Genomic DNA, 117,655 nt, shown 5'->3' on the forward strand with positions numbered 1-117,655 from the left:
TGTGTGTGTGTGTGTGTGTGTGTGTGTGTGTGTGTGTGTGTGTGTGTGTGTGTGTGTGTGTGTGTGTGTGTGTGTGTGTGTGTGCGCGTGCGCGTGCGTGTGTGTGTGTGTGTACAGTAAGTAAATTAAATGTTACGTTATTTCAGCATGCACCATTTAGTAATGTTATTTCTAAAAGCCTCAACCTACTTTCTACAGGATTCTTCTTCTTCTTTCGTCTTATGTACTTTATTTGCTTGCTTGTTAGTTCATTTATTTATTGCCTTCAGTCAGTGTCTTTTGAACCCATGTATCTTTGGATAAAACATGAACATCACATTTTAATGTATGTACCTTCATCTCTGCTATTTGAACAGACCAGGCCTTCATCATAGTATATACTATATAATATTTGTATACTATTTGGCCTGTATAGGCAGTGTATACTAATAATATCTGCTTGGTATTGATTTGGACACACATTCGCACGATGCAACTTGGGAGCTATAAAATAAGATGATACTTTATCCATTAAAATACTATTACCAGTGGTGGACAAAGTGCATCATTGCTGTCGGGCAGAAACCTCTAAACTCCATATTTTAACTTAAATTAACACCCTATACTTATTACTTGATCATACTATAGTGTCACACAAAAGCATCAAAAGACCTGTACTTGCTCCTGTGGGAGGGAATTCAGTTTCAGCTTCACCCAGCTTCTTCTTCCGTGTGTCATCATCAGATGTCCCACTCACTGGCGTACAGCCACGCCCTCGTCTCAGGTCCCACATCGAAGAGGTTGGCCTCGGAGGGTGGTTTAGGCTAGGGTACAGGCGCTGATTATGTGGTCAGCGGTTTGCTCCGGCTCCCCACACTCACATGCTGCTCCATCCGCCAGGCCCCACTTCCTCATGGATGATTTGAAACGTCGGACCCCAGTTCGCAGGCACTTCAGCATGCAGGGTCCATTGCCGGTGTGGCAGTTCCTCTCCTATAATGCCGCCTCCCGGGTCCTCCTAGATGTAACAGTGGATGTGTGTTGGCCCGGCTGACTCCCACTCCTGCTTCCAGGTTGCCGCCAGCCATGCCTCTGTAGACAGGTCCTCAGGGGGGATGGAACTGAGCAGCTCTTGTGAAGCCGTGTTGTACAGGTGGCGGGACTTTGAGTCTATTTAGAGGCAGCACTGTTGTGGTGGTGTTGTGCAGGATATATGCCAGTTATGTCTCTGCATGACTTTCCTTGCTGGGGCGACCCAGCTGAGTGCTGCCCACAGAGCACGGAGGGGGGGGGGAGCAGTTATGGGTGTAGTGCTCAGGGAGGCCTGGCCTGCCCTGCATGGCCTGGAATCAAACCTGGCATGATTGGGCCTCTAACCATTCAGTTATGTGCAGGGGTCATCAATATATCCGTACACAGACAAATGTGTCTGTGGCAAAGACCTGGCCCGGCCGTGTGGCAAAGTTTTGATTATGTTTTACACACCATTATTGATGTTCTTGTTTTGATCATAATACCCAAGTCTCTAACTCCGACACTATGGCACAGTATGCAGTCCACTATAGAGGGTATGCGCGTGACATCATCATCACATCTGGAAGTTATGCGGGAACATCTACTGAGTGCATGTAAAAAAAGGCCTTTTGGCCTTGACAGCCCATACATCCAAACAGAAAAGTCCTATTTGATTGCATTAAACAACGTTAAACAATGTTAAACTCACTTTTCCACTCAATTCAATTCAATTCAAAGGGCTTTATTGGCATGAGAAAACATACGTTTACATTGCCAAAGCAGAAAGAACAATACAACAATACAGCAATACAATCAAAACAAAAATGATGTACTTTGAAGGTCAGAATATTCAATAGATCAACTTCTATGTACCAAGATCACTCGATGCAGGTACTCACTGTGCCACTCAATTTGCCATTCACTCTACCCTCTATATGACTAGTGGCTCAAACATCGTATTTACAACGACCCCCATAACTCTAAGAGTGTACAAATGGAATCAAAATTTGGTTCCATTAACCATCTGTACACTCTCAGAGTTACCGAACTAGTTATGGTCATTCAGGGATATCTCTTGATGTGTTTCTGGTAATGCTCATTTTGTATGCCCGTGGCAAAAATGTAATTTTGAAAAAAATGTCCACCACAAGCCATGACGATTACTGCTGTTCTGCTATGGCAAGAAACAATAACACGATTATGCAATTAGACTTTATAGCTTTGTTTGTTTTGTTCTGACAGGCTAAAAAACAACACCACCAACAGTATACATTGGTTTCCAAGTGGTGTCCTCTGTAAATGTTTAGCAGGCCCATAACTACAGCCCTCTCTTGGTGCACCGATGCTTATCTCTCAGTCTCTCCAGGTCAATAATAGTGTTTCTCCCTCTTTTAACACCCTCCATATACCCTGGTAAAACGCAGCCATGTCACAAGACAAAAAAACAAAGATTATCTATGTGACATGGCTGCGTTTGACACACATACCAAAGACTCTTTGGTATGTGTGCTAATGCATATTGTCAAATCCTTTAATTGCTAATCTTTTTTATTGTACTGTACTGTTTGACTGGAACAGGTCTGAAACTCTCAGAGTTAACGAACGGCAGGTACCGGTATACATGAAATGTAATAGTTTGAGAACCACTATAGGCCTACTACTATTCACAGTGCTCCAGGCACAAATCAGAAGGGGGGCATGCATTTCCCCAATACCCCTACATTATGTATAACAAATACTTGCCTATACAATAAACACAGTGATGCATTAAAAAAGGCTAAGTATAAGCTACAATATATGCAGCAGCACCAACAACAAACACATACAATTGCGGACATATCACCTTGTATTTCTATTAACTATTTTATTCATTTATATATTATATTCATTATAATAATCATGAAGAATATTGAATAGAAATACTTGAAAAATAGCTTTCTGTCAATGTCGCTTCTGGAGTGAACTATAACTCCACAACGTAACCACGTGGACAGACATGTCCAGGACATGTCGAGAGAATGTGAGGCAGAATATCCAGGATAGATCTCTCCATCCCATACAGTTCTAATGCAGTTCTAAAACACCTTTATTGGCACAACACTGCCACCTGCTGTTGTCTTTTACAATTAACCTAAAACACATTGGATTCATGACATGCATCAATGCATGCACAAATGGTAGACAGTAAATAAGTACATTTACTCAAGTACTGTAATTACGGTAAGTACACTTTTAGGTATTTTATTTTAATACTGGAGTATTTCCAATTTTCAATAGGCTACCTTTACTTCTACACCACTACATCTCAGAGGAAAAAGGATTTAATCTGTAGCTCAATGGAGTTTCTAAACAATGGAGAACATCTGAACAGTGGAGTGGAAATCAACAGATCATAAACATATTATCCAAGTTATCCAATTCAGTCACACAAGTAACAGCTGATACAGGTACAGGAACATATTACATCAAAACTTATACATATAGATAACATATTCAATAACTGATTCATATACAAATAATACAACAGAACTGTGTAAGAGCAAACACTGTGTCCACATTAAATCATCCAGGTGGTAACACATGTCATAAAGATGCTGTCATGACAATACATCAAACTATGTTAAGGTGAGAAAAATAAGTCATACTATTACTATACTACTCTATTATTTAACAAAATATTAAAACAAACAAAAAAAGATCAATAAAAAGGCATCCAACAAAACAAAAACATCACACCAAACTCTCACTATAACATTGAAAAAGAAATAAAAAAGTGTTAGTCAGAGTCATAACTTAATAGATTATCCTCTCATTGCAGGGCAATGCAAAACATACACACACCACGAGAGGGCAGTAACAGACAGCTATAGCTTTTTGGCTTTGACTGATTGATTGATTGATTTAAATAATGTATTAAGTAACAGTTTGCAGAATTACAGTACATTTCAAGCACAAACTCAATACAAAGACTGTTAACTGTGAGTGGACGACCCAATTAAGCATTACACTTGTTTACAAGAGGGTCCACCATGTTCAATTCATCAAAACATTTAGAGACGTACAAATAGACACTTCTATATAGTCAAAGCAGGAATTCATCATAAAGGAGGTAAAAATGGAAAAGAAACATATACAGTGAGGGGGAAATGGCCTGGGGGCGGTGGGGGGGATTCAGATTTTACGGGGGCCAGTTTCGAATTGCAGCCGTCGTAGGTGCCCTTTGAGAGCGGTTTTGAAGGAGTCAAGGGATTTGCATGTCTTAATGACTGTTCCACATTTTGTTGACATAGGAAGAAATTAGTCCCTTGTTTGTGCCGAATCTGGGTTGTACATGGTTCGTTGCACTCCCTCTGTGTTGTGGGTGTGGAGTCTTTGGACGTCGTTAACATTAAGGAAGTATCTAGGTACATGGGTATCTTGGTGGTGTATCGAATCTGGTGGACCAGACCCATTGCAAGATGCTGTACTCTCTGTCGTCGACCCTAAGCCATTCCAGCCTGTCAAAGTGGGCAGGGGTGAGGTGGGTTCGGGGGGTGAGGCCAAGTAGGAGCCTGACCAGTTTGTTTTGGGAAGTCTGGAGCCTAGTTTTAAGGGCCTTTGAGCCAAGGTGCTGTGGTACCAGGAGGTGCATATAGTCAAAGAAACCTTGTACGAGGGCTCCTGTTAAGGTCTTCAAGGTGTTTTTGTTGACCATTGAGGAGATCCTGTAAACTAAAGGAATCTTGTTCTTTGGTTGACTTTTTTGATCACGTTGGTGGCCGTTTTATCACCGGAAAGAAACGCTGGCCCACTTGTCCCTAAATACAGCTGGCAGTGGGTTTTCAATGATTTTCAGGACAAGGCCCCCTAAACTGAGAGAGCAGGGACCCCAGCCACTATATTGTATAACATTGTGTTACAGATTAATCCTTTGTCATAGATTTCATATGTTTGACACTATCACTATTCATTGTGTAGAGTTGTTATAACTTGGTAAATGCTAAATGGTGCATTTATATAGCGACTTTATCCAAGGCGCTTTACATAGATTGTGCATTACATTCACCCACATTCATATACTGATGGCAGCGGAAACCATGCAAGGCATCAACCAGCACATCAGGAGCAATTAGGGGTTCAGGGTCTTGCTCAAATCAAGGACACTTTGATACTAACTCTGGGGGAGCCCGGGTTTGAACTGGCAACCTTGCGGTTACCATCCAGCCACTCTACCCCTGAGCCACTGCCGCCCCTAACTTATATGTTAATGTGAATTTCAGACAGTTACACATAGGTGCATGCACGATTATGAAATTATGGCCAATATCAGATCTCCGATTATTTGCAGGGCCAGCCCATATACCTGCTGATACCGATTCTGACCGATTCCGATATTATACAGAGGATCACAATGGGAAAAAGCCTATATAGGCCCTAGCCAATAGGGCTTGGCCCAAAGCCTGTTAATTCAATCAATCAATAAATAGCTGCTCTTTTCCAAGTGTCTGTTTTCACAACTGAATTTGACAACTGAATGAGTACACAAATTAAATGTAACATTCATTTTTTACTTAAGATTTTACATCATAGGCTATTTGGTTTGGCTTTTGTTCTAGACTAGAGGTAGGCTACTAGACATTTTTTATTTATACTGAACTCATTGATATTTACATTTTTCATTTATTTTTGCTGGTGAAAACCAATTAAACAAAAGGGGATGTGACAGTCACATTCTATTATCTTTACTGGTTTGAATAACCAGGTTATTTTAAGGATATTCTGCTTAAAGAATGAGAGGCATGCATGCCGACATCCTGTTCAACGTGGGGTCCAGACAGAGACCCTCAGGGGTCCCAAGCTAAATAAGTTAATATTCAGAAAATCGGTTTAATTACTTTTATCTTTAATCAATAAACTCACGAACATGTCGCATTGTGATGGGTCGTGAGCTTGTAGATCTGCTATTTCTGAGAAATATTTGAAAAATGTCACAACACAAATCTTCTCTTTGGTCCTGGCACCAAATATTTTCAGAAGGGGGTCAAACACATATCAATTTGAGGGACCTTGACAAAAAAAGATATAGACTGATACTGATATATAGACCTTCCCAGGCAGCAAAATGCATTTCTTGCCCAATACTTTCTGTTGAATGCCACAAGAGGGCAGCATTGTGCCATGTAACCATCCAGCTAGGCTAGCTATGATAAAACCACACTGGTGGTCATCAGCCAAGAAAGACAAGTGAGTCAACAGTTCCATTGGAGAGGGGCGTTTCCATCCAAACCCTGATAAAAACAGGAGCTATTAGAATAATTGGGCTCTATTCCTGGACCGTGGTTTAGCATAATTATGATTCTCTCATTTTTCTGACTTCAATTTGTCAGAGATTATAATTACCAGACTATGATCTGACAAAAAAGAACAGCAAAGTGCAGCAACCTAACATAACGTACAGTTACAACAGTGCAACCGTGATTTTCTTTCATCTGTGTTCATCTGTCATCTCCCTCTCTCTCTCTTATCTGATCTCTCTCTCTCGTGTGTGTGTGTGACTGTGTGTGACTGTGTGTGTGTGTGTGTGTGTGTGTGTGTGTGCGTGCGTGTGCGTGCGCGTGCGTGCGTGTGTGTGTTACTATCCCTGAGCAATATACAGGCTTCCACTTGCAATCTTGCATTGATCAAATCAAGGACAAAACTAAGTGTTCTTTGCGGGAGGGCGTATATATATTTAAGGCGTATAGGCGTGCAGCATCGATATCTATTCCCTCAATCCCTCCAGAGGACTATAGCCGTACATCGAACTGGGAATAATAAACGTTCGTCTTTGACATTCCAGAAACATGCCGCACAAAAACAGAACCCATGGTCGTCGTAAAAAAACAAAAGGGGTAAGTTTCCGAAAAACGGACATTTTAAACTGGACGTTTGAGTGCTGTGCAGCCAACTGCGTAACTGCATTGCAAACTGACATGCAGTTTGGCATGGTTGTCAATACATATTGTTGTTTTAAGACATATTGACTGTGCAGTGTGCACAGCTGTCATGTGCAGTGGTGAAAAGTAACTGAGTAGCCATAGGCCTATATTACTCAAGTAAACTATTGCCTAAATAAAGTTAGCTATTTTGAAATAGCTAGGCTATTTATTTGACTTGACTATTTCCATTTGTTATATTTATTTTCAACATAGGATATGCCTACTCCTTTAGATTTAAGAGGCAAATGTTTAAGAACACACAGTAACAATAATATGCAATATGTTTACGTTTAGCCTAGGCCGGCTGTGCTGATCATAATCTGATGTGATGTGATTGTGATGTAGCCTACCGGCTGCGCTACCCACCCATGCTCAATGTGCTGCCGCAGCTGCTACAAGTGAAGTGATGAACTATAGCCTATACATTCACATTCATGCATTGCATTCCTTATGCTATTCTGTAATCTGCCTATTTTTCTTCTTCTTTGTAAATGTTTTAATACAGGAATTTCATTTGTAACATTTCTACTTTGCTGATATATCTAGAATCTAGATGTTTTCTTTCTTTCTTTCTTTTTTTATCTTTTTTTTTTTTTTTTACATTTGCCATGCATATTGAAAGTAAAAATCAGACTCGATCAATATCTCTTGTGTGGACATGTGGTCTAATTGGACTACGCCTACGTCCCATTTTATCACAACATGGTGAGTAAACTTTAGGCTATGGTGTGTATTTATTTGGGGAAGAAGACATCATCGTACAGTTGCGCAATGTATGCTGATTTCACATTGAAAGTTATGAGGTCAACGTAGGAGGTGAATCCGTGATTCTTCATTCGTTTAGGGCGCGGAAGAAAAAGGCAAGCGTCCTCTCCTCTCCTCAAAGTGCGACTACCAGCCTGAGATCATAATCTAAGCCTCGCATAGACTGTCTACTTTACATTGAGTTGTTGTCGGGGGAGTGGCGCATGGCTGTGGGACGCATGGGAAAGGGAGAGTTTATTACATGTCAAGACAGATCTCACTTTTAAGACTGTTTTAAAAAATTCACCTTCTGCCTCCGCGAGCAATTCGTCTCATCTCCTGCTGTCGACCTGTCCCCCATGGCGTATGCTGCGTATTGGATGTGGACTGTGAGTAGTACTGTACATGTGTGGCTACAAGCCATATCTGTTTAATATTCGATAGGTTGTGGTTTCTTTTTTTACCCTCTGGGGAAATCTAATCAAGTCTATCCTGTATGCACCTTGGCAGCTTGATCGAAGGAAATGTTTCTGTGTTACTATAAAATTTACACAGGCTATTAACAGTACATTTCTTGAAGATAAGTTGTGATATAGGCTAGCCTGTCAGTACTATGCATAGTAGGAAGTTTTGTTTTTACAAGGGAGCATACAATGTGAAGGGGAATGACAAGGAACACAAGACAGGGCTTTGCCCATATCCTGGCTGGCATTGGGCGTGTGTATTAACTTTTAAATAGGAGATATGATTGTATACAGTACACCATTCCAAGTATTGCATAACCTATATACAGTTCAATTTATTTGCTGGGCCATTGGGTTGTGCCTACTCCAACTCTCATACCTGAATATGGTCAATTATTATGCCAGTGCTTAAGCATTTCCTTATTCTTAACAATTCTTGAGCATTGTGTGTGATTAAACATGATGGTGTATTGTATTTATTTAGTCTACTCTTAAAACAAAAAAATTCGGCTGTTTAACTAATAAACAGCAGACAATGGGTGAGATCAGTGCTTCCTGAAGGAATGGGAAGCTGACACAACAAATAGCCTGCTTCAGTGCCAAAACATGCTTTCAAATGGTGATTTTATCACAGAACATGTCGAAGACAACAGACCCGCACAATGCCACTTTGCTGGTTCAAGTCAGAGAGAGTTTTATTTAGACTAGAGCAACGTTTTGGTCGTGAGACCTTCCTCAGGCTCGGATTTTATCACAGGAAATTAAAGATGATTTTTACCATTTGCGTCATAGCCAGAAATACAACTTTCAATAGCTTACAGTCATGACATACTTGAGCATCTTAATAGAAGCAAAATCCTTTTGCCTAGATGATGTATTTCACAAATACATCAGTGAAATCGGTAATAAAAAATAATATATATTGATCAGTGAAACGGTACATCTTACTGTGGGGGAAATTGATCATGTGAAATATGTTCCCATATTCTATAATCAAAGTTTACAAAAAACACAGCTTTTCTCTCTTGATGCAAAGTCATGTGGTGTAATCATTTTTAAAACAAACATATTTGTATCATTGGTTTAATATAGGTTCATAATAAACCCAGCTGCTCACATGACCCCATAGCCACAATGGGAACAAAGTAATAAACGGATGAATCTCTGTGTCTAGACTACTTAATTAGAAACAAACAATGACAGACCAAATATATAACCACAAGTTGGAACAAACATAAACACTACGTGATGTCACTGTGATAGCACCTGACCTTACAATTATATACTCCCTCAGTCCTCTCAGACGTCCATTGGGAGCTCAATCAAATCACAACAAAAGTTCGTCTTTAGTTCATTCATTATGTAATGTACACTTTATATGGTCCTCTAAAGTTAAATCACATGGAAGTTGCACGCACATCAACAAATGTAATAGGTGCTGGATATCAAAGATAATCTGCATATCGTCTTTGACTCTCTCAGAAAAGCTTGGAAAAGTTGGAAGACATCAAGACACACAGATTTCTTCTTATACTAAGCCTAACCCTGTGGATCAACTTACCCAGCTCTCCCCTATATGTGTTTCTGTCTGTCTGTCTGTCTGTCTGTCTGTCTGTCTGTCTGTGTACGTGCGTGTGTGTGTGTGTGTGTGTGTGTGTGTGTGTGTGTGCGCAGCATGGAGACCCTACTACCCCAGATGGAGGCCATCACACTGGCAAGTCCGCAGTGCGGCACAATGCTAAGGTACAGAGTGAAGCATTTCCTGTCACGATAAAGACAAATATTATCATATTTGTTTTTCTCATGCTTCCCATGCTGTCTGCCCGCCAGGCTGCCATACCAGTTCAGCCATCTGCCAAAACAAACATTTATCGGCTTTGAATATTTGGAGGAAGTACACTAGCTACATGAAAGGGGGAACATGTCTATGTTCCCTCAGCACTATGTTCCCTAACCCTAACCCAACACTAGTTTAGGGTTAGTAACCCAAACCTAACCCTAGCCTAGTCCTGCTTTCAGTAGCAGGGCTGACAGCAATGAAAGCACTCAGTGACCGGGAGCTCTTTGACATTGGTTGTAAAATAGTATGAGTTTGTCTCCCTCTAGTGAGCACAGACAGACTTGCTGGCTTGAATTGGAGCCAGTTGGAACCTTAGACTGTATTGGAACCTTATACAGTCTAAAATGTGTGTGACCAGGTGTTACATGTCTGTGGATTAAACATCTCTTAAGCACCTCTCGATCCGGAACAGAGGTGTGGTTTTCACAAAGCTCTCTGAGACTTGCACCGGCTTCCAGGCTTGTTAGTAACAGCAGTTGTTGTGCTGCTTGCTTGGCTGCCAGTGGAGGGATCTTCTACTACCCTGACCTGATAACAGCCCCATTCAATGGGATGATATTTTAGAAGCGTTAATATTCCAAACGAGATGCACGACGAGATGCATGACGTCAGAAATTAGGACAGAACATCGCGGTTATGATCAAAACCACGGACAGCGTCGTAGATTTAGCACCAAAGTCTGATGTCAATATCGGTAGGGCGCAAATCCACAGGTTAATTCTACTTTTTATTTGCATTGTAATCCCCATTTTAGATCGCCTCATATAAGAACTGTGTTTGAAAAATAAACATGTCATCCCGGCCGTTTCACTCATGGATATGAAGAACCAACTGACTGAGAGAAAACGCTATTGTTACTGCTACTGAATTTGTTACATTTTCGTTAGAAACAGACTGTATCATATCATGAGTGACTGACTGTCGCAAAGGACACAGAGACACCTCCCTGACAATAACGCAGAGACAGCTTGTTTATTTTTGGACCACAATGCTTATATGAAACGATTTTAAGATGACCCCCATGTTATTCTCCATAGAGAAATTACTTCCGTGAACAAGGCAGAACCAGGGGATGAGCGAGTCAGGACTTTGGCGCTCTATAGCAAGATTTGTCGGCTCGTAAACCAGGAAGTGAATGGCTGCGTGCACAGCCAAATAGGTCCTGGAGGCCTGAGCAAGGCGTAGCCTAGCAACAGCTGTGAACAAAAAAAAGATTTTAGCAAATAGATTTTCGCGATCGCGTTTTATATCATTATATAAATGTGTCCACACGTCCTCGGCTTCCTACAGGTGTAATTATGAAGACGTGTGGACACGTCTTTAGCATCGTGAGTGTTAAGTAATTTAGGAAAATGATATAAGTCCTATATACTGTAAGAGGCCAGTATGGGGTAGAGATGGACAGTTATTGTAGGTGTCAGTTAATGTGAGCCGTTGAGTGTGTGACATGCATCTAAATATAGTGATGAACAGAACCTCAGGAGTCCAGTTGCACATGCAAGATACATAAATACACACACACACACATGTGCGCGCACACGCACTCATGCGTGCACGGATGCATGTTTACACTACGTAATTTGATTATTGATATTTTAAGACATTGACGTAAAATTAAGTCCAGGGTTTAGTTGGTTTCAAGGCCCCTGCGGTTCCCATGGTAACTGGTCAAACGAGCTTGGTCAGATGCCACTGCCAACAGGTGTGTCTGTACTCTATATCGGCTTCTGTAGAAATGAGGAAATGTACAAATTCTGTGTGTGTGTGTGTGTGTGTGTGTGTGTGTGTGTGTGTGTGTGTGTGTGTGTGTGTGTGTGTGTGTGTGTGTTGTTCGGTCAACATGGACATAAATTCATGCCAAGCCCGTGTGTTTTAATCATTTGGAGTCGAGGTGGAATTAATCTCTGTGTTGACGTGTTTATTTTGCCAACGTTTACGAGGTCTGACGCTATCTAGGTTCTGTATCGGATTGCGGGTCCCATGCATGTTCTTTCACAATCTCGGTGTCATACGGAGATTGGTTTCTTCATACGCACTCTGCGTATAGAGTTACAGAGGGTGCAGTAACATGTTAGGGTGACAGTTTGTCACCCTAACATGTGGCAGTGTTTGAGCAACAGAGCGGTACGCACATGCATTCACTGAACATTTGATCTCTAAACTAGAGCTGCAACAAGTTAGTTAAGCTGCTGCTGACGTAGGGCCTTCGTCCTACTCCTGCCCAACACTGCTGACAGGTGCCGCCCCAGCCCGTCTCACAATATCACCCTCCCCGCACGGCTTCCCTGCCCTCAACACGGGCCAATTGTGTTCGTATAGACGCTCGACAAAGCCGGATGCGCCGCGTTAGATTCAAACCTACAACCTCTGTGTGGTGGTGGGCAGGGACTTTACCATTGCACCGCCCAGCCCAGAAGAATAATCAATTACATAGATTTTTAAATGATGATCGATAATCTACTTTTTTATTTGTATTTTTTTAAATGCAGAAGAACGCATCATGAATGTGCCGTATCGTGAGCTATTTCTACTATTTTTGCACGGCTATAGTGGTTAATAAAACTAATTGATTTAGTAAATCATAATACATCTTTTCATGTTGATTCATTGATATATGAAAAAAGTAAAAAAACACATGCTTCATTAATTTAAAAAGTAATCGATACAATAATCACCTAGAAAATAATTGCTAGTTGCAGCACTATTACAGCAGCCTGTGTGAGCCTACACATTATTTACGTTGTGTTGTAGCCTGCTACTGACACAAAAGACTGTGTTTTCAGCGCTGATTCTATCACAGTGACTCAACGGCATTGTCTGCACTCCACCCAAGCACTCCCTGACGAGACGTGCAGCGCACTGAAGTCATGCTTGACGTTCAGTTGCAGAGATATGTATGACTGGAATTGTACTTTGCACTCCCATTATTTGGTCATCACTTGTGTTCTGTGATATCGGTGTAAGTAACTATGGGAGCGGCTTGCCTTGCACGACAAAACTTGTCCACCCTGTTGTTCACCGTGTATTACAGCAGCAAAAGTAGTTCACAGTTCACCAGTGCTTTTATTTCAACTTAATTGAGCGTGCGTTCAGATTAAAAGGTGCTGTATAATGTATTTTTTCCCCTTATTTACAGTCTTTAGACTATGTGGTTTGCTCAATAAATCATGCCACAAACGCAGACCAAAATAAAATTTTATTCTATTATTAATAAGACAGATTAAAGTTTAGACGGGACGACTGCTTTGCCTCAAGTTCTTTCAAAAGCATTTGCGATGACGTCTGCACACCCAAGAACCTCCCTAGATTCTGGTGTGGTCTTATGGGCTCTAGTTCATGTGGTATCACAGCTAGTTGATTTACAATGCTACGCCTTAGTCATAAACCAGCTGAAACGCATGCAGGATTACATGTGTGTGTGTGTGTGTGTGTATAAATACACAATGCCCTTTTTCAATCGCCTCTCCAAGCTTCCTGTGATTATGAACATACAGAGAACGTTTTCAGCTGAATGAACGACGAACGTGGTCTCACTTGGCACATAGTTGGACACAGCTGTAATGTAAAACAGAAGTCTGTGGCCCCTCCCATGACTGCGCAGTCATGCTGGTTCCTCAACATATCTTCTTATTGTTCTGATGGTGGAATCTCATTGTAAATGTAGGTACACGGTGGCTGTATTACAATGCAATGTTGTAAACAGAGACTGCAATTATCTGTGTCTGTCCTTCCATGCGTATGTCTGTGGCTGCACATGTGCTGCTGCGTAGTACTGTATACGTTGTGTGTATGTATGGCCGTGCTCACACACACGGCCGTATCCATTTCAAGCTGAAGTGGCTCAGTCAGTTGTGGGGTCAGGTGCGTGTCACGTCCACGCACGGTCGGTTCTCATTATAGCTCACACAGTTAAAGCTCAGGCGGTAGTGATCGCCCTGATTCCAATGGTGGAAGTAATATATTTTCTCCCAAACATGTGTAATTTAGAGTTTTAGGCTACATACGTATAGTATCCGTATCCATAAATCTCTGTAAGGGGAAAACCTCATATGTCCAAAACTCTTTCTCTGTCCAAAATGCAAAAGTAGCAAGATGGACTTTGTTTTGACACTTTTGTGCGATGCCGTAGTATGATCAAGCAGGGCACTAATTTACAGACAAAACACAAAGATTTAGAATATGGACATCACATCATAATAAGAGCCCCGACAGCAACAACAATAAACGTATCCCTCATCCTTCCCAGCCTGTCTGGAGCCCCCTTCTCTGCTCCCTGAACACACCCACTCCGCTCACCCTGACCATGACCCGTTTCTACAGTGTCCCCGCCTCCCCGTCCACTGTCCCCACCCCCCTCCTCCTCCTCTGTTAACGTTGTGTCTGTACTGAAGCATGCGTGCTGCCGCTCTGCATACTGTAGCAGCACACACACACAGGCACAGGCACACTGACAGAGACTCTCGGAGACACTTTCAGCCAACATGGGCCAGTTACTGAGCTGGATCCGAGGCCCACCACGGGACCACCCGGCACTCCAGGATGTGGCCGTGGAACAGCAGGTCTGTTTGAACGTCTCTGTCCGTCTGTCCGTCTGTGTGTCTGTATGACCGTCCGTCTGTCTGTGTGTCTGTATGTCTGTCCGTCTGTTTGTTTGTTTGTGTGTCTGTCTGTCTGTTCATGTTTTGTTTTGTGGAAAGTGTGCCTTTCGCGATGATCCCTTGTGTGAATGGGTTGTTGGTTTTGCGAAACGCGTTTTGTATGTTTAGCAAAAAAGTACTTATTGTGCAGGAAGCCTTCCTGGAAGGCATGCCTTCCCGAAAAGTTGCCCTGGCATGGATCCAAGTCAGAACTCTCCCCTGTCCCTCCTCCCCTCTCCCATCTCTCTCTCTCTCTCTCTCTCTCTCTCTCTCTCTCTCTCTCTCTCTCTCTCTCTCTCTCTCTATATCTATCTCTCTCTCCCCGGGCTGGGAGGAGAGAGAGCACTGGAATGTGAGAGTCTCTCTCTCGGTCAACCTCTGGACATTCACAGTTGAAGTGTGTTTTGTGGCGACTAGTGAGATATTAATTCAAGGCCCGGACAGGGACAAGGCCCGTGTTGTACCAGGACATTTTGTTTGCTTTCAGTGTGTGCAGGAAATCTGGGAGTCTGCTTGTCTTGACATCAGAAATGATCGTCATAAGTGAACACACATTTTTGTAGCAATAATAATAATACACTGTAGGTTTTCATAGCAGTTAAAGCAGTTTTTCTTGTGCCATTAGGATGAACATAATGATCTGTGCACGCCTGTGTAACTGTCCATTTGTCAGTGTGGTAGTCTGGTGGACAACAACAGGAGATCATTGTTTATTCACTTGTCTTTACCTTGGTTATCAGTCGAGTTAGTCGAGTGTGTGAGTCACAGTTGTGTGTAAATGGTTAGATGAATGGTGTGGCTTTTAAAGGCACCGTGCACAGAGAAACACTGTGAAACCCTGAGGGTTCATTTAACTGATTGTGTACGGGTCCATTTGGTTACATTTGTATGCTATCAAGTGTTCAGAGTTACTACTGCGATAAATCAACACTGGGGATTTGACTGTGTACATTTTAGCACAACAGAGAAATTAGATGTTTGCCCGGGACCAAAACTAGTGAAAATAGCAGATCTACAGCTCACAACACAGTCATAACTTTTTAGGCTAAAAATTTTTATAATCTCTTTTTTATTTTATTTTTTAAAGGGGATAACAATGCCCCCCCCCCCTCGACCCATAACAATTTGTTCGCGACCCGAACATGGGTGCACCCACTGTTTGGGAAACAGGGGTGTAGCCTATCTTCAGTGCACTGCTTTGGTGGGAGGCTGTGTGTTTGTGCTTCCTTTTTAGAGTTTCCTTTCCAGTGTCTGGCGTTGCATTCTACACATGCTGACAGTGACGTCTTGTCTCCCACCCTGACCCCCCCCCGTCCCCCCCGTCATCGTCATCATGATCATCATAATCTGTTAAAACTCTCATTAAGCAGACAGGAAACGGCCACTGGGGAATCGCATCGCGTGAGTGCCGAATGGCCTTTTGCGTTTGAGTAAGGACGCGCTGTGATTGGCCAGTGCACTTGTGCAAGGACGTGCTGTGATTGGCCAGTTGGCTCCCCCCACTCTATTACACAGGTAATAATAAATAATAATCACACCTATTTGATGCCATAATAACCATGGGGAGAGTTTCAGATTCACCCAGCTGATTGATTGCTGCCCAGGCAAGTGGTCATAATTCGGGTTAGGGGGTCTCCTACTGCCCAGGGACACTTCAACACAACGCTGGGTCTGGGAATTGAACTTGGGACCTTTTGCTTCCCAGGCAGGTTGCATACAGCGAGGTTGTTTCTGTATACTATGATCTCTTATTGTTATTTCTTCGGGTCCCGGAGGCCGCAACCCATGACTATACTGTCGGTGCAACCACACTTTCCCCCAAATTGAGCGTTTATATTTATTCATAGTTATTCTTCAAATAGGCAATTGTCTTCCTGATCAGTAACAGTCTGCATTGCAAATGTTTTCATACAAAAAAAAAACCCCACAAATATTATTATTTTTTACAAAGAATTATTCATAAAGGCTGCTTAGGTTAAATGAAGATTAAATGAAGAGACGAGAGACATTTCTGTGTGTAATGCATTTAAACACTGCATGTATGTTCATCACCATACAGACAGAGTAGGCAACTGTTCCTTTTATTACTCATCTGGATTGGTCAGCTGTGTGTGGAGAGGGGAGGGGAGGGGAGAGGAGGGCACAGTACTGAGCACGTGCAGACCCAAGCTGCCTGAGGCTGGGTGGGTGTGTGTTAGACTAGAGCACTGAACCATAATATGCAGAATGCACTGAACATGTGAGAGGAAGTCAACATGTTGGGTGCAGTGTGAGCATGCATTGAAATGTTATATTTTCTACCACGGCATACTGTACTGTATCGTGATATGGCTTATCACTTATTTTATGCTTTCGAAAATGTCTAAAGATAGCACAAATATCAGATCTAAATGCTCAGAACAGTCGCGAAACAATATCTATCTATCCAAAGATATCGTGGTATATGATTCTGTTCATATCGCCCAGCCCTATTTTACTACAATACACATGCATTCTGCATGTGAAGATGATGCAGTCCAGACTGTACAAATGCACCTCCCACTCCATGCTGCCTTATTCATCACACATCAGTGTTTGCGAGCTATTCCGTAGGCTGGCAGTGGGTTGTTAGGCAGCATCAGTGAAAGAGTCCCGCTTTCAGATTTGTCGCTTCACTGTCACTTTGGCTGCTGATCTAATCCTTACATGATCTCCGTTGGGCCGGTTATATAAATGAATCTTGTCTGGGACAGCTTCCAGGGCCTCGGAGAGGAGAATGCACTACGGGTGTTGCTGAACACAAACTCTTTCTGACATTCTGTTCCCTGTGTGTCTGTTTGCATCTTTGTCATGCACGCTTCAGCAAGAGCTGTCGCTCTCAACAGATGTTTGTTTGTTTGTTGTTTTTGACAGTCAGGTACGGAAAGGAACCGAATTTAGACAGCATCCAAACAGATGCAGGAAATTGTTATGACATCACAGAAATGAGAACAGGATCCGAATCAACAGAAGTTACGTCACAGGTTACGTCACAGGTTACGTCACAGGTTACGTCACAGGTTTTCAGGTGTAAACTCCATAATGAAAAGGAAGGAGGGAAAGGAGGCAGGGAGAGGGAGGGCCGGAAGAAGTCAAACAATACATTAAGAAGAGAACATAAAAATAAGTCTACATATAGCATACTGTAAGACCAGCAGATGTACATGAGGTTAAAGCATAAGGTGCAAAAGTGATAACACAATTATATGTCCACAAGGAATGTGAAGTCTGAACATAATCCACATGAAGGGGAAAAAAGAAAAATGGTGTAGTGAAATGGCTTTTTGGGCATTTTTTCTGAAGTTTCAGCCTCAGACAGGCAGGATCTTAGTTTCTGAACCAATCAGAGCGATGCATCCCTCCAGGCTATGGGGCGTATAGGTCCGTCTCATGCACGTACATGCACAGTGCCAGGGTTTTTTTTTCTAACCTGTACACAACTTGTATACATATTTTAGCATGATGATTACGTTGAAAACGAGTAATACACTGTCATCTTGAATGAGATTAAAAACAGACTATTTCTGTAATCAGTAGCAGCTGTGTTTGGACGGACGCGCAGCAATGGGAATCAAATGGGTGAGCTTCAAAATTATAGACTTTTGATATAAAAACACACAAATGAGAATTGTTTTGGCATCCATTGTTAGGTATGCATATATGATGACCACGGATATGGTCTAAAAGTATGAAAAACGTATTTTTCATTTCATATGATATGTGTGATATACTCAGTATATCACATAGGCCTACAGTATATTATACTGTATGTACCTGTTGCTACCTAACAGTAGCAAATTAACTTTTACTTTGCACCTGGCAAACATTTGAGATAATATGTTTATTTAAGCGGGTAGCTGGGGGGAAGACAGCAGCAGTCATACTAAGTCAAGTTTATGATCAAGTACAAAAATGTGTAGGACAGAGAAGGCAGGTAAACAAACCAGGCAGGAGTGCACTGCTAAATTTAGAAACCTTGTTGGGGGGGCATGGACACCCAGCTGACCCAGGAATAACCCTAGCTTACAGGACACCAGCTGCAGTGGCCTTGTGGTCAGAGTGTCCACCCTGAGATTGGGAGGTCGGAGTTCAATCCCTGCCTGTCCAAGTCATATACCATGCCTAAGACTATAAAACCAACCTAAGACTATAAAACTGGGACCCAATGCTTGGCACTCATAGGTGGGTTGTAGGTCGGACTAGCAGGATGTTGGACTTACTGTATGGGCAGTCCCTGTGGCGGCTGCCCTATGGGCCGCAAAGTAAACGGTTTCCAAGTCTACTGACTTTCTTACTGACAGGACTCATGGGAGGGAAACATCTGTGTACTGATTTAAAGTGATGATAGGTTCTTGATTTACCCTGGGCCGTGATAGATGACTATTTCCATGCATTTGATCTATTAGCTTGTGTTGTCCTTGCTTACTCTATGTCGGCTGGATTAAGAGCGTCTGCTAAATGCCTAAATTGTTATTGTAAAATGTAAAGTGAGTGTAAACTAAAAATGAGGACATAGTCATATTATTACCAGCTGCTTTTATATTTGCTGCTTTTATATTTTAGATATGAATATGATGCACTGTGCTGAGCTTCAATTTGCATTACTACAGATTCAGTTAAGTACACTGATAGTACAATCAGAATGCATCAGAAACAGTGATGTCATATTTGTGTGAGTGCATGTGTGTGTGTGAGTGCATGGGTGTATACAGGGCTGGGTCACTGTGTGTTCTTCAAATATAGAACTCGAGTCAGTGGCACTGGGATTCTCTATACTATATTTAGTAGATGTAGTGCTGACAGATACGTTGTGCTATTGGTGGTGTAGTGACTCTCAAAGTAGTGTCTGGGGACCCTTAGGGGTCCTTGAGGGGGTTCCAGGAGGTTACTGTGAAACTAATCAAAGGTTTAACCACTTTAACCCATCTACAAAATATCTTCTAAATCATGATAGGTTTTCTGAAAAACCTATGTTTCTATATCAGTGGTGCTCAAGCTATGTCAAGATGAACCCCTAGAATTATATGTAATTGGCCGCCGACCCCCATCTGAAAATATGTTGTTCCAGGGACCCCCCAGTTGGGTCCCTGGAAAGAATATATATTCAAAGATTTCTGACACTTTTTCATGATTTTTCATAAATAGCAGATCTACAAGCTCGTATACAGTATAGCGCGGCACTCAGTGCCACGCTAACAGCTAAAGTATAACATAAATTACATAATGCTTAAAAGTTACGCCAAAAGGGGTTCATGTCCAGAATGGGTTAAGCCTATATTCATACATACAAGCTTGTACATAAAATTGCAAAAGCTAAATTGCTATTTGTATTTTTTTAGACATTAACAACAGACATTTCCTAAAAGTTCTTGATGTACTGCTTGCCTGTACTGTATGTATTTTGTAGCAATCTTATTTGTCTCAGACCAGGCAAGGACCACAGTGAAAATAAGTCAAAAAAGGTTCTTGTGTTGCATCCTTGACGCTTCACGCTTCCTTGATGAACATGATGTAACTTGTTTTTCCTGTACGACGTCCAATCAAATCAAATCAAATCACACTATCTCTGTCAACCATTCCAGGCCTACTGTATGATTTCAATGCACATATTATTTTATGAGAGAATATGCATTTTTCATTTCAAGTGTAGTAGGATTTTGTGATTGGACAGTCTCAAGGGGATGGGAGGTGCCACGGTCTGCTCAAGCTCATTGGCTGTCAACATTGTGTTACCGAGCAAGGCGTTTCCAAGTGCAAGCATGCATGCTTAACGTCTCTCACACGCACGCACACATACACACACACACACACACACACACACACACACACACACACACACTATAACCCAGTTTTCAGTGTCATTCAGGCACTATAAATGTTAAATATTTATCCAGTGAGCTCCCAGGACAATACAGACATTGTCTGGTTGCAGCTACTGCAGATTCCAGGGTAACATTGCTTAGCATGTGGACGAGGTCGATGGTCGTATGACTACTTGTCCTTTTTAGGATATTTTTAGACCAATAGGATGTGGTGGGTGGAGGAATGTGGACACAAGACAGACTCTGCATCTCAAGATTAAACCACTGAGGTCCCCCATACTCTGCTGTGCCCCTGGCCCCTTATTTAGGATGACAAAGTAGTTCTACTTTATTGATGGTCTTCCATACTAGAGTTGTTCCTGCTGCCGATACTGCCTAAAATGCTGGTATTGGTATCGGCGAGTATGCTACTCTATGCCTTTACGACCACATAAGTTATCAGTATCACATGATGATTTGTCATTTACAGCGGTTTACAGAGGTTCCCAACCACTGGTACTCCGGTACCAATAGTGGTACTTGAGCCCCCCTCGCTCAAAAAAGGAGTAAAAAGACAAAAGTGGAATGAAATATGTATACTATACAGGTAGTTCTTCTGAACAAGCAATTGGTTGAGATAGGCTCTCCACCAGCCGTGCTGAAATGGGCAATGAGAGCACACCTAGCCGTTAATAGAAGATTTGAGAACGGATTAATCACATTAGAAATATCATCAGTTGTGCTGATTAGTGATTAGACTGAGTTTTGTCAGAGCATGGCAGGGATAAGCTCCTGTATTGTCCTGTAATCAGTTATTATTACGGTGGTACTTGGAGACAGACAAATATTTTCTGAGGTGGTACTTCAGTATAAAAAGGTTGGGAACCGATGATTTACAGTTATTTTGTACTTTGAACGCTTCAGTTGATGTTTGCACAACAGTTTTATACTTCTACATTATTTCACTTTACAATATGTTGTAGCTGCACTTTAACAATTATTAATTTTCATTTATTCCTTGATCAGAGGATCTCAAACTCTTTTTTTAAGGATCCCAATAACTTGCACAGACTTGTAAGGGTCAATTTGGAACCTCAAGGAACCCTAAGTCCCTGGACCCCACTTTGAGAACCACTGTCCGACCTACGTATATCTAAATTAAACTACACACTGGTATCGGATCGGTATCGCATCGACCAATACACAAGACCAATACAATACATTCTGAACATCTCTAATACTTTACCAGTTAGATTATCTGAGTCCCAGAAGTGGAGAATATTTCCTGGACTTGAATTTGCACAAATCTATTCAGTGATTCTCAAATGAATATTTTGTGATTTTTTAAAAATAGGAGAATTATGAAAACAGGGTTAAGCTGATTAAAATGATTTCACCGGACCACACTTTGAGAACTACTGCATATAGTTTAATGGTTTATGTTGAGATATGACTGTTAAGTAAGTAAGCTTAAGGCAGCTGCGTGAGGCAGCTTGATATACAAGTACACCCCCTGCACATGATGTACAAGTACACATGTACTACAACGTACCCTTGATTTAACCCTTGATGCTGAGTGTCAAGCAGGGAGGCACTGGGTCCCATTTTTCACAGTCTTTGGTATGACCCGGCCGGGGATCGAACCCCCGACCTCCTAGTCCCAGGGTGGACACTTTAACCACAATATATGACTGTTACTGTTAATCTGCACAGAGGTTGTATTAGCCAGCTAAATGCTTGTTGTGACTGGCTTCAGTCATTCTAGGAAGCATACATAGATAGAGACATTAGCCAGCAGGGATTGCTTTTTCTAAAATGTAATTAATGCCTCACAGCCACTGTACACAAGAGGCTTACTGGAAGTGCCATTATTTTATTCTGCAAAGGGTTTTAAAAAGGCAATGTGAATGGTGAGATCACTCAGCCATGAACTTCTGAAATCAAAATGTTATGATTACACAGTGATGCAAAGGATGCAATCATGTCACCCTCCGGGGGTCCTTTGATGCAATACTGTACTCAGTAGTGTACTCGTTGAATTCGGACTCATACAACAATGTCCCTGGTACCCATCTAAAAAGAAACACCTCATCTCACTTACATCTGTTATGGTGCGTGTCAAAGTAGAACCCAAAAGCAGGCAACACAGGCAGAGTACTTTGCAAGAGTTTAATAATGACAAAACTTAAGGGGAAGGCTTACATAAACTGAAGTAGGCAGGACAAAAACCATAATATCCATAGGCAGGTCAAAAGGTAAACAAAGGAGTAAAGTCGTATCAAAGTCCAAAAAACAAGCAGAAGATCAAACCTGAGGAAAGGAAAGGAAAGATCTACTGAAAAGCAGGAGTCCGGAAAACACACCAACAATAGGTTATATTCTAGCAAAGAATGAGCGGAATGAGTCCAGTCTTAGGTGGAGGCTTGATAGGGGAAGTTGGCACAGGTGAGTAGTGAGAAGGGAACAATTGGGCTGATGAGGCAATTGGAGACAGGTGTGTGTAGAAGCAATGGGAGGGGGGAGTGGCCAAAGTGGAAAGATGGACAGGCAGGGAGCCAGACCATAACAACATCCTCAGTAATACTTACAAAGACACACAACCCTACACATACACAAATCACTGACACCCAGTTATACAGCTGGACTGTACACATTTTTTATTGTTTTGTATTCTCATTTATTCGAATGCATGCGGCCTCTACAACATAACTTTCTATTACAGCCGAGCTGTGTCAAGAACTACACAGCCACAATTTGTGCCTACATGCCATACATATTCTTAGACACAAGAGGGCATCACTCTCTTGAGTCCTCTGAACCAGTTGTTCCCAAACTTCTTCATGTCAAGGACCCCCAAATTGACACTCATTAGCCCGCGGAGTGCGGACCTCCTATTTCAAAATATAATGCCAAGGAGAAGATTTACACGGTTCTAACAGTTATTTTCAACCATTTTCATTTCAAGGACCCCCAGTTTTACCTGAATTAGGCTACAATCCCCCATTTCTATCTGGGACCCCAATGTATATTGTAAAATCAAAGTTAATTTAACTCTGAGAGTGTACAAATGGACCATCATTTAGCTGGGGACCCCCTGGAACTCTCTTAAGGACCCCTAGGGGTCCCCGGACCCCACTTTGGGAACCACTGCTCTAAACATGTTCTTCTCATGTACACAAATGTTTCCTTTTGTGGTGTTGAGTACAAAAGGAAACAGAACAGTGCCCCAACAACCCCATGGTAAAGACTCGCTCAGAACAGTGCCCCATGGTAAAGACTCGCTCAGTGACTTTAACTTGGACCCACCCAAGTACTGAAGGGTCAGAGAATCAAATGAGCCGAGGTTTGTGTGTGTGTTTTTTTTTTAACATTCTTACATAACCGCTGGCTGCTGTCCACGTTTCCCGACTGTCTCTTTCCTCCGTTTTGAGGCTATACTGAAGCTACCGGTATATGAATTTCAGAGACTTGCAGAGATACAGACAGAGAGGGGTCATGTCTAAGCCTGTGATGAATGTGTTTAATCCAATGCAGACTCTCTCTCTCACTTTTTTCCCCTTTCCTAAAATCAGAATTCTGCCTGTCTATCTGCCTTCATTTTCATACTCTGTATGGAGGGCCGCCTGGGTGTGGTTTGGTCCCTCCTTTTCTCTCCCTTCCTTTATATCTCTCTCTTTCTCTCACTTCTTCTCTCCACACATCCTCTCCCTTCCTCCCCCTCTCTCTCTCTCTCTCTCTCTCTCTCTCTCTCTCTCGTTCAAGAGGCTCTGCATTCTAGATTCCTAAGTAGTGACTGGTCCAGACACACCCAGGCGCTGCCAAACAAAGCCTGTCGGTGCAAACCCCCCATGACTGTTTACCCTTTAAATGTTGTTGTGTGTACCTTGCGAAAGTTGCCACCACCATCTAGTATAATGTCACTGCAATAAGCATGTCTCTTATCTGACATCCCCTCATTCTCACCCGGGAACCAAAGTTTCCCTTACACATGCAAACTGACTGGACTCACTGCTTTATTTTCTTTCCTGGCCAGCAATGAGGAGGGGGCGGGCTCTGCGTGTCTGGCCGTCCAATCCCCGCGGAGGCTGCTCGACTACTCTGTGGGAGAGAGGGAGGGGCTTGTTGGGTTGGGTCCAATGGGAGGAGCAGCAAGTTTCTGCTGTGGTGTGTACGTGTGCAGGCTGTGTGTGTTTATGTGAGTTTTGCATGTGTGTATGTGCGACACACACAGTACTCCATAGACTTCCAGTGGTTCTACAGAGGGAATCTAAGGTTATCTGTCCTAAAGACAGTATTTTGGGAATATACATAAACTCTGAAACTTATGGTATGTATCTATCCACCCTTTTATCTTCATAACAGCTTTGTCTCTGTGCGTGTGTGTACATGTGTGTGTGTGTGTGTGTGTGTGTGTGTGTGTGTGTGTGTGTGTGTGTGTGTATGTTTTGAGTGCTTTCTCAACTGTGACATGAGTTTGATGGCTTTTAGACTGACAGGACATGTTTTTGACAGGAAACATCTGATGTAGTACATTATTGTGTACATGCTGTGTAGAGAGATGAAAGAGGAAACATTTAATTGGCATGTCCGATGCTTTAGGAAGCTGCAAGCAGCCTACTGTCGGTTTTGTGGATATTTGGCACTCCCTAAACTTCTACAAGCAGTTCTGTCAACAATACTGTATGTTGATCAACAGGACAGACAGACAGACAGACAGAGGGGTTCATGTGAGGACTCTTGTAAGTTAATTGTGACTGAGCTTCTTAGATTATTGTGTCTGTTGTTTACTGGAGCTAAAAAACAGTATTTCAGGTGGCGTAGTAGCAGCAGCACACAGTACTGTAGTGTACAACACAATGTCTACACTTGTGTAAGTGTTGCAGATGCAGACAACACAATGGGAAGCAAGTTCAGCCCTGCTGAAGTATGTCTTTGATGTTGACACAACTAGCCACCACTTGATCCATAGTAGTCCAAGTAATAGTAGTTAAAATAAGCAAGGAATAATGTAATAGTATGCAGAATGACTTGTGCAGGGTTCAGGCTTATAACTAAAACAAATTCCATGTTCTCAGACTGACACCATACCACACACCTAACCTACTGTAACTAGAAACATATGAGCTTTTAAGACCTAAAGACTTCCCATAGACAAGATATTACAGTAATGTTTCACCACCTAGCTTCAATTCACTTAAATTCTCCATTAGGAATAGGAAGGAATACGCCATTTGACTGTTTGCGTCTGCAGTCTTCACTACAGAAACAGCAGTAACCATTACATTACAGTTTACACCCACAGACTGTACAGCTTTGCAACAAAGCAGTCAGTTCACTATGTATTAAGAGACTGTCACCCTTCTAGATACTTGAGTTATGATGCTGGCTACCTTTCTCATCCGCTGAGGACAGTGGTGTTCCACTCCCAACGGTAACCATTTAGTCATGATGCCAATGTTATTTTAATACTAGGATGCCAGCCTTTTTGCACATGCGTCTGTTTGTGGTGGGTGGGGTGGGGCCCCGGCCAGCATTAGTCATCAGTTTTCATAACCAGGCCAAAGAAGCCAAGTTGCGGCTTAAGTCGCTATTGTTGGGCAAGCTGGGAAAGCCTCATTGCTGATAGACAAATTGCTGCAAGTTGATTTGCATAAGACAGTAACTTCTTGGCATGACCTGCCATGGTTTTTATTGATCTCACCTATCTATGTCTCAGTCATATAACGTGGCAACTGGCAAGCAACCTTGACAGAGCTAGCTAGCAGCAGCACAGTTTCCACTTTCCACACTGACTGAAATCGTTATGGAGGTGTTGAAATGGACACAGGTTGAAAATGGAACGCATGCGTCCAAACAATGTCCACGTATGTACCTGCTGTACTGTTGTGTGGTCTCTATACAGAGTAATAGTGCTAGAAACAAATACAGGTTACCAGAATTTGTAGCTTTACCCTACCAGAAAATGTGCTGTGTCTATTTTTGCCACTTGTGTGTTTTATATGGGGATTCAAAGGTAACATGCAACTGCCAGAATGTACATGGCCCATGGTGGTGCAATAGACATACCCAGCCATTCTAGAAACTCTGTCATGGGGATATTGGTGTCCACTCATCAACTTTGTCAGTGTGGTGTCAACTGTATTCAACTACAATAATATGATCCATCGTTTTGTTGCTGATTATTTTAGTGTGTGTGTGTGTGTGTGTGTGTGTGTGTGTGTGTGTGTGTGTGTGTGTGTGTGTGTGTGTGTGTGTGTGTGTGTGTGTGTGTGTGTGTGTGTGTGTGTGTGTGTGTGTGTGTGTGTGTGTGTGTGTGTGTGTGTGTGTGTGTGTGTGTGTGTGTGTGTCTAATCTGTCTGTCTTGGAATGGATGCTGTTGTATGTGAGTAAGCTGTGTGCATGCTGAGGGATAAGGAAAAAGGATAAAGTTCACACAGCTTTGTTCCTCAGTGTTTTGTTTATTAAAACAACACTGACATTACAGGGTTCACAAACCCTGTAATGTCAGCATCAGCAAGGTACTGGATGTGCGTAACCCACTTGTTTTGAAGTGAACATTTTAAGCTATACTGTATCACACTATTACAACCAAAATCCCAGACAATATTTAGTCTCGTATCATTAATAATCAATAAATATTGATTATTACATCGTCTCTGTCGGGTGGAAACCTCTTTATTGTGCAAAGCTGTTTTCAGTCTTTTAAGGATGCCTTTGCACCACCAGATCTACTACTTTTGATACCTTCAAAGCAGGGCATTAATTTACAAAAAAATATAAAAAGTTGGAATATGGACAGCTGTATGAAGATTGAAGACCATGTCAGTACTCCAGGACAGGTGTAAGAGAGCATTACAGATGTCTGAGACAGGTGTTGGAGGTCAAAGATAACATGTTTCATGACTCTCACACTGGAGATAAGTCCTTTAACTGCCTGTGTTCCTGACACTGTACCATACGCTTCTGTAATAGTCGTGCATCCTTTGCTAAACCCACAATGGAAATCCAATTTGAAGTGTTGTTGTTTTATGGACTAGAGTGGTGCCCGTGGCGGGACCTCTACAGCTGTGCTCGTTGGGCACTGGCCGATATGGAGTCTATGCAGACGTCAGAATGATGTCAGAACAGGCCAGCTCCATATATGGACACTGGGAGGGGGCCCTGTCCAGGGGCGGTTCTGGTCAACCGCTGGTCCGACCGACTCGACACCGGCCACTGCACCCCCTGCGGTGGTGCGGAACGCGCGTGTCGAATATGAAGTCGGTGGGGCGAACGTTTCTAAATGTTTGTTTCAACGTTTACTTTACGTCTGTCAACCCATTTGTCTGCTTGTCAGTCCTGTGTGTTTGTCCCTTATGTAAACGCCTGTCTTGACTGTAATCTTTTCCATATCTTATTAAAAACACAGACGTATGGCCGCTATCGTCCCCTCCCTGATCCCAGACCTAATTTCAACCAGGTACAACCGTATATGAACTCTGATCATGTTACGTATTGCTGCATGAGAAAAAGTGTGCTCCTGCATTTCTCAGTGGGATGAGCATGGCCCGTTGTACATTATTTTACTGAGGCTTATTGGACCATTCCAGACAAAAAGCATTGGCCATATACAGTTAGTACATGAACATAGACAATTTAGCTGTTAATTGCTTAATTTTTAGAGGTTTGTTTACCCTAACACAAATTAATAGAATACATTTTATCAATCTAGGAAAAATAAACAAAAAGCATTTGGAATTTAATTTGTAAATCAATCTTCTCTCCAGGTAAGGGACTATTTTCGGTTCATATCTTTAAAATCAATCTGCACTTTAAATATACTATCTATAACATATAACTTTGGCAAATAAAAAAGGAAATAACTGCTATTCAGTGTATAGTATATATTACCCAGCTCAAGCACGAAAATGTACAAACCACGTATTGTATTCAATAAGCTAAACATGCCAGAGCATCCAGACCACTGGTATGGTCCAAACGTGTGCAATTCATTGAACTGCAGTGCACCTTTTAGGATGAAACTGCACACCACAATTGGGCTGCATGGGTGTTTGTTTGTTTATTGATAGAATTCGAGGTTTGAGGCACGAAACTACAGTATGATGCTCATTGCACTTCAGGTCAGCCTGCCGTGGTATGCTATGCATGATAATGGAATGCTGCTGTCACAAGAGGCATGTTAGATGATGGGTGAGGCTCAGGTGAGCAGCAAGGAAACACACTTTTAGTATTTACTACTAATTAGTATTAGTACATGCCTTGTCGTGTGTTGACCCGATACAAGCTCACAATGTGTCACATCCGCGATGTGTTGTTTGAGCGTGTTGGTCTGCTATAATCTGCCATTCTCAACGCGCGGCGGGGCAACAAGTCTGTCTCGTGGAATGGATGGTATTCACAGAGGGGTGTTAGGTGTCTCATTGCTGTGTTCATTGTACGAAAAATGTACAGTATGTGATATGTTCCGACTGTATATTAAACTCAGACCATTGTCTGTGGCATCTGAAATGATGCCAACCCAAATGTGCAGTTAGTAGCAGTTGAAATGTTAGCTAGGCTGCCTATTTCATCAAAATCTGTCTGTTACCACTGAGTAAGTGCTTGGATAGGTTGGTTTCAAAATAATTTGATCAGAAACAATGAAGTGCCTGACCTGTGAGCTTGTTCATTGTCAGGAATAACGCCACAGAACTGAAAAAGGGTAGACTGTACTGTATACTGTACTGTATGACACACATTAGAGGAGCATCAGAAAGTATGTAGGTGTACAGTTCAACATGTCACCCTAAACAGGCCCTTTTCACAGCACAGCAGCCATTTTGACAGGTGTACAATAACATGAATTGTTGTAGGTGTGTTACATGTATGTATACATGTGTTTCTGTCTGTACATGACGTTCACTGTACAGGAGTCTGTCCATGCTTGTTCACAGAAACACATGAATGAATCACACCCACAATTAATTATCACCACACCCTCAGGTCTGTTTATCCCTTCAACATGCTGTAAAAAAACGGATTAATTGAAGCTAAAATGTGACTACCACGTCATACTGTAGCATAGGTGGGCGTTCCTCGACTGTAACAAAACAAAAGATGACGACAGCCTATGACACCACCCCTATCAACTTACAGTAGGGTGATTTGTGATGGTAATTTAACTTACACAGTAGGTCTTATCACAGGACATGGGTCTAATTATGCATCCGTGGACGTAACCGGTACCACTGGGATGAATGAATGGTACCTGAGCTACTGTACCTGTATATCCACCCCCCCCCCCCCCAGTGTCTGTGCTATACAATGTATTTGTTTTTGTTTTCTTCTGTGAACGCATCAGGCATTCATACAGACATGTCTGTTTCAATGGTATCTGGGTGGTTCATTATAGCTAGCCCAACCTGTCTCTCTATGTGTGTGTGTGGTGCGTGCACGCTCATATCCATTTGTGACATAAATGCACAGACGTGTGTAATAGTGCTAGGAAGGGTGTGTTTTTAATGCTGCCGACACATCGTAGCTGAACATAAACACATTTTGTTCATGTTGTGTCCGTCCGCAAATCGCATAATAATGAGCTTTAGTGTTATCGTTCATAAGCCCACACAGTGAAATCCTCAGAATATAAATGAACGGGAAATCATCTGTCATTTTTATTTGTATTTTGTATTTCAATTCAAAAGCATCAAAAGTAGCAGATCTACTGTACAAGCTTGTGTATCTGTTGATGCTTTTTTGTAGTATGATCAAGTAAGGCATTCATTTACAAAAAAAAAGTTTATAGTTATGGGACGCAATAAAACAACGACCTCTGCATCCACGGGATGCACTACTGTATTATTGTACTGTTATTTATTCTAGTTTATTTTGTTAGCTTTAGTTATAATGATTTCTTCTTCTGTTGTGACTTAAGACCAGCCCTGCATCCCGGGACTCATTACATTGAAAACCTATTTACATCACTGTATGGGGTTAAGAGGTTTGTGCCTGACAGCAACGATGCGCAAGCAACATTATTTAGAAGGCATTTGTAGAATCGGCCTCAGGTCTTAATGGGTTAAATTGACCCATGAATTAACACTTAACGATGACCGTGCAGGTCAAATCATGCAGGTCAAGTTGTAGTGAATCCAGTTCCCCTTAATTGGACAGCATTTCCTTTTAGAGTACCGGTAGCCTATTATATCTTTCTGTGGTAATCCTGTGGCTTGTAGCTATATGACCTGCAGAGGGACAGCATTCTGACCTTTTGGGTCATAGAATGTATACATGAGGGGTCGGGTCAGACGGGATATTCCTGTTGCATCGCCACTTATCCCCAGAGCTGTTCCTTTATGGGCTGCTCTGAGATGAAAGATTACTGTAGGCTTGCATTCACAAACCCTGTTTTCCAAGTTAACTTCCCTTTTATTTCAACTGACAAATCTGAGACTTATTTTTTTTAACTAAGAGTCAAATATTAAAGGCCCTGAACACTCATTCAGGTGTTTTCTGTTACGTTAGTCAGATTGAAGCTGGGTGAAGCTATGCTAAAATCTGTCCTTATATCAACCATATGGATGATATTATGGTGAATTTGTATCACTTCTCTGTAATCCATTCATCCATGGAAGATAATGACAACATTTGCTATATCACAATATTGAACCAAAATCTCAGATAATATCTAGTTATATCACAATAAAGTCAGTACTCCAGGACTGGTGTATGAAAGCCATACAGATGTCTGAGAGGCAAGTGTTAGTGTTGGAGGTCAAAGATAACATTTGTATGACTCTCACTAGAGATAAGTGAGTGCTTTCACTGTCCCACAAGCTTCTTGTAAAATGTCATCTTTTGACAAACACACAATGGAAATCCTACTGTGTGATTTGAAGTGCTGTTGTTTTATAGATGTGATGATGAGTTTCAGAATAGAATGTGCGTCTGTCTGTATGTGTTATTGTATGTACGGTATAAGGTCCACTATAAGAATGTTACTAAATGATTGTCTTGTCTCCGTTGGGGTGGAGTGGATCTACAATACATACAACTCTGGTTTATCTGTCATTATTCAGCATGTCTGCTTGTAAATTGGCCTGTCCTTGGCCTTCCACACAAACTTGTGCCTTCTTGTGCATGTGCTCAGAAAAAGCTGTCTTAGTGGCCATGTTTTTCTTTTGTTGTTTTCAACCAAGTTTGATTCCTGCATGTTTTCCCAATGAATTAATTAAAAACTTGCCATTGGACTGGACTCTTGTGTGCAAGGGCCATTAAATGTGCAACAGGAGTGTGAGGGAACTGTCAAGCAAACCTAGTGGACTGCACCCGCACAACCTTGAAATGTGTAATCAGGTGTAACGGAATACACCTGTATGAGGGAGTTCTCAGCCTTTAACTGTCCAACATGGGGAGCTTGGTGAGCGGGTGTTTGCAAAACGATGCTTGTGAGGTGAGACCACCAGTATGTGTAACATCATGTAAAGTGTAGTGTAGTATTGGTTCTTGGGGCCCGTGGGGACCCCCAGGGTTCCTTAAGCGAGTTCCAAATATGGGGGTCCTGGAAGTTTAAAAGTTGCCAAACCACTGATTTAGAGTGAACTGAAGGTCATATGATTTGGGGATTGACATTGGTCATTAACTAGGTTGTTGCAGGAAGTTTGCTTTCCTAAGAGGAAGATGTGGTTTATTTGGTTCCTATGTGAGAGCTGAGTTGACATGGTTTAATTTGGCCAGAGATGTGAAAGTGAAAGTGGAGCAAACCGTGATCTATGTTGTGATCTTGAAAACAACAGTAATCTATTTTTAAATGCATCTTCAGATTTACATGCAAGTGTTTTAGCAACTTTGCTGGGAGGAGATAAACACACTAATTTCATGTTGGTGAATTATCAGGATAATCTTGAATATCCTCACAGTCACAAGCGACTCACTTAGAGAGTTTGACAGCATACCACCCATACCAGTGTCCCTTAAGTTCCTATGGTGTTTTATTGCCAGTGGGCACATTCTTACAACATGCTGACATATTTTACACTTTCAGTCAGTGTTGAAAAGATCACAATTTTGATCATATATGTTCACATTCAGAGTGGACATTTATTTTATGCACAACAATGGTCTTTAATATATAAAACATCACAGACAAAGTGCAATTCATATCAAATAAAGAATAGCAATCGAGTGCTCTGTGCTCACATTACTATTACTGACACACATTTCTCTTTAGTCATTAGTAGAGTTATGTTGGTTGCCTAGCACCCATCAAAACACTCCAAAGAGGTGGTTCCTCTGCCAGTGCACCCCCCGCCCCCCTCCCCCAGCACTGGTTACCTCACTTCCTCCTCACCACATTTCTCTAAACAGTCTACTGTTGTCTCAGACATGCACACAGCATAGCCATAGTGTTAATTTAATTCTGGGAGTAATACAGTTAAATAAACACTAAGGAATACACAAGTACTGTTTAGAGATACACCTGTTTCCATCAGAGAGCATACTGATCAATGTACAATAATAATCTTTTCACTTTTTGTATAATTTGCCTGCATGTTGTTACCTGCTGCATTAATGTGACGATAAATTGTAATTAAATTCCTAAAGAGAAAGAAAGAATTGTAGGCTCCCATCTGATCGCACCAGGAAGACAATGTCCCACTCCCAGGCCAAGTCATCTTGGGCACCAGTAAGGCATTGAGTTTAATTTAGACTCTGCTGTGGCTTTCTAAAAAGAAAAGATCTGCAAACAATGTGAGCTAGTCCTTTTCATCAAGCAACATCATTGCACTAGTGTGTACAACTTAGGCTGAAGTAGGAAGTACAAATGCTGGCTTTGGGGAATTGAGAGAATATTTTATCCTGCCATATTGTTGGAAGCAAGACCAGTTGGCTCACGTGTTTTGTCCCTGAGCTGGGTTCGGTTGTTGTGACACCGAAATGTGTCAAATTCATCACCTGTCTGCCTGTGCGTCTGGGTATGGTTGGTAATGTACAGTGGGTATGGTTGGTAATGTACAGTGGGTATGGTTGGTAATGTACAGTGGGTATGGCGCAGTCGTTTTCTAAATAGAAGTTCCCACAGTCTGTCATCTTGTACAGAGATGGTAGGAAATGATGTCAGATTGTCAGCCCAGAAAATGCTCTCACTCTTCATCTCACACGCACACACTATCTTTCCCTTTTGCTCTTGACACCCTGATCCCACCATCTACCCACCCCAGTGACACCCCACAGCCCAATGTTGCTATGATATATAATATATTACAGTCTCAGGACCCTAGGACCTTAGTAGACACTAGACACCAATGGAGAACAAGGCAGCGGTGCCGACAGCAGCCATGTAATATCGCCTCTCTGCCAACTCAGTGCCATCAGAGTTGCATTATACCGATAGGGTGGTAATCATTTAGGCTATAATCTATTTTTGTTTTGTTTCCACATGGATTCAACATGGTCATCATTATTAACTAGGATCCTAGAATTGGTCCTAAAATGTAGGAACTAGCCACACGCATGCACACGTACCTTAATCATACCATCACCTGAGTGTTACATTTACTGTGCGTACGTCCAAGCTTGCTTGACAGGTTGTGACACCCAGAGGCTTAAGTCTAGTTTATTTAACAAGGTTAGAAGTGGTGTGCTGAAGATGGCAGCTACTTGTTTTCTTTCCACACGGACCATGAAGCCTCTGATAAAAGAACACAGTAACAGTACCATCACACTGCTACTGTTTAATACTGTGGCTGCATGGTTTGGTTTCACTGTTTCACAGCAAACCATCCATAGCTTTTACTTTCTATTGATGAACTCTTAGCATCGGCAGCAGCAGAAGTACTGGGACTCGAGCCAGCGGGCGACACAGTGCCGATTCCAAAGTCAGGCTGTAGTCATACTTGAAATAAGAGGGATCATTCCACTGCTTTTAACCACCCTAATAAAGCCCATGTCATTCTGCCATTATTACTTGTCATATCAGTGTCCCACTGTCCCTGTCAAAGCAGAGCTTCCATAAGCAGCTGAGGTGAGAATAGAGCAGCCAGTAAACGGGGTACTAAAGGCTAATTGTGCAATGAATACAGCACAAGAGAAAATAAATCCTCCACTGCATTGTCTCAGAGTCTTTTGCAGAATTATAGAATTATTAGAATTATAGAATGGCTTTAGACAAGTGGCTGTATTAGCATCCTGTCTTATTACGCTGGGAAACTACAGTAACTACAGTAACCTCTGACCCAGTGGTGAAGAGTGGGTGGAGAGACTGCACATGCTGTGAATGGATCAGGAGTGATCCACCTGACTACTGTGGCCAGCCTGCCAACAGCAAACCTAGCTTGCACGCATGCATACACACACACACACACACACACACACATATGCATGCAACATATACATACCTACCTGCCACTAGATGAATATTACACAATGCGTTTGAACTCTCTCTAGTCTTCTTACATAACTTATCTTATAAAACATTTAGATGCAGTAGGTTTTCCTCTAATGTTATGTTTGGCTGTGAGAAATGGCCACACCAAATTCCTCAGTCAAAGGCCAACTGTGCAGGCGCTCTTTGGAGACAGATGTGAAATACCCTCTGGACTACTTTAAGATTGTGTTACCGTATCTGTGGGTGTCGACTGAGGAGTGTCCCATTAAACTGCTAAGGTGACTATTAGGGCCAACATGAAACATTGTTCTCTCCACTGTTGTAAAAAATCACCCCCTTCCTGGTTAGAATTGACTAGAGTAGTGTTTAATTCTTATATTGCCTGCAAACTGCCAGTTGGAGATAAAACATTCATTGTGGATTCAGGGCCATAGTGTGTGACACAGTGAGTAAGAGGGAGATAAGTGAATTATACAGTAGAGCCAGACCGAACTTTTGACGTCATCGGCATCTGCACTCATGCAGCTGATGTTTTTTTTTTACCACTTCCCTATTTTGGGCATGTATAGGAGAAAGCCTTAAAAAATAGATGGTCTTAGAATTGCATTAGTGTGACACGTTGTGAGCTGTACTTTTTTTTTTGTCTATGGCTAAAGTTTTTCCCAATTTTATTTATTATTGTCTCCACCAGGCCGAAGGCATGGGGAGAGAGTATGTTTTGCACTTGTTGTGTGATTGTGTCCATCCGTCCGTCTGTGTACAGCTAATTTCCGGCACCGTTAACCCGGTCGATGCCAAATTTTGCACACACACTCCCTGGATGCCAATGATGAACCTCTGCCCCAAATTGTCCAGAACGGCCTGTTATAGCGCCACCAGGAGGCAGACTTTTGAAAAACACATTTGTTGATATTACTCAAAAAAATCCCGCAAATCGTTACACACTATCTCTATAGTCATGTGTTCACGCCGGATCTGTCTGATATTTCATATTCCATCCTAATTGGCTAACATTGGCTTTCAAAGTTTGCAGGATTAGATTATTATTAGAAACGTTTGAATTATTTCATCGACATCAGTGGTCGAAGACCCTCCAAAATCTGGCATCGGACCAAAATGTCTAGTCTAGTCTAGAGAGGCTAGAGTACAGTAGATACAGCAGGATGTTTCTCTATACATAGCATCTTCCTCTAATTGTCTTTTAAACAATTATATGTTGTACACCAGAAATCCAATCCAATCCACTTATATAGCACGTTTCAAAACTCAGGGTTTACAAAGTGCTGTACAGGAGAAAACAAATGCACTAAAGCTACCACACAGAAATGGGCTGCATGGAATGTTTTATTCTGCTGTGTGTGTGCCTCTTTTTAACAAGCCCAGATTGTTGCTCGTTGTGTGGCTCCAGTGGATCTTGAAATCATTATGACTGACTGACTGACTCGGTGCACTCTAATAACTCTCTCTCTCTCTCTCTCTCTGTCTGTCTGTCTGTCTTGTGCTCTGTAGTCGCAGCCCAGCCAGGCCACGCCCACAGCAGCAGCCCAGGTCTCCTCCGTGAAGCCTGCCCAGTTTGAGGTACGTGTAACGCGTTCGTCTCACATGTTTTCTCTCTCCCCATCTCTCTCACTCTCTTTCTTTAAGCACATTAACCCTGGCGTACCTAGTTTGGACACATTGTTTGTACAGTACATATACTGTACTGTACACATCGCTTAGAGATGTTGTGTGACATGACATCACGAAAATGTACTTTGCAAGCCAAAGAGTACATCATTGTGATGTCACTTATCTCATGAACCTAAGTTCTAGACCTCCAGTTCTAGGATAAATAGTAGGGGGGGGACTTTTTATTATTTCCACACAACAACTCTAAGGTATATTAATGACGAAAATGAGTGGTTTTCCCTTTTACTTTTTCCCCCAAGTGTGATAACCTTTCCAACTGACGCCCCCCTCACTCTCCGTATCTCATCTGGGTCACATTGGGTATTGTATGCTTTCCTGTTGTAGCTTAGCGTGCTAAGAGTTCTCCGTGGTTTCTCGGTTCAGTGTAGCTGCATCCTCTTAAGGTGCAACGCGGAGAAAAGAAAACCTTCCTTTTCCTTCCATTCAAGCACTTGAGGAAACACCCAACGTCTCGGCACGGGGGAGAGCAGTACTAACCCCAACAATGACCTTGAGTGAAAACACATGGCTTTGATGTTCTTATGATTGGTTTTGTGGATTTTCAAGACAGAATTGAACAGAACTATTCAAGGCATTTTGTAATGCGTTCTAGCTCCAGTTATAAGGAGAGTCATTCACAGAGATAATGTGGAAAACATTATGTTATGTCACAATTGTAAATATTGATCCTCCACAAAAAGCTTTTTTACAGACGCCTCAAGGAAGTTAATATTCACACACAGGCTCAGTAGAAACGGCTCAACTCAACACATTCTTAGTGGTAAATTGCTCAAACAGAAATAAGGCATAAATAAGGTGAATGTGTGTGGTGTGTGTCGCAATTGATTTAGGTATAATTTGAGCACAATTGCAGGTGTCTAACCCTTGTTCAATGTTGAATTGGTCTCAGATAAGACCACTGAACTGATGTATTCTTTTCAAACTTTATTGCTCGTAATTAACTTCTATTCAGTGTAGAGGCCATTCAACAGCTTCTGAGCCAAATGCGCCACACAGGGCCTGAATGTCAAATTGAATAGCGGGGGAAAGTAAATAGTTCTGTAGATCAGCAGCTCTTCCCACCTGCACAGCAAAATATCCAGCTTTAATCAAACCCTCAAAGAGTGTTCAAATGGACCCAAATGTAGGGATTATTTATTTTTTGCCTTCGCCTTTTTTATTTTTATTGATGAAAGTAGGCTGACAGGAAATGGGGAGAGAGATTGGGGGGGGGGGTGACACGCAGTAAAGGCCGCCGGGATCAGGCGTCGAACCCGCAGCACACTGCCAGACTGGATTACCAGCCAAGGTGCCCAGACAGCTACGCCAGCCGCCCGGCCCGTAATGAGGATTGAATCTTGTTCTACTCATATTATGTCTCATTCTTTTCTGAGCTTGTTCATAAACAAGCAAATCCTGTGGGACTCAATGGAAACTCCCCATGAGTTATAATTGTCTCTCATTAGAAGCTGACCTCTGTGACCCCCTCCCTCCCAGCTACTAGCTGCTAGAGAGGGACTCGGCAGTGTTGCTAACATCATTAATACGGCGGTGACGACGAATTGTACACACAACAACTAACACGATGATTACCCTGTGGCGATTATAACCCTACACTCTACCCTGTGATGATTTATTCTCTGTCAGCTACACACTTGAAGTTATAGCTTGGACCGAAGGCGATCAGGAGTGACAGAGAGAGAACACTGTATGACCAAAACAAAAAAGACTTGGATGTGTCACAGAAGTTATATCGTTAGTTAATGTATCAGAAGATCTGATATCACTACTTGATAATATGTTACAGAAGGCATCATCAGGCATGGCTGCAAAGCCTGTTGGGACGACAGGAGTCACAGGGACCACTGGGAAAGTGACACCTAAAGCCATGCCGGAGGTACACTTTTATTGTGGCTGCTAAGCGGCGTGTGGGGCTTTTCTTCTTTGGTTGTTTGGTGTTTGTACACAACAGTAACACTTCATCCTTCATTTGGGGACTCATCACTGTTGGGTGTTCATTCGCCCGGGTTACGTGGCAACTCCTCTTGACTTCACAACCCTTCTTCCATGATGCTGTGGTTTTATCTCTTTCTTTTCATCCCAAGCCTTTTTGTAAAACATTCCTCCTCTTCTCTGTGGGTTCCTCCGGGGTGCGCCGCACACATCCATCCATCCCCGCTTCTCACAATGGCCACTTGCTGAGAACCTGCTCTTTCTCAACACCAGACCGCTGTGCTTGCAGTGAATGCTGCTGTATTTGTACTGTGAGCTGGGCATAATATTCAATAACATTTTCATAACATGTGCTAAAACACTCGCTCCTTTGGTTTGTAGACGGCTCTTGTTACTCCTACAGTAGCCGGTGCTACTGTTATTGACATGGCGTCAGCAGAGGCGCGGGGCAGCACTAAAGATCTCCCCAAGGTAACCTTTTTGGCCTTCGCTTCCTTCTTATTGTGTAAGCCAGGAGTGCTGGTCTGTGATTCCAGGCCTACAGTAGATCACTGTTTCCCAAGCAGTGGGTCGGGACCCATTTGTAGGTCGCGGACACAATTTTATGGGTCCCTTAATTAATTTATTATTTGTATTATTATTATTTCAAAACATTTTCAATAAAAATTACCAAAAAAGTAAAAGATGTCATGATTTAAAAACTAAATTAAATTATAGAAAATCAGTAATTTCATGTGCAAATCAAAGAAAAGTATAAGAAATTCCATGAATTAGAAAACAAACGTTGAAGAAGTATAGTGAAACTAGCCGATCTACTGTACAAGCTCCCAACGCGGGGTGATGCGTTGTAAGCTTATAGATATGCTATTTCACTAGTTTGGGTCCCGGGGAAATGTCTTTTTGGGGTCTTGAGCTAAAACGTTTGGGAACCAGTGGCCTAGAAGATCATCTACTTCACGGTGACATGAAAGTCTGATTGTAGCTCAACTCTCCTGTTCTAACCGCTTTGATCAGTCAGTGGTTTAACTAAGTTTTAAACCCATTTCGACCTGTTGTATAGCTACACAGTACGTCTTTATACCTTTCAATCCGGGACAGCAAACTGTTAGGATTCAGAAGCCTCCTCAGATCTAAATGGGTTCCTCTCTGTTGGTTGACCGCTTGCTGATCAAGGGTCAGACTAGTCTCAGCCCGGGCCACTCAAAACACAAGGCAAACTAATTAGGTCTGTCACTGTTATTACATTTTACTTGACGATTAAAATTGTCGCTTTCTGTCAAAATTACATTTCTGTTTGACTTTTAAGGCTTCGTAAACATAAAGGGTGCACAGGGAAGATATGACAAATGACTAAAACATGAATAGTGAAAGTAGCCAATCTACAAGATGTGAAGCAATTTTTAGTATTCCAGTATTTTTGAAAATGTTTGAAAATATATAAACATTGTGATTATCTCAAATAATTGCGATTAGGCGATTATTATGTAATTATTGTGACAGGCCTACCTAAAATGAATACAAATTGCAATGATCTGACCATAGAATCAACAGATGCCTCTTTATGCTGCTTTACTGTAACCTTGAGCAAGAGTCCTACATGTATTATTTTATAATAATGTTTTGAGAGATATTTTAAATGCACTCCCTGTGCGTTGTTGTGTCAACATGTTGAGTAATCGTTGCATTGTTTGTAGACTGCGGTCAAAGCCACAGCTCCAGCAGCCCCTGCCACCGGAGCCACCACCACTCCAACCAAACCCAAAGAGTCTCCCAAAGGCACAGCCAGCAAGGTAGAGTTCTGTCACCAGAGCGCCGTTAAGAGAGCTCTTCAAACCTCTCTTCTGCTCAAAACTTCCGGTGCTTTCTTTGCTCTTCTTTGCTCCATTTCTTTCTCCTTACCCTCCATCCACGTTGTGCCACAGAGGCTGGTGTGAGACTGCATGCTGCTCTCACGCAGAATGATCCTTTGCTTCGGGAGGGTCGTCATCATCGCTCTATCGAATATGTTGACGTTGCAGGAGATCTCCTTAGAGAAGCACGTCTCTCTGCTTCACACTTTCACACCTTGTTTTTTCTGCGCTGGAGTTGACTGGTTGGGAAGGAGGGTCTTTACTGTAGCTCGTGCTGTGCCCACACTTGCTGTTGCACTGCCACTCCCACTCAAACCACAGCTGGCAGGATTCAGGTGTTGTCGGGAAGCGGGAGAGGTGTTTCCTCCGCCCACATTTCATTGCATGTCTACGTCATCGGCTGTCGTCATGCTGGTGGCTTCAGGGATTGCTTAAGGTGGATGCTCAAAGCCTTGCTCACATGGTTCCTCCATCTTAATGCCGTCTTAAGTTGTGACCAATGACAATGTTGTGGGAAACACCCCGAGTTTCTGTTTTCTACTTGATCTATAATCATCTTAAATGCATTGCCTTGTAGAGTGCCAAAGTCGCTCCTGCCAAAGGGACTCCGACGAAAGTGGATACAGCTAAAGGAACTCCGACCAAAATGGATACCGCCAAAGTGTCTCCTACCAAAGTGGCGCCCGCCAAAGTCGCCAAAGCCGCTCCTAGTCCTACCAAAGTAGATCCCATTAAAGAGACTCCTACCAAAGTCGATGCTGCCAAAGCGGCTCCTAGTCCTGCCAAAGTCGATCCCACTAACGTTGCAAAGTCTGCCTCAGCTGCTGCAACTGCGAGTGTTTCTGTAAAGGGAGAGGCAGAGGAGTCTAAACCGTCACAGAGCAAGGTAGTTATAATGTCTGTCAATGGTGATGTATATTTGTTTGGTACGGCATGATACTGTAAGTCAAACGCACCATCAGCGCTGTGTTTGCTCTCCATGTAATAATGCACAATAGGCAGTGTTATGCAATAGGCAGTGTTAAAAGAGGAGCAAAAGTGTCTAGAATGTTCTGTGGTTTTAATATGTTACGTTACATTTTGTGTTTTAGGATGCAGAGTGATTTAGGATGTAAGAAGGAAAGCACAGTGAGCGGCTCAGTTTGTTTAAGTGCCTTTTATTATTATAAATTTAAGGCACATAGGTTGGTGAACCAATAGGAAGCTGGCGTCGGTTTCCAGCGCTAGTTTGAACCTTCCTCTCTAATCCTTGAAAAGCTTGGATACTTTCAGGCATATGTCCATATGGACTGACACACACACACACACACACACACACACACACACACACACACACACTCGGCAGGCTCCAGGATGAAATGACTGAAGGGGCAGTTGAAAGTGGCGAGGGGCCCACCATTTTTATATAGTAAAACACTATGTACATAAAACTTAAACTGAGGGGGCAGAATTTGCAAATTATGGTGTCAGGCCCCCTCTGGCACGGTACCCCCGCAGCACCGGGCCTGGTTATATCGTCCATCCTAGCCTAGTATGCTGACTCTCCTGGTCTGGCTTGCAGGTGCAGGTCGAGGTTGCTCCCCCAGTGGTCAAGGCAGCCAAAGAGGTACAGTAGGATTAGACACGTACGTGTGTGCGCGTGTGTGTGTGTGTGTGTGTGTGTGTGTGTGTGTGTGTGGTTGTGTGTGGTTGTGTGTTGTGTGTGTCTAGTCTACAGCGTGGTGAGATGTGTTTCTTGTATTTTTCAGGCGCCCTCTGAGGACCCCTTTGATGCCCTGGCCAGCAGTTTAGCCCCCTCAAAACCTCTCACCCCCCCACCTGTATACACTGGGCCAGAGGTCACGGAGGTCAGTGTGTGCCTATGTGCATGCGTGCGTACGTGTGTGTGTGTTTAATATAAAGTGTGTGTGTGCTTTTGAGTCGAGTTGATGATGTTGATATGATTACATTCAAGCTGTGATCTGTATCTTATTTTAAAACGCTGTTTTAACTGTGTGGTAGAGTATATTAATCCATTAAAACTGTGAAAGCATCTGTGATTTTTCGTTTGCTACCCGTATTTAAAAATAGCAGAAATGCAAACTCACAGCACGTGACTTCCTGCCGCATGGTGTGCTCGTATACATTTTTGAAAAATCGTGATTTTTTTTAACACACACATCTTCTCTTCTGGGGGGTCCCTAACACAAAACATGTTTCAGATGGGAGGTCTGCGGCCAAATATATATAATTTTGCGGGGTCCTGCAGGGCATGAAAAAGTTTGAGATTACTGATTTAGAAGGCATTTGTAGAATCGGGGGGAATCTTAATGGGTTAATTCGGGTGTGTAATGGTGTGCATTGCATGTGTGTGTGTGTGTGTGTGTGTGTGTGTGTGTGTGTGTGTGTGTGTGTGTGTGTGACAGCATGGCATCAACAGCATGGAGGGTGTTCTCTGTGGAGAGAGGGAGGACACACTCCCTCCAGGCTACAGGTTGGAAGATATGGTCAGTCACCACTAACTATATTTATTGTTTATTGTTTATTAGGAATCCCCGTTAGCTTTTGCCATGACAAAAGCTACTCCTCCTGGGATCCGACACAGACAAACATTTTAACAAAGACATGGATTACAATTATTCACAATCAATATAATCGGGGGAAAAAAATGAAAATAAAAATCAATGAAAGTAGTTAAATTACACATTATGTGCCTCTGGGGATTATTGCAGGCTTATTTGCATATGGTGTTCTTTTAACTTGATCGTTTATGCAATTCGGCAATGAGTTCCATCCTATTATAGCTCTATACTGTAGGTAATAGAAGATTTGTTCTTGGTTTAAGTGTTACCAGAACACCTGAACTGGATAACTGGCTTGTCTAGTCATATAATGACCAGGTAGGATACGTAAGAGATTAACATGACCATAATATGGTCATGTTAATCTCTTACGTATCCTACCTGGTCAAAGAAATACTGTGTTTTTTTTAATCAATTGAAAGTAAAAGGGTGAGAATACGTGAATGTAATCTATTCTCAACAGTAAGCCATGATAGATTAGAGGTGTAAATGATAATTATGATAACTGAATTCACTCTGTGTTGCTCTGCATTTTCTAGACACCAGCTCTCCCAGATGTCAAACCAAAGGATGAGCCTGTAAGTGACGTTACACACACCCGCACACACACACACACACACACACACACACACACACACACACACTGCACACCCCCGCACATACTGTACAGCAGACATACCATTTCTATGATCTTCTGGTTCCTCTGGTGTAGGGAATGTTGCATTGCATTGTGGGGTGTTGGCTCAGCAAATAATAAAAAGAGGACCCACCTTGAACCCATTTGCTTTTGTTCTGCCCAACCCATTCGCACTAGCAACCGTACACATTCACACCTGTGGTGGTGGGATAGGTACACCAATTGAGTAAAAGTTCCATAGAAATTTGCTTAGAGTAGCAAAAGTAGTCATTATGTAGAATGCCCATTTCTGAATCATATCACGTTACCGGACTATAATTATTCATAACCACTTTAATACGGTAAGTCCTATAACTTAGTTTATATCTACAAGCTCACAATGTGCAGCTTGTATAGATCTGCTATTTCAAAGATTCTACATTAATAATTTGATTAATTATTGATCGTCTAAATCTGCAAAGTAGCTTGTAACTAAACGCTGCTAAATAAAAAATGTTGTGGAGCTGATTTTTTAGAGAGCCGGCCTGGGAAGACTAAAGGTCCCAGGTTCTATTCCAGCCCTCAGCAATGTGTCCAAAGTGTCAACCTGAGCAAGGCACTTAATCCCTTAACTGCTCCCTGAGTGCTTCACACCCACGGCTGCTCACTGCTCCTAGGATGGGTAAAACATGCAAATTATTATTATATAGTACAATATTTGCCTCTGAGATGTAATCTCAGAGGCAAATATTGTTTGAAAAATCACAATACTCAAGTGAAGTAAAAGTAACCCCAGTCCCAGACATGCACAGTGCACAGAGTAAATGTACTTAGTTACTTTCAACCACTGCTGTCCCACCCACAAACGCAAGGCAAACACACACATTTCTACATGATCCTCCCATCACACTCTCACTGTTTACTTTACACTGCACACACACACACACACACACACACACACACCCATTCTGATCTGACTGAAGGCTACGCCTACTTTGTCTTATTATCTCTATTGGTGCTTGTTGCCTATTCAGACACATGGCTCTTATGTAATCCAGATGTTATCTTGTTCAAATATCGTCTGTCGGGTGGAAACCTCATATGTCCAAAACTTCAATGATTCTTCAGGATCCAAATTTAAAATGGCAAAAGTAGCAGAGCTTCCAGATCTGCTACTTTTGATGCCTTTGTGTGACACTGTAGTATGATCAAGTAGAACGTTAATATATATATATTTTTTTTAAACACAAAAAGTTAAAATATGGAGAAAATAAGTTTCTGCCCAATATCAATAATATATTATGTATACATATTACATATGTCATTTAGATGTATGCTGTCTTTTTTGTTAACTGTACCCTACAATAGATTACCTTTCACTCCGATCTCACTCCATAGATGCAGACTGTACTTTGTAAATGTAATCTGTAAGTGTGTCTTTGCGTCTTTGCTTTCGTACAGTACAGTATGTCACGGTTCTCAAATTGGGCATAATGTGGAAACATCAAAGCGAGTATGACACGTCAAATGTTTTCATTGAGTGGAATTTAGTTGTGATTTAGGTTCTGTGGAATGCAATGGGTGGGGCAGTGTTTTTCCCCTTCCTTCACTGTTGCTTCACACAGTGCTGTCTGCTTTGAATCATTTAGGAATTCATTACTCGGCCCATTGTGCCCTCTAGTGGCATTTCGTTACATGGCATTTCTAGAGCTGGTTTGCCCTCTCTGTGCTGTTGACAAGTCATTTGAGACATTCATTTCTAGAGCTGGTTTGCCCTCTCTGTGCTGTTGACAAGTCATTTGAGACATTCATTTCTAGAGCTGGTTTGCCCTCTCTCTGTGCTGTTGACAAGTCATTTGAGACATTCATTTCTAGAGCTGGTTTGCCCTCTCTGTGCTGTTGACAAGTCATTTGAGACATTCATTTCTAGAGCTGGTTTGCCCTCTCTGTGCTGTTGACAAGTCATTTGAGACATTCATTTTGTGAATTGGGATGCACTGTATTTTACATGGTTTATACTGTGGAAGTGATGAGCTCTGTGTGTAGTGATGCACTGTTTTGTTTGTCATTCTCAGAAGCCAATGAGCACAGATGAGGCCCTGGATTCTCTGTCGTTTGGTTTCATGAGCTCCACACCTCCCGCAGCACCCCAGCAAGACAAGGTTTGGTGGAGTCTCTGAACCTTTGATTAGACGTTAAAGTTAGAATGTTACACTTAGCTCATAAGTCATGACAGCACCACTGAGGTCTTTTACACTACGTTGACAAGAGGTTCATAATTCGAATTAAAAAATGTATTTCAATTTGGAATTTGGTATTCATAGTACAATAGCTCGCTTTGTAAAAATAAATTACATTTTCAAGTGAAAAAAGTGTCGACTGACAACCAACACTATATTTAACTGATAGTACATGTCTTTGGATCAAAGTATAAATTATACTTTATTATTATTATTATCATCTCCAATGACATTTTTAGTGATTTTACATTTTATGACAAAGACAAAACAATTAACTTGTATGTCATTTTTGTGTCATTTTTGTCTGGTATGTGTAGAAAATGGAGACGGCCTCATCTGCTGGCTTCTCGAACTTTGCACCACCTCCCCCTGCCTCTGTCAAGGTACAGTAAACATCTGGATCTAACTAATGAGTTCACAGCTGTGTGTAGCCTAGCGTGCCGTAGAATGCATGGAATGCACGGTAGAACGCATGGATATAGGTGAACTCAGCCCATTTGGCTAATATGTTGCCCTTAATAGTGTCAATAATCAAATCAATTTATTTATATAGAACAACTCTCGTTTTACCAAAGTGCTGTACAGAACACTACACGGCACATCCATAATGTTGTAATAATGACTACTCATATTAATCAAATTATTAAAATCACATGACTTGTGGTAGACTTTGGGCAATCTTTAGTGTCTGATTTAATCCTGCTACTACTGATAAAACACTCAGCACAGCACAGTGGCCTTGCGGTTGGAGTGTCCGCCCAGAGATTGGGAGATTGGGGACGGGGTCATACCAAACAAAGACTATAAAAATGGGACCCAGTGCCTCCCTGCTTAGTATTCAGCACCAAGGCTTGGATTGGGGGTGAGTCCCTGGCTGCAACATACTGTACTAGCGCCATGTCCAGGGGGTGTAATTGTACATCATGGTTGTGGCATGTACTTACTTGCTACACTATGAGGAGAACACAAGGGGGGGGTATTGTAAACTGTAATCTGCGCATCTCTTTTGTACATGCAGTTTCTTGTTGATGACATGTATTTTTGTGTACATTTTGTTATGCTACCACAATGGAAACAAGTCCCCAGGACTTTTTTGTGTTATTTTTTTAACATTAATGACTTGCTGTACCACATACTGCTTAATTATTTTTTAAAGTATTCAATCAATCAATAAAAATATGCTGAGCTGCGCTTGGTCAGCTTTTATGCGGACAGAGATACTTAGGGATCAAGACAGACAAATAGACATAAAGAAAACAAATTGGTTCCCAAACTGTGGGTCGGGTCCCCAAATATGTATATATTATTTGGGGGGGGGGTCCCCAATTATGATTATTTTGGGGGTAGGCCTACTTGAGGCCTGAAACGTTTTGGAACACATGCTCTAGAGACAGCTAGGGCCCATTTTTTGCACCACGTGTAGAAAAGTCATGTGTCAACTCTTTTCTCTCCTGCATGTGCTCCAGAAACCTGAAAGCCCTGCGGAGGTGAGTCCTGGAAAGCCTCCTGCCGACAAGAAAGCCAAGGTGGAGAAAGCTGCTGCTGACGACTTCTGTCTCATGTCTGGACTGGAAGCCCCCGTGGACACCAAGCCCACGACAGACGAGGTGAGACAGGAGATACACTCAGGCCCCTTTTCCACCGGGGGGGGAACAAGTCTTTCCACTGAAAAATGAATTGGTGCGGAACCCTAAAAGTTGGTTCAGAGAATCAGAACTGGAACCAAAAAATGGCAGCCGGTTCTGTGAAAGCACCAACTGGTTCCATGAATCTAGAATGGGACCAAATGTAGAACCAAAGTTCTTTTGGTGGAAAAGGGGCCACACACAGGCAGACACAGCACCAGAAGGAGCTCTTCACCGATCAACCCAGATTCAAACACAAACATGGGGTTAAATGCGTTCTGCTGCTATGCCACCACAATGTGGACAGACATAAAAAAAGTGTCACTCCTTAACCACCACTATAAAAGAGCACCTGTCCTTGGTCCTAACAAAGTCTGAGCTTAACACCAGAAATGAACCCCCACCCCTTCCAACTGTTTACTGTACATATGTTTTATTTATACTAGTGTTAATGTCTTGTATATTATTGTATGTCTTTAAACGTCACTATGAATTGAATACACAGGACCGCAATGGAAACAAGCCCTTAGGGCTTTTTGTGTTATCCTTATTGCACCGTTGTATAATCGTATCACTGTACTATTTGCAAACCGTTAATAAAGTATCAATAGAATAGTTCATACAGCACATATTCACAATATGTATACAGTTTTACTCCTATACTTTGACACTAGTATACACTAGTAGACAACTTAACAAAAACAAAGGCTCTCCACGTAGATGATTTATTACTGTCTATTGTCTCCTTCAGGGTGCTTCCATGTCTCTGGATGCCCTCAGCGCTCTTGGGGACTCACTGGGAGCCCCAGAACCAGTACTCGAACCCCCCAAACTCAGACCCGAGGACATCATCTCGGTACGGAACACCCTTTATTGACCCTTCATTAGCTTGGCTCACAATATTTAACCTCACGTACTGTGGCATGTTTTTTCTGGGCTGAGTCTTAACACCCTGGCCTCTAAAATTAGGGTTGGACCTGTAATTTTGGGTGATCATGAATCTGTTGAAGGATTCTATATAACTGTGCATTTTTTGCATAGTGTTAAACGTTCTCTTCATCTCTTTCTCACCTTGACCTTTTCCCGGTTTTAGGAAGGCAAAGTCAAGTCGGAGAAGGGTGTTCGCGTTGGAGAGAGAGACGACACTCTCCCTCCAGAATACAGGTTTACAGAAGACGATGTCAAAGATCTGCCCGCTCCCAAACCTGAGGTGAGACACCTCGATATACAACTGTCAGTCACATTATAATGTCTCACCTGACACATGCTGCAACATGTCTACAGTATAATGTCTCACCTGACACATGCTGCAACATGTCTACAGTATAATGTCTCACCTGACACATGCTGCAACAGGTCTACAGTATAATGTCTCACCTGACACATGCTGCAACATGTCTACAGTATAATGTCTCACCTGACACATGCTGCAACATGTCTACAGTATAATGTCTCACCTGACACATGCTGCAACAGGTCTACAGTATAATGTCTCACCTGACACTGCTGCAACATGTCTACATTATAATGTCTCACCTGACACATGCTGCAACATGTCTACAGTATAATGTCTCACCTGACACATGCTGCAACATGTCTACAGTATAATGTCTCACCTGACACATGCTGCAACATGTCTACATTATAATGTCTCACCTGACACTGCTGCAACATGTCTACATTATAATGTCTCACCTGACACTGCTGCAACAGGTCTACAGTATAATGTCTCACCTGACACATGCTGCAACATGTCTACAGTATAATGTCTCACCTGACACATGCTGCAACATGTCTACAGTATAAGACACATGCTGCAACAGGTCTACAGTATAATGTCTCACCTGACACATGCTGCAACATGTCTACAGTATAATGTCTCACCTGACACATGCTGCAACATGTCTACAGTATAATGTCTCACCTGACACTGCTGCAACATGTCTACAGTATAATGTCTCACCTGACACATGCTGCAACATGTCTACAGTATAAGACACATGCTGCAACATGTCTACAGTATAATGTCTCACCTGACACATGCTGCAACATGTCTACAGTATAATGTCTCACCTGACACATGCTGCAACAGGTCTACAGTATAAGACACATGCTGCAACAGGTCTACAGTATAAGCAGAGATTGAGAGCACTTGACTTCTAATGATGCTCTACAACTGTTGGTTCTCATCAAGCTGTCTTGAGCCAAGAGTTGCTTAGCAACATAATAATGTGTGATGATGAATCTCACATATGACTGAAATGTCTTTTTTTTTTACTTCATTTGAAGCATTGTTGTACTGGGAGTGATGCTGTACCAACCCACATCAACTTTTGTTTTACTTTTAGGCAACAGCCACAAAAACTTTTAACTTTGATGGTCTTACCCATCATAACGTGCTCCATCTCATAATAAACTATTGAACTTTGATGGTCTTACCCATCATAACGTGCTCCATCTCATAATAAAATATTGAACTTTGATGGTCTTACCCATCATAACGTGCTCCATCTCATAATAAACTATAGAACTTTGATGGTCTTACCCATCATAACGTGCTCCATCTCATAATAAACTATAGAACTTTGATGGTCTTACCCATCATAACGTGCTCCATCTCATAATAAACTATTGAACTTTGATGGTCTTACCCATCATAACGTGCTCCATCTCATAATAAACTATAGAACTTTGATGGTCTTACCCATCATAACGTGCTCCATCTCATAATAAACTATAGAACTTTGATGGTCTTACCCATCATAACGTGCTCCATCTCATAATAAACTATTGAACTTTGATGGTCTTACCCATCATAACGTGCTCCATCTCATAATAAACTATTGAACTTTGATGGTCTTACCCATCATAACGTGCTCCATCTCATAATAAACTATTGAACTTTGATGGTCTTACCCATCATAACGTGCTCCATCTCATAATAAACTATTGAACTTTGATGGTCTTACCCATCATAACGTGCTCCATCTCATAATAAACGATTGAACTTTGATGGTCTTACCCATCATAACGTGCTCCATCTCATAATAAACTATAGAACTTTGATGGTCTTACCCATCATAACGTGCTCCATCTCATAATAAACTATTGAACTTTGATGGTCTTACCCATCTTAACGTGCTCCATCTCATAATAAACTATAGAACTTTGATGGTCTTACCCATCATAACGTGCTCCATCTCATAATAAACTATAGAACTTTGATGGTCTTACCCATCATAACGTGCTCCATCTCATAATAAACTATTGAACTTTGATGGTCTTACCCATCATAACGTGCTCCATCTCATAATAAACTATTGAACTTTGATGGTCTTACCCATCATAACGTGCTCCATCTCATAATAAACGATTGAACTTTGATGGTCTTACCCATCATAACGTGCTCCATCTCATAATAAACTATAGAACTTTGATGGTCTTACCCATCATAACGTGCTCCATCTCATAATAAACTATTGAACTTTGATGGTCTTACCCATCATAACGTGCTCCATCTCATAATAAACTATAGAACTTTGATGGTCTTACCCATCATAACGTGCTCCATCTCATAATAAACTATAGAACTTTGATGGTCTTACCCATCATAACGTGCTCCATCTCATAATAAACTATTGAACTTTGATGGTCTTACCCATCATAACGTGCTCCATCTCATAATAAACTATAGAACTTTGATGGTCTTACCCATCATAACGTGCTCCATCTCATAATAAACTATTGCTGACATGATGTCATATAAAGGATACTTCATGCGATAAATGAAATACTAACAGAAGCACTTCTCTGTCACATTTCTCTCTACGCAGCCCTCCATGGGAGCTGGCGAGGCCTTGGACTTCCTGTCTGGAGACTTCCTGTCCCCCTCAGTGTGTGCCCCTGCTGTCCCCCCATCAGCCCCTCCCCCCACACAGGTGATTATTATTAGCCATCACTTGAATCTGTCACTTATTATGAATGTGTCGGGATGGAATACGTTTAATGATATGATGATGTATGTAAGTAAATACACTTACAGTATGTATTAGGATTATACTTTTCTGCATTGTAACTGGGTTTTTTTGTCACCCATGTGGCTCTATTTATTGATTGATGGATTGATTGATTGATTGATTGATTGGTTGATTGATTGATTGAATACTATATTGGGTACAGTAAAACAGGGTACAGTAAAACATTTAGGCTAAAAGGATAACAGAAAAGTCCATTGTGGTCTAATATATTATTCAGTTGATCAACAGAGCATAGAATACAGTGTATACTGGCAGTGTATGACCTCATTTCAATGGGAAATTATATCTGATCTCCACGGATGCTTTTTCAAGACATTTTTGAATTAAACCAGTGATTCACATCCTTGGATGTGCATGATGTCATCAGGGCATGTGTTCTATTGCTGAGAGCAGTTTGTGTTTCCTAGGCCAAGGTAGAGGATCTGTAGGATGATGTCGGGGCATGTGTTCTATTGCTGAGAGCACTTGGTGTTTCCTAGGCCAAGATAGAGGATCTGTAGGATGATGTCAGGGCATGTGTTCTATTGCTGAGAGCAGTTTGTGTTTCCTAGGCCAAGGTAGAGGATCTGTAGGATGATGTCAGGGCATGTGTTCTATTGCTGAGAGCAGTTTGTGTTTCCTAGGCCAAGGTAGAGGATCTGTAGGATGATGTCAGGGCATGTGTTCTATTGCTGAGAGCAGTTTGTGTTTCCTAGGCCAAGGTAGACGATCTGTCGGCTCTGGATCTACTCGCTGGAGATTTCGTGGCTCCATCCAAGTCCTCTGCTGTCCAGGCTCCCATACCAGAGGTAACGATAGACTGAAGTCCTGTTTGAATGTTTGTGTAGGGCTTCTGCTGACCATTTGGTTACCCTACGCATGATACAGTATGTCCCCCCGACGAGAGTGCCGTGTTTCCTCATGCAGACCGTTCGATTTGTTCTAATAATGTTGGTGCTAAATAACACTTTTAAACTCACTGCCAGACCTGGCTGGGGAGGAGGGGCCGCTCCAGCTCTGAGCAGATCCACATGGGCACGCATGCAACTTGAGGACGCACGCACGGGGGCTCGTTATTAAGCGCCGGAGCCACAGAGAAAATTATTATGAGGATCTCCCACTTACTGTAGAGGACGTGACAAATAAATGCAACATAGACGGGTCATTTTTACTCTCTCAGCGTTAAGAAGATGACTGTGGTTGTAACTGTGCAGTGTTCTGTTCCGTACAGACTGGTCTCAGAATGTGCTTTTTGAGTGTCTGCTCTTTTCTCAAAAGACAAAAACAGTTTGTCCGCTACCGCCAACTGCCCCCGCCAAACCCATCTTTTCTGCACTTAATTAACCCATTTTGGACTGAGGTCGATTCAAAAAAGGCTTCTAAATCCTAAGAGTTTTCTGAAAAACCTATGTTTCTAAACTTTCTATATCGGTGGTGCTCAACTTTTTTTTCTTCCAGATCTACAAGCTCGTAGCGCGGCACTTGGTGCCAAGCTATGATCTTGTAGATCTGCTATTTTTCAATAGCTAAAGTATTATGCTTAAAACACCAAAAGGGGTTCCCGTCGAGAAAGGGGTTAAGGTTGAGATTTTTTTTAAGGATTTAAAATGTTATTACAAATTGTTCCTTCTCACCACAGGATGCTTCTATGTCTCTGGATGCCCTCATGTCTCTGGATGCCCTCAGCGCGCTTGGTGACACACTGGCAGCTCCAGAACCAGCACCAGAACCGCCTAAACTCAGACCTGAGGACATAGTCTCGGTATGCAACACAAACACTGTCATACTGTACTCCTGAGTGCCATTTTTACGCTCTCAGTATTAAACCAACACTCTTTACTAACACTTTACTGTGTACCTGGTAGGGCTTTAAGCAACTAGTCTAGCAAACTAGTTTATTTTCCCATAATAGGTAGGCCTAGGCAACTAGTCAACTAGTAAAAATCACCAAGTGCATTTTGTGCCCTAGTACCTGGCACAAAATGCACAATACGTCCATTTGGCTTTTTGTTTAAATAATTGTTGCGGTATGTGTGTGTGACTGCGAACAGGAGGGGAAAGTGGATTCAGAGAAGGGTGTTCTAGTTGGAGAGAGAGAAGACACCCTCCCTCCAGAATACAGGTTTACAGGAGACAAGCTTAAAGACCTGCCCGCTCCACAGCCTGAGGTGAGACTGGAAACCTGCCTGTCACAATTATTATTATTACACAATCGCCTTTTATACTTATGCATAATTGTCAGTTGAAAGGTAACGGTCCCGAACCTGACATGTCATCTCTGTCGGGTGGAAACCTGTACAAAACGGTTACTGTTCACGGTTCAAATTCGAAAACGGCAAAAGCAGCATATCGACAAGCTCAAAATGTGCTGGCAGATTCTGCTACTTTTGATACAAAAAGTGGGTATGGACTTTGGAGATAAGAGGTTTCTGCCCGACATGTACAGTATGGACTATGGAGATAAGAGGTTTCTGCCCGACAGGTATGGACTATGGAGATAAGAGGTTTCTGCCCCACAGCGAAGATATCATGAAACCTGATGTGTATTATAATACAGGGTTCCCACGGTCATGCAATTCCTGGAAATATTTTGAAATTCGAAAAACTTTTTTCAGTCAAAGGTTTTGAATCTATCAAGGGTCCTGGAAAAAATATTTGGATATGCATATATAATTATATATGTGTTTTTGGCTATTGATTTAATAAAATGTATAATATTACACATTCTATGCTTTAATTTTTCTGCACTGCCTGTCTTTGGGCATTGTACGCACTGAATGATTGTTATACAGGCCTGGAAATTTGGTTACAGTAAATATAGAAACGTTTTGTAAATTCATGGGTAATTTTCTTTTGGGTAACCCTGATAATGTGTGCCTGTCTGTCCCCATGCAGCCCTCTATGGACACTAGTGATGTCCCCATGTCTGTCCCCATGCAGCCCTCTATGGACACTAGTGATGTCCCCATGTCTGTCCCCATGCAGCCCTCTTTGGACACTAGTGATGTCCCCATGTCTGTCCCCATGCAGCCCTCTATGGACACTAGTGATGTCCCCATGTCTGTCCCCATGCAGCCCTCTATGGACACTAGTGATGCTCTGTCCCCCCTGTCTGTCCCCATGCAGCCCTCTATGGACACTAGTGATGTCCCCATGTCTGTCCCCATGCAGCCCTCTATGGACACTAGTGATGCTCTGTCCCCCCTGTCTGTCCCCATGCAGCCCTCTATGGACACTAGTGATGCTCTGTCCCCCCTGTCTGTCCCCATGCAGCCCTCTATGGACACTAGTGATGCTCTGTCCCCCCTGTCTGTCCCCATGCAGCCCTCTATGGACACTAGTGATGTCCCCCTGTCTGTCCCCATGCAGCCCTCTATGGACATTAGTGATGCTCTGTCCCCCCTGTCTGTCCCCATGCAGCCCTCTATGGACACTAGTGATGTCCCCATGTCTGTCCCCATGCAGCCCTCTATGGACACTAGTGATGCTCTGTCCGCCCTGTCTGTCCCCATGCAGCCCTCTATGGACACTAGTGATGCTCTGGACCTCCTGTCTGGAGACTTCATGATGTCCTCCTCTGCTCCAGCTGTCCAGGCTGTCACCCCCTCAGCGCCTCCAGCACAGGTACATACCTAATGTACACCAGGCTGTGTTGATCTACAAGCTCACAACGCGTCGCAGTGCGGCGCGTTGTGAGCTTGTAGATCGGCTATTTTCAGCAAATGTAAATCTGCCATTGTGACGGCACCAAGGCCTGCCGAAATACATTTTAGTCGACTAAATCAACTGTAGATTTAGTCGACTAAAATCGTATGATATATAGACGACTAAAACTAGACTCACACTGAAACATTCCGGGTGACTAAAATGTGACTAAAACTAAATGAAAACTATTCAAGAGACTATGACTATAAAACTAAAATCAAAAATGTGTGTTACCAAAGTCAACACTGCTCTACCGTGATTCTCACTCATTGCTGTTGCTCTGTCACTGTTCTCTCCAGCTCTGTGCTGACTCAGCGTTGGACGCCTTGGCGGGAGACTTTTTGGCCCCCGCTGTTGCTCCTGCACTCAGCTCTGCTGTCAGTCACCCCACAGAAACATCCCGCCAGGTTTGAGTGATTGGATACTTTTAAGTAACTGATATCAACAAAACGCCTTGAGGGTTTTGTTCAAACGCACACTGTCATTCATTCATTACAGTAAAGGTCCCTGCACACTGCTGCGCTTTTCAGGTTTTTTTGCAGCGTTTTTCCACCGGTTTTCAGAAAAACGCGTCCAATCTGCAAGAACCTTTACCATACACCAGGACTAATGTTTGTGTGTGTCGTGTGTTGTGTGTTGTGCATGTGTGCGTGTGGATGCTTGCGCTCTCAGCTGTCATCGGGAACAACAAACGCCCTAGACGCCCTGTCAGACACCCTGATGGACATCACACCCACCCCAGAGCCCGTCGCCCCCGTGCCCGCCAAAGACATAGTCAAGGTAACCGACCACTTCGGAAAAGGAGAATGTCTATAAAGATAAGAGATTTAACGCTTCTTTCTTCTTTTGCCTGTGCTAGTCATAAAAAGGCTCCGACACCCTTTCATTGCCACGTGTCTTTAATTACCCGTGTGGTTTATTGCAGGAGAAGGAGGCCATGGAAGAGAGGTTGATCAAGATGGGAGAGAGAGATGACAGTCTGCCCCCAGAGTATCGCCCCACAGAGGAAGACCTCAAGGTAGACCTCTACTGTTCCTCTTTAGATTACAGCATGTTCTACTGTACGGGTTTACAGTACCATACTGTACTGTGTACTGAGCTCAGTGGGCCGTGCACAGATAGACACACCCCCTGCCCTTTTCCCTCTGGACAAATGTGCCCTTTTGGAAAAAAAAAACATTTTTTTTCTTTTTGTACAGTACACTGTACAGTATGTGGACCATGGTGACATTGATCAATTCTTGATAAAAAAAAGCTTCTAATATATTATTTAGGCCCCAAAATATATAAATCTCACACTATTAAGACAACCGGCCAGTTCCACGCGGTGCACAAGGTGCCCTTTTTTCACTCGAGCACCTGCCCCTCTAAATGTCTGCACGCCACTGACTGAGCTATCATGGTATCTTGTCATTGGCTCATTGATAGCCTTGCCTGTATTTAAGACATGCCCAAACGCTACCACCCTATGACTCTGACGACTCTGACGTCTTTTGTATACTCGGCACCTAAATAAAAGGCTTTAAATGTCCGTGCTGCTCCAGTCTCTTCTCCTTATGCGGGTCTTTTACCACTTTGCATTTGCAGGCGGCGGCAGAGGGCAAGGCGGATGCCACTCCCAAGCAGGTGAGGACCTCCCACCGACGGAAAGGGCAGTAGACTGACATTGAAGATGTGTCAATGCTTATTAAAGGGCAGTAGACTGACATTGAAGATGTGTCAATGCTTATTAAAGGGCAGTAGACTGACATTGAAGATGTGTCAATGCTTATTTTAAATAAGTGTTAAATAGCTCTACATTCTGACCGAAAGGGCAGTAGACTGACATTGAAGATGTGTCAATGCTTATTTTAAATAAGTGTTAAATAGCTCTACATTCTGACAGAAAGGGCAGTAGACTGACATTGAAGATGTGTCAATGCTTATTTTAAATAAGTGTTAAATAGCTCTACATTCTGACAGAAATCATTGCTATATAGAGTGTGTGTTTACTAACAGGGGTGTCCTCTCCTCGTCTCTCTCAGGATACCTATGTGATCCAGTCAGGATAGAGAAACCAAACAGAATGCAGAATAAAGTGACAGAAATTACAGAAAGATGACAGAAATAAAATGAGCAGACGAAATTGGAACTGGAGAATGAGTACTCTTTTCAGCTGACATTGATAACCCACCTGAAAAGTCATTTTCACCAGTTTATGAATGGGCTGGAGAAACAGGGAGACCCCTTTTACTGAACAAACACTATCGCAACGATCACTCAATAATAAAGAGCTTTCACCTTTTTAACAAAATACGTTTTGTTTTTAACCAAGAAGAATATAACTTACACTATTTTTATTTTACTGTAAACATATAGAGGAAACAAGGCGATCAGGACGCGTTTGGGCAGTAGGCCTTTATCAGCTGTAAATGTAAGAGATGTGTTTGTCTCTCTGTGTTGAAGTCAATGAGTGATGCAGACGCCTTGGACCTGCTGTCGGGTGACTTCTCTGCTGTACCTGCAGCAACAGGACCTGCAGCCTCATGTGCTGCAGCCACGCCAGACCTGCTCCCTCCTGTACTGGACTCAGAACCCTTGAAGGTAGGAAAGTTTTGCTGTAAACGTTAAGTCCTGTTATCAGGCTTTTCGTTATATCTGAGGCCAATTCTACAAATGCTTTCTAAATCAGTAGTTCTCACGCGTTCCAGACAAAGTGACATGCTGTAAACTTGTAGATCTGCTATTTTTTTTAATGACACAGATTATTTCTCTCTGTACTCAATGTACTGTAAATAAATTGCTCTCTAAACTCTCATCGGTACCGTAATTCAGAGTTGTATATTTGGCTTTGATCTCACACTTCCCAAGGTACTGACATATAGTGTTTTAATCACCACTATGGTTTCTTCCGCTGGAGGCTTGTTAGTATGTTACAAGCTAAAGTAAATTTTGTGTTATCAGCTCGCCAGTATCCGCCAGTAATCATAGTAATGATATAGATTACAGTGTGCTGATTATAAAAAGGTTTTCAACTACTAAATCATTTGACAAGTACCTTGGGAAGCGTGTTATCAAACCCAAATACACTCCAGATATGACTGTTTACAGTACCAAAGTTGTTTACCAAAGTTGGGTCTCTTAACTCTGGTACCTACAACCGCACTTGTGAATGAATACAGCAATGAATACAGCATCAATTGAGCTGTAAATGTTACATGTTTGTAAGTCACGATTTGTCCCCTCTCTCTCTCTCTCTCTCTCTCTCTCTCTCTCTCTCTCTCTCTCTCTCTCTCTCTCTCTCTCTCAGCCAATGTCGGGTTCAGTTCTGGATTCGCTGTCAGACACCCTGGTCCCCAACGCCCCAGAGTTCAAATCTAAGGGAGACAAACCAAAGGTAGGAGGAGGAGAACAAGATGAGACCGATCATCATCCACACTGTGATTTTTATAATGTCACAGTGCCCTCTATGGTTGTAACGACGTAACTGCAAAGATCAGGCACTCACTTAAAGGGATGTTTCACTCTCAAACATGTTTGTAACTTCAAACTCAATTTTTAACCACGATAGATTCTTTGAAAACAACCTCCCTTGGTTCTGGTGACTGATAAAGTCCTTCCAATGCATATGAGGTGGCTGTGTTCTCTCATTTTTCTCTATTATATTTGAAAGTGAAATATCCCTTTAACCCTTTTTTTTATACTGAAGAGTACCGAAGTCACTCGTTCATCCTCTGGATCACAGAAGTAATTTCTCTGTTGAAGATAACATTGGCCATCTTAGTCAATCGTGTCATAATAAGAATTGTGGTCCAAAAATAATCAAATTGTCCTGGCAATATTGTGAGGAAGGTGGCTCGTTCATGATAGTCAGTCACTCATATTTTGATACTGTCTTGTTTTTGGTAACGTTTAGCGTTTTATTGCTGTCATATCCATATCCAGAGTCAAAACGCCATTTGTTTATTTTTGGAACACAGTTCTTACATGATGATCATGACTAAGGGAATTCAGAATGGTAGGAAAAAAGAACGTGACCCAGGTATAGGATCATGGGTACATTACGTCGGACTTTGGTGCTCTCTACTACTATACTAATACAGCTGATCTACAAGCTCACAGTGCGCTGCAAGCTTGTAGATGTGCTTTTTTCGGAACATTTTGAAAGGTTCCGGACCATATACCGTATTTACTTTTGCCTATAAGGCATGCCCAGGTTAAAAGCGGTTAAAACGTGTCCATCTTGTTCTTCCACTGAAGTTGTCCCACTTTGTTCCTCCAGGGAAAGAGCAAGTCAAGGTCTAAATCTAAAGTAAGCAAATGACCTGCTGCTGCATGAAAGCTTAATGTATAGTGGATATATGCAATATTATGAGCAAATTAATCTATTTGCTTATTATTTAGCATATATAATGTATAGTGGATATATGCAATATTATGAGCAAATTAATCAGTTTGCTTATTATTTAGCATATATAATGTACTGTATGTGTAATATAGAGAAAAATATAATAATAGTTGGATGGCTGTACTCGAGGTGTATGCTTGCCACTACAATTGGCTGCTTCCGCTTATCATCTGTTTTGCCCAAATCATGCTGTGTGTACGTCACTAATGTCTGGTCTATGTTAACCAAGTCATCATCATCACTACAGCTGTGCTCATTGTCTGCCATAATCCCTTCCTTGTCATTAATGATAAGTAATTAATGATCTTAACAAACAGAAGTTATTTTGTCAATCTAGCTGAGTTTGACTCAGACAAACACAACATCGGTTCTGGTATTCCACAGGGCTCAATTCCTCTATTGTTCTCCCTGTACACTGCCGTTGGGAGAACTGTTTACCAATCACGGAGTGAATTTCCATTTCAATGCTGATGATACCCAACTATATCTTTCTGTAACTCCAGATGATCCCTGTGCTTTAGACCCGTTGATGACCTGTCTGTCTAGCATCAAATGCTGAATGAGTGAGAACTTTCTCAAGCTAAATGAGGATAAGACAGAAGTTCTCATAATCGGTTCTAGTGAGCAGAAAGAATCAATAATAAGCAGACTTGGCAACCTAACTGTAGAAAGTGACAGTACAGTAAAGAACTTGGGGGTCATGATTGATTCTGAATTGAATTTTAATTCACACATTAATCATGTTACCAAATACCAAGATTGCTTTTTTTCACCTTATTGCACGAATCAGAATCGGAGCCTATTTGTCATTGGACGATGCAAAAACGCTGATCCACGCCTTTGTTTTTTCTCGGCTTGATTACGGCAATGCACTTTTTTCTGGACTGCTTCTATGGGCCGACGGCATGGAACAAACTTCCACTGTACCTTCGACAGGCAGCCTCTGTGGTCATTTTTAAAGTGCAGCTCAAGACCTACTTCTACACTCTTGCTTTTAATTGATTTTTTAAATTACTTTAATGCCCTGCTTTTCTTTTCTTTTTTTCTCCATTGCTCTGTAAAGCACTTTGAGCTGCATTTCATGTCATGAAAGGTGCTATACAAATAAAGTTTATTATTATTATTATTGTCTTGCTTGACCTTTTGCCCTGGTATTTCAGAAACAACATGCAGAGGATCCGTCTGCTCTTGACCAGCTCTCTGGTCAGCTCAGTACAGACGTGGCCACGTCTACAAAGACTGGAGGACACAGCTAGGCCACTAGGTAAGCATTAAGACTGGGATGCATCTTGTATCATATTAGATTTTAGCTATATTATAATATAATAATAACTCTAAGTTAGGTACTTTCCTTCCGTCAGCAACGTATTAAAACGTCGCTGTTGGAAGGAAACCACCAACTGGTTGGCTATACATTTTTTTCTGTGATCCCTGGAACTAATTATTTTGCGATGCGGATTCGTGGCCAAATACTTAAAAAAATGTGGGGGTCCTTGACATGAAAAAGTTTGAGACTTACTGATCACTCAGTGGACGTTCACATTAATTGAAAATAAATGCCAGGTTCATTTCCTGCATGCAGGGCATGAACCACTGCGTTCTTCTGGAGTAACATGATGTAGCCAGTTAGAATCTTCTTATTTAATGTTGCTTCTCTCATAATATCTTTAGGCTTTCTGCCACCTGTATAATAAAGTGGTAAGAAAGTAAGTTCAGATAACTGATTTCGTAACGATGAAAGTGGGTTCAGCTTTTGGGGTCAAGAACTTCTGTTGACTTCTGTTTCTTATGACACATTCCTCCATTTCAGGGTCTTGCAGTTGCAGTTCATCTCCCCAGCCACACGGAGGAGCTACTGAGGGAACAGCTCTCTGGAGGAAGAGTCTATTTTTTTAAATGGTGGAGAATGTATACTGGATGATCTCACACATACGTACACCTAAGACGTACACACAAACACACACAAGTACACACACGTCACGTACACACGCACACAACTCCGTGCTACACTTTTTGCACATGCTAGGGGATGGAAAGAAGTTTCTTTCCTTGGAGGAGTGAAATATAAGGGAGTGTGAGGACAAGGAGGTAGACGAGGAGAGATGGCAGGGAGGTGGTGTGATGGACTGTTTTACTTCTCATGTTGGGTTTTGTTTTTGGTTGTGTTCGAGTGTGTGCGTGTGTGTGTGGGCGGGGTGGGGGGGGGGTGGAGTTGTTACCAATCAGAGTTATGACTGCGCCGTAGCTCAGTGGTTCTCAACCTGTGGCCCGGGGCCCACTGGAGGTCAGTGAGGATGTAGCGAGGGCCCCCCCACCCAAATAATTGGTGAAACACTAAGATTTTAATCATAATATAACAATGTTAAAAAAAAAAAAAAAAAAAAAACAGTACAAAAATATGTCATGGTATGTTTTCTTTACAAAAATGAGTTGTGATGTGATAACATCAAAGAGGAACTTAATTGATCCAAGCCAGAATATGCTCTGAAAATGCGTGCGGCCTGCGGCCCACTCATTTGACCACTTAACAAGGGGTCCATATGGGTGGGCTGCAAACATTTTCAAGTGGGCCCCCTGATCCAGAAATGTTTGAGAACCGCTGCGGTAGCTGATACACTTTATTTTCTCCATTCATTCACCAATATGTCCACAATAATATGCCTGCTGTGGTGCCAAACCTATTGTTCTGATATTGCCTCAGTATTGGAGCAATAAAACAAATATTTAATGAATCCCTTTTACCCTTGCTTCCCTATTTTGGGTATATCAAAGGCGAAATATAGGCGAAATATTTAAAACATTTTCAAATATTCTTAACAGCTAGGTTAATGAATCAACACTCCACATTGTGACTGCGTTATCAGCTTGGTGAGGTATGGTGGGTGTGTGTGTGTGATCGTTATCAGCTTGGTGAGGTATGGTGGGTGTGTGTGTGATCGGGATGTCAAGTTTTCTATTGTCACGTGTTTCTGATGGCGTTACAACACTAGTGTACAGTTTAGACTGCTTCATAATGAACACTTAGTTTACAAATATTAAAGAAAGAAAATGTCTGAAAGGATTTACATGACGTGGTCTGGTTGATTCTGTACACATGAGATCTACTGTTGCTTTCTGTATCTATCGAGGGAAGGGTCTTTTTTGGTGTTTTCCTTGGCCTTGTAGAAATAGCATGTATTGATTTTTTCAAAGTGCACTTAATGTGGTAAACCTAGGTGATTACGAGCTCTGTAAAACTACCTTTAGTTTGTATGCTGTAAAAAAAAAAAAAAAGGATATTTGCGCTATAGAAGACAACACTGTATAATTTCATTTTCAGCCATAAAGTCAAAAGCGATATTTAATTACTTTTGTACTTTCCTAAGATCTTCTTTTTCTAAGGATATGTATAATCGTGAGTCAAAACGCAAAGATAGGTATTTTGGATATGGGAATTCTAATTAAATAAAAACAAATATGTGAATATTATGTGAGCATTCATGATGTGTAGAGTTGATTTCTATTGTTTGACTTTTTGCAATGGAGGAATTATATACTCAACCGTATGAGATACCAGCTTGTCAAACCAATAACGGGATGTGCTCCTGGTTTAGCTTTTTAGTTTTAGTTTTATTCCTTGTGTAGCGTTTTACAAAGCCCACTTCCCTCTGACTGTGGTTGGGGCTCAACAACTGTTTCACATGTTTGTGCTCAAACTGTGCGTCTAAAATGTTACATTGTCATGCCATGGCCCTGAATGACTGATGAGAATGCAAATGATTGGGTTTGATGATGTGTGTAAGAAGAAAATAAAGAATTAATAAAATGAAGAACAAAAAAAGAATCACTGTATTTACGTAAGAAATATTCTTTGGGATGCATTTTATTTACAGAGAGACATGGCTTACATATTGTAGACCCATGCACCCCACCACCAGAAACATAGTAGGATATGTAAACGTACTGAAAGCAATTTGCTTACATCATGTTCATTACATTAACATGTTCATGTTAGGGGCGGCAGTGGCTCAGGGGTAGAGTGGCTGGATGGTAACCGCAAGTTTGCCAGTTCAAACCCGGGCTCCCCCAGAGTTAGCATGAAAGTGTCCTTGATTTGAGCAAGACACTGAACCAAACTTTGTTTTGTCTCAGAGAAGTTTTGTGACAGAGAAGACGACTGTCTGGAACAGCAAAAATGGCGACTGGGGGTTCTTTGGAGGAAAAGCCTAAAGTGAGACAGAACAAGTTCCAGTGGCTGTAAATCATGTATTCTGTTGGTCATTTTAACATTAGTCTGTTTGGTGGTTGACATACAGTATATGAGCAGGTTGATTCAATTATATAGCCTACTATGACTCGTGTTTTTCTAAGGAAGCTAGTAGCCTAAAGCTACATTCAAACTATGAAATGAACTAGAAAGTGTACTAGCTGACATGATGTATAACTGCCCCCCGCTGTATCTCCATCATTTCAGGACATCCTGGACTTTGAGGACTTGAGGCCTCATTTTACTAAAACACAGTGGGAGCAGCTGAAGGACATCGAGAAAATAATCTACACGAATATGAAGAGCAACCACCTATTTAAGCTCTCTATAGGTAATGTAATATGTAACATGGTAACATAGTAATGTCATATAAAATGAGACAGCATTTGAACGCCATACATTTATGTATTTGTTTTGTTGTAGGACTATAGTAGTAATATCAGACATACATCAAATATAAGCCATTTAGTCTCAAGGCTGTATGTTTAGAATCCATACATGAGGGAGTTAGTCTTACGGCTGTATGTAATATTGTAGGCCTACTGTGATAGTAGATCAATGTGTATAATAGTCGATAAAATAAAATAAAAATCATTTTATTTCACGATATTCGTTCACTAATAAGTTCTAATAAGTTCACTGACTTGATGTCACAAGAATGGGAGATTGAACTCTATTTTATTGCAGACTAGTGAAGAGCATTTAATTAACTTGTATGATAGAATACCAGTTATTATCAGCATTGAAGAAACTAGATGATATTGACCAGTTACACACTGTAGCAGTGTAGCATATCATATCACAATGTTTATAGAAGTAGATTCATATCATATCATCACAATGTTTATAGAAGTAGATTCATATCACATCATCACAATGTTTATAGAAGTAGATTCATATCATATCATATCACAATGTTTATAGAAGTAGATTCATATCATATCATATCACAATGTTTATAGAAGTATAGATTCATATCACATCATCACAATGTTTATAGAAGTAGATTCATATCATATCATATCACAATGTTTATAGAAGTAGATTCATATCACATCATCACAATGTTTATAGAAGTAGATTCCTGAATTGATTACTTTGTCTGTCAAGTGCATCAGTCATGCTGTTGGTTCCATCATGTGTCATGACTGCTCCCTACTGGTGAAAACATGAATTTATTTAACTTCCCTATGTTTGCTATAACAAGCAAGAGTCCAATATTTAACTATGTGAATATGGTCTAACACTTGTAAATACAGATGTGTTATTAAACATCAGACAATCACTGTAGGGATAGAGTCCCAGGAATATATTGATCTGTATCTTCCTCTGTCATCACATATCCTTTCATTCCTTCTATGTGTCTCCCTACCTGTCTGCTCTCCTCCTCCATCAGGTCTGAAGTCTGACCCTCCAGAATTCATGAGGAGACGCAACAAGACCAGGCAGGAACCCTGTCTTGAACAGGCGGGACCGCCTGTTAGAATTTGTTTAAATTTTCCTTTCCATTTGTACCCACCCCCCCCCCCATCTCTCTCTCTCTCTCTCTCTCTCTCTCTCTCTCTCTCTCTCTCAGCGCCAAATACATCTTTCTTACATCATAGAAAAATAACCGACCGTACACACATGCATTTGCAGCATTTCCATTGAGAGATCAGAACTGATCGATGCTCACTCTCAGACAGTACGTCTGCTATAGCTAGAAGCTATGGCAGAGTTGCTGGGCAATAGTTGGGTGTTATTATGGCCAGACTAAATAATAACTAAATCTTTTCTCTTTGACAGATTTTTCAGCTTTCCAGGCTAGCCTATACTGCATGTTTGACGGATGTTAGGGATAAAGCCTGAATGAATGCATTGACATCTTGAGAGATGACAACAATAGAATAAGGTGTGTGAGTGATTGCTTTCAGAGACACATTCCGGTTGACCTTCTCACATTTCCGATAGCATCGCAAACCTGACCATGGCATGACAGATAGCCGGATGACACCAGATGGCATTTGTACTTCTTATGACACCAATTGCCCTTTAGACAGTATTTTTGTTACACAGTGAGCGATAATGGGGCAACAAAACATGACTGTAGAGCAAAGGGGTCTTCAATGTTTTTCGGGCCGAGGACCATTTAGCTGAGAGAAAGACAAAGCACTAAACCACCACATTGAATAACATTGTGACATTAAACTTTTATTTTATTTCATGTTTCTTATAGTATAGCTATAGCTGTAGCTCGCCAATGTCTGTTGGTTTAGGTTGTTTTGATACTTGATTCAATTTATTTGAAGCCCACCGCACGCCATATCAGTATTATATGTCAATGGACCGCACGTCATATCAGTTTAATATGTCAATAGATTTTTCAAATTCCATTATACCTTGCAATATGGCATCCATCTGAAAAAGAATGTCGTTTATGCCCCTTCGATGTAATGCCCTTTACATTACATTTTCAGAATAATATTTTTGTCAGATATTGTCAGATTTACAATTTTTTGTTAACAGACAAACATGGGGGAGGAGGGGTTGTCATGACAACCAAAAATCCTTGTTGAGCATCATGTAGGCTGCAGTAATGCACAACGAATGTTTTGTATATCGTTGCTGTCAGAAAAAAAGGAGGTGGGGTACTCTGAGGTAAAAACAAAGGAGAGAAAAAAACAAATTGATGTGATATTTTTGCTACTTTTGTGTGTGTCAGGGACCGATTTTTGAAGAGACACTGGGAGACTTCTTTGGTTTACTTTAAAATAAAAAAATATATAGTGTATTCTTTTACAAAACTGACATATTGAGCCTATGACACACAATGTGGCTTCCCCCCAGTAGGCCTCCTTCGCATCCAGTAGATCCTGTGATCTTTTGTGGCCAGATGTAATTTATTGGGGTCTAGTAGGACTATAGTAAATAATAAAATAATAAATCGCCATAACATTTTGTAAAGAAATACGTATTTAGCCCCATGTTCGAATGCCCCAAATGAGAAAAAAAATCACACTCATCTTTTAATTTCTCTAAAAAAGAAAAACATAAAACATGAACCTTTGGTTGAAAAAAACAAAAGTTGTCCTTTAAATAGCTGATCTAACCAGAATGCCACTAATTACTAAAGGGGAAAATATATAGGGGCCGATTAGACCAGTATGGACAAAAAAGGGGGTACAGACAAAGACTAAACACATTAACTACAACCTAACTAACTAATGGTATTACAATCCAATTGAAATACCAAATACACAATCCTAGGGTTAGGGTTATGCTAGGGAGCAGCTGCAGGTTCCCCATTCATTGGCCAGCCAATCATCTCCAGCAGCTTCCCACAGCTTCCCTGGAGATGATTGGCAGAGTTTGACAGATTGACAGAGTTTTCTTTGAGTTAAACTCAAAGAAGACTTATAAGAAAACAATCCACGGAACGCAGCGAATCAGGCTGGAACCCAGGCTAAAGAATACTCTGTGTTAACTAGGTTAACTGGTTAATATCTATATTTGTTTACCTGTATCTATGTATAATGTTATACTGAACATAAGTATAAACTAAATAAATAAACCGAAAAGAAAAGTCACCATACAGTATATTCTATTAGTCTCAATGTAAGGCTGCTGAGGCGGCCATCTGCAGTGTTACAGTGTGTATTAGGAAGTAGTTCGCTGATTATGGGGGAAATAATCACACCCGTGCTGAACTGAGCGGTGCAACTATACCTTTATTGTTATAGTTTACTGTGTGTTATAATACTATGTTATAGTGTGCCTTGGAGCCAAGCACAGTTGCTGACTTAAGCAGCTGCAGGGGTCAATAGGTCCTACTCGGACAGGGATCAAAGGTCCTACTCAGACATACACACAAACACACACAGAGCTGTTCATTGGAGACGTTGTGCACCGCTCCAAAACATAAAAGGTTGAAATCTGGAGATAAGAGGTTCATGCCCAATAGCAATAATATGTTTATGGTAATGATATAATGTTTACTTTCCATAAGGTTTGTTAGGCCTACGTTTCTACCAAACGTAATCCTTACTTTGCTGCAAAGGCAAATTCCATTTATTGGGTGCCTTCATTTGCACTTCATTATCATGAAACGTGGACAACTATACTGTACTAGAGTCCGAGTGCAGAGGGCACGATTTGCATAGAAATATTAATTGAATTTTGACTACAGAGTAGACAGTATAAAGCTTTTGAACGATGCACCTTCATTAGGAAGTACAGTAAACACAGGTGAATCACTGTTCCTGCTTGGATGGCTCTCAAGGTAATAAGGCCTCCTGCACGCACGTCATCTTCCATTCCATTTCAGAAGGGACTTTCCTTTTAGCATCCACCCCCCTGATGGCCTCATGGGAGCTGGAAAATAATGATTAGCTGACGCCAATGACTAGACCTATGACCTCACGTGTGCGTATGTAATCATGTTTAAGGTCTTGATTGCATTGGCACTTGATTACACTTCAGTGTCAACACTAGTCTGTTGACTTGACAGCCATCACCGGCATTCATATCAGACTTATACAATCAACAATCAATGAGAGGGAAAAAAACATTTTGTCTCAGGTTTGGGCTTTGTTACACGTACAAACCCAGCCCATCTTGCTGCAACGTTCCACAAGCATCAGCTGTAATGCAGTGTATTTTTACCGGTTGGTCATACATACTGCCCTAGCTCAAGCTGCTAATGTTGTTCCGCCGGCCCCCCTAGCTGTGCCTGAGTGAGTGAGTGCTTTGCTTAAAGCAAACACAGGTGTTGCTAGGTAGAGGTGGAATATACTGCAGATCTGGTCCAGACCTGTTTGCACACCGCTATGATTGGAAAAGGTATATATCACCAACGCTATCTCCCCCCTCTGCTGCATTGTGCGTTCCAGAATGAGCAATCCAATTTACAATTGGGAACTATAGTGAACTTACTGAACTATAGTGCCAATGTGATATTTTGACAAGGTTCACCATTCCTGTATGGGTAGTTTTGTAGAGTCAGCCATGTGACTTCTCCAGTACTGCTTAGGTCTTTTGTGGGTAGCTGCCTATAAGCTTCCATTCCTTGTCTTTCTCTAAAAGGCAGGACATTCTCTGTGTCTCTTGTTCATTTCAAATCAGAAGACATTTCCAGTGGGGTCCCACAAGGGTAAGTTAACAAACTACTGTTTTAAACTAAATGTTCCCCCAACACAAAGTATTCAACCATTACTGTAATGCTCTCTGGAAAGACTGCGACCAGAGTGTTCACTGCAGGGACAAGAAGAGCTGAACACATTAGTCCTTCAATCAATTATTAATTGGCTCGTGGTTCAATAAAGAATTGTTATTTTCCGCTTACAAATTTCTTGTTGGTTTAGCTCCTAAATCCACCTCCTCAGTGCCTATACATATACAACAATTAGACATATTTAACTCAAACCTCTCAGACCTTCTAGTCATCCTATTGTCTGTCTGTCTGTCTGTCTGTCTGTCTGTCTGTCTGTCTGTCTCTCTCTCTCTCTCTCTCTCTCTCTCTCTCTCTCTCTCTCTCTCTCTCTCTCTCTCTCTCTCTCTCTCTCTCTCTCTCTCTCATACTTTGTGCAAGAACAATGGTTTCTATTTCAGAATGCTAACAGGAAGAGAAAGGCTGTGGTTTCCATTAATCCCAATCGATGATGTCATGTTTGTAGGAAGGTTTCTGACCTGCCCACAGCCACAATAAAGTGCTCCTTTAAGAGTGTACAGATGCTTTTAGATTGTATATGGCAATTGTACATAACTATATATTTTCAGGAAGATTAAAGCACAAGTGGGGACATTTGCTGGGCAATGCTGCCTGACACACCTCCGGTGGTGCCATTGTGCTGCCTGCCTAGCTGCCTGCAGGGTCATCAGCTGGCTGGGAGCAGTGCTAGAAAAAGTACTCAAATGTTTTGCTAAGTAAGTAAGTGTCACAGCCCCCTGTAGCTTGGCCTACCAGGCTCTGTGCTACCTACTCTTATCTGTCTTTACAAGGCCTGCAGGTTGGGAAATTGGGGTGCCAATCAGTACATTGGGAGCACCTGGCCAGTATTCCCAGTGTGCTCTATATAAGGACTGTGTGTTTGCCACTCTCTCTCTTCCTGTTGGCAGCAACACTTTAGATCTAGTTTGTTTGTCCTTTGGTTTGCAGTTTGCACCATTCAACAGCCCACACTACATTTACCACACATCCACTCACCAGTCTCACCTACACTACTGATTTCACTGATTAACACACCCCACATGATTAAGTTGTTTATATTGTAAATAAATATTGGTTTGTGCACTTTTAAAAGCCGTGTGTTCCTCCTTTTTGTAATGGCCTAGAGCCAGGTCATGACATAAATACTCCGTTACAAGTAATAGTCCGGAATTCAAAATGTATAATTGAGTAAAAGCACAAAAGTATTGGCATCAAAATGTTCATAAAGTACCAAAGGTAAAAGTACTAATTTCACATTTTCAAATGTATAGAAAATAGCAGATCTACAAGCTCACAATGCGTCCCATCGCAACACATTATAAGCTTGTAGATTGGCTATTTTCAAATGGCCGAAATGTGTGTGTATGTGTGTGTGTATATATATATATATATATATATATATATATATATATAAAAAAAGAGAAAAGCCTTCCAAGGAAGGGACTGCATACTCTAGGGAACAGAGACAGACAACTTACTGCATCAAACTTATTTATTAGCACGTCAGGTGTTATGACCTCATACGGGTCTTTTTGGATGTGCAGGAGTCCCTTTTTTGCTATATATATGGGGCTGAAATGGTTAATGTATGTTTTGAAATAATCAAAATCTACAAAGTATAACTAGTAACTAAAGTTTTCAAATAAATGTAGTGGAGTAAAAGTACGGGAGCCACCCTTCACATACAGGATGTAGGCCTACTGTACAGGGCCTTGGTGTAACGGACAGACGGATCAGGCGAGTCTCTCAGCTCGAATACGAGCCTCACCTTCTCATGTTTGTAACCCAAGATGATGGATTTCAGTGGCAGCTTCAGGGCGTTTCTTCCAAACAGAGCTGGCCAGTGGACATAATGCTGTATGTTGTATGTACTCATGTGTAGCGGCTGTAGACTATGTTTACAGTAAGACTACTGTGTACTGTGTGTATGTTTTCAGAAGACTCAGGATGTAAGTTTGCTTACTGGGGATTGCAAAAAAAAGTAGATTAAAAAAATATCGATATGCTATAATCTTAATCATGTATCACACAAACTAAAAAGATGATCAATTTCTCCATTTAACCTTTTGTCTTTTTTTGTCATGTTATGCACACATGTGATATGTCACACAAATGATCTACACAATCTCACAACGTGTTGTGAGCTTTTTAAAATAAACATTCAACCAATGAAAAGCATCCCATATTAAAAAAGACCTTAGGCTACAGTCGTGATGACACTATACATAAGGAGCTGTCCACATGTCTCGGTGCTGAATCCTGCACTGGACTCCTAGTCAACTGATGACGTACATATTGCACGATGGCAGGGGCGTCACGAGTCACGGCCGCATCCTCATCATCAGCCATCATTCATTCATTCATTCCACCATGCGGGCCAAAGTCACCGAGCTGGTTATTGTGTCCTGAAACTGAAGAAGATTTCATCCGCGAAGTGGTCCATATGGTCGGCGACAAACGAATCAAAGGGATCATTGGTTTTATTATCAAAGCATAATATACAATCACTCAGAATTTTCATTATGAAATGGCTATCTTGTCAATTAAGCCTATATGTGATGTATATGCCACTGAACGGGGTTTATTTCTTTATTTTTTATTGATTCATTGATTCAATGAATAGCCTACTACTTTATTAACAGTTTTCAGGGGAAAAAAGCACAGAGGTATAGGCTACAGACTTATATAGCCTATAGGCAACAAAACTAAAGGATAACCCCAGAAAAAGCCCATGGCTTATTTCCATTGAGGTCCTATGTGTATTCAATTGAATTCATTGAGACATTTATCAAACAATATAATAATTTTGAATATTATGCAAAACCACATAAACAATTCTCACGTATTATTGTCGAATTGGGGGAGGGAAAATAAATAGCTGCAAAATGTGTCATCTTGCGTGTGAAAACGGGTTATTATGCAATAGGCATGCATGTCTTAAAATATGCAGCACACACGTGCCTCATAATAAATAAATAAAAACTCCATGAGTCAATTCCTCACACACAAGCCTATACAATTCCTTCCTTATTTTTCTTCAAATGGAAATCGTCGTTTTTCTTTTGCTTTCTCACCGTCTGTTGTTTTGAAAAACGGTGAGAAAAAAGTAAGAAAGCCCGAAGGCTAATCTAATAGTAGGAAGAAGAATAGTGGGTTATTTTTAGGTTGGATCACATGCACCCTCCCACCCTCCCATCAGTTCAGACGTATTACTCCCAAGGGACCATGGAGCTCACACACATCCGATCCTACCACAGGTGGACGACAATCTGACGTCAGAGCACCCGTAATTTGACGTGTAACAACCCCCCCTCCCCTTCCCTCCCTCCCTCCCCCTCCACCACCACCACCACAGCTTCATTTCTTCTTGGATGGAATAACACACGCATTTTCAAGTCCCCTCAGCTCCCATCCAGCTGCTTCTTGGAGGGTGAAAAAAGAAGAAGAAGTATTTCGGGAGGCGAATTAATTCATATAAGGCTTATTTATTTATTAATGAGGATTATTATCGCTCTAGACTTGAGCATTTCGGCAGTGTTATTGTAGAGGCTATTTTTGTATAATTTGTATTATTCTTTTTTTTTTCTATCTTTTTTGTTTTTGTTTGTAATCTTTGAGATGGAAGTGAGATGTCGTCGCCCAGCGGCTGTGCTGTGTTGCTGTGTTGTCGCGGCTCTCCTCTCCTCCTCTATGGACGCTGCCGCCGCTGTGTCACAGTCAGACCTAGACAGAGTGTATGTCAACCAGTGGGCAGTGGAGATCTCCGGCGGCAAGGATGCCGCCGACACGGTGGCCCGTGAACTGGGATACCAGATGCTCCGACCGGTAGGTTGATGAGGGAGGGGGAGAGGGCAGAGCAGAGCAGAGAACAACCACCAAACCAACGCGCCCCGAATCGTTTGACACTGATTAGCCTATTTCTTCCACAAAGTAGCCTGGCTGTGTCGCTTGGCGAAATGCACTATAGGCTAAAATATATCTCGTTATATATAGTTTGACTTGGCTTTGTCGCCAAGCGACGCTGTCAGTCGTAGCTATGATGCATATTGTAGCCTACACCTAAAATACTTCCGCGAGAATCGAGATGCTTTGAGCTTTTATTTTTCTTTCTGCATTATTTCAGTGTGCATATAAGAACAGAACAGGGCTTGTGTTGTGTTGAAAGTGAAACTATATAATATAGCTGCTTATGATGAATATAATATCCAGAGATGGTCATTCATTGTAGGATCCAGGGTGATAACAAGCCTAATTTTCACATGTGGTTCAACACTGTTTTGTTTAAGGGTAGGGTAGCCTTAATGGGTTAGCAATAAAATAAGATTATTCATACTGTGATGAAAAACAACAACATTTATGTGTAACTATACTGTATAATGTCCTGTTATTTGATTTAGTGGTTAATTGGTAATGTCATTTAACAGCAAACTCATGGCTTTTATGATAGCCCAAATTATTATATTCAGCGTTTGTCATCCCGTAAAAGCACACAGATTCAATCAATCTATCACTCAATTGTGTACACACAACCCTCATGATTACTCAAAACTGAGTATGTTTTTATTTATTTTCATTTCCCCAATCCTGCACCTTATCTCCTGTTCACACAGGCCTGTGTTGTGCACTGCAAACACATTAGAGTATGGATCTTTGCACGACCAGCTCATTAATTCACATGAACCTGATGCTCTTAAAGACCGTGGTCAATGATTAACTTAAGCTTTCAGTCCTGCCTTGCAGCCCTGCTGGGATTTAAACTGTACTGTATGTTCTTATACCACTGTCTTGTTCATCATCATCATCATCACCATCACCACCGCCACCATCATCACCATCATCGTTCTGCGGTTCATCATAGTATGCAGCTACAATGGTCCACATTTCACTTGAGTCTTTTAGACATTATAAAACCTGCGTTTTAAGCCTGGCTGTAAAAAATCCCTGTTCATGAAGATCATTGTATATAGACTAAACAAGTCCAACAGGTTGTTTGTCCACCTGTAGCTTCTCCGGGAAATGCTGTCCATTCCTACTGCTTTTGTCCTTGACTCTTCTCCGCGTCAATGAAGTGGCCTGGCTGTCACTGCAAATAGGCCAATGTCATTTTAATTTACAGTATAGGCTGTAACTCTGAGAGTTACAAATGGGTCAATTCACCCTGAGGAGTTTTACTGTGCAGCAGCATGAGATGAGATATGTCTGACTCTGAATGGATCTGCCCATATGACCCATCCATGTTTTGGTGCTTGGAAATAAAGTACCGGTAAGCATATTATCTGATTTAGCAGCACTTAAATGTAACTCCTGCCGCAGTGTATAGTGTCAGGCAAGAAACATTATAGATTTTATCCAAAGTGAAAATACACATTTTTGACTTATTTTGGGCTATATCTTGCGCCACCCCTTACCCCTTATAGCCGATCTACAAGCTCACAACGTGTTGATGTAGATCGGCTAGTTGAAGAATTTTAAGGGAAGTTGTATTTATACGCAGTTTCGGGTCAAGAGACCTCCTTCCGCTTGACCTTAACCACTCCTCCCTCATTATCAACAACTCCTCCCTCCTTATCAAACTCACCTGCCTTTCATTATCACCCGGCCAATCCCCGGTGCAATCACCACAGTATAAATACACCTGCGATCTCTCAACCAAGTTGTTTGTTCTGCTCCACGACAGACCAAACATGGGTTGTGAGTACTGCACTTGTAGATCGGCTATTTTCACTATTCTTCAAAATCGCCATTCTCCTCCACCCCAACCTCCTCCTTCCGCCTCGATTCTCTAGGAATCCAGGAGGGGCACTGACGGAGCAGAGACGACCAACCGCTCATTCCAAGTAGAGCAAAGATGACCGTCAGCTCCAGAGACTATGCCCCCACCCTGAGTCTCGCCCTACCGTGGGTTCCTCACTCCACTCCGCATTCATCTCATTCTGTTTCAATAAACTGTTAATCTTGAGCGAAGGTGTGGTCTCTTACTAGTGAAAAAATAGTATAACAGTAAAAAAAAAAAGAAGAGAGAGCAAATACGTTTAGGAATAACTTGATAAGCAGGGTTTAGCACTGACGAAAATAGGGCCCATAGAGTCATAGTTCTTGCGTATAATGTCTTGACAGGATGCAGGATGTTTTTTTGTGGTGAGATATCCCTTCCTATACATACAGGTATAAAATAGGTTCTTGTTTGTCTTGTCTGCAGATCGGGGCCATGGAAAACCTTTTCCTGATTAAACACACCAGCCATCCTCCCCGGATGAAGAGAAGTGCCCCACATATCACCAAAAGGCTCACAGAGGATGATCGGGTAAGGTCTAATTGGACAAAGTAAAAAGACCCGAGTCTAACTCTGACAGTACGTTTTAACAGCGGGCGACAGCCGGCGACTACCGGCGATAGCAAGTAGTAGATAGTCGAAAAGTGGGCGACTGAATGTTGCCCGAAAAGATTAAAATAATTCATATTTTTGGGCGATACCGAGCGATTAGGCGATGTGATCAGCCGATGCTCGCCCGCTGTTAAAACGCACTGTGAGGGTAGTGCTGCACGATTCCTGCTCAGATGTGAATCTCGAGAATTGAGATCCGATTCTCACACGATTCTCATTTTGACCATGAAAATACATTTCATGGAAAAATATATTCTCACACGATTCTAAATTTTTCCATAAAAGTCAGACCCGTCTGAAGTGAGTGGTACTGTACTGTACTGTACTGTACTGTACTGTACTGTACTGTACTGTACTGTACTGTACTGTACTCCTCCCTGGCCTGTGTGTGTCTGTGTCTGTGTGTTAGGCTGTGCAAAGTGACACTTGGTGGTGAACTAATACTAATCGCTCTGTTTGTGCTCGGACACAGCCAGAGACACAGGGACAGACCCAGGGACACAGCCACACACATAGCTGTCTATAGGAGTGGTTGCACCACTCAAAAACAACAAATAACAAAAACATAAGAGTATAGTTGGATCCGAGATATAGTGGAGTAGATCAGTAAATTTATTGGAAATACTCAAGTAAGGTAAAACGTAATAATAATAATGTGATATCACATACTCTGATTACTCTCTGATAGGTGCTGTGGGCGGAGCAGCAGTACGAGAGGCAGCGCAGCAAGCGAGCGTCGTTGCGGGAGTGCAGGGACTGCCCGGTGGACAAACTGTTCGACGACCCCATGTGGAACCAGCAGTGGTATCTGGTATGTTCCTGACACCCTTCAGCCTAAAGACGTACATACATGTAACCATGTGGAACCAGCAGTGGTATCTGGTATGTTCCTGACACCCTTCAGCCTAAAGACGTACATACATGTAACCATGTGGAACCAGCAGTGGTATCTGGTATGTTCCTGACACCCTTCAGCCTAAAGACGTACATACATGTAACCATGTGGAACCAGCAGTGGTATCTGGTATGTTCCTGACACCCTTCAGCCTAAAGACGTACATACATGTAACCATGTGGAACCAGCAGTGGTATCTGGTATGTTCCTGACACCCTTCAGCCTAAAGACGTACATACATGTAACCAAAAGAAGAGACTTTGCCTCTTCTTTTGATATCATTGGTTCTCAAAGTGAAAACAAACACAATTCTTCGGGCCGAACAAATAATTAGAAAGAAGAATAAAAAAGTAGGTTACAACACTTTTTTTTGTTGTTTTTCTTCTTTGTAATTATTTGTTTGGTCCAAAATATTGTATTTGTTGTCATGATTTGTCACAACTCGAGTTGGCTTTGTACGACGCTTAAAAGGTCTTTAAATAAATACTTTTTGAAATGTCTATGGGGAAAATACATTGGGAATTATTTCCTGGGCCTGGCGTCGTCATGAAAGGGAGCGGGACTGCGACACTTTATACTGATCGTATCTTATGTATGAGCGAGCAGACACATGCCATTATGGGCACACCTTACATTGGCGCTCCTTCTCTTCTTGAGAATCTATCTCCATTTTTCTGTGGAAAATTCTTGACTACCGACTTCCCAGTAACTGACAACATTGACACATGATTGCATCAGGTGAGGACTACAATACAGATTTTTGTTGCATCAGGTGAGGACTACAAGACAGATTTGTTTGTTTGCCAATAGCTGCCTTCATTCACCTTCAATCGTGCAAAAGTAACTTATTATGAACTAAATGTGAAGTCAATATGAGATATAGCTACAAGCAGCGATAACAGGGTCCGAACTATTTGCAATACGCACAATAAGCCATTGAAACATAGAACACTGAAGTTGCGAGAAAGAAGACCATACAAACATTTTAAATAGCTGACCCTAACCTAACTCAGTAAAACTATACCTAACCTAACCTTGACCCTAAACCAGTAAAACTATGTTAAACTTATACCTCTGGTGATAAACCCGCCCCACATTCGCATACTGGGCCCTGATTGGTGCCTCACAATTTAGGGGGCAGCGAAATCCAATGACAACCGATTGCAAGGCGCCATGAGATTGTAGATCTGCTATTTTCAGTTTAAACACCCTGTTTACACACCCTGTAAAAAAAAAAACCCTGTAAAGATGGCATTCATATAACCGCCGTCCTAAAATATCAATGCCCTTACAAGTTTAGTAATACCAACATGCGTGAGTGCGTGCGTGTGAATGGCATGTGAATGTAACTTACAGTAGTAACATACTGTACAATAGAATATATTCTTTGCATGTCCCAAAACCGCCATTCGCTTAAAGGAGTAGTTCACCAAACAATTACTTATTGTCTATCAATTACAGACCCCATGATGTCTTGAATTCATGGAGAATGTTTGTTTTTTGTTAAAAGGATAGGCCTATAATTTGATGACCGGCGGAGTCTCCTACTGAGTCTCCTATTGACCGATTCCCGTTCATCAAATTATTGGCTCAGCAATGCGACAACAATCTCCATGCATTCAAGGCTTCATGCATAGGGTCTGTAATTGATAGACAATACGTCTAATTTTGTGTGTGAATTACATCTTTAATTGCCGTCACCTGTCTGTGGCTGTCGGTGTGGGGGATCAAGCATGTTGGACAGAACAGAGCATCCTGCATTAAGACCCAATTTGCCACTGAAAAGGGCTTCTTTAGCCCATTGAGGCATTAGGCTGGCGCATAACAATGGATGTCATTTGTCACAGCTGTGCTTCCCCTACAGATCCATTACCAACACCAACACATTCCTCTTTATCCCCGACATTTGGATTAGGATCACCCCCACTAGCTATGAATTACATCTTTTAAGAATGGGATTTGCTGTAACCTTCAAATGAACCTTCAAATGCACGACGGCAGCTTAACGCAGGGCTGGACTGAGTCGGGTAAAAAAACTGACATTTGGCCCAGACCGGCCAAACCACTACCGGCACGCAGATAACAGATACTCTACTGTCCCGTTCCGTCGAGGCACACACACAAACAAACAAGCCCTAATACCACCAGTTTTACTGGAAAAACACCCCTCCATGTTCTAATAATTACCATAATAATCCTAAAACTGGGGAAGCAAAAAGAAAAACAATTGGTTGGGTGGGAGCATTGATTGGTCGGCCCACCGGACATATATATGTCTGGTACGTCAAGTGGCCAGTCAGTCCAGGTCTGGATAAACACATTTGACATTTATCACGATTCAATCAAATTGTTTTTTTTACCAGACTCACAGGTCACAGTCAGATGCTGAGGACAATCTGTGCCGTGCTTTTTTATTATTATTTAGTATTTGTTTTTCCTCAAACTGGATGGAAACGATATTAGAACCAATTTGCAGAACGAATTCAAATGGAACCAGCAATCTGTGCAGGAAACCGCGTTTATAACCGGGGTATAGAAGAGGAAGGTTACGTTACGTAGCGCAGCTTTAACTCCACTGCTCCCATCAGATGGTCATCGATGCAACAGTAACGACAGCACTGTGCCGGTCAGACGTTCAGAACACCTGCCATCCGTGTGTGTGTGTGTGTGTGTGTGTGTATGTGTGTGTGTGTGTGTGTGTGTGTGTGTGTGTGTGTGTGTGTGTGTGTGTGTGTGCGTGTGCGTGTGTGCGTGCGTGCACTGTATGTGTGCACGTGTGTGTATGCGTGTGTGTGTTTGAGAGAGAGAGAGGGAGAGAGAGAAAGAGATAATGCATGGAGTAATATTTTCCCTGCGCCTTCACTAACTATGCGACATGAGTCACAGGCAGCAGAAAGTAAGGAAGTAAATTGAAATGAATCATTTCTGTCCATCTGCAGCTGATGACACTAATGTTACTGTGCAAGCAGTTAATGTGCATTCTGTTACCCAATTTAAAGGGTGGTAAAACTAAGAGGACAGAAAATAGTATCTATATATCCACAGTGTGCATGCGGGTAGGTGCCATATATAAGAGCCTGGCCGATACTTCGGTCTCATGCACCAATGCATCGGTCATTTTTGGACCCGATGCCAACATCGGACATCGGTCATTATTTCACGGATGTGGTCTCAGGTTTTTTTTATCATCATTAATCTACCCTACACTTGTCTTTTAGAATGTTGAAACAGTGCGTGCGTGCGTAGATCTGAGTGAATGGGGAAGATGTCACGGCAGACATGGAGAGAGATAGAGAGAGAGAGAGGGAGAGAGGGACAGAGAGAGAGAACAGGAGAGAGAGAGAGAGAGAACAGGAGAGAGATGAGACAATACAGACGGATGAGCAGAACATCTCATTCTTTATCGGCCGAGGCCATCGTTCTACTCGGAAGGAGTGACTCATGGTGTATTTGTACTTGCTTCCTATATGTGACCGCCGCCTCTGACAGAAAGGCCCTCATCTCGACCAGAGTAATTTCTTTCAGTTTTTTACAGATCATTAAAGTTCAGAGATATGACCATTTTAAAATGATTGTACCGTTTAAAAACAATTGAGTTTATTTGAGATGAGGACCATTTTGCCAGAGGCGGTCACATATGTGGCTGTGTGTGTGCGTGCGTGCGTGGTGTGCATGCGTGCGTGCGTGTGTATTTATACGTGCACCCCATGCAATAGCTGTGCCGTTGTCAATACATGTGTGCTGTGTGTTCAGAGTTATAAACACCTAAGAGTCTGTATGCTGTGTGTTCAGAGTTATAAACACCTAAGAGTCTGTATGCTGTGTGTTCAGAGTTATAAACACCTAAGAGTCAGTATGCTGTGTGTTCAGAGTTATAAACACCTAAGAGTCAGTATGCTGTGTGTTCAGAGTTATAAACACCTAAGAGTCTGTATGCACATGTGTTCAGAGTTCTGTTTAAAACACCTAAGAGTCTGTATGCTGTGTGTTCAGAGTTCTGTTTAAAACACCTAAGAGTCTGTGTGTTCAGACTTTTTTTTTTATTATTATATTTTTTATCCCACGATTTTGTAACCCATTTTTCACCCCTGTGTCAATCATCTAATGTGATCCTGGGCTCTACACACCCTCCACCAACCTAGTCCCCATATATGGGGTACAAGGGGAGAGCAACGGACTTGAACTCATGCTTCCTTCATGCCTGAGTGTCCAAGTTGCTCCTTTACACCTGACAGGGGGGAGTTTCCCTGGTTGGACGTAGCGCGTGGAAGGAACACGTTATTCCAACCAGTTCCTTTCCCCTCCATCAGGCTCCCCGGCTGGCCAGGGGGAGGCAGTTTAGTGACCAGGATTACTGCATGTTTTTTGTGAGGGTACCTACCCTAGGCTAGGGGACACGGGGAGAACATGCAAACTCCACACAGAAAGGCCCTTTCGCCAACCCCGCCTTCGGGTATGGGCACTGATGACGTGGAGGAGGAAACACGCCTAGACTCAGAGTTCTGTTTAAAACACCTAAGAGTCTGTGTGCTGTGTGTTCAGAGTTAAACACCTAAGAGTCTGTGTGCTGTGTGTTCAGAGTTAAACACCTATAGTCTGTGTGCTGTGTTCAGAGTTAAAACACCTAAGAGTCTGTGTGCTGTGTGTTCAGAGTTAAACACCTAAGAGTCTGTGTGCTGTGTGTTCAGAGTTAAACACCTATAGTCTGTGTGCTGTGTTCAGAGTTAAAACACCTAAGAGTCTGTGTGCTGTGTGTTCAGAGTTAAACACCTAATAGTCTGTGTGCTGTGTTCAGAGTTAAACACCTATAGTCTGTGTGCTGTGTGTTCAGAGTTAAACACCTATAGTCTGTGTGCTGTGTGTTCAGAGTTAAACACCTATAGTCTGTGTGCTGTGTGTTCAGAGTTAAACACCTATAGTCTGTGTGCTGTGTGTTCAGAGTTAAACACCTATAGTCTGTGTGCTGTGTGTTCAGAGTTAAACACCTATAGTCTGTGTGCTGTGTGTTCAGAGTTCTGCCCATTGAGTCCTTATAGTTGAGCTGTATGCACAGGGGGGGGGGGATCTTAGACCTATATAACAGTCAGCAAGTGAGTCATTTGTAGGCATGTGCTGAGATAACAAGACATTTAAACATACAATACAGAAGGACAGGTTGCATGTTTTTTGGAGAAGATATGGAGTTTGTTGCCTTTCTGATGATGAGGTATAGTTAAGTTACGAGATAAGAACAAAAGATCAACAGATCAATAGAGGCAAAAAAGTGAGAGTGACAGACAGACAGACAGAGGGGGGTTTGAGGGGGGTATCAGTATGAGTCACATCTTGGGGTGGAGCTCAGCAGTGTGTGCATAATGCGCTCAGAGCGGCTCGTCTTCTTCTTTATCTAGTCACGCCTCCTGCTCTGAATCATCATTTGTTCCCGTGCACGCAGGCAGACCAACACTGTCAAATTCAGAGTGTTAACAAGCCCCATTCAGGACGGTGCATTAAGATTTGAATCCAGCAAATGGAACCATCTAATGGTCCTGTAAGCATTCCGTTCCCCATCTCTAGACACTCTCAGAGTTGAATTAACACGGTCAGGATGTTTGTGTGCGTTCGTGCGTGCGTGTGTGCGTGCGTGTGCACATCGTTCCTCGCTTCCCGCTGATTATCCAATTTATGCTGGTGTTGTTGCGCCGAACACATCGCTTATACAATACCATAATTGTCTCTGTCAGACGGAAACCTCGTATGAGCAAAACTTTCCAGCAAATGGAAAATATATGTTCCAATAAATTCAATGTAATAATTATTTTGCAACGAGCTGTTGTTTTGTATTGGTTTTATATTTATAAAACCCACAGACACACTTAACCACTTCCAGTTATACCTTGGAAACAGATTTTGCACAATACTCTTCTTGCACAACAAAGTAGATTATGAATTGAATACACAGGACCTGAATGGAAATGAGATGTCCGCAAGGACTTTTTTCAGTGATCCCTTTGGAAGTGACTGTACCCTGTACTGATTACATTTCTGTTTGACTGTAAATGGTGCATTTATATAGGGCGCTTTACATAGATTGTGCATTACATTCACCCATTCACACGCACATTCATACACCGATGGCGGCGGAAACCATGCAAGGCACCGACCAGCACATCAAATGAATTGGAGAAAAGAGAGATAAAAGGTTTCTGACTGACTGACTATTGCACATGATCCCTGGGAGTTACAACGAATTATAACAGCGAGACATTGTTAGGCACCAGATGTCTGCTTGTGTGCTGGTTGTATTCACGCCCATTTGAAAAGATTTTGAGCCAGGGACCCTTTAGTTTCTTATTCTTTCATAATCATATGGAAATCATGTGGAAAACTTATAATATAAGGTTTTGGGACATAATTATTATGTCCAAAACGTACTTTTCAGGATTCACGTTTCGAGCTTGCGGACCTGCTACTTTTGATATACTTTTGTGTGACACTGATCAAGAACATGATCAAGTAGGGCATTCCATTACGACAAAACACAACATATGGAGATAAGCGGTCAAGCGGTCTCGAGGACCCCACTTTGGGAACCACTGTGTGCAGAACTTAATCATTAGAGCACAGAGTGTGTTGGACGGCGGAGAAAACACTACAGAGATATGTGCAGCTGTCGGCCTGCAAGTGGCCAGAGGAGTGGACGACTGCTGGACAAAGGAAAAGCCAACAGGCTGGTAATGGATTTCTCCAAAAGGTCAATGGGGGAAACGATGCCAGGCAGGCGGCGTCTGTCAGCCACCCAAGCTGTACAGTGTGCATGCGACCTTTCATGTTTTCAGCATGCTTCATTGTTAGCTGATAAGCACAGAGTGTGTTCATAGTGACCCAGAGAGACATCTCTGAGAGGGGCCTGAGCTCAGCTGTGTGGAGTGGGATATCATAATTTATTTGACACAGCTAGCCGCCCCCAAACTAAGAACCCATTCAAACCGCGGAAGCATCTGTGTCATGTTAGATTTGAGCTATAATATATAGCAACATGTGTTTTTCAGAAAACTCAAAAATTCTCCAAAGATTTGCAAATGCACAAGCTCGCACCCCCAGAACATTCTTTCCTGGAGGTCCTGGTTTGAGAACCACTGCCTCTCACATCTTCCTCTGTTCTTCTCGTTCGTCTTTCCCATGCAGCAAGACACGCGGACGTCCTCCTCGCTGCCCAAGCTGGACCTGCATGTGATCCCCGTGTGGAAGAAAGGCATCACGGGGAAAGGAGTGGTCATCACGGTCCTGGACGATGGACTGGAGTGGAACCACACCGACATCTACCCCAACTACGTAAGACACCTTCTTACTAGGGTTGGGATCCTTTAGGACAGTGGTTCCCAGGGGTCCTTGAGGGAGTTCCAGGGGGTTCCCAGCTAAATGATGGTGTAGAACCAAATGGACCCTTATGGGTCTGTAACTCTGAGAGTGTACAAAATGGAACCAACCATTTGTTTCCAATTTGTTTTTTCAAATGGGTTTTTCAAATTCCGGTTCCTTAACGAATCGCTCTTAGCGGTCCAATTCCTTAACGATTCCTATAGGGGCAGGGGTTTTCAACAGGTACGTCGAAGCGGGTGTCTAATGTCTACTGTACCCCAGTTACATCTTAGCTGGTGTATAGTGTCTACTGTACCCCAGCTACATCAAAGCGGGTGTCTAGTGTCTACTGTTACATCTTAGCTGGTGTATAGTGTCTACTGTACCCCAGCTACGTCAGACAAAAATGTTTCCAACTACGCAGGACTCTTTCTTACAGTACGTCATCTACCCCAACTCTGAGAGCACAAACGGAACCCAATGGGGGGGGGGGGGGATGAGGGGGTGACGGTGACGTGTATAAGACACCGTATCCATGGCAACTGTGCCGTCGTTCCCAAGCAACCACGGGGTCGGTGACACCTCACAGGGCGATTCATAAAGAACATAAATAAATGCAGTATATTAAAAAACGCCTCCAAGGATTTCTGCAATCTTGTTTCCTAGACACGTGTCTAAACACAGCATGAGGCCTAATGTTTGCTATGGATGGTGACGCATGATGCAGTTATCTGTTTGCAGTTCGTTTTAGACCTTTCGAAAGGTAAAAATAGAGGATAAGGACTTTTTTCTTCTAGATTGTCATTTTTCTATATTATGATAATATCAATTTTTTCACTGAATATGTTAAAATTCAATTATATTTGTTTTTATAAATGTCATATTCTATATATTTTTTACCTGAAAAATATGATATAAATATAATTTTGTCCATTATTTTAATTAGCTGACAGTGGTGTGTGTGTGTGTGTGTGTGTGTGTGTGTGTGTGTGTGCGTTTGTGCGTTTGTGCATGCGTGCCTGCCTGCCTGCATGTGAGCATGTGAGTGTGTGTGTGTGTGTGTGTGTGGTGAATAATTACACGTTGATAACAGCGATAACGTATTGGAGATGACACTTCATTTGGCTCGCTCTGTCCTTTTGAGAAGAGAACTCTAAAAGCTCCTCTTCCTCTACAAGTGTCTGTGGGTTCGGATTTCAAACAGCACAGATGTACGATGGAGACAGGGGGGGGGAGGGGCAGACAGAGTGGGTGCTGATGGAGATGACTCCCTCTGTAATTAACTGAAATACTCATTAATCACAGAGGCTTCAACAACTGAACTGAGGCGGAGGGGGAGGGGGAGGGGGAGGGGTGTTGGGCAACATAATGTGACCGTCTCATTCGAGCTCTGTGCATGCAGGCACAGCGCGTGTAGGCCATTGCAACATCATAACAAATTGTCTCAAGACTGTACATGAGCACGACATTTTGCGACAGCAATAACAAAACCCTCCCCCCCCCCCCCCTTATCAGGGGTCACCAACAGTGTTGTTTTTGGCAGCAAATTTAGATTTTAGTTTAAGTCATAGTCTCTTGAATAGTTTTAATTTAGTTTTAGTCACATTTTAGTCACTGAGGTGCAGTGAAATCATCCTTTTGTTTTTGTGCCACATGCAGGATGCTGCAGCCAGCTACGATTTCAATGACAACGACCCGGACCCCTTCCCCAGATACGACTCCACCAATGAGAACAAGTATGTTGACTGCAGCATTATATATTTGGGATTTTATGCTTATTATCTTTCATTGATAGGTTTTAAATATACACTGCTGGTCCTGAGTACGATTTTGTGCAAACATGTGAAATGACAAATTAAGTGAACCTGAACCTTGAATTTATACTTATCACGCTCACGTCATTTTACTTGATGATTCAATTGCCACACAAATATTGCGATTAAAGATTCAATTGTGTTTTTGCCGTTGAACATTTGGTACATTATAAAAGTAAATAAATTCTTTCTGTTTGGCTTTTAGGCTTCTGAAACAAACATTTCACAGGACAAATCACTTAAGCATACAGAAATGTTATTTTAGAAATAGCGGAAATAATGTAGCTATTTACTCATCTAGCTCTATATATTATATATATATATATATATATATATATATAAATGTGGACTATTGGAACGATTGTGCAAAATGAATGTGATTATCTGAACACACACACACACACACACACACACACACACACACACACACACACACACACACACACACACACACACACACACACACACTCGCTGTGACATGTGCACAAATCTATTGTTGGAGTAAACAATGGCTCTTAGTCATTTCTGGTGAACGCTTAGTCATCAAACCACGGGGCCTCAATTTTTAGATGACTCAGATGACCCTTGTCTCAGAATCCATATCTGCTATGTTAAACATGTCATTTAGTGAGAGCCAAACAAAAACATCACATTGAATAGCTGTCCTTCCTGTCTGTGTGCGTATGTTCCGCGTCCTGTGTGTGTATATATGTGTGTGTGTGTGTGCATGTATGTGTGTGTACGTGTGCGTGCGTGTTGTTGACGGTGTGCTTTAAGGTGTTGGTGTTGTCCTGGACAGTCAGCTCTCGTTCAAAGCTCACATCACAGCTGTCACTCGATCCTGTAGGTTCACACTCTATAACATACGACGAATTAGACCGTTCCTCACCCAGGAATCAGCCCAGCTCCTAATCCAGACAACAGTCTTGTCAAAACTTGACTATTGTAACTCCCTCCTTACTGGCCTACCAGCATGTGCACTTAAGCCTCTCCAGCTGATCCAAAATGCCGCAGCTCGCTTGGTCTTCAACCAGCCAAAATTCTCACATGTCTCCCCCCTGCTCCGCTCCCTCCACTGGCTCCCGGTCGCTGCCCGCACAGAATACAAAACTCTGATGCTGGCATTCAAAGCAACCAAAGGTATGGCTCCCCCATATCTTGCAAGTATGATTGAACCCTACAAACCCTCCCGCGCACTCAGATCAGCTAACGCAGGGAAGCTGGAAGTACCCTCACTAAAAACGCCGGGACAACGCTCCACACGTCCCAAACTCTTCTCCCTTCTGGCTCCAAAACTGTGGAATGCACTTCCCATGGCAGTCAGAACTGCAGCATCACTCCCAATCTTCCGCCGTAGTCTGAAAACCCACCTTTTCAGACTCCATCATGGCCAATAGCACTTACTCTACCCTAGATAGCACTTCTGTAGACTTAGATAGCATTTGAAACAGACTTATAGCATGTTATGTAGACAGCACTAGAATTGCATTGTATATAGTCATAGCACGCCATAGTACATATGTATAGCATAGTAGTATATATGTAAAGTTTATACGTATAAATTTCATTATATAGATATTCCACTGTTACTTTCTTAGCTTACGCATGTTTCATGATGAATGTTTTTATGTGATGTATTCCCATGCTTTTGTTCTTGCTTAATGTAAGTCGCTCTGGATTAAGAGCGTCTGCTAAATGCCTAAATTGTAAATTGTAAATTGTTAAGGCATGGGACCAGGTGTGCTGGTGAGATCGCCATGCAGGCAGACAACAACAAATGTGGTGTTGGGGTCGCGTACAACGCCAAGGTTGGAGGTAGGACGTGTGTGCGTGCTTGTGTGTGTGTGTGTGTGTGTGTGTGTGTGTGTGTGTGTGTGTGTGTGTGTGTGTGTGTGTGTGTGTGTGTGTGTGTGTGTGTGTGCGCGCGTGCATGCGAGTTTGAGGATAAACACAAAATATACTTACTTCCATTGTGGTCCTTTCACAAGCAACAATAGTTTAAAAGCCCTTTACAATGCAAATAACAGTAACAACAGTAAGGGCTCCATTTTCGTCACCGCTAAACCCCTTATCCCTAAACTTCTTTGCTTTTTTTTTTACTATTTTGCAAAACATTTTTGAATAGTTGAAATGGCCAGTCTACAAGCTCAGAACGTGTCAATGTAGATTGGCTAGTTGAACTATTCAAAAAAATAAAAGAAGGTTTAGGGATAAGGGGTTTAGCGGTAACAGAAATGGAGCCCTATATCTACCCCTAACCATTGATTCAACCTTTCATTCAACAAAAGGAACCCTTTCTAAAAGCCAAGCTTATACATTTTATATACATTTATAAATGCTTTTACCACAAGTTTTGTGGGGACAAATAGTGCTGTCACGATTCCAAAATGTATTTTGTATTGTCATACGAATAATTGTGATGAACAATAAATCTTTAAAAGAGAGGAACTAGCTGAGCTACAACCTTACAATGTGACACGTTGTAATAATTGTAATAATTACGATTATATGAAGTAATTTCGATTAGGCGATTATTAGCCTCGCCTCACCAGGCTTTCCACCTCGGAGGAAAGCCTGGTCTCAGTTCCAAAAGTGCCGTGTGAACCGGTCTGGAACGGATGATATCGTTACGTCATGTTGTAGTATTGTTTTGTAGTCATCAGGATGATATCGTTATGTCATGTTGTAGTATAGTTTTGTAGTCATTAGGATGATATCGTTACGTCATGTTGTTGTCATTGTTTTGTAGTCATCAGGATGATATCGTTACGTCAAGTTGTAGTATTGTTTTGTAGTCATCAGGATGATATCGTTACGTCATGTTGTAGTATTGTTTTGTAGTCATCAGGATGATATCGTTACGTCATGTTGTAGTCATTGTTTTGTAGTCATCAGGCAGGAACAATCAAACGGAACTTCCTTATCCTTCAAACCGGAAGAATAACAATAAAAGCTCTCGTAGCCTGTAGCTTTTATTGAGAAAAATCGGTTTGAGGGAAAATGAAATTCCGGAAGATTGCAGACTACAAAACAATACTACAACATGACGTAGCGATATCATCCGCTCCCGACCGGTTCATGAACCAGAAATGGAATGGTGCCCAGGCTAGGCGATTATTATGTAATAATTGTGACATGCCTCTAGGGACAAATGGTGGCGAGGAGGCACCAAGAATCTGCTGTGATTTTTTTCCCCGTGCAGGGATTCGTATGTTGGACGGGATTGTGACCGACGCCATTGAAGCCAGCTCTATCGGGTTCAACCCCGACCATGTGGACATCTACAGTGCCAGCTGGGGACCCAACGACGATGGCAAGACGGTGGAAGGTCCCGGACGCTTGGCCCAGAAGGCCTTCGAATACGGCATACAGAAGGTACAGTATACTGTACATTCATACCACACCCACATCAGCTCTCAAAATCGACATGATCTCTGTTTTTTTTTCCTTTTCTTTTTATGATATAAAAATAACAATAATAAGTCAGTGGTTCTCAAACTTTTCATGTCAAGGACCCACAAATTAAAAAAGTTTGCTTTATTCAAAGATTTGCACAAACTTCATAATTATAAAAAAAAGAGCTACAATGTCATAGCTTGTACATCTGCTATTTTCACTGTACTTATTTTATTAACAAAGCTTGGAAGGTTGGAACACAAGTTTGTTTCCCCCCCGCCCATAACATTTCCTGGGCGGTTTTGAACATTGGCCTATACAAGGTATTCTGCCTGTGCCGGACATTGACAATGTCACACATCGTTGGTCTCCCTCAGGGCCGTGGCGGCAAAGGCTCCATCTTTGTGTGGGCGTCGGGCAACGGCGGCCGTCAGGGTGACAACTGTGACTGCGACGGCTACACGGACAGCATCTACACCATCTCCATCAGCAGCGCATCCCAGCAGGGCCTGTCGCCCTGGTACGCTGAGAAGTGCTCCTCCACCCTGGCCACGGCGTACAGCAGTGGGGACTACACCGACCAGAGGATTGTAAGTAGTTTGCGTGGTGGTGCCGGCGGCGGTGTAAAGCAGTGGTCGTTTCCACACTTTTGAGGTCGAGACCCAAAAGAGAAATTAGACGTTTGCCCCGGGAAAATAACCAGAAAATAACAGATCTACAAGCGCACAACCTCGTTGCTTTGCGCCACGTTGCGAGCTTGTAGATTTTACGAGAAAGAATCAGAGATAAATGCATTTTTTCAAAATCTGTGGCAGGCAAAATGTTTCCTTCCGGTTGTATTCGTTGCCTATAGCAACCTAGAACCCGCATACGTTGGCCTCATTACGGAGAACAGCAGGGAATGTGTTTTTGTTTTTATATTATTTTGTCCCTCATTCTTGTTACAGACGAGCGCAGATCTACACAACGAGTGTACGGAGACGCACACTGGAACCTCGGCCTCCGCCCCACTGGCTGCTGGGATATTTGCTTTGGCACTGGAACAGAAGTACGCAATACGTCACACACCCAGTGAACCTGTTAACTTCAACAAACACAATCTACACAGCAAGGGGTCCAGGACCCCTAAGGGATCCTCAGAATTACTACAGGGGGTTGGCCAAATCCTTTTGCGATTTCTTTTTTTAAACATTTTTACAACCACTTGAACCCTAGAATTCCTATTCTGAGGGGCATATTTGCCAAAAACGCCTCGCAGAAGAGGTTTGGTGTGTAGAGGGAAAAACAGCAAACCAAGTACAGAGTCAACTGTCAAGTTTACTTAGTGCCACAAAGATCAAAGATCTTGGATTTTCTTTTCTTTTCTTTACTGCTGTTTGCATCACGATTCAAATCGTGATTTCAATTGACACCAGTTCCAATCGATTTTAACACATTTTCGGATATATATATATATACTAACGGTCTCCTTCCTGTCACCCTCTTCTCCAGCCCGGAGCTGACGTGGCGGGACCTGCAGCACATCGTGGTGTGGACCTCGGAGTTTGACCCTCTGGCCAACAACCCGGGCTGGAAGAGGAACGGAGCGGGCCTGATGGTCAACAGTCGCTTTGGCTTCGGCCTGCTCAACGCCAAGGCCCTGGTGGACCTGGCCGACCCCGCCACCTGGAAACACGCCCCTGAGAAAAAGCAGTGCATCGTCCGCGACGACTCCTTCCAGCCCAGGTACGTACGTACGTATGCTGTGGGTTGTGGACAGTTACCACTGATTAATTATGATATTTTTGGTCATACGACAAAGTATGGGTTCAGCTTTAGTCTCGCTATTCTTATTCTTTTTTTTACTACTGGTACCATTTTAAAGCTTGTACCTGTCAAGTGTGTGTTGGTTGCTTCTTGGCCAGGAAATAAAATATATATATCCTGGAACTCATACAAGAGAATTAAAGGCAACTGTTGGAGAATACAAAATGTAGTTATAAATACATTTTGTAATTTCATTTTTCTTTTCTCTTTTTTTATAAACATGCCATGGGTCATCAATTTGTCTACACACCAGTGCCTGGTTCTGGTGCTTAATTTATTTGAGTGCTTCATTTTTCATTGAGTGCTTGAGTCTGTTGAGTGCTTCATTTTTCAATGAATTTGATGTCCTGATGTCGTAAACATTTGGTTCAATGAGATGAAAACCATCTGCGGTGCTAAGGACACATCTGTTGGGTTTCATGCGAAGCCATGGCGGAAATAACAAAACCCTGTTGTCACGCACCCCAAAGCAGGCGACCTACAAGCTCACAATATGTCGCTGACGCTCACAATACGTCACACACCAGCATCGTGAGCTTGTAGGTCGCCTATTTTGGGGGGCGCGCAATGCCAGAATAAATCAGGCTTAAGCCTGGAATGGCTTTATAGGACGACAGTGACACGTTCTGTTCTGAAAACAGGGGTTTTAGATTTGTTTTCAACAGGATGCGGAAATAGTAATTAACTTTTGCCCGGTGAATAATGGAATTTAATAACAGAATGCTAAGCTGTGTCCTCCAGTGAACTCATGCACAGTGTGCAAAATGGAAGTAGTACAGTAGAGCCTTCCCTCTGTTATCTGACTAAATGGTTTGTTTACAGTCCTTTGGGGATTAACCACTTAAGCCCTATTTTATACTCTGACGCAGTGAACTTGTAGATTTGTACATGCCCAAAGTAAAGGGATGCCAACGTTATGTATTTAGTGGCCACGGCCAAAAGCTTTAGCCATGCATGCGTTGTCCTCAGTTCATCAAAAGAGGACAAAGCATGCATGGCTATGAAGCTTTTGCTATCAACCAAAGTTGGGTTGATATAGTTGTCATTTGTTCTTTTCTATGTGCTTTGGCTCATGAGACTCAATGGCGCTGACACCCATGTGGCTGTTACCTTGTTACAACCATGTATCTGTTACCTTGTTACAACCATGTATCTGTTACCTTGTTACAACCATGTATCTGTTACCTCGTTACAACCATGTATCTGTTACCTTGTTACAACCATGTATCTGTTACCTCGTTACAACCATGTATCTGCTAGCCAGATGACTTTGATCCTTTCTATTTGATTCTCCAGAACAGCCCCCTCTAGCTTCATGTCAGCTTGCACAGGGAAATCCCTTCATTCATGTTTTCGTCAGGAAAAGGAGAGGGATTATGTCTTTGAATGGCAGAATGTGGGCAGAGTTTCTGTATACCGTCACTATAGGGGTATTACGATTATGTGTTCCAGTAATATCTTGTCCGTACAAGAAAATATCTCGTCCGTACAAGATATTATCTCGTCCGTACAAGATACTATCTCGGACGAGATCAAATATATTTTGACTGCATGGCCATTCAGGGGCTCCGTAGAAAGCAGCTATGTGCTTGTGAGACACAAGCTCACAGCGCGGTGCAGGCTTGTAAATCTGACGTTTTTAAGCTACTGATTTTGAAGGCATTTTGTAGAATCGGACTAATGACCAATTCCTCCCAAAGGGCGCTGAAGGCAGCAGGAGAGATAACCATAGAGATCCCCACCAAGGCCTGTGCGGGGCAGGAGAACGCGGTGCATTCACTGGAACACGTGCAGGTGGAGGCCAGCATCGAGTACACCAGGAGAGGAGACCTGCACATCACACTGACCTCGCCGTCAGGTTAGCAGACAATTTTGTGTTTAACCATAGTTCAGACAGATAACTTTTAGATTTAACCAATATTTATTATAGAATGAGAATTCTGTGCATATACTGTATCACATAACAACAACCAGGAACCATAAGCAGAAGGAAGGCAGGAAGAAGCATGCAGTCTAGTGAGCTTAAGTACCCCACCCAATTGGTCAGCTGACTGCCACTTCAGCGAATGACACTCATGCTTTCTAAGGTGTGATTTGGGGCCATAAGGATGAATACATAATTAATATCAACATCCTAATACTGTCCAATCTTTAGATAGGGAGGGGGTGAAATTATGACAGGCAGTTTCTGCTGTCAAAATATGCAAAAACACTATGTGTTTTAAATAGACACTAGTGCTTTCTAGGGGTATGATTTGGGGCCCTAAAGATGAATACAAAATCAACTAGAAATGCACTCTGTCGAGGTGCCAACTTGCGGCTTGCACACAAGTAGGCCATGCATGGCCTACTTGTGCGCAAGCAGAGCGTGCCATGAGGTGCGCTCACCACTGGCATAACCACTGGCGATGCCAATGACATCACCACTGGCATCACCAGGAATAATGGTCACTCATTGGCAGTTAATAACGTTGCCAGAGATGCTGGTCCCTGATTGGGGACCATGCATACCCAGCCGATCGCAGTACTTACTTAATAAGTAAACCCTAGCAATCACCCTCGCGCCAAGATTTTTGGGTGCATGTTGACGTTCTCATGTCTGTGAAAAATGAAATAAATGCATTACAAGATGTATTTATATCAGCGAGATGATGTCTTACGTCATCATTTACTGCCCTAAACAAACATTAAAGTAGTATCTATTAAATCCCAAAAGGGCTTGCAATACAATGTCATCAATCATTCCCTGTTGTTTGGCTTCAGGCACCAGTACAGTGTTGTTGGCTGAGCGGGAGCGGGACACGTCCTCCAACGGCTTCAGGAACTGGGACTTCATGTCTGTCCACACGTGGGGCGAGGACCCCACTGGCACCTGGACCTTAAGGGTCACAGACACGGTGAGTTGCACGGCACGGTTCTTTAAGTTCTTTAAAACCCATTTAGGCCCGACGTCGAAATAAAAAAAACGTTCGCTCTGAAAGAATATATAGATTTGTGCCGCATTTTCAAGATTTTAAAATAATAGCAGACTGGCTCACCACTTACATGCCCCCGCGATCCGTAGTCCCGGTCGCGGGGGCAACAGCTCCACCAGAGTGCTCCAGACTTCCCTCTCCAGAGCAACATTTGTGACGTCTCGGGATTCCGAGATGTTCCAAGGCCAGTGAGTCGATGTGTTTCCTCCAACTGCGCCTTGGTCTGCACCCGTGTGAAGTGAGGGGTGCTCTTATCATTATACATCATCGTGATTGGTTGGTTAAATTTACGTCATATTTGGCGGACATTTGACCTAATTTCTCCTTTCATTGTCAATGGCAAATAGTGAGACGTGTGTGGAAAAAAGCTGTATATAGATATAAAAAATCAGACCCGTGAGTGAGGGGCGCTCTTATCATCATACAACATCATATCATCTCATTCCGGCCAATCACAATTTGCGTCCTCACTTTTAGCTTCAATATGTACTTTTCTCAGCCAATCAAATCATCACTATGGGGTGATCGGCCAATCACAAACCAATGTTTGTGTTCACACAAACCTGGAAAGCTGGGCATAAGAGGGGCTAGGGCCTCTCAAAAACACAATTCAGTGTTGTTGTTTTTCGCCGATCGCCGTGGAAGATGCATAACGCCATAATCGGTACGGCTGGTGACGTATCATGGTCACGCATGATCAGTATATAGGCCTGAAAACCTCCACTGCTTGTACAAATCTAGTAAGCGCCTGTATTATCTACACCGATCTGGTAGGGGTACGACATTAAGGCCACAACATGGGGTCAAGGATGGGCCACGTTAACACGCGAATTCAACGCCAGATCGAAAAAGATCAACTTGAACTTGATTATGAGTTTAATAAGGTGAAGGATCGGTTAGGCATGGCATTCGACAAGGAGGATGGGGCCTTGAATAAGCTGTTGGATGATGCAAGAGAAAGCAGGGAGGGATTTGAAAAGATCGAGGACATGGACACGATTAAATTTTGTTGCGAGTATGCGATGCCGTCACTGAACTCCCAAAAGATTGCAAAAAACAAGAAGATGAAAAAGATTGACAAGGCTCTCGTCGAACAGAAGGCAAGCAATGAAAAGCATCAGGTGGACCTCAATGAAACCCTCACGATGACCAAAGGCATGATACCGGCCAATGAAGAGCTCCGGGAGCAGCTGTGCACCATCAGGGAGCAGGAAGAGAACGAAAGGAGAAAGCGAATCCACATAGAGAATGAATCTAATAACAAAGAGAAACTTTGGTACAAGGAGCAGAAAAATATAGAAGATCATTTCCGAGCAGAACTACTCACAAAGAAGCATCAATGGGAAAGGGAGAAGAAGAAAAAGATGAAAGAAAACCAGACTCTGAAAGAGAATCTTAGCGCGGCGAGTGTGAAGGCTGAACGCATGAAGAAACAGCACATACAAAACCAGGATGAGATTCAACTGTTTAAAGAGAAGAGAGTCACAGAACTCAATCAAATGGATGACCGAAGGAAGGAAATGACCTCAAAGATGCAGACCACATATAAAAAACTCCAATCCGAGCTAGCTGGCATCATGAAGGAGATGGAAATTAAAGAGAAGCTCTGGGAAACGGAGCAGAAAACTATGGACGAGTACTTCAGTAACGAGATTCTCACAAAGGAGAAAATCTGGGACAAAGAGAAAATAGACCTGTTGAATGAGAACCAGCTTCTGAGCGGAAGAGTTCAGACGATGATGGACATGGAGAGTCAGATGGAAAGAGCAGGGGACGAGATAAGGGACAAGCTGAGGAATCTCCTGCAGAGCCTCAAAGGGCTGGAGGAGATATGCTTCCCCAAGATACGCAACCAGACGACCGGGGAGGCAGAGCAGCAGCTCAGTGTCACCAGGGTCGCCGTGTCTAGTATGGTGCCGTCTCTGCTGAAGAATAAGAGTGCGTGCCAAAAGACCAAGGTGTTTGGCAGGAGGAATTGCTGCTAGGAGAGTGTGATGTGCACACCAGAGGTTCACACTAACTCCCTGGTGAAAAGGCATCCCATTTAGTTTTGTTTTGTTTTATTTCGTTTTGTTTCGTTCACAATATTATTGTCGAGGGGGGTTTGTTCCTTTTTTCCACAATCTATTCGTAAGATCATTCTACCATGCCTCCATATTTGGGCAAGACCAATGTGATCAATATGATGACATCAACATGAGTTAATTTGCGTGTGATATTTTCAATTACAAAATCATATTTTTTAATGGCGTGGCTCTCTGTATTTCACACATTTCTTGTGAACGCTACCATTTGTATTTGTATACCGGTACTCCTTTATCTTATTTTATTGTAATAAGACCTTGTATCTTCTATTCTCTATTCATTTTTAAAGTGCACTCTGATTGTATTTGTTTTTATCCTGTAAAGCACTTTGAGTTGCTTTGCCATATGGAAGCTGCTGTAAGTATAGTTGCCTAGGCCTACCTGAATACTGTTCACAGATTGTTTTGTGTTTGTTTTTGTCAGTCATAGCTGTGTAGGATTTTAGATTTAACCCCAGCATTCATATTCTAGGGGAAAGCGAAAAACTACAGAGCAGGTCCAGTTTACTAAGTCTAGTGGGTTTATGGTATGTTTAAAAAAATCCATATTTACCGGTACATGTTTTTACGCTTGGTTTATGTAACCTGAATTCACACCAGCAGCAGTACTATTAGTATTTATCATTTGTTTTTCTACATATACTATTTTGTTTGTATACTTTGTCAGGGCTTAAATGGACTACAAGGTGCTGCATTTAATTGGTGATATTGTGCTTTTAATTGTTGGCAATACAATATACTATCCAATATACTGAACAATCATGAGTATTTCCTGGTAGATAACGCTAGCCGTGCCGCAGTGGAGCAGTATTTCTGGGAGAACAGGACACCCCAAAAGTTTGACACCAGTGTTGTTTTTGGCAGCAAATTTCTATTTTAGTCTAGTCATAGTCCTTGGAATGAAACTTCATTTAGTTTTAGTCATATTTTAGTCACCTGGAATGTTTTAGTGTTATTCTGGTTTTAGTTGACTAAATGTCATAAGATTTTAGTCGATATGTCGTACAGTTTAATTACTTGCGTGAGCAGTACTGTACTGTTTTCGGCTGCGTATGTTGGTGACTCCATTCAGGGATTGTGAATTTTTGGTGGTGGCGTCGCTCGGCCAATCAGGCATTGGCTGATGACCTAACTATAACTATGTATGTTTATGTAAAATCGGTGGTTCCTGATTGGCCGAGGGACACTGGCATATGTGGATGACGTAACCAATTTGATTTTTAAACTTATAGGCTTATAGGAAACGTAAAATATTTAGAACCCATTGTAGCGGTGAGAATGTGAATATGTTGCACGCTCGCGCACAAGTAGGCCAAAAGCTCGACAGAGTGCATTTCTAGTAGATATTAATTTATTACTGAATTACTTTTTCCCATTCACTTGAATGAAACCATAAGGGCAGCATGTGCATTGTACAACACTTGGGAGGGACGGTTCATAGTGCAGTGGCCTACATATGAAAAAATCACACCCCTGTGAAGTGAGGGGCGCTCTTATCATTATACATCATCTCATGAACACCTGAATTCATGTGATTGGTTAGCCGGTTTGCTCGTCTACATATGGCGTAAATTTCCCCTTCATTGTCAATGGCGTGTGAGACATGTGGGGGACAAAAGCTGTATACGATTAATAGTGTGAGCCTTACATCTTGATCATGTATGAAGTCACGGGAGGGGGGACATATTTGAGGCCCACAGTGCCCTAAAAGGTTTATACGGAATAAAAGTTCTGTATAAAGTCCATAGACATAGGCTGCCACATGGCATCATGGTGGTGGAAAAAAGGCCATGCGTTGGAGACGGCTGTTGCACTCTGTCGAGCTGCCAACTTGCGCTCTGCTCGTGCACAAGTAGGCCATTCATGTCCAACTTGTGTGCAAAGCGCGTCCCTCTCCCCTTCTGCCACCCCATGTCTATTCCAGACCACCCAACGTGCGAGGATGTCTTGCCTATGTATATTCTCTTTCCCATTGTAAATTGCAAGCTTCTTTGGCAAACAGGCAAATAGAAACATACGGTATCAGCATCCATGGACTTTTTAAGTTATGTCAAATCAATTTAATTTGCCATAAGCAATCATTTTATTGAAAGATCTGAGTTATGTCTATAAAACCCATTCGAGATATCCACTATACAATGTTTTCTAAATGTTTTAAGTGTCCTATTATATAAGTTTTAAACTCAAATTGGTTACGTCATCCACATATGTCGATGTTGTCGCTCGGCCAATCAGGGATGGTGTATTTTTGGTGCCCCCCTCTGCCACTTGGATTGGCTCCGTATGTTGGTGCCCCCCCCCCCTCGGCCACTTGGATTGGCTCCGTATGTTGGTGCCCCACCCCCCCCCCCCCTCGGCCACTTGGATTGGCTCCATATGTTGGTGCCCCCCCCCCCCCCCCCCCTCGGCCACTTGGATTGGCTCCGTATGTTGGTGCCGTCGCTCGGCCACATTGGCCTCATTGTGACGCTATACGTTTCGGCCTATAACTCTTGAACCATAGGTCGGTCGGCCTGGCGGAGACAATACCCCTAAATCACATACATAACAACATAAATGTTGTCATTGAGGTCTTCCGGTCAGTGTGCACGAATAACCAGAAATGCACTCTGTCGAGGTGACAACTTGCAGAGCGCGCAAGTACTGCTACTAACTAATGTCTCTTACAACTGCTGTTCTAAACCCTTTAGACCCATTATTGACCTTATAACAACCTTGAAACGTACCTTAGTTACGTCACCGTCAACAGCCAATAAGGGCCCACCATTCGAGCGACGCCACCAAAAATACACAATCCCTGATTGGCTCAAGCCGGACCACAAAAAATTCCCAATCCCTGATTGGCCCGACCGAGGCAGTCACCGACATACGCAGCCGAAAACAGTACTTGCGCGCTCTGCTCTGCTCGCGCAAGTAATTAATTCAACGTGTTTAGTTTGTACTGTTGTCGTCGTACAGAACACTGATGTTAAACCATAACGGCACCATTTTGGGCCCCCCCTCTCTCGCAGTCCGGCCGCATGGAGAACGAGGGTCGCATCCTGAGCTGGAAGCTCATTCTCCACGGGACGTCGGAGAAGCCGGAGCACATGAAGACGCCCAGGGTGTACGTCCCCTACAACGCCGTGCAGAACGACCGGCGGGGCGTCGAACACATGATGGAGGTGAGGAGGGAGCGGTGGTGTTTTTGGCAGCACATTTCTAGTTTTAGTTTTAGTCGTATACTAGTCTCTTGAAACGTTTTAATTTAGTTTTAGTCACATTTTAGTCACCTGGAATGTTTTGGTGTTCAACTAAATATCAAAAGGTTTTAGTCAACTAAATCTACAGGTGATTTATTCGACTAAAATTAATTTTGGCAGGCATTGATGCCGTCGTAATGACTGATTTTACAAGCTCATAATGCGTCGTGCTGCGACGCGTTGGGAGCTTGTAGATCTGCTATTTTCAGCATGCAACCAAGTGTAAGATGACTTACTCTGGATCTCTTGTCCACTAGTCCCTTCCTAACATTTTAGTCTAGTGTTTATTTGTTGACGAAATTGTCACTATATTTAGTCTCAGTTTTAGTCATCATAGCTTAGTTTAAATTTAGTTTCCATTTAGTTTTCGCCAGTGAAAAAAGGTAGTCGACGAACATTTTTCGTCATAGTTTTAGTTGACAAAAGCAACACTGGTGTGACGAAACTACGCCCATTTACTCAAGTAGTCTACTCTACTTGCGTACAATTTTGAGGTATTTTTGAGCGGTGCTAAGCACTCCAACGTGTGGCTTTGTGTGTATGTCAGACAAACATACATCACCATGTGTCGATGTATGTATGTCGTCGTCGTCCCCCCTCCATCCAATACTGTGGTTCCAAAAACTATAATGGTTGCATTGCCATAGAATTTTTCATGCTCCCTAGAACAGTGGTTCCCAAAATGGGGTTCTGGGGACCCCTAGGGGTCCTTGAGGGAGTTCCCGGGGGTCCCTGCAGCTAAATGATAGTTTAGAACTAAATGGTCTGTAACTCAGAGAGTGTACAAATGGACCACAACGGGCCCATTTGGTTCCATTTGTACACTCTCAGAGTTAAGTTAACATTGATTTTACAATATAAATTGGGGTCCCAGAGATAGAAATGCCATTAAATGGGTGACCATAGCCTGTTGCATATGAAATTGGGAGTCCTTGAAATGAAAATTGTTGAAAATCGAAAGCTGGAGAAGCACGTGGCATTTTTTTGACTAGTCTTGTTTATTTGCCAGTAATACTTATGCACAACACTTCACTAAACCACTTCTCTGTCTATCTGACCATGCAAAGGAGCCCACACAGTCTCACCCCCCTCAGAAGACCCAGGCCACCCAAGACCTGCCTTCCACCAACCCCCAGCAGGAGCCCCTAAAGACCCCCGCTGTTTCATCCTATTCTCCCTCCCTGGCCCTCCTGCGGCTCCTACACACAGCCTTCAACAGGCAGACGCCGGCATCTGGGCCCCAAACCCCAGCCAGGGCCTCCTCCTGGGGGAGGCAACGCCTGGATAAGAGCCTGTCCCCCCAACATGCCCAACACCTGCATCAAAACGTCTACCAGGCTCTAGACAGGCTCAAAAACAAACACAGAGGTACAGAGGACAGTCTTTACAGTGACTACAGCGACGGCCTCAGAGACGACCACAGATCTTTGCTGCAGGCGCTGTTCAACATGGTCGCTGATGACAGCCAGTGAAGACGCCAAGGAGAGGGGAGGGGAGGAGAGGAATGGATGAGGGGAAGGGCAGGGAAAGAAAGGGAGGGGGAAGGGAGGGGAACGAGTGAGGACTTGGGTTTAAAGAGCAGAGCTGGGGACAGGGTGGTTGTAGAGGAAAGGGTAAAGCCTAATTTATGCACCGAGAAAGGCAGATAATAGCAGATCTACAAGCTCTCAACTCATTGCATTCGTGCCGCATTGTGAGCTTGTAGGACCGCTATTCTCTGTGCGACACACCTGTATAGTGTGGCACTGGTCTGACCGCTCATGAATCCGACCCCAAACCCTAACCCTGACCGCACGTGGACACCCCTTAAGTGAGTCTTAACCGGCCACGTTGTTATCGGGCTAACGGGATGTCGGACTAATGCGCAGTCCCCGAGACACCACCGGGAGACAAATGTAGAATAAGGAAGGTAACGCATAATGAAGGAAGTGAATGAGAAGAGAGGAAGACCTAGGGTTGGAGCACATTTCCACTCAGTGCTGCTCCTGTTCCCAGAAAGTGCTGCGTTTCTGACCGGGTGCAGTACTTAGTTTAGACAGTTTTTGGTTTAGACTAGTCATTGGATAGACCAGTCATTAGTCCTACAACTACAACCTATCTCAAACCCTCACCCTAAACCTAACCTCCCACGGGGCAGCACACCTAAACCCAACCTTAACCCTTGTCTAATCAATGACTAGTCTAAACTAAGTATACGCCCCTTTCTGACCTCCTCGCCTTCATGTTTAAATATCCATAGCCTAGTAGCCTACATTAATTTATTGGTTCAGATAGACAGCAGATTCTCATATTGCATTTGTGTGATTCAAATATGGATAAAGTTACCGTATGCATCTACTATACAGTAGCAAACAGAGCCTCCCTTCATACAGTAGAAAACCATACTTGAATACAAATAGTTGGACCGTAAGAAAGCAGGCAAATGAAGGAATATGGGCGTTGGGGACCTAGTAGTCTGTCTTCTCTTCACAGCCTTCTCATTCACGCCTTTTAGATTATATGTTTTGTAAATGGTACCTATAACATCAATATATTATATGAAGACAATGATTGTAATATTATTTTGGTGAAAATGAAAATATAAACATCCAGATTGCCACACTTTATCCCAAACAATTCACGGTTATTATTTATTGTTTTTTCGTCATGTTTCAGTAATCTATCTAATTTACAATTATGTTTTGTGCAATGGTAGGACACTAACTCACTTTATTCCCTGTATAGGGCAAATCTCTTGTGAAGAATTCAAATATATTCAAATAATTATTCTACGATAAAATAGAATACATAACCGACAGAAACTTAAACTACCGGTAATCATCTATTCTATTGGCTAACAGCAATCTGTTGAAACAACTTATTCTCAGGGTGTCAACAAAGCTTGTGAGAGTTTTAGAAGTCTCTCTCTCTCTCTCTCTCTCTATCTAATTATAGATTTGAAATATAGACAATACAAGGTTTTTACTAAAAACCTTGTATTGTCTATATTTCAAATCTCTAATTTGAATCTTGAAAAGTAACAGTTTTGGACCCGGCAGCAACGATATATCACTTTATAGACGTTTATAATAATGGTGCTATGGCGTAGTGGTTCTCAACCTGTGGGTCTGGACCCCCAGGGGGTTCCCCACGTGATTTGGGGGGGGGGGGTCACCAGTTGACAGTGAAGTGACAATTTAAGGACGTTTAATACCTTAAAAAACTAAACAGAAACGGGAATCAGATTGCATCAAAAGTAATAATGGTCCCTGTGTCCCCTAGGGTAGGTACCCTCACAAAAAACATGCAGTAATCCTGGTATCTAAACTGCCTCCCCCTGGCCAGCCGGGGCGCCTGATGGAGGAGAAAGGAACTCGTTGGAATAACGTGTTCCCTTCCACGTCCAACCAGGGAAACTCCCCCTTGTCAGGGGTAAAGGAGGCATGAAGCAAGCATGAGTTCAAGTCCGTTGCTCTCCCCATGTCCCCTATATATGTGGACTAGATTGGCGGAGGATGTGTAGAGCCCAGGATCACATTAGATAATTGACACAGGGGTGAAAAATGGGTTACAAAATAGTGGGATAAAATATATAAGAAAGAAAAAAAAACATTGGTTAAATTGTCGAAGATTATAACAAAGAGGCGTTGCGAGGCGTTATGGGTGAGTTTGTAGAGCTGCCATTTTCACAATATTTATCTGGAACGGAGTCAAACTAAATGTAATCAACGCCTATCATTCCAAGTGCTTGTTGTGGGGGGGGGGGGTCCCAGTTCAAATATGATTATTTTTTGGGGGGGGGTTCACGGCCTGTGAAGGTTGAGAACCACTGCTATGGAGCATCTATGCAGAGTCCCTATCCTCCAGGTCTGTGTGAAATGTTTTGGAACTGCCCGCCAACCCTGCTTCTCTGCCAGCCCGCCAAGGTGACTCCTATAGGACAGACATGATGATGATATGAGGGGGAAATGGTTTACATTCATCCTCCCTGCTGTAATTTATCTATACTCTATAGTAGCCAGTGACGTTTGTTCGTTTATTTATTTTTATTTCTTTTGGATTTGATTGATGCTTCTTGTCCCCAAGTTGTTTACACAAGCTATTATGTCGCAACATTTCTGTATGGATGTACAAAAAAATATAAAAAATATTTATCGTAATAAACTGCAAAGTGACCTCTTGAGAGTATTTTGAGTTTTTTGCCGTTAGAATGTAAGGGTGGCCATATTATAGCGGAATGGTTAGAGAGTCCGCCTTGGAAGACGTAGAGGGTTGTCCCCAGAGTGGTTGTCCCAGGTTAATGGTTAGAGAGTCCGCCTTGGAAGACGTAGAGGGTTGTCCCCAGAGTGGTTGTCCCAGGTTCCAAGTTCCAGGTCTGGCCAGCAGTGTGTCGAAGATGTGTTCCTGAGCAACACGCTTGCCCTCCTATCCGTGCTCTGCTGTGGGCAGCCATCAGTTGGGTGAAGCTTTTTCCCTCCTATCCGTACTCTGCTGTGGGCAGCCATCAGTTGGGTGAAGCTTTTTCCCTCCTATCCGTACTCTGCTGTGGGCAGCCATCAGTCTGCAGCACCGCCTGCAGTTCCAGCTGCAGCACCGCCTGCAGTTCCAGCTGCAGCACTGCCTGCAGTTCCAGCTGCAGCACTGCCTGCAGTTCCAGCTGCAGCACTGCCTGCAGTTCCAGCTGCAGCACTGCCTGCAGTTCCAGCTGCAGCACTGCCTGCAGTTCTACCTGCAGCACTGCCTGCAGTTCTTCCTGCAGCACCGCCTGCAGTTCTACCTGTAGCATCGCCTGCAGCTTCGTCTCCTCCGTCTCCTGTTTCCGCTGCAGCCCTGGTTCTTGCAACATCGCCTCCAGAACCTGCAGCACCTCCGGCGTCGCCTCCTGAGCCTGTGACATCCCTGCCTTCGGCCAAAGTGTCTCCTGCCTCGTCTCGGCCTCCCGGTCGTCTGCCAGACGACCCCTCTGCCTCGTCTCGGCCTCCCGGTCGTCCGCCAGACGACCCCTCCGCCTTGTGTCGGCCTCCAGGCCGTCCCCCTGAAGGCAGCAGCTCTGCCTCTGTCCATCGTCCCGGCCGTCCTCCAGAGGTCTCCTGTTCTGCCACGTCCCGGCCCCCCGGCCGGCCGCCAGACAACACCCGCTCAGCCCTGGTCCATCATTCTGGCCGCCCACCTGAGGTCACCTGCCCAGCCCCAGTGTCCCTCCACCCACCCTGCTCGTTCCTCATTGAGATTGTGGGACGTCTGGAATCCGTCCCTTGAGAGGGGGGTACTGTCACATTCTGTCTCTCCCTCAGTCTGTGACTCCACACTGGCCACTCCCATATCCCATTCCAGCACACCCAGTTCACCCAGTTCCATTTACACACCTGTCTTCAACTACCTCATCAGCCCAGCAGTGAACACTTCTCCAATCAACCTGCTCACTATAAAACTGGACTCAGTACAAACACTAATTGTCAGTTCATAACCTGTTGTCTTGGATGTCCTGCTTGTTTCCTGATTTTACTACATTTGTCATATTGCTATTGCCTGATTCCTGCCTGCATCTTCAGTGTAAGATTGCCTGATTCCTTATTAAATACTTATCTTTACTATTATCTACTCTTGTTATTGTGACTTTGCACTTGGGTTCAACTCACTCTGTCTGCATCCTTGACATGATGATGATATCACGCGCATACCCTCTATTATGATATAGTCTAGAAAAGTGAATGAATGCTAGCATATCAAAATAATTATTTTGGCAACAGTATTTGGGGAGTTCACAAACAGTTGAACTTGAAAGCCTTTTAACAGCAGGAGTTGTATAAGTAATAGCCTACTGCTGCCTGCTTCATTTCTTCACAAATTCTACACAATAGTGTCATTGATTGATTGTAATATCACATAAAATTGTCATTTAGCCATAATGACTATCTAACCACTTTACTTTGTACAGTAAACCCCTAATGGTTATTGCTCTGCACCAGCTGCGGGTATTTCCTGCTGAGTACTGCCATCTTGTGGTTGAAGAGAACATAACTGATTTGACCTCACCATCACTCAACATGCCTACCATATGTACCTCTGTTAAAGTACATTTCAGCTTGAAAGTACTGTATCATCCATTAATTGTTTCACCCTTCAGGTCAGAAAAATAATTATCTCACAACTAATCCTTCCAATAATAGACTATGCTGACATTGTTTATCAAAATACTTCTGAAACCAATCTCTATCCTCTTAATGTAATTTATAATGAGCTCTGCAGATTCATACTAAGGTGTCCTTATATGACCCATCACTGTGTTATGTGAGACCCTCAACTGGCACTTTCATTGGCTGATATTCATCTTCAAATGCATTCACTTTAACTACCCTGAATATTTAAAACAGTATTTGCATCCCTTTAGCTCCCCATATAATCTGAGGAATACAGAGTATGCCTATACCTCATTGTCCCCACCAACATTAGAAAAGAAGTTGGCCGACGTGCTTTCAAATACAAAGCTCTGGATGATCAATCTCCCCAGTTCTCTTAAATCGATTAACTCCTTCAATATCTTTAAATTCTCTATCGTTACTTATCTTCAAATACCCTGCTCCTGCTTCTGATGGGCCTCAGTTTGTCTCTTACATACAAACCTGCGAGTATACTGTAATTTGACATCTATGCATGACATGTGCACGTTTGTAATTCTGTACCTATCTCATGTCGTTAAAGCATTTTACTGCATTTGCATACAGTATATGTAACAGTCTGTTTTTGATTTCAGATTTTTTTATCTATGTTCATTACATGAGTACCATGATGCATTAAGTGCCTTATTCTCTGGGTGAGGAGCGGCCAGCTTGCGAGAGCATTCTGTTTTGTTTTGTAATGTATGCATGGATGTAATGTATGCATGTATGTACATTTTTGTCAATAAAAAAACATAATAATCAGAGATTAAGGATCAGGGATTCACATTCCTTTACGACTGTAGGGCATTCCGCATTTTTGTGGCATAGGAGCGAAATAAATCTAACACTGAGTTGAACGTGATTTGTGGAACTCCCTCTGGTGTTGTGATTTGTGGACGGCGTTGACATTTAGGAAGTAGTTTGACAGGTACATGGGTGTCTTTGTGGTGTAGCGCATCTTGTAGACCAGGCTCATTGCAAGTTGCTGTACTCTGTCGTACCCTAAGTCATCCCAACCACAGGTAAGGTGAGCTGTAGGAGTGAGGCCAAGCAGTAGCCTGACCAGTTTGTTTTTGGGGGGCGGACTGACCATAACTCCGACATCCCATTATTACTCCGACTATGTGGCTTTGCACGTTATCACATTTTGGGATGTCTGGAGCCTTGTTTTAGGACCTTTGTGGTGCTATAGTACCATGAGGTGCATGCATAGTCCTTGTTTTAGGGCCTTTGTAGTGCTATATGGTACCATGAGGTGCATGCATAGTCCTTGTTTTAGGGCCTTTGTAGTGCTATATGGTACCATGAGGTGCATGCATAGTCCTTGTTTTAGGGCCTTTGTAGTGCTATGGTACCATGAGGTGCATGCATAGTCCTTGTTTTAGGGCCTTTGTAGTGCTATGGTACCATGAGGTGCATGCATAGTCCTTGTTTTAGGGCCTTTGTAGTGCTATGGTACCATGAGGTGCATGCATAGTCCTTGTTTTAGGGCCTTTGTAGTGCTATAGTACCATGAGGTGCATACATAGTCCTTGTTTTAGGGCCTTTGTAGTGCTATAGTACCATGAGGTGCATGCATAGTCGAAGAAACCTTGAATGAGGCAGGTGCTCCAAGTCGCACATTTTGGCACAACACTGTTCAAGGGTCTGCCATTATGAAAATAGTCACACCAGGGGCCACATCAGGTGATTGCTCCAATCACCACCAAACATTGCACAAATGCTGTTCAGGGATCTGCCATGACAATAGTGAAAACAAATGCACACAAAAGCAGTCTAACATTTCAAATGTCCATAATTCAGTGACTCAGTGCCAGGGGCACTGGGAGGAGACCCCGGGGCAGACCAAGGCGCAGTTGGAGGAATCACATCGACTCACTGGCCTTGGAACAGCTCGGGATCCCCCAGGAGGAAGTCACTAATGTTGCTCTGGAGAGGGAAGCGGTTGAAGATAGATGGATGGATGGATAACTCGGTGACCATTCCTCTGATCAGCGCAATAGGCTATAGGCCTGTGTGCCCGAAAATCTAAAGTCTTCCAACCATTCAGCAAATAGCAGAGCAGTCTGGGGCACATATTTATTCATTGCACCTGTTTGGCAGAATGGATATACTGATATGACAGTGAGTTTCTATGTGAGACAGCAAGATACAGTAGGCTACTATGTGGATGGAGTCTGTGGTGACCGTGACAGCTAGCCCCGGGCCACTGATTCACCTCAGGCAACAAGGCACTTCAATTTGAGGAAGTGAACTGAACAACAGGCTTTGTGGTTGTGTGCAGTTGCTCAAGCCACTGAGGAAAACCATGCGGAACAGAGCGGTTATGAGGGACCTACTGACAGAGTTTCTTTATTAGTAGGATAGGATATAACAGATTGGACTGATCGACCCTTTCCTTGTGGGTGTAAAAGTGAGGTCTTCTGCTCTAACCTATTTTTTTTATACAGATATATTTATGTACAGTACGCCTAGTGTAACCTGATTGATTTAATTCAGGGGTTTAATTATTATTTTAGTTTATTGTTTTTTTCACAGAAGCATTATTTAAATACTGGAGTTGAGAAATGATATAATTCAGGGGTTTTCAACCGGTGGTCTGTGTGTGGACCACTGGTGGTCCGTGAATGTATTGCATGTAGTCCCTGACCATGCATTTAGTAATGTAGGAAAGTTAAGATCTGTTTTATCGACCACTACTAAACTAGTTGAGAAACTGCACTAAATAACTTAGTGACGTAGGACTATAGGATGACACATCAATATTGTCAGTTATTGGGAAGTCGGACGTCAAGAACTTTCACAGAAAAGGGAATTAGAATATCAAGGGAATGATATGATATGATATGATATATTACTTTATTGTCAGTTCACACTGAAATTTGTCTTGCGACACAAGCAGCCAGGTATGCAGAACATATACAAAACACAGAGAACAAGACAATTTACATACATAAAGACATGAGCAAAATCCACCGCTTAGATTATCCTGTGGCTACTACATCTCCTGATTGAGCCTCAAGGTCGACTGGTAGACAAAGGACCTCTTTAGTCTGACCTTGTTGTATGCTGGTACACCATATCTCCTTCCTGAAGGTAGCAACCTATATTCTCTATACAACACATGCTTAGTATTAGAGGTGATATTCCTTGCTAACCTTAGGATGCTGTTATCATATGTGGATGTATACAGTTTCTGAAGTTGTTGTCCAACAATCTTTGAACAAATGTTCAGTTTGTTTCAATGTATACCGGATTGCCTGGTTAAGTTACCATTATTAACAAAATGTGCCCATATAAAGAATCACACGCGTCTGCTCGGTCAAGTTTCAATGAATCAGTTAACATGAGTTTACTATGGAAGGTTAAAAGAACACTTACAGAATAAGGGCAACTGAGGATTATAGTTCACTGATTCTCAATCTTTTTTTTTTGCCCTGAACCACTCCATGTCTCACTTTCAGTTAAATTATTACTGGCCTTGATTTAATTCCCCTCCAATTAACACATATTAAGCCCTTAACAGTCATTATTTAATTTCAACCCGATCCCCCCCCCTCCCCCACACACTATTCCCATATCCCCCCTCCCATAATCAGTTGAAAACCCCTGATTTAGTTGCTAATTTGATGTTATTGTTTATCGAATACTGTACATTGATTTGTTTCCTGTTTAGCTGAGCTGAGAACAGTTCATGGAGATGTTTAACATAACTTATGTGGGTTTATGAATTTAGTGTGATTGCAATTGCCCGACTTTATTAGTTATTTATTATTTACTTATTCTGTATAAACTTTTTAGTGTCCCATGATGTCATCATGTGGGTCAATACATCATCATCATACTGCAAGTTAAGTGTGGTCGGTGCAACCACTTATACAACCAGTTATATCTATTCTCTTATAGATCTAGAAAATATACCCCTTGGCCCTAAACCAGCTGGCTAATCAGCTCACATTTAATATCACACACACCATACCTGTAACTTTTACCAGCCCCCACAAAGAATTGCCTAGTCAACTAATAGTCGACTAGACAATCCTAGTCGAATCCTAGTAGGCTATAAAAATCTTAGTCGGGGACAGCCCTAATACACATACATGCTGTGTCGGAGACTGGGGATATTGGGGCCTTTCACGTACAAAGAGGGCTTTTTTTCCAGAGTATGCTGAAAAATGAAAATGCTAAAACCAGTTCTGTCACCGTCTGACCTAGGAGTGGGTGTGTCTGGACCACCTGCATTCACTCACCTGCAATCATGCCCACGGTACTTAAGCCTCAGTCTCTCTCCAGTCCTAGATTGTCTTGTGTTCTTTTTTGCTCTCATGCAAGCATTGCTTAAGCCTAGTTCTTTTTTTCCCCTTTTTCCGATCCCTGTTTTGTTTGCCAGTACCTAGCTCTCCCCTTGCTTTTGATTTCAAACACCTTGACCTTGCCTTCCACCGTTTGGCTTTGTGCCTGCCCTTTGCCTGTTTTGACGTTTTTGTTTCATCCCGTCTGCATTCCGAGTCCTTTCCGCCCACCACCTGACCACTTAACACGGCATCTTAACACAGCATATGCATATGGCTGCCGTGTCCAGTGGTTAGATGGGTGGACCTTAGAGATCTTAAAGTGAACACTACAGATGTGTTTGTCTACAGTTCAGCTCTCTCTATATCTCCTTCCTTCTGTCTGTCCACACATCAGGCCTCTCTCCACCCCCTCTGTCTGCTGTCCTCTGTTCACCTTAATGGGAAGTTCATGGTCATTTGTGACATCAGACAGAGGCTATACAAATTAATTTCAAGTATACCCCCATGCGGTTTGGTGTGCATTAGGCCACACAGACCCCCATAACTCTGAGCCCACACACCAACATCATGAGGTGAATAGCACTTTGAATAGGACATCACGTACTGTCTGTAGCCTATCTATATCGCACTTTGAACGCATCAGCACTTTTGTTTACTGATGTTCTTTGCTTATTTTAATGCTTCTTTCTCTCGAATCTTTTATGTTTTCTTATAAAGAACAGTATTGTGCTCCCATGTCTGGTAGTTGGGCCCCCAATAGCGTGCATGCGTACACAATGTTTGGGGTTTTTACATTTTTCTAATATTTTTTACCTAAATCTAACACAATCAACGGCCAATGGAGGGCCTCAAACCCAGTACCGCGTGGTCCAGTTTCTCCGAAGGGCCCCTGAGAGCCAAGGGTCCCTGGGCCATGGCCACACTGGCCCAGTGGCTAATTTGGCCCTGAAATGGGCAGGTTAGGTATCAGTCAAAAGGGAGACATCGAAGAGGAAGGACGGGTGAGGAAGGATCAACATATGGAATGTCAGAAAGGGTCAGCTCCAAATATGGAGATCTACGGGTTTGAGGTTTGAGGTCAGATGTAGAGTTGCTGACCGGCTCCAAATATGCAGTTGATCTAGGTGATGATCCAGTCTTCTCCATGTATGGCTATCCAGGGTTTGATGAGGTCAGTGTCATGATCTTCATATACGGAGACGGCCATTCGTGTCACGAGGCGTGATGTCACGTGGCGTGACCATATATGGAGGCCTGACACGAGGCGTTTCAAATGCAGGTTTTCATAGTAAACAATAATATTAAACACTCTGTTACAAGTAAAAGTCCGGAATTCAAAGTTCACTATTTGAGTAAAAGTACAAAAATATTGGCATCAAAATGTACTTAAAGTACCAAAAGTACTCATTATGCAGAATGTGCAAGTGCAAACGTCAAACCAGAAAAGTGTGCCTCTTCGGCTGGTTCTTTCAATAGCTTTCCGTGTCTTATCTTCCCCAGATTCTGTCCCCCAGTCTGTCCAGATTCCACACACATGTGGCTGCATTCATTGGGCACGCTCCAGAAGTGAATACTGCAATCCTGAAGGGGAAAAAAGGCAGGATGGGGGTCGGAGTAGGGGAACAAAAAAATCAGGCACAGACATACACAGGGAGTTGGGTATTATTGAAATAAAACAACCAAAGACAGTCGGTAAGTCACCAGTGTAGTAGCTTATGTTGCAGATTTTCAGAGAGACAGACAGAGAGTGCGGAAGGGAGAAGAAGGGGGGGAAAGAAAGCTGGCAAGACAGAGAAAGAATGAGAGAGAGGGAGTGAATTGTGGCATTGGTCCAGGCCTTAGACACAGAGGTTTGTGTGTTTATCCGCCACCAGCAGGTCACAGCATGGCGCTATTCGCTCTCTGCAGGCCGCCCTCAGGTCAGTACAACTTTACCCACAATACTCCACCTATTTTCACCACTGAATTGTGATGTGATTAGTGTTCATGTACTGTATACATATGGCAGACAAACTTTGGAGCAACTAAATAGAAACGTGTGTGAAGCACAAATGTTTCTCAGGAGACTTTCTCCCTCATGTCATGGCCAGGACAGAAAGTTTAGTGCTTTAATTACAGTTCAAGAGATCATGCATCCACCCTGAATCCTTTGGACAAAGACTGCACGAGTGCACGTCCATTTGAAAGGTCGCCAACGTTACTTCAATACTTCGTCATTTTTTTACTCTAGTTGAGCGCAGCTCGCATTTCAGCAGTTGCTTTATACTCACTGCATTCTTTTCATTCCTGACGTGAGCCTGGAACTTTTTTTCTTTCTCTAATGAACCGTTTGGTCAATGAGGTCCTATAGAGAGAGAAGACAGTGTCAGCTGTTATAGAGCAGCAGCACACACTATGCAAAATAGGGCCTTTCTTATTCAAGCATGACCATGTATTTTTGTGTGCACATTTGTCTGTGTGTGTTTGTGTTTGTGTGTCCCTTAAAGCAGCTGGGCGCGTCAAAGTGACCAGCAAACAGCTAGTCTTGTACTGTCTACTCCTTTGTCTCCTCATATGTGAGTATGGAGCTGATTCTTCCATAACATGTATAAGCTCCTCATTTGAACTTAACACAATCTAAAAATTGTTCTTTTCATTTCTCATTCTGTTCACTTCAAGGAAGGCCTTTTCCCGGGGCCTAGTATGACAGATGATTGTAACTATGCAAATGTAAATTGTCACCATTTCTCCCACAAAGGATACGTTATTGCTGAGTAAACATCCCCAGTTTATTAATTCATAACTGAGTGTGTAATAAGTGTACAAAAGGAACCTCCTTTTTGTACCATTTTGTACACTCTCAGAGCTAAATGAACACTGAGGATATATGTAACAGTTCCATGGTGTCTTCTCGCTCCATCAGATTTCCTTCGTGGGCGGAAGACCAGTGTCCCGGTGGGGAGTGCTCGCCCTCTCCTCCATTCTCTGGGGTTGGACGGAGGCAGGGAGGTGAAAGGCCGCATGGCGGCCGCCAGGGTGCCAAAAAAGCAACGTCCTATGCAGACGTCGTGGGGCGTTCCTCTAGTGTGGGGCGACAGCAGCAACTCTGAGCGGCGAAGGGCGGAATTCATGCAGCAAGAGATCCGCACAGGTTTGCTGGTGCTGGCAGTCGGAAGCTATGCTAGATTCCTTCGACGCTTCCTCTCCTCTGCTGAAGACCACTTCCTCCCTGGTGGTATGGTCACCTACTACATTCTGACAGATAGTCCTCGGGCCCTGGAGCCCCCCATTAAGTTGGGTCCCGACAGACAGCTCAGAGTGGTCCCCGTGGCAGAGATGCCAGGGTGGGAGAGGCTATCCGGGCGACGCATGGCCCTGCTCGCTGCCGCCATCAAGGATCCAATCGCCAACGAGGTTGAGTACGTCTTCTGCGCCGATGTGGACCAGGAGTTTGTGGCTCCCGTGGGCGAAGAGATCCTGGGAGACTTGGTCGCCACGTTGCACCCGGAACTCTACGGGATGCCGCGCCGGGACTTCCCTTACGAGAGCGACGAAATCTCTGCGGCCAGCGTGGATCAGGACGAGGGCGACTACTATTACACCTCGGAGCTGTACGGCGGGCTGGCCACGGAGGTGTATCACCTGACCCGTGCCTGCTCACTGCTCATTCTCCAGGACCAGGAAGGAGGCGTGAGGGCCGAGGGCCTGGAGGAGAGCTACCTGAACCGATACCTGATCGATCACAGGCCCTCCTGTGTCCTGTCGCCAGAGTACAGCTGGTGGGACTCTGCCCTGGCGACAGAGGTGCCTGTGCGGAGGCTGGTCTCCTTGGGGAGACAGTGCGACGCTATGGATCTTCAGAAGAGGGAGAAGCACAACTGTTGACTTTGACCACTTAAAGGGATCGTGACATTTAAAAAAAGGTTTTTTAAAAAGAAAATAGGTTTTCTGAGCTCAATTGCACCCATAAAACCCCTGAACTTTTAACATTCAGTAGATTTTCTGTGGTCTGTGGTTGTCTGGCTCAAACAAGTGTTCTGATTTTCCTGTGGACTGTGAGTCCACAAATCCCATATCTGACACAACAATTTGCCAGCAGATGTCACTGTTGAGGGATTTTGCCTGTTTTCATTGCAGGCTTCAGAACACACAGAGAAAACCCCAGTCCACAGAAGATCCACTGAATGTTCAAAGTTCAGGTTGTGTGGGTGTAATTGAGGTCATAAAACCTATAAAAAAACGAAAAATACATTAAAATGAATGTCATGAAACCTTTAAACCCCAGCATCCATATTCGGGGGAATACCTTTCCAAAAAATAGCAGATTTGCTGAAAATAGCCAGTCTGCGCTGAGAGCTTGTAGATCGCCTATTTTCAGCAAAAAGAAGAAGTGATTCAAATGAAAACGGGAACGATATTCGTATAAAGCCCAGAGGGACTTCGGTCAACCATATCGGGTTTTTTATTTGACCCGAGATCAGATTAAACAAATGTCTTCTACATCCTGACAGTTTTCTGGAAAAAAAAGCTATGTTTCTATGTCAGTCATTCTTCGATTTTTCAAAAATAGCAGATCTACAAGCTTGCGCTATGAGCTTGTAGATCTGTGGCCTGACGCTGTTGGTTATTACAGGGGTCATTGGTCATACAGGGGGTCCAGAGCTATAGTTAGTATTAGATTCACAATTAGATTAGCCATTGTAACCCTATTTTGCTATTCAAAAAGAAAATGTAAACTAAAAATATATAGCCAATCTGGGTTGCGATGCGAAGTGTTTATAGAGTTTAATAGGTCTATACATGCTATTTTTTAAAGGTTTTAGAACACAATCTTGGTCCCGGAGGGTCCCTGGCACATCTTTGCAGGTGGATGTCCGTGGGGCAAACCCATTTCAATTTGGGGGGGTCCTTAACATGCAATATAGGATACATCTCTGTATGGGCAAAGCGGTTTCTGCAAAAGGAATTACAATGTATAGGTCCACTGAATGAGAAAATGTACACAATAAATACAGTTAACATGCATATTATTAACTTGTGCACTCGTGCATATTTCCATTTTCAACAGAATGTTGGAAAAAATATGTTTTAGTCTTTATTACATTGTTCAATGAGGTCAATGAGTCATTCCTCACTCCATGCATGCTCTGATGGTCAACAGATGCAGCTCGCCAGCAGACCAACTGCACTGTCTGCTCTCAATTAAAGATCAATTTGTGTGTGTGTGTGTGTGTGTGTGTGTGTGTGTGTGTGTGTGTGTGTGTGTGTGTGTGTGTGTGTGTGTGTGTGTGTGTGTGTGTGTGTGTGTGTGTGTGTGTGTGTGTGTGTGTGTGTGTGTGTGTGTGTGTGTGTGCGTGCGTGCGCATGTGCGCGCATGCATGCGTGCGTGTTTATGTGTGACATGACTGACTGTGTGCACTGGCTATCTCTTCCGCACCAGCCAGGCAAAATGAAATTGACCTGTCTCTTTAAAGGCTCGAAGCACTGTCCTCCTCTCCATTGCTGTGAGCCTTTCTGCGATACTGACTGCTCCACTGGCTTTGTGGTCAGCAGTGATAAGAGTCAACAGAGTAAAGTGCCCACTTTCCCTGCAATGGCCAATCATTAACTGAAGGAACTGCTGTTTCAAGGTCTTTAAATACCAGGTGTGGGGGTGGGGGGGGGCTGACAGATACAACAGGATGCTACTTTGACATGTCCCATTCACACGTGTCATTACATTAACTACAGTAGGCTAAGAAGCTGGTATAGGCTATTCCATTTTTGTGAGGCGTCTGGGGATGTTTTAGGTTGAAATATAGAATAATCTCCATCTTGAAACTGTAGTTGTACAGGTCATCATTTAAACTCGGATGACATCACGTATCATAGATTTAATAGTAGCTGTCTTTAAATCAGACAGCCTTTCTGTCTCTCTCTTCCTCTCTGCCCCTCCACACCCCACCTCTCTTTCCCCCTCTCTCTCTCTGTCTGTCTCTCTCTCTCTCTCTCTCTCTCTCCCTCTCTCTCTCTCTCTCCCTCTCTCCCCTATAGTCTCTCTGTCTCTCCTTCAGTACTGCTCTCCAGTTTCTCTTCCTGGCGTGCATGCTCTTTAATGGGAGGGTTACACGGCAGCAGCAGATGGCTTTCTCCCACTGCCAGGAGAACCTGTGGGCCAAGTCGCCACGTGGAGTGAAACAGGGGGGTGAACTTTCAGATAGGCTTCACTGAAGACTATCTTCCCTATAGTTCCCTGTCTGTCATTTCATGTGGCTAAAAATAATCTATACCTCTAAACCTGCACACGAAACAGTACCGCACAATCGCAGTAGCAATGTTTCTGTTGTTGGCGTCTATATTAAGAGCGATTTAAATTCTAATAATATATTTATCCAATATGAATGACTTAATGTAGGGTTGCTTATTATTGTTAGCCATGCTGATTTCCTGTTAGAACACAATCACATAACCCTCAAGCAGCGGTGCATGCCCATTAGGACTATGAAGATGTATAGCTTCTTTATCGCCGCCATTGCAGGAAATAATGCACTCAGCCCTGTGGGTCTACAGCTGTGTTGTCTGCATAATCCTAGGACGATCAGTGCCTTTCTGACAGCAGGCCAAGGACCTCAATTCTCTTCTTTATTTCAGACAAAATAAGTGTCTATAATCACAACGCAATCATCTCACCAGGCTAGCCAATTACAATGCACCCTCGAGCGTTCAAGGTTGTATTTTATTCTTATATCTTGTGTATGCAGGTCAGGTCAGGTATATAAGAGTAAAACTTATTTTGGTTTGGCTTCCTTTATGTCTCTCCAACATTAGATTAACATGAAATGACACAGATATGATATGATGTGATAAGATATGATATATGAATGATACGATACGATACGATATAGTACTTTATTGTCAGTTTGCACTGAAATTTGTCTAAGATGCTGAAGAAGCATGCAGGATTTGAGGTGATCTGACTGACCGCAAGACGGCAGAACTGATAATAATCATGTCGCTCTAATCTTTCATAGACATTTGAAACTGTATGCATCACTATTAATATGACTCCTGATGGAGATTCGTGCTCTGCTGAGCACACCTTTCTAGTCCTTTTGTTATGGCGTAATGTGCAAAAAAGTCCAATTCCCACACACTGCATGGATGTGCAATTTTTGACAAATACACAGGACTATAGGAAAGACCTGTAAATCATATTTTGCCTTGTTATTTGTCAAACTCAATTTGGATAAAAAAACAATTATAGCCACAGAATCTGAAAGTGGAGATGCAATGTCTTGACTTAATTGGCTAAATTAATTAATAACAGTGAAAATGTTTCCAAATGGAGCTATTATTTTATTAAACAACCCTAATTTATCCATTTGCAACTCTGAGAATGGACCGGTCCGTGGGGTCCATTTGATTAACATCTGTCTGTCGCCACATTCCGTCTCGCCACATTACTAACCCTGTCCCCACGAAGAGTCGGAATGGTGGTGCGTCGGAACGCCACTCTGTCCCCACATCTGTCGACTCTCACTGGGGATTTTACTGTTGACTTCACTTACATTCTTTTGTTAAAAGCAGGTTTAGGAATTGCTGGCTTAATCCATGCTGTGCCATGCCAAGTAGAGAGGTCAAAGGGTCCATTGACACTGGCTGAGCCGCTGAACAACATTTGTGGCACAGTGGCAGACGTATGCTATAGTTCAGTGGTTCCCAAAGTGGGGTCCGGGGACCCCCAGGGGTCCTTGGGGGAGTTCCAGGGGGTCCCCAGCTAAATTATAGTTTGGAAACAAATGGACCATTATGGGTCTGAGTGTACAAATGTTGAAATTTGTCTTTCCTCCCTGTGTATTTTTGGTTTCTTCCGGAGCGCTAAACTACTAGCTGACTACTGGCCAATCACAGTGTTTCTTTTCTGTGACTTCAATTAAATTCAATCCAAAGGAGCTTTATTGGCATGAGAAAGCAAACGTTTATGTTGGCTCTGATTGGCCTACCAAACGTCCCCTTCCGTGACGTACGCGGAATCTTAGACCAAGCTTAGACCAAGCCCCCAGAGCGGCTGGTCATCGTTGAAGCCGCCAAACTCTACTGGCCAAAGCTGGAACTGCAGGCAGGCTTTTTTTGCACGAGTAAACCCCACGCAGCTGGGGTTTAACACAGAGTACTCGTTGGCACTTCTGCATTTTAACCACCAAATGTTGGTGGACAAATTTTAAAGAATGTTTTTTTTTAAATAATTTTTAGAAAGTAGAGAATTCTTCTGGGTCCTTGCCACTGAGCAACTTCCTTTTAAATGAATGGTGGGGGCGGGGATGTCCGCTCTCTAGCTCTATGTCTTAGACCCGCACCCACCTGCCTCCGATTGGCCTACTCCACTCTGTGACGCGCTTCCGACAAAAGCTTGCCTCCATGTTGCCTCTTCTCCAGATACACACGCCCATGCA

The 117,655-nt window shown here is 42.6% G+C and overlaps 3 protein-coding genes across 17 annotated transcripts; all 3 read left to right on the plus strand.

The window, feature by feature from the left end:
- The first annotated feature begins 6,611 nt into the window (after positions 1–6,611).
- Positions 6,612–63,263, plus strand: cast (calpastatin). 14 transcript variants are annotated; one of them, XM_080786444.1, is made up of 30 exons: positions 6,613–6,863; positions 9,833–9,901; positions 36,329–36,397; positions 38,295–38,384; positions 38,822–38,911; positions 40,135–40,230; positions 40,868–41,176; positions 41,852–41,896; positions 42,039–42,137; positions 42,696–42,776; positions 43,391–43,429; positions 45,543–45,629; positions 46,025–46,090; positions 47,174–47,314; positions 48,084–48,188; positions 48,426–48,542; positions 51,166–51,270; positions 52,065–52,157; positions 52,988–53,110; positions 53,400–53,516; positions 54,865–54,972; positions 55,353–55,460; positions 55,726–55,833; positions 55,979–56,071; positions 56,641–56,679; positions 57,499–57,636; positions 58,343–58,429; positions 59,315–59,344; positions 60,601–60,704; positions 61,251–63,263. In XM_080786444.1, the coding sequence occupies exons 1-29, from the start codon at positions 6,816–6,818 to the stop codon at positions 60,694–60,696; spliced, it is 2,796 nt and encodes a 931-aa protein (XP_080642570.1). In that variant the 5' UTR covers positions 6,613–6,815; the 3' UTR covers positions 60,697–60,704; positions 61,251–63,263. The 14 variants fall into 14 exon arrangements, with proteins under 14 accessions (XP_080642577.1, XP_080642580.1, XP_080642570.1 ...); XM_080786450.1 differs by lacking the exon at positions 6,613–6,863 and adding an exon at positions 7,648–8,083; XM_080786451.1 differs by lacking the exon at positions 59,315–59,344 and having other exon boundaries at positions 6,612–6,863.
- Positions 63,264–72,425: 9,162 nt separating this feature from the next.
- pcsk1 (proprotein convertase subtilisin/kexin type 1) lies at positions 72,426–100,281 on the plus strand (the record flags this gene model as incomplete). Its single annotated transcript, XM_080789345.1, has 14 exons — positions 72,426–72,696; positions 75,071–75,175; positions 75,945–76,067; positions 83,319–83,465; positions 85,152–85,228; positions 87,033–87,121; positions 88,509–88,681; positions 89,080–89,292; positions 89,650–89,750; positions 90,194–90,427; positions 92,209–92,366; positions 93,272–93,405; positions 98,579–98,731; positions 99,877–100,281. The coding sequence occupies exons 1-14, from the start codon at positions 72,490–72,492 to the stop codon at positions 100,279–100,281; spliced, it is 2,319 nt and encodes a 772-aa protein (XP_080645471.1). The 5' UTR covers positions 72,426–72,489.
- Positions 100,282–110,900: 10,619 nt separating this feature from the next.
- Positions 110,901–114,253, plus strand: LOC308327480 (globoside alpha-1,3-N-acetylgalactosaminyltransferase 1-like). Of its 2 annotated transcripts, none has more exons than XM_080781000.1 (3): positions 110,901–111,163; positions 111,731–111,799; positions 112,147–114,253. In XM_080781000.1, the coding sequence occupies exons 1-3, from the start codon at positions 111,130–111,132 to the stop codon at positions 113,106–113,108; spliced, it is 1,065 nt and encodes a 354-aa protein (XP_080637126.1). In that variant the 5' UTR covers positions 110,901–111,129; the 3' UTR covers positions 113,109–114,253. The 2 variants fall into 2 exon arrangements, with proteins under 2 accessions (XP_080637126.1, XP_080637127.1); XM_080781001.1 differs by having other exon boundaries at positions 111,734–111,799.
- The last annotated feature ends 3,402 nt before the right edge of the window (positions 114,254–117,655 follow it).

Source organism: Protomyctophum bolini (assembly GCF_963924005.1).
Source record: "Protomyctophum bolini genome assembly, chromosome: 2".
Lineage (NCBI taxonomy): Eukaryota > Metazoa > Chordata > Actinopteri > Myctophiformes > Myctophidae > Protomyctophum > Protomyctophum bolini.

What these genes read in the sequence shown, in the direction of transcription:
- cast (XM_080786444.1), top strand. Translation starts at nt 6,816, where the DNA reads ATGCCGCACAAAAACAGAACCCATGGTCGTCGTAAAAAAACAAAAGGG. An exon ending in CCACAGAAACATCCCGCCAG is followed by an intron (nt 55,461 to 55,725) that starts GTTTGAGTGATT and finishes TTGCGCTCTCAG; the next exon opens with CTGTCATCGGGAACAACAAA. An exon ending in AGTCAAGGTCTAAATCTAAA is followed by an intron (nt 59,345 to 60,600) that starts GTAAGCAAATGA and finishes CTGGTATTTCAG; the next exon opens with AAACAACATGCAGAGGATCC.
- LOC308327480 (XM_080781000.1), top strand. Translation starts at nt 111,130, where the DNA reads ATGGCGCTATTCGCTCTCTGCAGGCCGCCCTCAG. An exon ending in TCTCTGCAGGCCGCCCTCAG is followed by an intron (nt 111,164 to 111,730) that starts GTCAGTACAACT and finishes TGTCCCTTAAAG; the next exon opens with CAGCTGGGCGCGTCAAAGTG. An exon ending in ACTCCTTTGTCTCCTCATAT is followed by an intron (nt 111,800 to 112,146) that starts GTGAGTATGGAG and finishes TCGCTCCATCAG; the next exon opens with ATTTCCTTCGTGGGCGGAAG.